Below are 124,306 nucleotides of genomic sequence, written 5' to 3'. Positions count from 1 at the left end.
GAATAAATGTCCAATTTGTTATGAGCTCATAGGGTGAGTTTAATTCCTGAGGTTTTAAATATATATTTTTAAAATTAATTTCTGGTGAAAGGTCCCAGATTGACAGCCCTGGAGTAAGGCCCATCTCTTAGTAATACACACAGCATATCCGGCACAGGCAGCTGCAAGGCAGGTATCCTCCACATTTCTCTGTCATGTGCTTTTTAGCTCCCCAAACCTGGGGACCCTCTCTAGCTCTGAATGGCAAATTGGGCCTCCATGGCCCATTCTGTTCTTGGCCTTGCTGCTGAGACTGGGGTTGGCAGTTTTGCCCCAGGGCTACCATTCAGCTAGAACTGGACAATACTTTTATTATATGAAATTACAGATATTTATTATATTCTTTAACACCTCATCAATGGGCAGCACTTTGAAAATTAGCATGGTAGTTTGGAATCTAAAAATGTTGTGATTCTCCAAGCCTCAGGGGAAAGGACAGAACTTCCATCCTATCTCTGGGATGGTCACCTGTGTGTCAGTGAAACAAAGTGCATGTTAAATATAGGGATATAGTTTGTTCCTGAGAGACAGCAGCCCACAATGTGTTATTCATGCTGCAAAATCAGGCACCCCATTAAAAGCACAGATTTGTGTCACAAGTCAGGATCCTGTGCATTGTTACTGCTGAAATACAGAACAAACTGAGAGCTCTTAGTCATGTCACATAATGGAAGGAGTTCAGATACTACCATGATGTGGGCAATATAAGAACCTGTACAGAATGCAATAGAAAGAGCACTCCACGAGGTTGCCAACTCTCACTATTTTGTCATGAGTCTCGCAATATTTGGTGTTTTTCTTAAAGCCCTAGTTCCTGGATTCATGTGAATATGTGAGAATCTCAGCTTCTATAAAAAAAAAAAAAAGTTTAATGGATATGACCCGAGTGCACCCTAAGGGCTCAGAAACAAGAAAACAAATAAAATGAACCCAAAACTTAAAAAAAAAAAGATTTGTAAGCTAATCTCATAATTTTTTGAGACCAGATTCATGGTTTTTGAACTCTGGGGTTGGCTATACAGATCCTATATTGACTTCATTTAGGGATCGGGACTTTAGCTCTTTGGAGCAAGCCCTGTTCTTTTGTTTCCTGTTTGTACAGTGCCAAGTACAATGCAGTCCCGGTCCAAGTTCTGGGGTTCCTAGGTGCTGCTGCAGTACAAATAATAAATAATAAATAGTCACTAAATAAGGGAAAGAATAAATTGCAACCATCAAAGTGAATGCTCCCAATGAACTTCACTCTGAAACCTATAATTATTCTGCACTCTCCCTTTTCCAGCCACTTCTCCCAACCCTCCTACTGTTGTCATCCCATTCTGTTCTTCTTGATGTAACTTAGGCCCCCTGCAACCAGAGCCGCACAAGTAGAGCTCTGAACCTATGCAGAGTCCTGTTGAAGCATCTGCCGACACAAACCCAATGGGCTTGCATAGGTAGGACTTGTGCACCCAGGCAAAGTCCCATTGATTCCAATACATAGGTGTTAGGGGTATGTCTGTGTGGAGCTCACTGCAGGGTCTTTGGGGCAGCAGTACTCCTTCTGTCTGTTCAGTAAAGTGTCTTCCCTGTGCATGGTCTACAGAGGTGGTCAAGAACAGTAAGAGGGCAGGTGTTTACAGGCATTTCCTAGAGGAACAAAGGGGATACCTTGTTTTTAGGAAGCATAGGTGTAAAGTCTCTGGCGAGACAGATTTATTTTTCACCTCTTTAATTTAAATGCAGCTAACCCTGATATTGGGGCAGGTGCCTTCAGAGCAGGAAACAAAGTGGCAGAGCAGTTTGGGTAATCCCAATACTCTGCTCCGACAGTGGTGAAGCTAAGACCCCATTACCATGGAGAAGGGGGTGGGGAAGGGAGGCATTGGGCTGAGGGAGCTGATTTGCCTTTGGTTGCTTCAGAGAGCAATCAGTGTGCTTGTGGCTGGCCCTTTCAAAGCAAGCTTTCAGCGGTGCAATGCCTGAGGTCTCCAGGAGATGGCACATCCCTTTTCTTCTCCTCTTCTCTATTGTCTTCCCCGGGCTGCATCGCTTTCTCTCTCTCTGTGTGTGCCTAGTTCGCTTTGCTCTGTGGGGATTTTGCAGTCTGATGGCTTCACCCCTTCCTGCCATCTACCATCCGAGGAGGGACGCTTTTCTGCATTTACTCCTTTGATTTTATCTGTCCCACAGATGCACAAGCATTTATTCTGGACAAGATCACACTGAGGATTTTTGGAAGAACCATCCACAGGAGGAAGAGGGGTGTGTGTGTGAAAGACCCAGAGGGAGGAAGAGTAAGAGGGAGGCACACAAAATAATACACTTGCAATATCTTCACAGCCCAGGAAATCGCAGTGCAAACATCAGGTAAGATGTGAATGGAATTGGGCAGGCGGGGGGGACGTGAAATTGACTAGGAGCTGTTTGACATTGATTAGGCAGAGCCTGAGATTAACCAGGGGAAGGAATTTCCCGTTTAAAAAAAACGGAAACATTGAAGATGCAGGGAGGAGGAAAAGGTTCTTCCACTCCAGTCCCAGCTCTGGATACATGTAGCAGCAAAAGCCAGAAGTCGGTAGCAGGTTGCTGGAGGAGGGGTGTGTGTTGACGGATCCCAACTGCAGGGGAATGTTTGTGGGGGTGGAAGGTACCTGGTTTATTTTAACCTCTTTTCCTAGCTGCCGGGCGTTCTGAGATGATTAGTTCAAATAAGTGAAACTGGTTTTTATTTCAATCTTCCCCTTCTCCCTTTGGAGGAGCGGAGTCTTTCTGTGGATTTAACATGTGAGTAAATGGCCAGGATCTCCTTGGAGACATTTGTTTTGCATTCCAGCCTTCTTCCAAGGCTCTTTTTGCTCCCAGCAGAAAGAAGAGAGACCGGGCCACAAAAAATAAATACATTTCACAACAAAGCAGAGCAGATCCTGCACCTCTTACACAAACAGCAGCATCTTCCCCTCTGCTGTGACTTTTCCAGTTGGCAGGATTGAGAAAAATTTCCCCCCTTTGTTAAGATTTTTCTTTTTCCTATTTGCAAGGAATAAAACAAGCCTCCACCAAGTGGGAAAGTGCATCGTGGCCTTGAAAGAGTTTTAGGATTTGGGCTCTGTTCCTGTGTGTGATTTTTTTTTAAAAAAGGTGATGTGCAAACACCAGGGGAATTCGGCCCCCAGTAGGAAACTTGTACAGTTCGACTCCTTATGGGAGTCTCCCATTGGTTAACTACACTCTTTTCTGTGTTTATTTTCATTCTGGTCCCTTGTTGCATGACAAGAATGTTTGTATATTACATTTAAGGGAGACATAAGGAACTTATTTATGTATTTTATGTGTAGACTGGTTTAGCTGTAATGTATATGGATCCTACTGTAAGCCTGGTTAAAATGATGATCAACGTAGCAAAATCCCTAATGAAAGAGGCACTTCTGCTTTTTTCCTCGTAAAAAAATCATACCTGACCTACTAAGAAAAAGTTTTGGTGCTAAATTGGATCAAATACAGGGTTATTGTGATTCATTTCCTGTGCACAGTCCAAAAAATCAAGCCCAGCCTTTTTTTCCCCCAGAACTGTAAACCCTAAAAATAATAGCAAAATAAAACAGGATTTTGGGAAAGCTGGATAGTGCACTAAATAATCAAATTGAATGAAAACAAAATGTTGGAACTTGACCACTAAGTGTACAGTAAGCCTGAAAAAGTTGCATTATTTTTATTAGCCAGACAATACAGCAATCCGCATCAAATTATAAAGTTGCCTGTCAGCAAAGTCTTAGCGGTAGAGAGAGCCAGCTCTAGATTTTCTGTTCTATTCCATGATGTCAAACTCCCCCTGCTGCTCCAGATTTCTGCTGGGTTGGAGCAGGGTGTAGATATGTGTTTCTTGTAACCCACAAGGGGCAGAGATCAGATTCCTTATGCCATTCGACAGGGCTCCTGTTCTTAGCATGCATGCATGTGTGTGTTAGATATAGCATTTTAAAAAAGAAGGCACTTGTCATGGTATTGATCATGTCACAATAAACTGTGATGTTTTCCTGCTTTTGGAATGGAATATCCTAGGCCCTGCTCTTGCAAATTCTTACGCATATGCTTAATGGTAAGCACCGGGGTTTAATGGGGCTATTCACGTGCAGAAAGGTAAGCATGTGCTTAACTGTTTGCAGGATCTATGCTACAGCAAGCTGACATCAGTGTGATCCGATAAATACATCCTTGCTTTTTAATGTCAACCGCAGTGTAGCTATTTGAGAGAGAAAAAATGAAAAATTGGTAAACCAGGCTTTCTAGCCCCACCAGTATAACTGGGCAGATGAACATTCATTAGCCACCTTACCGTGAATGGATAATGTTAAACAAAAGGCAAAGTGGGATCAGGCAGAGCATCAGCAGTGCTTCTGGGTCCTAAAAGTATCTGCCTTTTCGCCTTGTGCTTCTGTGGACAGGCAATACCTGTAAGGATACATTTGTGTGTGTGTGTGTGTGTATGTCACTGTAAAGTGTGCTCCCATCAGCTCCATACATGTAGTGGGCCAGATACTCCCAGGGTGTTGTGCAGAGTTCCTGGGGCAGCAGGGGGGGTGCGGAGCTGTAACTGTAGATAGCCATGCAGCCTCACCCTCCTTACGGGGATCATGGAGTATGCTAATGCAATGTACCATATCAACAGCCTCCCCTGGTGGGATAGGCAGGGTTCTATGGGCACTAGTTGTGAGCTAAGGATTTCCCTGGCAGAAGCCCAGAGGCTGGGGGTAGTAGGGTCCTGCCCTCCTTTGGGATGAAGCCCCCTGTAATTTACCTATGTCAGCATCAGTGCATCTGGCCCTGTGTGTGCACACATAATACAGAGTCCCTCTAGGCCTGCTCTCCGCTCACTTACACCAGTCTTGATCAGCCTAACCAGTTTGAAACTGAGATGAAAATCCACACTATTATACACCGAGTGGGCCTGAAAGTGTTAGGAGATGGTCACACTTACAGACTGTCAGGCTGATTTTCCTCTCATTTACCGTCGATGTCAATTGGGTGTAACTGCATCAAAGCCATGGAGTCACTGTTGTAAATGAAAGGAGAATGACGCCTCTATTGGTTTCTAGGAGCTCCCTTTGGCCAGCATTGCTGATGCGTAACAACGTGTGTCCAGCCCTTGACCAGGTTGCTCGCTCTGACTTAGGCCTGGGATGTGTGAAGGCACGTGCAGGGCCGGCGCAACCCATTAGGCGACCTAGGCGGTTGCCTAGGGCGCTACAATTTGGGGGGCGGCGACCGTGGCAGTACTTGGGTGGCGGGACCTTCCGCCGCCTCTGTGGGGGGCGGCATTTCGGGGCGGGACCTTCCGCCACCTAGGGCGGCAGAAAAGCTGGCGGCGCTTCTGGGCATGTGGGGATTGTTCAGGGTCCTTGCCCCCGCAGCCACCACCAAACCCAAGAGAATCATGAATGATTTAATTGTTGAGAGTTCTCCAGCTGATTTCAGCTGCAGGAATGAATGTGCCAGGGAGAGGTTGACTAGCGCTGTACAAGCAGGAAATGTGCCTGAAGATGGAGATCAGAGAACAGCTGAAGGGACTGTCTCTGTAACTGTGGTTTAAACTTGGCTTCCGCTGATTTTTCTCACACTCTTGCCGTGACTAGTTCTGTCAGGGTCTAACTGTGCCACCCAGCTTCGTAATTCCCTTTCCCAGGCCCTTTCCCTGGCACCGTGCTAACCTTTCCCCAGGGCTACCATCGCCCCGATGGTATTTGCAGACACTTGTAGAGAGGCGGGCAGGAAGGAGTACTGGCCAACTCCTACATCACTTTCAGTGCTGCCCAGCGGTGGTTCCTCTGTGTGATGTCGCAGACTGCTCTGTGAGGTGACTCTATAACCCAGGCAGAGAGGATAAAACAATAATTTCATTGGCAATGGGCTTGTGTTACTGGGGGGGGCGGGTGAGATTTTGCAGCTATCTCTTTCTTCAAGAGATGAGGGATGCTCTAGGTGGGGAGAAAGAACTCCACCTGCACAAGGTCTGCAGCTGTAGATTCACCTTATGGGGGTGATCCAGGAGGATCCACCAGATAGTGACTTCCAATGCAAGCTCCCTTTGCAGGATACATCGTCCTTGCTAGAAGTGTGTAGGAAAGGATCAGACATCCAAAGGCATGGAGGCACCGCGAGCTCCAGAGGGGAGCCAGGGAGATAGAGGTTATGTTTATAAAGTGGAGAGAATTCACTCCCATTTGTACTCGGGGCAAGGGATGAGCAGGCCTGAGAAGCATAAAGCACCAGCGTTCACCTTGTAGGCTGCAGGTTCCGTCCATCCTACCACACCGAGTCTGAGTAGCCTCATTCCCAGTAGCAGACAGTAAACGCTGTCCCCCGGGCCTGGTACTGGCAGGATCAATAGCTGCAAGTGCATCAGAGTCCAGGCATGAGTCAATCCCATCTTGCTCAGAGCTGCCAAGATTTCAAACCCCTTGTAGGGGAGGGAACCGGCCTGCAAGGTGCACCCAGTTTGCAGCTGCTGCTTGTGTCAGGTGAGCTGTTCTGGCTCTTCCTTGATGCCTGTTCTTAACTGGCATCTGTTACAGCCTGGTGCTGGATCAGCTATGTAAACATGCTTCTGGAGGGGGGTGTAGCCCAGATAGCTAATGCAACTGCTTGGGAGCTGCTTACAGTTCAACGGCTAATAGCCTTTCTGTCGTAAGCACCTCCTGAACATTCAAGGACTCGGCTCTATCAAAATCCAGAGGGGCTCTGAGAAGGGATACAAGACTACTGAGGACAGAAATACCGTTGGGGTTTGTGTATCTGTGCAGATAGCCACACGCAGATTGGATGTATTAAGAGTAGTTAGGGGTAAGGGTGACTATTGATGTATCAGAACCCAGCAGCCAACGTGCTGAGCTCCTCTGACAATCTGTCCATACACATCACAATCACAGCTGAGCTGTTGTGAAAATCCCGACCTCATTTGGAGTGTAGATCACTTGCGAATCTGGCCCGGAGCTCTTTTGAGCCACTGCCCCCTGTATGTGCCCTTTGCCTGAGGCCCCGGTCGAGGGAAGGGGCCTTCCCCAGCTGTATGAATTGACACATACGGTGGAGCTACAAACCAAACTGAAACCTTGCACAGGAAATGGAAGTGGGTGCGTTGCAGAAGGTTCCTGCGTATCGTGGGCCTTCAGACACCAAGTGGCATTGCAGCACCAGCGCACTTGAGGACAGAGATGAGAGATCACCGATGTATAGAAACCGCCCCGTTTCTGCTGAGTCTAGCCAGGCCTGCCCCGTGCCGGATCGGGCGCCTTTGAGGTCTTTGCCCTGCCAAGTTTGCACAATGTGCCGCCAGGCTCCTGAGACTGATGCACCCCAGTGTAAGTGGAGGCTACATAAGTTAAGGTGAAGCTCTAGACGTAGCAAGTCATGGCTCCTCTATTGCACTTGCTCTCTTCCTTGCAAGAGTGCAGGGTCCAACTGGGGGGAAGGGAGGTGTAGAGGGCAAATGGGCTTAGCCTGATCCCCATCGTACTAATGAGGCACTTGGCGAATGGTCCCCTCCTAGGCCTCTCTCCTAGGCTGCAGTAACCTGATAGCTATGCAGCAGCATCTCCCTAATGCAAGATTAGGTTCCCCCGTGCTTCCCATCCTGCTCAGCGCATTGTACCTTGCACCTATCTATGCAGCATTCTGCACCTGTGCAGCACAGAACTGAGCCCTTACCGGGCCTGAGTGGGTGGGCAGAACATCGAACATTCCCAGGAAGCCCTTCCGCCACCGAACAGGAGGTGAGATGGCCTCTGTTTAGATGCCTAGGTTTGAAGGCCAGAAGGGACCTTTCTGATCATCTAGTCTGACTTCCTGCATAACCCGGGCCAGAGAACCTCCCGCAGTGACTCCCACATCTAGCCCATATCTTGTGATTGAGCAAGAGCATGTTTTTTGAGAAAGGCATCTTGTCTTGACTGAAAGCCTTCAAGCGATGGGGCCCTGAAGTTGTATCTTCTGTTAGTTACAGTGGTAGGTGGCATAAGCCCCCATCTGTGCTACAAAATTGAGAGACCTCATAGTTAAAACTTAGTAGGGTTTCTCCTGAGTAGACTGACCTAAACCATGTGATGGAACCTCACCACAGCAGGAGGTGGGAGACTTGGGGCCCATCTAAAAAGTGGCCGAACATGGGGTTATATTTAAATATAAACCCTGCTCCACCTGCCCAGTTACAATTCCCCCTCACTCTGCCTTCAGGCTTGTTTGGCTTTGATCACAGGGAGCTGCTCAGTTGCAAGGCCACTGGGCGATGCAGAATCCAATCCAGATGCGCTGGAAGCCTCCCATGTCTGTCTATCCATCGCTCAGGGGTTTCCCGACCTCTCCTCATCAGCCACCCACCTTCCCGCAGCAGGATTTCCTCCCGAGGGTGGAAATGCGTAGAGAAATGATTGAAGAGCCTGTGTCATCAGCAGCTCCACATCCTGCCTGCCTGCTCCAGAGGGCCTCGGACTGAACTGGACTCAGCACCGCTATTAATAGGAAACATAGTGCCTTAAAGAGGAAGAAACACATAATCTTACAGGTTGGAGGCAAACTGCTCTCTATTTTGAGGGCACCTTCCCGTCAGTGTGCATATATAGTGCAATGCAGGAGAATATCTGGATGGCTTTAGCATAGCGCTGTTCCCAACAGAAAGGTCTGATCCTGCTCGATGTCAGCACCCACAATGCCTCTTGGCTTCAGAGGGACCTTGCTGGATAGCACACAAAGGCTTCTGGCTCATGGCAGGGGAAACTAATGCCATGCGCCAAGATTTCCAAAGGACAGCTAGTGATTTTGGGTGCTCCACCTGAGACCATTTAAAGGAGCCTGATTTTCAAGGTGCTGAGAACCTGCCCTCTGCAAATCAGGTCTGTTGAAAGGTGTCACAAATGGGGCCCTGAAAATCCCTGGTCACTTTTGAAAAGTAGGCCAGAGTATGTAGGGCAGAGGGAAAAGGTGTCAGGGACACAGGTGGGTCTGGGGACGGCTGCTAAGGCTGGATCCATTCTGCACTCATGTGAGCCTCTGAAATGTCATCGTCATTCATCGATTCAGAACATTTCCTGTAGTCCGCAGAGAGATGTTGCCACACTGGCAATTAGCACCTAGATAGCTGCAGTGATCAGTGCTGTTTAAATAGCTCTGATAGAAACTGACATGAGGCAGGTGGCCCTGTTGCAGATCCTGTTAGTTTCACGGTTGGGGAGGGATTGTGCTGGGCAGGGCCGTGAGAAATCTACAACCATGCACTGACCAGTGGACACAGTCAGAATAATTGGAGTCAGAGCACTGTCCAGTACCATGGGCCCCACACACCAATTGGGGAAAAATGGTTTGTACAGCTGGTCATTGGGGTTGGTAAAATCTAAGTTCTATTGTATGTACCAACAGCCACCCAATGCATTTTCAGTGTAACGGCGCTCATCTCAGAAAAATAGCTCTGTGCAGCGAAGCCCGTTAGCAACAATCCTACTTAACCCCAGCTGTAGGCAGGCCCATCTCTGACCCAGTTTTGAACAGGGGCTTACCACTGAGATGTTCTGGGGTGTAGCTGGCCCCGGAGGGTGGTCAGGAGTGTACAGTTTGCTGGGAGGAATGCTGCTCGGAATTTCTTTTTGCTGCCAAAAATCTGGACAGAAAGGAAAATTCTCTCCTCTCCACTGACATTTTTCTCTTTTCATCGAAAACTGATTTGTGTTCTTTGTTTAAAATTTTGCTTGCCAGAAGCTGAAATGTTTCTGTATTTGGGTTTTCGTTTTTTAAAACAAAGCCCCAAACTTGAAAAATGTCAGTGAAACCCCAAGAATGGACAATTTTTAGGGTGAAATTCTCCCTTTTGTTGCAAAAGCCATTTTCTGTCCAGTATTCAGAGGGAGAATTTTTGACCAGCTCCACCCCCAAGTCCTCCAGATGCTGTTGTTATTCTCCGGGCAATCAGTCCTTACCCTGGACGTTCCTTAGACTCCCTCTCTTTGCTCTCCCCATTCAGGGCCTGACCCAAAGCCCATCAATGGGAATTTTTCTTTTGCCTTCCATGGGTTTTGAATCAGGCCCTCATTTCCTCTCTCCCTCCTGCCCCCCACCCGACTCCCTCTGTCTCTCTCCCTCCCACCCCACCCTCACAGTACGCCTCTTGTTGAGCCAGTGGTGCAACTTTTCCATGTGTTACCAATACATGTATCCCACTCTCGGTTGCTGACGAAATGCAGGGAGTACGTAAGCAAAGGCCTCCTGGGCACTGAGTGCTTGCCCTGCTAAACCACACTCATGTTAAACAGCGGGCCTGGATACAGCTCTTTCTCGGAAGCTCCTGCTATTTATTTATTTATTTCCTTGCTTGAGGGGACGTTCCAGCTGCTCCGGCTGTCGCAGGCTGCTCTGTACAAGTCAGATCCCCCCTCTCAAGGTGCTGTCCCTGTCCTGTGGCTTTTCCCACTGGGCTTCATCTTTGATCCACGCTTAATTCACCAGGCTAGGACTCAGGAAATCTGTGGTCAGTTCCTGGCTCTGTCTGTGTGACGTTGGCCAGTTAGTCTTTCTATGCTTCAGTTCCCCATTTGCAGAATGGGAAGAATTATCCTCCTTTTCTCCCAGCCTTTGTCTAGTTTGATTTTAAGCTGTGGGACAGGGACTGCTTCTTACTATGTGTTTGTGCAGCGCCTAGCACTGGTGTCTGTCCCACGTGAACCTAAGGTTATCTCACATTTCCGGTCCCCAGAAATGCTGAATCAGATCAGGAGCAGGAGGGCATGGGAAATGCTGCCTATGCTAAAGGAGCGAATCCCAGCAGGTTTAGCTGTGTCCTTCACTTCGGGTACAGATGGCCATGAATCCAAACACCCTCTGCCTTGGAGGGAGTTTGGAGCTGCTCTTTGGCTTAGAGCCCCGTCACTAAATCTGGGTCTCTATCCCATGTCAGGGTTCTCTGGCTGGTGGAGAGGCAGCTTGCTCTGCTCCTACGCCATTCTCCAGTTATTCATATTACAGGAGACCCTAGAGACTGGAGACCCATTGTGCAAAGTGCTGTACATGCATACAGTAAGAGGCAGTCCCTGCTCTGAACAGCTTACAATCTAAATAGACGAGCCAGACCAAGGAAGCATTCCCTCTGCGCACACACGCGACAGAACAGGTTAGGTACTGAGAGGTGAAGTGACCTGCCCAAGGTCACACAGTGAGCAAGTGGCAGAGCGGGGACTAGAACGTAGCCCTCCTGCCTCCCAGCTTGGTGCTCTATCCACTGGGCCTGCGAGAGGCCTGCCCTGGGAACGACCCTTATAGATGCAGTAGTCAAGGCAGAACGCAGTCAGCTCCAAGCTGCTAGCTGGGAACGAGGCTGCGCGGATGCAGTTCAGGCGGGTGTTGTAGGATGGATGGAAGCTGGAGCCTGACGGAAAAGGCACCGGCCTTCACCTTTTTCAGGCTTGCTCCTCCCTCTGTCTGATTATAAACGGGTGTGAATTGTCCCCCCTTTATAGGCATGGTCTCCATCTCCCTGGCTCCCACAGGCCTTCCTCCGGGGCCTGCTCTGTCTCCTTGACCTTGGATGTCTGATGCCTTCTCAGATGCTTCAAACGTTTCTATCTGCCTCTGAAAAGCAGCTGGGGGGAGGGGAAAGCCCACGTTGCACAGCTCTCTGCCAGCATCCAGGGGCCCTCTCCAGGCAGATGTGCCTGCATTGACTCCCCCTTCCTAGCTAAGCCGACTTTAGGATCATCTCCCAGTCCCTGCACCAGAGCCTGTCCCTGCATCCGCTCTGTGTGCTGCATCTGCTCCAGGGCTGAGCCAGGGGGGTAGGGACTCGCTAGAGGGTTCACTCTGCTGTGAATTCCCACAGACTTTCGCACAATTTTCTGCTTGGCTTCCCTTGTCCCTCCCCAGAGTGGAGCAGGTGGTGCTCAGCTGCTGGGAGCGGAGCGTGCACACAGCAGGCTGTTCACATTTGGACTGGTTTAACCCTTAATGTGGGCAGATGCATGGCTCTATACCAGATGGGTCACACCCATCCTCATCCCCCACCCCCTCTGTTGCTCATCTCTTTGGACAGGGTTAAACTCATCCTCCCCGGTTCTGTACTGTCTGACCAGGAGCTGGGTTGCTTGGTAAACCGGATAATGTCACTCCGGTTGCGACCCCACCTCTGCCCTTCTGGCTTTGCTGCCATTCCAGGGATGCAGCTATGTGCCCCCCCCCCCCCCCCCCGCCCTCCGCGCGGCATGGCCTAATCCCCGCTGGAAGGCAGACATGCCATGGCATACAATGGGATCACTAATGCAGCAGGTGGAGCTAGCAGGGTGTAAATAAAGGCCTGAAAGAGAACAAAAGTGTCTCTCCAGTCCTTTTAAAATTCTACCTGCCATTGACCTGGCCCCATGCGCTTGGATACTATAGGTAGGGGGAGAATAGAAAGTCCTAAAATACAGAGAGTGAACACAATATCTTTGGTGGGATAATAGCTCCTAATGCTTTGTTACGATCCAACCACATTCTGACCACAGACAGCAACTCTGAGGGGAAAAAGTGGCTCCTGGCTGGGCTGATTGCTAGCGAAAGGGGCTATGAGAGGAAAATCAAAGTGAATGTTGAACAGGCCATAGGTCCAAAGAAAAGGGGTGATTCTGGACTTTGGTGATGGGGATTTAGAGCCATTTACTGGTAGGTCGCTGGTGTGAATCGAGGCTCATGTGGGTGGCAAGCAGAATTATTTCCATCGAATAACTGGGGGGTGAGCCACCTGGAATAAGCTGGGCAGGTGTCGGTCCAATTCCCAACTTCCCAACCCTCCCTCTTCCCTCCCCAAATTTCTAATAAGTACATTATGCAAACAAAGCCACTGCCATGACTGCTGGCCACGGAGGGGGCATGTCCCTCTTGGTCATTTTCCCCTGCAGTGCAAGGCGCAGGGGTATTGGCAGAGGGTGGTGTGAGGGTAGTTTGCCTTGCAGCCATCTGTGCTGTATCTGAGGATAGCTAAGCAGTGGTTCTCAACCAGTGGTACGTGTACCCCTGGGGTACGCAGAGGTCTTCTGGGGGTACATCAACTCCTCATCTAGATATTTGCCTAGTTTTACGACAGGCTACGTAAAAAGCACTAGAGAAGTCAGTACAAACGAACATTTCATACAGACAATGACTTGTTTATACTGCTCTGTATACTAAACACTGCAATGTAAGTACAATATTTATATTCCAGTTGATTTATTTTGTAATTATATGGTAAAAATGAGCAAGTCAGCAATTTTTCAGTACTAGTGGCTGTGACACTTTTGTATTTTTATGTCTGATTTTGTAAGCAAGTAGTTTTTATGTGAGGTGAAACTTGGAGGCACGCAAGACAAATCAGACTCCAGAAAGGGGTTCAGTCATCTGGAAAGGTTGAGAGCCACTGATCTAGAGGATGTTGGTACCCAGGGCTGCAGATCTGGGACCTTTAATCAGCATGAAATGATCTCTCTGTAAATCTCCTTGCAGGACGTGTGGGAGAGGACCGACTCTTTTGAGACACCCAAGATGTAGAAAGGAAATGCTCCTGTTCAAGTGTGTGTGTGTGTGTGTGTGTGTGTGTGTGTCAGAGAGAGAGGAGTGGGGTGTGTGGTGGTGAACTTTCCCCTCTGTGTGTCTGAAAGGCCCGCTGCTCCAAGCCATAGGGCTGCCCCCTTGTGCATCACACCAGCTGTGCAAAGCAATCAGTTCAGCCATGCGTAGCAAAGAGAAAAGAGGGCTGGGCCTCTCTCCCCCCTCCCCCCTTAGATTTTCAGCATGGTTCTGTCTGCCTCACTGCCTCCCCACCCACCAAGCCCCTCTGCCTATGACCTTGGTCAACCCTTGAGGGTATCTGTCTGTTAATTTACAGTATCATGTGTGTTAGGAGGAATCCATCTGCACGCAAGGGGATGGGGGTGGTGTCTGGATGGTCCTCTGTGACGGGGAGCTGTGTGGCCAAACATAGTTGTAGATCTGGGTGAACTATGAGCAGTGAACAGTTCATTAGACAATTCAGCAGCCCCTTGCTCCATTCGCTAATTATCTACAAACAGACTTAGGGCCAGATTTTCAAAAGGGCTCACCCCCCAGCAGCTCCTGCTGAGAATAATGGAGAATCTGCCCACCCCCTGACCCGTGCACAGTGGGAACAATGCAGGCTGCTGGGGACTGAGCTCTTTGGAAAATCTAGACACTTGATTTTGATGCCACGAATGGTTCATGCCGATGGGTTTCAGTCTCTGAGTCGCTCTTCGCTGCCTAAATCACATGGTATAGTCTCTGCTCCCTGGATTAGACATTTCTACCAATAATAGCAACCTCCCCAGTTGCACTGGATAGGATAAAAAAATATATATACAGTCATGCTTCAGGGCTAAACTGACCACTCACTGAGGGGGGTCAGGAAGAAACTTCCCATCGGGGTAGTCTATTCCCTAATGCTCCATGAAGAGGTTTCATGAACAGCTGATGCTGGGCACTGTCAGAGGCAGATACTGGACTGCATGAACCATGGGCCTGATCCAGCATGGCAACGTTATGGGCCGGATCCAAAGCTTGTTGATGTTAATGGAAAGAATTCATTGGAGCATTTAATCGGGTCCTATTTATGTAGCAGCCCTGTTGGGGGAAGTTCACTTGTAATAGAAAGGCCAATAATAATAAACCCATCCCTGCCCTGTGCATTCTGTGGCAGGCCTGTAATGGGCCAGATGGGAGGGTTGAGTTTGTATTCTCTCATTTTTAGGGGATCCCCTGGGCTGGAAAGGAAAAGTCCCAATTAACTGCACTTCAGCAGCAGCATCCACTTTCCTTTCAGTGCCCTTGGTTTTTGCCTCTCAACCTGTTGTGTTCAACAGAGGCTGGTGCTGGAAATGAAATTTCCCTTCCCTTGGGCAAAAAACCTTAAAACACTTAGGACTTGATCCTTCTCTATTAAAATCAGTGAGAGGGTTGGTTGTTTTTTCCCATTGACTCAAATGAGATGAGGATCAAGCCTTCATTTTTCTAGCCTGTGCGTTTCATCCGAAGGGTACCAGGTACAGTTATCAGCCCAGCACTTAGTGTGTTTCACTTATTGTATATGAAATAATAATAATACCTACTGCTTACTGAGCATTTTTCATCCATAGATCTCAAAGCATGTTAGTATCAATATCCCCATTGTATAACTGGGGAAATTAGCTGTAAGCTCTTCCGGACACTGACTGGTCCTAGAGTGATGGTGCCCCAGTGCTGAGTGGAGTGTTTGTTATGTGTTATTTAGTATTGCACTCAATCAGGGAATTGTAAATGACACCAATTCATTCCAGTTTAACAACCCTCTCATAAATATACATGTTCAGTAGCTTTGAAACCTCAGTAAACATGTTTTTCTTCATGATCAGCTGGTACTTAGTAAACAACTGCCTTTTATAACATAAATAAGAGCATTACACCTGCTCTCTATACAGATTTTGTACTGGTAGAACTATTGGCAAGGATGATTTTTATTTATGTAGTTAGTTTTTTAACTTGAATAGTTATCAGTTCAACCCGTAGGGAGGATGCAGCTATACTATTATAAAGATGCCTCATACCCGCATAGCTCATTCTCCTTCCTGTACAAGAATAAGTTATACTGGTATACGCATTTTTATGCCAGTAAAATTGCGTCCACACTCAAGGAGTTGTATTGCTTTAACTATACCAGTGTAGTTAAAGCTGTACAACTTTTGCGTGCCGACAAGCTTAGATAGACTTAGTTTAAAGCTCCAATGATAATCCCCCCTCCCCCTGCCGGTGGCCCAGAGCAATTGCATTTGAATTGCAATAAGAATACTAAACATGAAGGGCCAAATTCATCCTAGCTACAAATGAACAGAACTCCATTGATGTCCCTGGAGTTGCACCAGTTCACATCAGGATTGGATTTGATCCAAAATGTTAAAACCCAAATCAACGTAATCATGTTTTACAATTTTTCAGAAGGGTTTTATTGTTATTGTTGTTCAATTAAAATCCCATATGTTTGTTTTCAGACTAAATGCTGCTGTTGATTGTTTTCAGCCATGGAAGGTTGTGGGTGGATACGGCTGCTCTGGTATTTGAAAAATAAATTTGGTGAAAATCACCAAAATCCAGGCCTTGAAAGATGGGATTTTGAAACCCCACACTAAAGTCTCCCATTCCTCTCCCTTTTCCTGAGCCTGTCTGTTTAACCATGTATCTTTCCAGGGGTTAAATTTACCTGTGGGTCTCTTTAAAAATGCCATTGGCCACTCTGACATGGTTACACAGGGAAGTGCTAGCAGGGATTGTGCAATTACATGTAATTATGCTAATTGTGTATATACACACCAGACGAAAATGGGACTTAAAGCCCAAACTTTGTCAAAAGAAAACTACAGCTGTGAGATGAAAAAGTTTCTCCAGTTCCTGGACACAAAGGGTGTATTTGCCATTACCCGCCTAGCCCTGGCTGGTGTTTTAAATAGCAAGGACTTGCATTATTGCCAACTCACGATGGTCCAAAATCATTAAATTGACTTAAAAATCATGAGGTGTTGTGTTGTTTTGTTTTAAATTATACATTTTAAGCTCTTATTATTGGCCTTCTGGGCTTTGAGCCTTTAGGGTTCATGTTTTCAAGATCTTCCTCACACCCAGGAGGGCTAGGAGCTACCTCTTCCCCTAAATGATAGCTGAGATGCTCACCTAAATCACATGACTCCGGGCACTGGGGATTTAAGAGAAACACCAACTATTGCAGGAGTCATGAGAAAATTGTGAGAGTTGGCAACACTAAATTTGGAGACCTTAGACTGGGGTCCTAAAATGCTGAATTTCCAAAACACTAGGGCGTGTGCTTAACTTTAAGCATGCGAGTAATTCTACTGAAGCCCAATCTGACTCCTCATTGCTATGCTTTGTGGGCTCAGGGCCTTGCTCCCGTTAACAGGTTTGGTTTGTCCCACATCATCTTAATGAATATTTGCAACATGCTTTGATCATGTAAAGAGCTGGATAGTAGCATGGGCTATTTTGTCTTTATTTCCCAATAGTTGTTGGTCAGTGAAAGTTTAGGAATAGACCCTCATGGGGCATCTCAATAACGCTGTGCTTGTGCTACTGATATGAGATTCAAATGTACGTTGTTGGGCTTGGTCTCTTTTGCGCTCTGAGCTGCCGGGATGCCAAATAGGAAATGGGGTTAAACTTTAACCAGAGGGCTTGCAAGGGATTTCAGTGCACAGGAGTGAATTTCACCCTAAGTACCTGTCCCTTCTCAGCCACGCCACAGGCCTGCATGGTAATATGCAGGCACTGGGAAGCAATTCTTTGAGAGGGGGGCACAGAAAGTGTTGATTTAAAGGCTCTCCTAGATCTGACGTGACCCTGACAAATGCCAGGAAATTCAAAGTCAGAAATCTATTCCTTTAGTATTATTTTTTATGGAGGAAAAAATTGTTCTTCTCTGTTCCTTTACAATTTGGTTCCAGCTCCTTTCACTCCTAGACTGAGACCTCACCAGCCAAATTTCGGACCTATGTAATTTTTTTAATAGATTTTTGGGAGGAGAGGGAGTTTCTAATGGAAATGCAGATGGATGCTTACCTAACTGGCAAAGGATGAGCACGGCAAATGACAGGCATTTTCAGCAGAGCTGAGACTTGGAGAGAACAAATGGAAATGGGAGGTGGAAAAAGACCCATTGGATTTTCTAGTCCATCCCTGCGGCAGTGCAAAACTTGCTTGAATCTCTTAGGCATTGGCTTTCCATGGGGGGCAAGCAGGGAAGTTAGTGGAGGAGGAGCTAGTTCCCATGTCTAATGGTTACCTGTCTAGAGCCACCTTCTTTTAAAAGATGAGCTCTACCCCTAGGCAGAGGGCTTTGCCTGCACAGGACTGAAGCACCACTTTGCTGAACACTTTACTGGTAGTTAGGCCTCACTCTGGCCCGCCGTGCACAGGTGAATTTCACCTGTGCATGGTTAGCTTTTGAAAGCAGCCCTCAAATACCTCATTCTGCTGCCTGTGCTTTGGAAATGCCACCAAAGTACAGGCGACAGGAAATGGTTTTCTCATCCTGTGAAAATTTCTGAGACATGGAAAAATTGTCCTTTCTCAAATCAGGACTACAAGTCAAAATCTTGAAAATGTTCATGAACTGAAAATCTGAAAAAAAACCCAAATCCTTCAGCTTGGGTCCGTAGAAATGTTTCCGTAATTTTGAAATGTTTCATTTCATTTGATAACTTTTTATTTAGTTCTTTTGGATGTTATAATTACCTTAAAGTTCAAAACAAAAAGTTGTTTGAAACCAGAAGCCTGGACTTTTTCATTCTGTTCCTAGATTCCAGGGCCCGGAGGGACTGGTGTGACCATCTTGTCTGATTCCCTGTAGAACACAGGCCAGGGGACTTGCTCAAAACAATCCCTTTTTGAACTAAATAATTCCATATTGAAACACTTGGACAATTTCAAAATGTTTTGCAAAAACATTTTCAAGTCAAAAAATTCACCAGAACTGACCCTTTCCCGTGAAAAGTTTCAGTTTTGATGAATCGGCATTTTTGGATGAAAAACGTTTTGTCAAAAAATTCCCAACTAGCTCTACCCCAGAGCAATGTAGTGAAACAGGAGATGGGGCCATACATTTCTTCTGTGAAGGCAGGTGTGACTGGGTTGATCCCCCCCTGCTTCTTTCAGGAGCGTCTCCTCTCTTGATTCTTTTTGTGAGATCTCACCGGGCCTGATCTGATGGCCACTGAAGCCACTGGGAGTTTTTTCCACTGTGCGCAGTGGGCTTTGGATCAGTCCCCCCAGTTTTGTCCCATGCTGCTGGGCCTGTGCAGGGCGTTGTCAGATAAATACTAAGCGCTGCTTTAGCTGCGGTCTGGAAGGTAACCAGGAGAGATGCTGGGGCACCCAGAACACAGATGGCGTTAGAACAGTTTTTTATGTGGCTTTTCAGTTCCCTTTATCCTCTGCTGTTGCCCACACACATGTGCATGTACAGGGCTCCTGCCTCCCACCGAAAGGCAGTCACTCTTACTCTGATCTTACTAACCCGGCTCTGCATTTGCTTATGACTCAGCAGCAGAGGGAAATTGCTACATAAACTATTTTAAGAAGGCATGTGTAGAAAGCCACGGGAGTCTGGGGAGCTGGGGGGTACGGTCTGCCCCACTCTCTTGGTTATGTCACTTGCATCTCACACGATCATAGAATCATAGAATATCAGGGTTGGAAGGAACCTCAGGAGGTCATCTAGTCCAACCCCTTGCTCAAAGCAGGACCAATCCCCAACTAAATCATCCTCTTCATGGCCAGGTAACTGGCTGCAGGAGGGAGTTTATTCTCCAGTCCTCATGCATGTGGCATGGCCTAGCTCTGTGATTTCAAGTGGATTTCTCGAGGGGTTGCTGTTCTCTCCCCTGCTTCAACACCAAGTCTGAGTGCAGGCAGTTCATCACTGCACCTGGCTGTGACTCAGAGGTCTGCTCCAGGCAGGTTTTAGCCCCGTCTTTCTGACCACCGTATCCCACTCTCCCCTGCATATTCATTCACACTGTGCTTCGTCTGAAGCGTATGTGCCTGATTAGTGCCACCCCACAGCCTGGGAGGAGGGCAGGCAGCGTGCGTAATGAGATCATGCTTGTCCTCCAGGAGCTCTTACCTGACAGCTCTCCAACTAATTTGCATGAAGAGACTACCTGTAGTCTGCTTAATTTGTAACGAAAGAGGTGCCAGGGCTCAAGCAATTAGGTGCTGGGGCTCAAGTCATTTTTTTACATTCATAACTGATGCTGCAAGCCCAGAGGTGCCGGGGCTCTGAACTGCCAAGCCTAGAGGTGCCGGGGCTCTGAACTGCCAAGCCCAGAGGTGCCGGGGCTCTGACCTGCCAAGCCTAGAGGTGCCGGGGCTCTGAACTGCTAAGCCCAGAGGTGCCGGGGCTCTGAACTGCCAAGCCTAGAGATGTTGGGGATCAGCCCCTAGCACAAATGAGGCACTCTTGATAGTGTAACATCTCCTTCTCCGCTGCACGCCAATTACGATGGTTCCTTTACCTCCCCACTCACCCAGGGTACAATTGCTATTTATTATTCAGCATCCAGATTCCTGGCTGCTCATTTGACACTGCTGAGCCTGGCCCACTTATTGTTTCAGAAATGTTCAACTACAGTTGGCGGGGACGATGTTTTTTCCTGTGAAAAACAGGGACAAAACAGACTTTTTTTGGTCAATAGTTTTCTTGGCATTTTTTTCAGGTTTTCACCCAAAAACCGAATTGTTCTTTGCTATAAAATTGAAAACGTTTCAGTTGCCAAAGCCCCAGAATATTCCGGACTCAGGAGCTGGCAGTGGTACAACGGTGGCTGGACTCCTGTGTCCAGTTCTGGAGCCCACAATTGAAGAAGGGGGTTGATAAATGAGAGGGGGGTCAGAGAAGAGCCATGAGAATGATCACATGATTAGAAAACCCGCCTTACAGTGATAGACTCTGAGCGCACAAACAAGTTTAGCTTAACAAAAAGAAGGTTTAAGGAGTGACTTGATTAGTCTATAAATACCTGCCTCGGGAACAAATATTTTTTAATGGGTTCTTCGATCTAGCAGAAGAAAGTATAACATGAGCCGGTGGCAGGAAATGGAAGCTAGACAAGTTCAGACTGGAATTAAGGCGTACATTTTAAACGGGGAGAGTAATTAACCATTGAAACAATTTACAAAGAGTTGTGGTGGATTCTCCCTCGCCGGCAATTTTTAAATCAAGATTAGAGGTTTTTCTAAAAGTTCTGCTCTAGGAATTATTGTGGGGCAGTTCTCTGGCCTGGGTCCTACAGGAGGTCAGACTAGATGATCACAATGGTCCCTGCTGGCCTTGGCATTTAGGAATCTGTGATTTCGGTTTTTCAACGACCCCCTCCACCCCCAAATTGGTGACAGAAATGGAAAATTTTCATAGTGAACATTTGTTTTGTGGAAAAGCCATTTTCCATCTAAAAACAATATGACAGAAAATGTCTGAGCAGCTCTGCACTCAGCGGCACGTTATGGAAAGAAAGGACGCTGGCATGTGGGCGGCAGAGGGAACAAACAGACTCTCTGAAACACATGCAGCGATGGGATAATCTAGCGCCTGTGTGTCAGGAAACAAGCCCTCAGTCAGGACCAGGCGGTGCCTTGCTCCATGTCACTGACTAGCTTGCTTCACCTGGGCAGCCCACTCCCACGCTGGCAAAGGTGTTGGGGTTTCAATATCCCTGTTGTCATCAGTTCTCATTACCCATCTGACTTTGATACACCTCTTCAGTGCCACGGCGTTAGCATAGGCTGGAAGTATAGGCTGTGGCTGCCTGCAGACTAATTCATTCTGGGTGGCTTGTGGGGGCTGGGTGGGAAGGAGCTATGGAGCCCTTCAGCCCTCAGTCACTGGTCTGAATCAAGCTCAGGTTGGTGGTGTCCAAAAGTCATTTCCCTCTGATGGTTGTATGGAATGAGAATGGCAGGTCTTGGTCCAGTTCTTAGTGGACAGGTGCCCACCTCAGAAAAGCCAACCCCATTGTCTCAGCAGAGGCACCAAAGCCTGGGCAGGCTGTGGAGACTGAACTCCTCTCTGACACCCTGAGGGGGTCCTTCCGGTTTAGGGTGACCAGATGTCCCGATATTTGGGGCTTTTTTTAATATGGACTCCTATTACCTCCTATCCCCCATCCCGATTTTTCACACTTGCTGTCTGGTCACCCTATTCCTGTTCAGGGCTGAGCCGCACACAACAGGCCCCACATGTCGGGGAGGCTTGCAGTACCTACACTCTGGATATATGACACCTGCGGTGGCTGACCGCCCCTCGGCACCCCTTAACTGTCCCCACAGTAGGAGTGACCTGCGAATGGCAGCCCAGGCAGAGCTTCACAGCATCGCTGAAGCCTCTCGTGCTGTAGTCATGCGTCTGTGGGTTTCTTTGTTTAGGCCACAGGGAAGCCTGGCCAACCGGGGTCAGCTCAGCGCGATGCTGGCTGGCCACCAGTAACTCGGTGGAAATCCTGCCAGAGCGTCACTAACCACAGCAAGGAATCTTGTGGGGACAGGGCAGGCTTGTCTGCCACCCAGGGAAGGCTTAAGCACATGCCCAGGAAGCTGCTTTGCTCTGTCCGTGTCAGTCGCAGGGCACTGAGAAGCCGGGTCCAGGAAGGGGAATGAGGGGGTGTGTGTGTGTGTGTATTTTACCTATGAATGTGCACACGCTCTTTCTTTTCTTTCTCTCTCTCTTTATAGCTCTTCTCTCTTTCTCTTCTTCTCTCGTCTCGGTGCACCTGCCTGCCTCCTAGGACAGCACAGACTACACTGAACTGCCACCAGGACAGGTTCTCCCCGCACCCCCCATGCCCATTCCACTTTCTTTGCTGCAGCTCTCTTCATTCCAAGCTTCCCCCTGACCAGAGTTTGCAGCGCCTGAAATTCAGACTATATCCCCGGACTGCTCCCAAGTATCCTTGATACCTTTGGCATATGGTCGCAGGCACTGCCAGATTTCCCCTCCTCCACCTCGGGTTGCTTTTCAGGAGCTCTAAGGGGAATATTTCCAAGATGTGACTTCACTGCTGCGCTGGGGCGTCCAGAGGGAGACCTCTCCTAACCTCGTCCTCCCCGTCTGACGCGGGGTGTGAGATCATTTCAGTCTCTGCCTTATATTTTTCATTGGTTTTGTCTCCTGCTGACGTTTGGCCCCCTCTTCCCATTGCTGTTAATCGCTAGCTGGCTGGGTTTCTCTGGGCAGAGGGAGCGGTGCTGTGTTACTGCCTCCTATTCATACGCCCAGAGCTTGGCACCCACAGAACGATGGTCACTTTGTTTCCGATGCAGATGGCAGCCAGCCCCTTGCTCAACGCAGTCTGTTCCTGTTAAAGTGCGTGGCGCTCTGGTTGACTATTGGGGAGGAGGCTTGAGAGCAGACCCCTCTCATTGAGAAAGGCATCCTGCACTGGAACGTTGGATCCCTTGAGCTTGATTCTCTTCTTAAATCACGAGTAACCCCACTGAAGTCAATGGGGTTACACCGACTGGAAGTGAAAGGAGAATTGGGCTTCTATTCCTCCTAGAAACCCCGTCAGCCTGAAACGAACTGACACTGTGACTCCTTGATGCTTCTCTTTCAGAGGGTGGGCCACATTTGCAGCAATGCAAAGCTGAGGTCCAGGTGCAAGAAATGTGCATGCAATTAGCAAGATTGCACGTGGCTCAGGTGCCTAATGCTCTACCTGCCTGCCGGCTCTGTTGCCTGATGTGTGTGTGGAACTGCATGGTCGTTTTTATGTGCAGGTGCACGGAACAGGCCTTTGCCCTCTGAAGTGGAGCTTCCGGTATTTGATTTTACTGAATTACACTGCAATTTCAATAAAATTTTTCCTCATGACCCTGAGGAGACCCAGGGAGGAAAACATCAACCCTATGGGGTATGTAGTTGTGAGAAAGTGTCTCCCATACTATGGAACTATGGATTTGGAGATGGGGACCTGCTGGACTTGCAACTGGGGAAGCTGTAGGTGCTATGTTCCCTCTATGCTGGCTAATTAGCACCTCCAAAATGAAACTCATTGCTGTGGTGGTACATTGGGGGCCAATTTATACACAGGAGAAATGGGATGTAGTAAAACTTGGATGACAGTGATGTAGAATGAAAACTCAGTATTGTTCCCAGGCTTCTGATGGGCACATTGCAATAAGAAGGCTGTCTGTCTGTCTCCAAAGTGGTCAGGGATTGTTCTCTTTTCAAATGACTTGCAGCGCTCTCTCACCCCATAATGAGCACCTGCACCTTCCAGTGGTCCCATCGACATGTCCTCGGAACTGTGCTGGGGTGGGGTGGGGTGGCAGGGACAGGGTGACACACAGGGGAATGCTCTCCCATCAGAACGTGCCCATCCCATGTTACCATCCAAATATCCAGTTCCCATTGGGTGGGGTGCGGAGTGACCATCCTGTGGCTCACTGGCACACCCAGCCGTGAAAGCGATGGTTAGCCATGTGGCGTCCCAGCATGGAAAGGGGCATAAGATGTGCATGGATTTTATTAGCTGGAATGACTCATTCAGAGGCTCAGAGCATTCAATGACATGGTTTCCTATAATCCATGACAAAATAGAGTAACAGGTCCTAATTGTCCATGTACTGTACACCTTCATGGAGGCAGTGGGGACAGAGCTCAGATCTCCTGTTCCAAAAGTACAGGCCCCTACTGCTTTCGCAAAAGAAGAATCTCTGTTAGCTAACAGCAGTATAAGGCTTATGACCCACAATTGAACATCTCTGATTCCATCCAGTAGAAGTTGTGTGGGGGCGTGGGGGCGCACACACACACACACACACACACACACACACACACACACACACACACACACACACACACACTATCTCTCTCAGTTGTAATGTATTATCTGCTTCTTCCCGTGCCCCAGAAATCAGGATAAAGGGAAAAATATCCAACTCTCCCTTTTCAGAACTTTACTAACCTACCCACAAATGCTGTTCCTTGCAGAGCTGTGAGTGTGTGGATAAAGAACAGCTCTATTTCATAGCAGTCTCTCTGTTAATGATCCTCTGCCTTTCCCCTTACGAAAATCAAGAGCTAGACTCTCTCGACTGGAGAGTGAAAATGCTGAGCTGGCCGTCAGCTCCAGCGATTAAAAAAGCCGGACGCCTGTGTCTCCCGAGGTTTGGTCTCGCTCCATTCTGTTGTTTAACATCCATGTAGTTATTTATTTTGCTAAGAAGGGAAGAGGAGGTGAAATATCCTTCCTCTGAGCAATGTCGTGTTGGCCAGCAGAGACCTCAGCGGTCTGCACTTCTGAGAGCGGAGTTCCAGGGCATCAGATCAGTTGGCGGAAAAGGGGAATCTGGCTCTGTGCTATAGAGTTCTGTGGTCACTGTGGTTTAGATGTTTTGGGCTGGGGCCAAGAAGGAGGAAGGTGGTTTGTATCTGCCTTTTCTCCCCCCCCCCCTCCTTCACCTCCTTCTTTCACATCTGAACTTGGGAAAGTAGATTGTGTTTTCAAGGCTCTGCGATCCAAGGAGCGTGTCGTGCAAACTGCTCAGCACACTTGGGAGCAGCCTGCACTAGCTATTGGCTTTGACTAGTCTCGGTTAACATAGAGCACCGCAAGTGTGCTAGGAGCATTCCAGCCAATGAGCTGAGATCATTCAACCTGCCCTTAAAAAAAAGTAGGTGCCCAGTTCCCAGTAATTCAATTGGGAACTGAGTGTCCATATCCCACAGGTGGTTTTGAACAATCTCAGCTGTGAGATTTCCCCCAGGCCGAAGGGTTTAGCTTAAGTCTAAAGTTACAGGACAGGATTCCTTGAGTGGCCATTGTGACTTGGTAGCAATGTACAGGGTGAAGCCGGGGAAATTCAGGCCCACGTTGTACATCGATTATAATGACTAATAGAAACCCCACCAACCTAGAATCTCTTGTGGCCTTGTTACGTTTCCCTTCCATTGTAGTGGGTTTCTGTAACTGTGGGAGATCCATGATTATCTAAGATGCTCGGGTAGCCTTCTACTCAGCCATTTCATCATTATTTGTATGGAGTGAGTGCATGGGGGCCAAGTCTTCACTGCACAAAAGGTGTGTTTTTACATCAAGGTAATGGAGACCAGGGCTCTGGTAGTTTTTACCTTGATGTAGCTAGTTGAGGTCACCCCATACCCTCCATCTGGAGTTGGCCTCAGTTACCTTCGGTGAGGTAAAAGCTACCTGTGCCTTGTCCGCACCCTAGGATTTTGCATCGAGAGAACTATCCCAGTGTAATAACACACAGCCTGAGATCAGGGCCACCTCGTGCTGGGCAGTGTGCAGAGTGATGGACCGATCCTGCCCCAGGGAGCTTGCAGCGGAGATGGAAATCCATTTGCAGTGGATAACCAATAATACTTCTGTCTGAGTCAAAGTTTTGAACCCACAGTGTTCGAGGGTTAGAATGCATTAGGCCTCTCCTCCACTCAGCAATCCCTCCCATCTAAAATCACCGCTCCGGTTTGTGGGATCAGTTCATTTGGACAGCACTTTGGGAGGCAAGGGGAAGTGAGTGCCATGGAGTAACCCTGAGATTCTGCTTAATTCCCTTACTGCCACAGGGCAGGAGAACACTATAGGTTCCAAGACTACAGGGGCTTGATTTCCAGAAGTGCTGGGTACCTGGCTGTCCCATTGTCTCTGATCAGAGTTGTGGGTGCTCAATACTTACGAAAGTCAGGCTCTATATAAAACCAACATCCTTATTCTAGCTAAGCCTTCGGTGAAGCAGTAGCCTGTGTGCTGGTACGCTGACCCTATCTTTGTCGCTCTCTCCTGCAGGTCACTGGTGGTGCAGTATGTCTTTGCTCCTAACCCCTGAGCCCAGCAGGAAGTAGCAGCAGGTCCCTGGCACTCGTTCCCCTGAGAGATGTCTGCGACCAGAGGCAATGGAGAGCACTGGAAGTCTTTGGAGTCAGTGGGGATCAGCCCGAAGGAGCTGGCTCTGGCTGAAGCCCTGCAGATGGAGTATGACGCTCTGTCCCGCCTGAGGCAGGACAAGGAGGAGAGTCAGGCCAAGCAAAACCATGACCGCTCCCTCATTTCCTGGGATGACCCGGCTCTGGATTACAACAAACCTGCTGTCAGGAACGACTGCCACAGCATCAAATTAATGCGAGGTCTCTCTGGCTCGGACCCCACCCTCAACTACAACTCCCTCTCGGTTCAAGGGAGCTCGAGAGCTCCTGGCACCAACAACTCTACCTCATCTGTCCCGCCACCTGAGCTGGAGAACCAGCCTTGGCTGAAGGGCCCTCTCGCCAGTGACTACCTGTACATCTTTGATGGCTCGGGGGAAGACTTCCTCAGCGAGCCACTCAACGGGACCTCGGGCCAAGATGGCTCCCCCAAGAAGCTCTCTCCTCCCCCGCTACCCCCTCGCCTCTCCATCTGGAACTCCTCTGAGGTGAATCACTCTTCCCTCAAAAGCTCCTCACTGTCCTACAAAGGGCCCCAGCCCAGAGACATCAACATGTTCTCCTCTGCCCACGAGCTGTCCGATGGAAAGCTGCTGGCCCGCAGGATTTCGGAGGAAGACCCCTACGGCGCCATGGACTATGACGGCATCAATGACGCCATCACCCGCCTCAACCTGAAGTCCACCTATGACACGGATCTGCTGAGAGAGGCTACCTGGGGCTGGAAGGAAGGCAGGAACATCTTTGAGAAGGAGACCACTGGAAAGCCAGTGGCTCGGAGCAAGACCATGCCACCCCAAGTCCCTCCCAGGACCTACGTCTCTAAGTTTGGCAACCGGAAGAACGTGGCGCCCAACAAGAACCGCAGGATCTCAGTGGATCCGGTAAGAGGCTTTTGGCTTTCTCCTTAGAGGCTGGGCTGAGAGAAGCAGGTGTGAACCCCAACCCAATCCTAGGCTGCTCCTACCCATTCACAACTGCCCTTTCTAAGCTTGACCTCTAGGATTCAATTGGGAGTGGGTTTACCTCCATTAGCGGCCTTACAGGGTTGTCTTCACTGCATTGTAAACCTGTGTCTGAGGGACCCATGCTTGTGGACTTGGTGTTTCCAAGCATGTTTGAGAGTCCACACTGCACTGTAAACCTGGGTTGACAATTGCTGGACCCGCGTCTCAGCCGCGCAAACACATCCATATGCACCACTTCTGACTCGGGTCTGTGAATTGACCTGCATCCACAATGCAAAATGAGTGCTTGCTGATGTTAGTCAGACTCATTTGTGTGTGGGCGGAAGGCGGGCTTGGTCTCAAACCCAAGTCAGAGCCTGGGCTTAGTGCCCAGTGTAGACATATCCGTAGAGAGCCCTCACCCCTTCCACCACCACCATAGATGGGGGCTGGGCCATGTTCAGGTGTGCGAGGGAGGCCTTGCTGGAAGAACTGGAGAGCACAACAGAAGGGAGATCTGGCGAGTAGACCCCCATACTGTAGGGACAAGGGGGCAGGGCAGGAGGTGGAGAGGAGTCCAAGGCCCGAAGGATTTGATAGGGTTCCATTTGCAGGGGTCAGTGGGGGAAGCGGGTGCTGGCTCAGCAGGGCAGGGCTCATGGCGTGTCTGTGAACTAGCACTACGCACAGCTGAGGCCAGGCCTGCGGCTGGAGGATGGTCTACTAGACTAGATGGCCAGGGAGCAGATGTAATGACTGCGAGGCAGCAAGAGCCAGGGAAGTGATGCATACCAGAGGAGCTGGGGTGTGGCCTTGCACGGAGACAGCCTGACCTCCTCAGGTTTCTCTCTGCATGCAAATAATCTGTGTGTGTCCCTCTCTCCCCGCCCTTTGTCCCCTGACTACTGTAGAGAAACCAGCTTGACTCTGGCTCCCTGTGTCATTCTGTGTTGTCCAATGTGTTGTTTACGCATCTTTATTAAGGATGTCTGTGCACTGGCTCTGGCCCCTTTCCCTGGGGGCGTCAGTAAGATCCCTTTCCTGAAAACACATTGCCCAAGAGGTGTTGGATCATGAGGCTGTGGCCTTAACCCTTCCGGAGGGTAGATCAGAGTGAGGAAATCAGCCTCTTGAGGCAGCAGGGGAGAAGAAATGCAAATCCCGTGACAGCCCAGTCAGCAGCTGGTTGTGATATTGCTATGCAAGGATCCGCCCGGATGCTAGAGACCTCGTGCGCATTCCCCTCTTTCCAAGCACCGATTCCCTCTCTCCTTTCAGCTCAGGCAACATCTGGGCCTTACCGGGCAGTTCTGGGTGTGGCCACAGCCACCAAGTGAATTTGTGGGGCTAGGCAAGGATTCTCAAACTCTTCCCTAGTGTGAGCTGTAGCTAAACCAAGAGATGGTCTCATGATTCCCTCCCCTCCCATCTGCCATCACCCAGGGGGAGTGTCTAGGGGACACTCATGAGTTCTGAGAGCCCTTTGCACCTGCTCTTCCTCCTCCCCTCCCCCCCCCCCCCCCCCCCCCAGGTACACCATGCCCAGAAGTGGTAAGCTTTCGTCACAGAATGCCGGGATCCTTATTGCTGCAAAATTGCCATGGGGCCTTGACGGGCCATTGACCACCAGCATTCAGGACCTTGATTTTAAGACTCAGCTGCAGGTCTCTAGCACTCAGACCTACGATGCCTTTTACAATCTGCCCAGGAGCGTTCGGGAATCCATCCCGATTGATTTGGTTTGCTCTCCCAACAAACAAAGCTTCTCACCGGGGCCCTTTGGCACTGCCCATACATTGCTGCTGGTCGGTGGCCTGTTGTGACACAGGCATCCATGTGCTTCCTTGAACTACAGCCCTGGAGATTACAACTGTTTGTGCTATTTATAAGGTCCAGGGGGAAAGTCCAAGCTAAAAGTAGTGTCCAGCAAAAGCCTTCCCCAGCCAGGCAGGATCTGTGTCTCCAGCCCTGATGGTTCTATCTGCTCTTCCTGGTAGCGAGGCTAACAGCTTGTGAAATGTCACAAGATCCTCAGGAAAGAGACTGGAGTCTCCTTGTAAGCAGCAGTGTGACTGCTTTCCTGCTGGGGCGGAGGAGGGTACCAAAATATCCTTTGGATCCAACCTTGCTTTCTTCCCCTGCCATCCCGTTTAAAATATATATATTCCCGGGCCCTTCCTGGTGCTGTCCTAGCAGGATTCCTGCTGGAAAGGGGGCTGCATCACATTCAAGTCTGTGGCTGGGGATATCCCCTCCACACCCCAGCACATGGTATCAGCAGCTAATCAGGGAATGTGTGTGTGGGGGCAGTGAGGATCCTTCTCGGATGTGATGCAGAGGACCATGCCTCCAGGACCGGAGGGATATAAATACAAGTGAAGTCACCTTCCCTGTTAAGTCCTGCAGGACCCCCCTCTCCTCGGTCAGTGAAAGATGCAGCTGGGGGCCGCTGGTGGGGGTTATGTAAGTCACCCTCTGTTTAATCAGAGCCAGAAACTAATCATGAAAGAGCATTAAAATAGTCTTTAGCGGCGGTTGTGTTCTCTCCCTTTCTCTCCCTCCCTTTCGCTATTCGGTGGGGTAATTGCTCTGACAGTGGACCCATTGTCTGCTCAGAAAGAGCGAGCGAGGCTCTGAGACCCGGGCGCGCACACGCACGCATGGCGCGAGACTGAGCGTGGCACTCGGCAGGCTGCTGCCTGCCCAGCTGGCATTCAGGAGGGAGGGGGAGAGAGATTTTAAACAGGTGGTAGGGGAATGGGGGCCCCTGCTGGAACGGAAACCCCTTTGGGGGATGTTCCTCTTGTTTCATGGGTCGAAGCACCAGGAATTTTCTTCGTTAGCTTTTGATGTTTGGATGTGCTTTATGTCTATGGAGAGGCCACGTAGTCCAGATGGGAGGGCACGGGGCTATTTGTGATCTATTCCTGCCTCTGCCTTGCTGCATCGCCCTGGGCAAGTCACTTTGCCTCATTCCCCATCTTGTCTGTTTAGATGACAAGCTCTTGAAAGTAGGGACTGTCTCTTACTATGCGTATGTACAGCGCCTAGCGTAAAGGGGCTCTGATCTTATTTGGGGCTGCTAGGCTTTACAGTAGTACAAATACTAATATGGGACTGTGGAATAGTCACCACTAGTGGAAGCCTCTTTGCTTGGCTCTTTTACAAGTAGACGAAAAGATCTGCTCTGGTTCAAAGGAATGATTATGGGGCAGTTCTCTGTCCTGTGTTATACAGGAGGGCAGACTAGATGATCACAGTGGTCCCTTCTGGCCTTGTACTCATGAATCTATGCCTAGCCGTTGTGCTGAAAATGCTCCATGAGGAACTGTTCTGCATTGGTCAGATGGGACCTGCCAGAGCTTTTCCATCTCTAGTTGCTGTGACTCTGATTCTCTTCCCCTTCTCTGTCTTTGTATTAACACGACCGTGAAAATAATTGTGTAGCCACTTGTAGCATTCACTGTACTGGTGCACAGGGTGGGACGAATTGCTTACTTCATAGGCTTATACCTGAAGTGTGAAGCCAAGCCCCAGGCTCTATGGCACTTGGGGGGAAATAGGTGGCTTTGTGCCAGCCAACTTGCCCTTTCCCAGGCTGTTGTGCTGCTGGAGACTAAACTGCCCCGCAGCACAAGTGAGGGTAGCCTGAGAACTGTTCTAACTTATGCGAGAAGAGAGCATCTCCATCCGCTGGCCAGGAGTACTGGGGTGCTGGTCCTATGCCAGCTGAAGATTCCCCTAAGGAAAGGCAGCTTTTAATCCCCTCTGTGCTGATCCAGTAACACACAGGGGCGTTTATGAGGTCTGAGGATTTAGCCTCTTGTGTGTTAGCTACATAATGTGCATTACACTCCATGTAGGAGATGCCCTGTGTGTTCAGTAGTAATAACATCCTGTATTTCTCTAGCATCCTCCAGCTGAGCATCTCCAAAGCCTGCTGGTGGGAGCATAGTCTTGTAGCAAAACTGAAAGACTGGCATTCCCCTGAGCTCCTGGGTTCCCTGCTCAGCTCGGCCACTGACTCACTGTGTGAGCTTGGCCAAGGCCTAGGAGCCTACATTTTCAAGTGCCCTCAGTTTTTGGATGCCCGACATGAGAGAACTTGGGCCTGATTATCAGAGGTGATGGGCACCTGCATGTAGCCAGTGGGAGCAGCGGGTGCTTAACACCTCTTCAATTCAGGCCATTGTGTCTCCAGCTGGGCACCCAAGACTAACAGGCACATTTGAAAATCCACCCTAAATGCTGGACCCAAATTAGTGTCAGGGATAGAATCCAAGAGTCCTGACTCCATTTCTTGCTCCACTTTGCCCCTAGAATATACGTGTATGTGAGCACGTTTCATATCCCCTTCTGTTAACCTCAGAAGTATAAACCCTGTCTCAGCAGAGTAGCTATGCTGTCCCTCATTCGCCCAGCCTTTGGGCATCACCAAAGGAAAAGGAAGTGCATACATCCTGTGCATGTCATCCATGTGCCATCACTCAGACTGGTGGTAAGAGTGACACCAACACTTCATATGGCAGAGAGGCAGAATGGCCAGATCAGATCAATGGACTACTTAGCTTGATATTTTATCTAGGGTTGCCAGGTGTCTGGTTTTCGACTGGAACGCCTGGTCAAAAAGGGACCCTGGTGGCTCTGGTCAGCACTGCTGACCAGGCCGTTAAAAGTCCAGTCGGCAGCACGGCGAGGCTAAGGCAGGCTCCCTGACTGCCGTGGGTCTACGTGGCTCCTGGAAGCAGCGGCATGTCCCCCCTCTGGCTCCTAGGCATAGGGGCAGCCGGGGGCTCTGCACGCTGCCCCCACCCCAAGCACTGGCTCTGGACCTCCCATTGGCTGGGAACCGCAGCCAATGGGAGCTGCGGGGTGACACTTGTGGATGGGGCAGCACGCAGAGCCACCTGGCTACACCTCTGTGTAGGAGCTGGAGGGGAAACATGCCGCTGCTTCCGGGAGCTGCCTGAGGTAAGCGCCGCCTGGAGCCTGCACCCCTCACCCCCTCCCATGCCCCAGCCTGCTGCCCCAGCCCTGATCCCCCTCCTGCACTCCAAACCCCTCAGTCCCAGCCCAGAGCCCCCTCCTGCACCCCAAACCCCTCATTCCCGGCCTCACTCCAGAGCCTGCCCCCCCAGCCGGAGCCCTCACTCCATCCCGCACCCCAGCCCTCTGAGCCAACCCAGTGACAATGAGCAAGTAAGTGAGGGTGGGGAGAGCAAGCGACAGTGGGAGGGGGGATGGAGTGAGCCTCGGAGGAGGGGCGGGGAAGGGGGCGGGGCAAGGGTGTTTAGTTTTATGCGAGTAGAAAGTTGGTAACCCTAATCTCATCTGTGCCAGTGGCCAGCAGCAGCTGCTTTAGAAGAGGGCGCATGAAACCCCATAATAGACATTTATGGAACCACCTGTCCTTAGGAGAAGTTTCTTCCTGACCCCATCTGTTAGTGGCTGGTTTATATCCTGAAGCATGAGAGTTGAAACTCAACCATAAAACTCAAATCCTTTCTTTTTAAACTATTTTAGTTCTTTGCCTTCAGCTATATTCAGAAGCAATGAGTTCTGCAGTTCATCACTGTTAGAGCTGGTCAGAAAATGCAACATTTTCCACAAAAATTGTAAATAAAATTAAGTGTTCATTTTATTCAAAAAATGTTGCTGAATTTTTGTCTGTTTTTCAGCAAAACAAAAACTGAAACGTATTTTTATTTTCAGTGTTTCAGTTCCCCTCCTCCTCTGGTCACTTTTGTTTCCACTGGAAAATCGGGGGTTACTAGGGGAAAAAGGGAGGGGGTGGGGGAATACTTTTTTACTGGTAAAATATCCAGAATTTCAATGCAAATGAAAATTTCCTGTAGAAACTTTAATTTTGGTTGGAAAGCCATTTTAAAAAAAATTATACAATGAAAACATTTCAACCCGCTCTGATTACTGTACCCCTTCTCCGCATGCTGCATCTTACCTTGCTCCCTAGTCAAAGGAGAATTTCCATTAAATGTGTTAGCCCCTCTCTGCCGTTTGTAATAGCGATGCTCAGAGAGGAACAGTTTCCGACAACAGTTGCGGTAACACCACACCAGCTTGTGTCTGGCTGGCAGATGAATTTCCCAGGCCTCTACCACTTTTGCCCACAATCCGGCCTCATGGGGCCAGCCAAGTTGTCCCACAATGCTCAGCGAAAGCAAGCCCAGAGCGTCCAAGTGAGCAGTGGTGCTATGAACCCTGGGATGCGCACCCAGAAATATTTGCGTCTCTCGCAACTGGATCCAGTGAAAGAGAGAGGAACCACGTCTTGGTCGCCCACAGGGCCGCCCAGAGGATTCAGGGGGCCTGGGGCAAAGCAATTTCGGGGGCCTCTTCCATAAAAAAAAGTTGCAATACCATAGAATACTATATTCTCGTGGGGGCCCCTGTGGGACCCGGGGCCTGGGGCAAATTGCCCCACTTGCCCCCCCACTCTGGGCGGCCCTGGTCGCCCAACTCGAGGGTAGACTGCAGTGAAGACATAGCCTATGCGTGTTATGGGGGGGGAAGGGAGTAAGAAGCATCCCATGGTGACTTGGAAATGAGCTCAGCGGAGTGGGAAATTGGGGCCCTTCCACTCCATTGGCTGCTGTTTGCATGAGCTTTCTTGCTACTATCCCTGCATCTCTTGCTCTCTTTCCGTGTTAGGTTGCCTCCCGACCGCACTCCTTAGCTAATGGCTATGAGCTGTTTGAGGTCTCCGAGGAGAGGGACGAAGAGGTGGCTGCTTTCTGCCACATGCTAGATGTGTAAGTACCTGGGAGGGATTGAGACGCGTTCAAGCCATCTTTCTGGGGTCTCCCCTTAGTTAACTGCCCTGCAGCACAGGCCATAACTCGGAGGTCTGTCAGTGCACTGGTGGCTGAAATGCCCTGGGGATTTAATTACTGTGGCTTAATTAATCTTGGGAGAAGGAAGACATGCCTTTTGTTGTCTCCGCTGTTTGTGCTGCGTGGTGGCTAAGCAGTGGCGCCGGGGAAGGGTCATTCCTGGGGTGCGAGTGATGAGACGACAAGCCCATTTTTGCTGGGCAGTGATTGGAATATTTGGCACAATTCCGTGCAAAGCGGCACAGGAGAGGGGGGTGGGGGTGGCGCCCGGTTGGTGTTTGAAAGCTATAAAAGAGGCATTCGGGGGGACAACATAAGGATGCCCCTTTCTGCTCTGTTCAACACTTTGGGGCTGGGAGAGCTTTATAGAGGGACAGCGTGGGGAGATGGTAAATATCTTCTTAACATTCAGGGCTACATTGCCGCGTGTAGGTGAGGGAAGGAGGGGAAAGCAAGAGGGGGAACTAAGACCATTTAGGACTCTCTTAGGCAGATGGTTTCCCGACATAAGGAAACTGAATGCACCAAGGCAAGCAAACAGAGGCCTGCTGTCTGGCTAGCTGCACTAAAAGCTGGTTTCAAGTCAATATTAAGCATGATATCCGTGATCCCTGCTGGCCACCTGCTTAGTTATTGCCAACCGGCAATTTCCCTTAGGCGTTGCAGCCTTAGTTCTGGAGTGGGAGGTGGCTTTGCAGATTAGTTCAGAGAGGGCATTCTGTGCATAAGGGGTGGCTTGCAAGGATGCACAATGGCACATGGGAGAAATGAAAAACAGGTGATGGAGGCTGGTATCTCAGCTAGAGAGAGAAGGTGGAGTCCAAGACACAAGCTCCAGGCCTGAACCGCTTGGAGGAAGGCTGTGCTGATGGTGACAGAGAAAGAGGGGAGCAGGAGGATTTAGCTGGCATGGGCCACGTCAAGCTCAGGCTGGCCATGAGACACCCGTGAGGAGATGTCAAAGAGTCAGGCCGAGATGCAGGACTGCGTGGAGGGAGGCGAGTTGGAGAGAGAGAGGTAGATGGTGGGAGTCACTGGTGTCGGCCATGTGAGCTGATGAGATCACTAGGAGCTAGGTTGTAAAGGGAGGAGAAGAGGCCAGAAGAGAGTCCTCTGGTGCCTCTATGGGAAGGAGGAGAGAGGAAGGGGAGAATCCACCACACAGTGAGGGATAAAGCCCTTTGTGGATGGGGCAGGGATCTCTAACTCCTCTTCTGTCCCTCCCCCCACTTCTGCCTGCAGCTTGAGATCCGGCTACAGCACCAAGGACTATTCCCTCACCGGCTTTGTCTGGAGCACGGTCAACCTCAGCCCTGAGCACCTGGGCCACGGCATCAGCCTGAAGGTGACCGTGGTGTGCGACAGCGTGCAGGAACCGCTCACTTTCACCTGTGACTGTAAGTCTCTGCTAGGGTGGTAAGTATGGTGCTTTGCTGCCCTCACGTCCACCTATGAACACGGTATCCTCGTGCGGCGAGAAACCCACACCTCTGCCGGTCCCCACAGCAATGAGGGGGCTAAGATGGCTGCCATTAGCAGCTCAAGTGGTGGTGTCTTCTGCCTCCTCCTGCAAATTCATCTTCCAGCTCCTATGGGACAGACGTGATCCTGGTGAAAGTGGCTCCTCTCCCAGAGGAGAGAGTGTCTGTGTTGCCCCCATGGGCGGATATGTGCTAGAGATGGGGCCCCCCCATCTAAACCCTGGGTTCTGAATTTCTCAGTGTCCCCCTGTGATGAGCAGCACCAAATGCTGCATCCGAGAAGGCCAGAGTGGGGTTGAGATCCAGGTGCAGATGTCTCATCTCGTTTTCACTCTCCATCACTGCATGTGCACCAAGGTCTCTGGTCCTCTTTTGGATGTGGTTGCTTGGATACGACTAAGGCAGGATAGGCCTTAAATTACAGGCCTGATCCAAAGCCCATTGAAGTTAATAGGAGTGTCTCCACTGACTTTGATGGGCCATGGGCCGCTTGTGGCCCAATCAGCACGCAGCTGCGGCCCATGTGATATCTTCAGGGCCATACAAGTAGTATATATATTGTGTGGATGTGGCATGTGGCCCACATAACACACAGAGGGCTGCATATGCGATCCACAATAGTAAATAGGTTGAGAACCACTGCCCTAGGCGGTGGCTTGCCGCATGGTTTAGACGCTGCCCGGGATCTCGCCATGCAGGAATGGGACACTGTGGAGGCAGCGTGCGCTTCCTCGCGTGACTCCACCTCCAGCCGGGTGCAGAGAGAGATTGTGGGGAGTAGAGTCTCGGTCACTGAAACGGGTGGGATGGGGAGCCCAAGAGAATCGTGGCCTGAGGCTCTCGCCCTGCGGGGTTTGTTCCCTCCCTGCCCCCACAGGCTCCTCCACGGTGGACCTGCTCATCTACCAGACGCTGTGCTACACGTACGACGAGCTGCTCGGCATTGACGTGGACGACTTCGTGCTCAAGCTCTGCGGCCTGGAAGAGTTCTTGCAAAAGTGAGTGAACAAGCTGTGGCCGGCCGGCCGCACGTAGGGACCTCAGCGAGCCTGCCCTGGTGCACCCAGAACACCCCCTGGTGTCCGGGGGAGCGGTGGGTGGTGGAGAGCTGTCGAATCCTTGCTGTGCTAGGGGCAGGAAAAGGGGAGCGAGCCCCCAAACATCTTCCTCTGTCCCCTCTTTCGTTTGTCCTTCCTTTCATGCTTCTTTGCACGTTCACATGACAAGCCCTGTGGTTGCTGTTGGGCCCAGCCCCTCCCACTTTCCCCGGGGCAGTGCGTCTCCTGAACGGGTCGGTGTTGTGCAATAGCTGGGTTTATCTGAACGCAAGTCAGGAGCCCCCTGGATTATTCCATTTCCTGCCTCCCGACATCACTGGGACTCTCCTGCCAAGAAAGGCAGGAGCCTTATCCTCCTGCTGCAGGATATAAGTAACTCCCCTTGACCCCATGCGCTGGGGAGCTCATGTTTGGAGAATATTAGAGGGCGGCCAAGAAAAGCTCTTGAAATACTAATAAAAATCCTGATGATACTCAGCAAAGTGGCTGGGTCAGGCAATCAAGTTGAGAGCTTAATTTTTGGTATTTATTTTTAAGTGGCTGGCAAAAGGCTGCCAGCTGGGGCCGGCTGAACAGGGTAAATAGAAATTTGGAGGGGGAGAGGGAAGGGGGTTTTGAAAACGGTTTGGTTTTGCCAAATTTTCCTGCTGACAATGTTTTTATGCTTTTATGATGAAAACCCCCAAATGTGCTGGTGCTTCCTCCCATTTGGGAAGCTGAAAAATGTCAAACAAAATGCAACTTAAAAAAAAAAAAAAAGAAGAATCCATGCATGGGGGGGGGGGGGGGGGTTTAATGGAATATGTTTGCCCAGCTGTGGTGCGAGCCTATTTAACCTTTGCGGAAGGCCTGGGACCCTTGAAACGACCCCAAAGCCTCCGTCTCCATTAGAGAGCACTGGAGGGCCCCCCAAAAAATAGAGGCCAGCAAAATACCCAAACCCAGGGTTGTGAGTTCAGTCCTTGAGGGGGCCACTTAGGGATCTGGGGCAAAAATCTGTCTGGGGATTGGTCCTGCTTTGAGCAGGGGGTTGGACTAGATGATCTCCTGAGGTCCCTTCCAACTCTGATATTCTATGATTCTATGAAAATACATGGACAAATAAAGTATAGGGATGGGTCTGAGGAAAAACGAAACGGGGAACCAGTGGCGATTAAGGAACCAAGAGATTGTAAATTCTTTGGGGCAGGGACCGTCTCTGTTCTGCATTTGTACAGCATCTAGGACAATGGGACCTGGTCCATGACTGGGTTTCCTAGACGCTACAGCAACACAGGTAATAAATAATCCTGTGGGGAAAGGTGCCATGGTGACTGACATCCTCTGCATAGCCACAGGACAAGTGTGACTGCAAGATTTCCCATAAAAAGCAACAGAGGGTCCTGTGGCATTTCCCATGTTGCCCTGCTGATGTGTCTCACCTGGTGGGACCACGTCTAGGAGGGAAAAGATTTCGTTCAGTCTCCATTGCCCGTTCTGTCCTCCTTAGGGTGGCCCGTTAGTGCTAGTGGCTAGTTTTTGTGATGTGGACACGTATCCTCTGGGAACTAGACTGAGACCCACCTTCTTGATTTTGCCACCAAACAGCCTGCAGGCTCTAACAATGAGCTGTGAAAGCCTCCTTGCCCCTGAGCCATCTGCGGTCCCCTACTTTGGCTTTTTCCTTTGCTAACTCTCATTTTGCTCCTGTGTGCTCTGAGCTCCTAGCAAAACAAGGATGCTCAGGGGGACACTGGAGCAATGGCTGGCCAGTGACTGAAGTCACCCCACTTGTCATTCATCACCATTAAGTGTCAGTCTCTCCATGACGGAGTTACTCACAGTTGGTGGGACTTTAAAGGTGGCTTTAGTTTTGCCTCTTCAGAGCTTGTGGCCCAGTAATGATGCCGGAGAATGTGAGCTGGCAAGCGAAACCCCCCTATTATCCTGGCTGGGCTGTCAGTGAACAGACTTTTAAACCACATGGAGTCCTCAGCAGAGGATGGCTTGGAGCGTGCAGGAGACCAGATCCAAGGGAATAAACCGCCCAGACCAGTTTGCTTTCCAGCATGGAAAGCAATAAAAGCTTTCTAGTCTCAGGGCTATTTCCTGCTCCTCTGCAGCCCTGGCAGGCTGTACCATAGCTTTAACCACAGGCTGGCTTTCTTTGCAGTAATGGAGGGAAGAGTCAGTGTGTAAATGGCTTAGCGAGCAAAGTCTCAGGTCTGGCATTAGCAGACTTCCTGAAACCACAGGTTTTAGTCCCAGCAGGGGAAGCTCAGCCTTTCATCCTTCCCAGGTAGAAGAGTCGAGTACTACCGATGTCCTTGACTGCTGCACATGGGCATTAAAGATCGCCTGGTGCTTTTTGTCATTGCAGCTGTTTGCCCTGATACAAACTTCCCTTCCCTGCTTTTTGACATTGCCTCCACCCCAGAGGGTGTTGCATTTCATGGGTGGAGGAAGTGTTTTTCTGTAGATAAGCTATCTGTAAAGCTCCTTAGAATGAAAGGCGTTCTCTGGGCACAAAATCATATAGATGTAACATACATGGCCATATGGGCAAATAAAATATCTCCTGGTAATTACATACAATAAACCAGAACAAGCTGCCCTAAGGACCTGACTCTGCTTCAACAAAGTCATTGGGAGCTTTGCTATTGACTTGACTGGCCACAGAATTAGGCCCTAAAGGGGCAGTTGGGAAGTCTCCTTGTGCAGGGGAATCTCCTGGTTGGCTCCATTCCAGCCATTCCCCGCCCTCTGCATAAAGGGCGTGATTAGGATTGGGCAGGGGGCGCGGCTGTGCTCCTTGTGCTCCAGCAAATCTTGCCCGGCTGGCAGAATGGCCCTAGTTGCTCCAGCCCTTTAGAGCAGCCCTTCATCTTAGAATCGCCTTTGCCCTGTTTTCCATCTGCCCCGAGCTCATGCGTGGCTGAGGAATAAGCCCAATATCTATTAGTTGTGTGTGTGTGTGTGTATTTTAGAGAGGGCCGTGTGCAAACCATATATATTAAAGAGCCATATTTACCAAAGCAAATAGATATATGACCTATATAGAAAATCTCTTCGGATGATTGCCATTGCAACTGCAGTGGATTGCTGGAAATGCCTCTCTCCAGGGGGAGTTTGGCTAGCCTTGAGGGGAAAACTCTGCCAGTTGAGAACTGGCAAGACCATTCCAGCCTCCGAGCTAAGGGACCAAGACGAGCTGCAAATTCTCCTCATTAGCCGCTGGGCTTTTTCTACTGATGCTGTCAGCGTCAGCAGAAAAATTGTCTTCCTTTGTGTATAATGAGCCTTAACCAGAAGCAGCCTCCCTCTGAAAAAGTAATTTACATCAGATGAGGGAATAATGCTCCCGACTTGTCATCTGCAGGCTCCTCCTGGTCTTTTTTTCTTTTTTCTTAAAAGGATCTGGTGTACGGTTACAAAGAGTGGAGACAGCTTTTCTCTCATCCTTGCATCTAAAGCACAAACTGATTGCAGAGGGTGGCAGAGAAAGGCGATGTTGAAAACGTTTGCACAGGCACAAAAGGGTGTCTGATGTCAGCTTTGCTTCAGGGAGGGAGGAAGGCTGGTCTTGTGGTTAAGGCACCGAGCTGGAACTCAGGAGAGCAGGATTCCAATCCTGGCTCTGCCATAGACTCACTCACTGTGTAACCTTAGTCAAATCACTTCATCCCTCTCTGTGCTCTGTTCCCTATCTATAAAAAAGGTTATAATATTTTCTTTCTTCTATCCTTTGTCTGTTTAGATTGTGAACTCTTCAAGACAGGGACTGTATCTTATGTGTATGTACAGCACCTAGCACCATGGGGAGCTAATCTCGGCCCAGGCATGTTGAGGCTAGAGTAATACAAATAAGTCCTTTTTTTTTCAGCTGTCTAATCGACATGCCCTGCTCATTGCTGTGAATCTTTGCACACATTTGGCAATGACACGGCTCGTCTTTGCTATGGGCTGTGTCCCCTCTTGGCAGGGAACAGCATGTCTTGGGGATAGAGCAAAGATGTTCCCTGTCTCTTCTCCTACCTCCCACCCCCCCACACACACTCTGAAGGGTCCCTAATGAGCTGGGGTGAGAATGCGGTGCTCCATTTCACTGGTCTCCTGGAAAGACCTTGGAGGAAAGCCCCTGAACAAAGCCACATTGTTTCTGATCTCCCCGCCCCCCTTCTCTAAAATGCAGTAGATGCCAGGAGTGCTCAAAGCCTCCCCTAGCTGTTTTGGCCAACCAGGCTGCTCAGCAATCAGAAAACATCCTACACTGACACGTCGGTTTCTGGACTCTCTGGGCTTGATTCTTCTCTCACTCACGCCCAGTGCAAAGCAGGAGCAAGTCCACTGAAGTCAGTGGAGATGTACTGGTGTAAACAAGAGGGACATAAGGCCCTCAGTGTTCAGTCTTCAGCCAGGCTCCTTCCCCCCACTGAAGTCCCTTCTCCAGCAGATATAACATAAGCTTCCCCTGCTCCGTCCTCACCAACGTCCTTTGCCCCTGATCCGGAGAGATGACAGGGGAACTCCTTCTCCACGGCCTGTTCAAACTTTGTCACTTTCAATGGTGGCTTTTGTGAAGGAGGCACCAGTCTGACTGAGACTCAGCAAACTCACTTCACTCCCGTCACTAATCACCGGTGCTCAATTGGAGGCAGTGATACTGAACCCAAAGGCCCCATAACCAATAGCTCCTTCACTATGCTAGATATAGGCTGTGCTGAAATCCATACCTATTTACCATGCTGGATGCCCCAGAAATGCCTAGATTAGATGGCAGATTTGTCATCAGGCTGCTGCAAACATGCAGAGCCTGTGACTATTTCTGGTCCTACGCTACTAAGTAACTATCAATCTAAAGTTCTTTTATGAGCCCCATTACTATAGCATCTGAGCACCTCATAATCTTCAGTGTATTTGTCCTGCCCCTGTGAGGTAGGGCAGGGTTATCATGCCTTTTGTATAAGTGGGGAACTGAGGCACAAAGAGGCTAAGTGACTTGCCCAAGGTCACACAGGGAATCAGTGCCAGAGCTGGGAATTGACCCACCATCTATAGAGTCCCAGGGTCATGCCCTAACCACTGGATCATCCTTCCTTCCTAACTAGTTTCTATTTTTTTTATCATCAACAACCTGTTGCTAAAATAATAACACACAAACCAGTACCCAGTGTGCTACCATTTTGCTATGATACCCCAGGAACAATGTGCTAGCTCCCCCGATGGGTCTGCAGATAATTAACAAGCTGTTCACAAAGCCACACACCCACCAGTTACCAGGGTGTCCAGTCCCCTATACCGAGGCAGACTAAGTATTATCTACCCCATCCATGAGAAGGTGTTTCTCTGACTGCTCTTAAAAATCTCCAATGACAGAGATTTCACAGCCTCCCTAGGCAATTTGTTCCAGTGTTTAACTACCCTGACTGTTAGGAAGTTTTTTCAACTGTCTAACCTAAATCTCCTTTGCTGCAATTTAAGCCCATTACTTCTTATCCAGTCCTCAGTGGTTAAGGAGAACAATTTATCACCCTCCTCTTTATAACAACCTTTTACATACTTGAAGACTGTTAGCATGTCCCCCCCCCTCAATCTTCTCTTCTCCAGACTAATCAAATTCAATTTTTTCAGTCTTTCCTCCTAGGTCATGTTTCCTACACCTTTAATCGTTTTATCAGAGGGGTAGCTGTGTTAGTCTGTATCCACAAAAACAGCGAGGATTCCAGTGGCACCTTAAAGACTAACAGATTTATTTGGGCATACGCTTTCGTGGGTAAAAAACTTGTCTATTGTCAAAGGCGCTAACTCAATCGCCATGTAAACTGTCTCAGTCTGAACCTCTTGTGCTCATCAGCAATCTTTTGTTTTCCTCCTGTTGCAAGACTGAAAATAGATAGTTTTTGGTCTGTTCAGAATATCCTAGAATTTCTGCAGATTAATCTAGATTTGGGTGACAGTTCTGTTAAGAAAACAATGAGGAGTCCAGTGGCACCACCAGATTCCTCATTGTTTTAATCATTTTGTTGCTCACCTCTGGACTTTGTCCAGTTTGTCCACATCTTTCCCAAAGTGTGGTGCCCAGAACGGGACGCAGCACCCCAGTTGAGGCTTCATGAGTGTTGAGTAGAGCTTCTCTTGTCTTACTTTTCGTGTCTTACTTCTCGTGTCTTGCTTACAACACTCCTGCTAATACATCCCAGAATGACGTTCATTTTTTTTGCAACAGCGTTACACTGTTGACTCATATTTAGTTTGTGATCCACTATCACCCCTACATCCTTTTCTGCAGTACTCTTTATTAGTACTCTTTAGGATTCTTCATTAGCCATTTCCCATTTTGTATTTGTGCAATTGATTATTCCTTCGTGAGTGGAGTACTTTGCATTTGTCCTTGTTGATTTTCATCCTGTTTATTTCAGACCATTCCTCGAGTTTGTCAAGACCATTTTGAATTCTAATTCAGTCCTCAAAAGCATTTGCAACCCCTCCCAGCTTGGTATAGTCTACAGACTTTATAAGTGTCCTCTCTATGCCATTGTCCAAATCTTTTATGCTAGAACCAGACCTAGCACAGATATGTCCTTCCAGCTTGCCTGTGAACCATTGACAACTGCTCTTTGAGTGTGGTTTTCCAGCCAGTTGGAACCTTGCAATAGTTTCACCTAGGCTATATTTCCCTAGTTTGTTTATGAAAAGGTCATGTGAGACAGTATCAAAAGCCTTACTAAAACTGAGATATATCACATCTAGTGCTTCCCTCCTATCCACAAGGCTTGTTACTTCGTAGAAGAAGGATATTAGGTTGGTTTGACATGATTTGTTCTTGACAAATCATATTGACTGTTACTGATCACCATATTATCTTTTAGGTGCTTACAAATTGATTGTTTGGTTATTTGCTCCATTATCTTTCTGGGCAGCAAAGTTAAGCTGACTGGTCTATAATTCCCTGGCTTGTCCCTATTCTCCTTTTTATAGACAGGTAGTATATTTGCCCTTTTCCAGTCCTCTAGGATCTCTCCTGTCCGCCACAAGTTCTCAGAGATCATCTCTTATGGCTCCGAGATCTCCTCAGCTAGTCCCTTAAGTATTTTAGGATGTGTTTCACAAGGCCCTACTGACTTGAAGACATCTAACTTGTCTAAGTAATTCTTAACTTGTTCTTTCCCGATTTTAGACTCAGATCCTACCCCATTTACACTCATGTTTGTTGTCTGATTTCCGCTAACCTTTTTGATGAAAACGGAATCAACCAATGCTCTATTGTTGTAGGGCAGAGTGCAGGCAGGAGGTGTGTTGGGAGTGCTGAGGGTGTGGAGAAAATCAGAGAACCTGAATTAAAAATCCTCTCACTGGGACCAGGGTCTGGGCACTTCTGCCCTAGCAACCCCAGTCGCAACCCCCCTCCAGGCCTTGGGCTATCACTGGGCACTTAGTCCCACCACCTCAAAGTCTCACCCCTTCCCCACTCCTGAACTTGCCTGGTTATGTTAGGCAGTTGCACCAGCTGTGTGTGGGGTGCAGGTCAGGATGCAGGCTGTGCTGAGATAAGAACCAGCTATTCCTGCCGGAGCAGCCTGGGAGAGGCAGGGCTTCCTGCTGCAGCTTCCCCCACTCCTGCATTGTTCCCTCCGTCAGAGGAGTTTGAGGCAAGGGCCAGCCCAGCTTGGTTTCTGGGTCCCGGCTTGGGTTGCAGCAGAGAGCAAGCAGGGTTTGGGCAGCCAGTGTGCACAGGCAGCAGGAGTTGGAGCCCCCCTCCCGCCCTGCTCCGCATTTGAATCTCCAGGTCAGGTGCGAGGCAACTTAGACAGTAAAGCTGAGATTTTCAAAGCTGCCTAGGGAATTTCAGCCTCTGGTTCCCATTCATTTTAATAGGAACTGGGCATCCGTGTTCCCTGGGCAGCTCTGAAAGCCTCAGCGGAAAGCTTTGAAAGGAGCTGAGACGCCATCCTCCTGCTCCCATCCCATCTGTAGCCCTGTTCCCTGTTCTCTCAGTGCCATGCTTTCACCTCCCAGCATGCTGTCCCCAGCCCCTCTGGGCCTGTACCTGCACTGCCCCCATGTGCTCCTATCTCTCCTACTCCACACTCCTTCCCACACCCTCCTATTTCCAGGCCATCCTGCCCTTGAGCGTGCAGGTGTTTTAACTCTGTTTCCCCCTCCCTGGGCATCTTGCACTCTGCTTTCGGGGGGCACCAGTGAAAGCCGCACTGGGAGATTCTCTGCTGCAGCTGACAGAGAGAGAGATTCTGTGTCGCAAGCTGCCTCCAGAGTATTTCAGCTCCTGTCGCTTCTAGATAAGGCCCTTCAGCCAGGCCAGGCCAGACCCAGAGTTTGGTTCAACCTGAGTTTGGTCTTTACTGAGTTTGTACGTGACAGTCGCCACTTGGGCTTCCTGTGTTGTAGGGCTTTGCCTAGCCCCCACTGTAAGTTAGTGCAAGCTCCAGGCTGCCCTTACTTATGCTGTGCTTCCCTGGGTCGCCCACGTGTAACCAAGAATGAGGCCGAGAGACCCTGGTAGCCAGGTTCATCTTCTCCCCTGCTGCATCCCTATGGTTTATATTAACCGGGGAAGCTCCCCTTTTCACCCTTTCAGCATGGCACTCTTGAGTGAGGGCCCATTTTTCAGTGGGTGAGGAGCTGAGAGGGCAAGTGCCTCTATAATAACTTTCTAGCACTTACTAACTAATCCCAATAACGTCTGTTTTAAAGAGGCGGGGAGGGAACTGAGGCACGGGGTGGAGACTTGCCTAGGTTTAGCCAGCCAGGCATTGGCAGGGCTGGAGTTAGAACACAGCCACTCCTGCTCCCCAGTGCTAAGATCCATCTGCTAGAGGCCCGGAAGATCCTTATCAAAGCAGAGGTCTTGAATTTCCAGGCCTTTCCCTTCTGAAGCCTGTGCTGCAGGTTGGAGCGGGGCCTCGGACCACAGCTGTCTTTTTTTGTTCATCCTTCCAGCAAACACGCCCTGGGCAGCCACGAATACATCCAGCACTGCAGGAAGTTTGACATTGACATCCGGCTGCAGCTGATGAAGAGGAAGGCAGTGCGCAGCGACCTTGCCAGGACGGTGAGCAGCTGCTCTCGAGGGGGAACTGAGAATGCACTGAACTGATGCATGCTGTTGCCGCTACTTGGGGCATTGATCTCCACCACTGCCAGGGCAGGGGTGGGGAGGGTCACCAGCTATCCTGGGGTTGCTGATTTGGGGGGACAAGGCCATGGTGCCCTGCAAATTGCTGCCTCACCAGCTCCCTTCCAGCGGGTTCGGTTCTGCGGCTGCTTGCCACCTCGACCCCTGCCCACCACCAGCTAAAAGTTCCCTACTCCCTGCCTTTCCCATTGCAACCAGGGCTTGCTTTGGGAGCGCTCATTTAGTCCAGCTTCTAAACTCCAGCAATTCATCCTTGAATCCTTCCCAAATGCAGAGAGATTTGCTAGGCACGGCTCTACAGAGGAAGCCATGGATGTTAGAGATGGAAAAGACCCATTCGATACATCTAGTCTATCCCCTGCCCAATATGAGATTGTTCCTTGCATCTGCCCATGCTAGTTCTAAATGTATCAATCAACGGGGCTCTGGGGGTACTACTCCACAGCCCTGCAGATCTCAGTGTCAGGAAACGTTCCCCGATTATTGTCAGCGTAGGTTGTCCATTATGTTAACTTAATCACAACACTCTCGGCTAGAACCCTCCTCAGTGATCCTGCCGAACCCTGGAGCCCCTACACGCTTCTCAGCAGACATGGAGCTAGCGGCTGAGACCTTCAAAGATACTTACTTTTCAGTGGGAAGTTGGTATCTCAAATGACATCAGTGACTTTGCAGATGTCAGCCAGAAAGTCATACTAGGTACAGCCAGCATCCCTGACCGGGAGGGGTTAACGCTAGCAGATCAGATGCACCTAAACAGGTCTCTTTCTCCTACAGGTGAACGATGACCAGAGCCCTTCCACGCTCAACCATTACATTCACCTGCAGGAGAGGCCAATCAAGCAGACCATCAGCAGGTAAAGAGGAGGGGACAGGTGGTGACGTGAGGTGTACAGCTCCCATTGGGGGTGCCGAGGGGTTTGGATGGGGGTGTGCTGAGCAGGAGGGTGGAGGAACATAAATGGATCCAGGCAGCAAGGCACTTGCACTGCTTTCCTGGGGCTGCACTTGAATGCCGTTCGCGTGAGAGGGATGGGCTGTGCGGTGAGAATTGGTGCAGAGGTACCTCCATGGCTACCTCTCGTGCTCCCTCTCTCTAAGCTGAGTTCTCTCCTATCTCCTCCAATCCAGGCAAGCCCTGAGTCTCCTCTTCGACACCTTCCACAATGAGGTTGACACCTTCCTAGCAGCCGAGGTGAGTGTGGCTTGCCCGGGACAGGATGGGCCCTGTACTTGGACCCACACCAGTACAGAGCGCAGCAATTTAACAGTTGGGGGTGAGGGGCATGTCTGGGCTTGTCTACACACAGAAGTTGCTCCAGTTTAACTTAAATCAGCTGTAAAAACAATTTTAGCAGAGCCAGTGCAAACCCCAGTGTGGACACGCTTATTAGATTGCACCTGGTTTATAGCAGTTTAGTTGCACTTGTAAACCGGGCCTCGTCTACATGAGAAAGTTGCACTACTTAATTTAAATGGGTTTTTAATCTGATTTCATTGAAGCCGCGCACACGGCTGTGTGGACACACATTTCCGCTTAAGGGGGTTTATTGTAGTTAAGCTAAACCAAAACAAACCACTCTTAAGCTGAACTAAGCTCAGGTCCATTTGGAAGACTTTGCTGGTATAGCTACATCAGTATACTATACCGGCAAAGCGCTCCTAGGCCATGTCTACACTCTAGGGACTGCAGTGCCATAGCTATGCCACCATTACCCCACTCTGTGACACAGCCTACAGGAGTTTTTCCGTCACTGTAGGAACTCCACCTCCCTGAATGATGGTAGCTAGGTTGACACAAGCGTTCTTCCGTCCACATAGCTGTGTCCACGTTAGGGGTTAGGTCACCATAGCTATATCAGGCACGGATGTGGATATTTCACATCCCCGACCCATGTAGTTATGTCAACCTACATTTTAAGTGTAGACCAGGCCCCAGTGTGGATAGAGCTTATACCCGCAAAATTGCACAGCTGTATCAGTCACAGACCACATCTTCTCACACCCCGGACCAACATAGTGATGCCAGGAAAAGTTTGTAGAGTAGATCTGGTTTCAGAGTATCCACACACACAGTAGCCACAGCTTAACTAAATCAGTTTAAAACCACACCGTTAGTGGATCCAGTGCCATTTGTGTGTGAAGACCAGAGTTGCGAGTGTGATTGGACTCCACAATGCCAGTCTTAGTGCTTCTAACAATACTTTGCCACTCCATAGCAACTGTCATCTACAGATCTCAGAGCACCCTTCATATGTGGGTCAGTGTTCTCCCTGTTGTACGGAGACAGGAAGGGACTGGCCCAAGGGAGTGGGGCCAGAGCTCAGATCTCCTGACTTCCAGGCCTTTGCTCTCACCACTAGGGAACGCTGATTCCTGTAATGAAGGTCCCATGGGGCTTTCTGTTCTGGGGGTGGGGGGGGGTTAGTTACCGACTTGATTTTCAGTCCTGTCCTCTGGGACCCAGTGCATGTCTGCCCGTCACCCACATGCAGGTTTTTCCTGCTAAACCTCAGGGCCAATAAGCCTGTCTTGTTTTCACTAAACATGGCCGCGCCTGTAAAAGGATTGCTGACCTGATCCTGAACCTGAACCTTCTCTGCCTTATTTCACATTATGTTGACTCTCTACTTCCTCATTCCAGTCAGGGATCCCTCATCAGAGCCAGTCCTCACCAGTTTTCCAGCCCAGCTTCGCAGATGCAAGAGTCTATAAGTCTAGAAGAGGGTGCCCCACCTAGGGGTTAGAGCAGAGAACTGAGCGTCAGGACTCCTGGGTTCTTTTATGGTTTTGCCACTGACTCCCCTCAGGCAAGTCATTTCACCTCCCTGTGCCTTGTTTCCCCATCTGTAAGATGAAGATAGAACTTACCCACCTGCTGGGATGGCAGTGAGGGTTAAGTCATTAATGATTGTAAAGTGCTTTGAGATCCCATGACGGAAGGAGCTATAGAATGTGTATAATTACTATGATCCAAAACAAAATCTGACCCTTTATCCTTGGTCATTAATTTTTACACAGTCTTTAACTGATAAGAAGACCAGGCACTTGCTCTATATGCCTCTTTCATGTGTGGATCTCAGAGTGCTTGGCAAAGGAGGGTAGAGGCCATTATCCCCATTTTTACAGATGGGGAAACCAAGGCACAGACCAGTGAAGTGACCCGCTCAGAGTCACACTGCATGGCCATGGGTGGAACCCAGGTCTCCTGGCTCCCAGCTTGGTGCACTAGACCAGGGATTCCCAAACTTTGTCATAGTATGGACAGCAGCAGCCCCTAGTGGCAACTCCAGCTCCATGGTTTGAGGTGTCCTGGCTGGAGTTACATATGAAGGAGTGGCACTGGCAGCATCATGCGTGTCCATAATGCTCAGCTTGGGAACCTCAGGGTTAGCCATGCCACCTCCATTTCAATAAGTGTAGGTATCCGCTCCCTACCCAGTCCAAAATTAGTCCTGAGTATCAAGTCTCAAGCCAAACAGATTAAAGAGTGCTGAGAATCCCACATCCCTGTGACACTGGGACCTGGGGAATGAGCCATAGCCTTACTTAGCTGATGAGGTATGGCCCCTGGGTCTCTCGCACGTGACCGGGTGGGGCAGAGCCACAAGCTTCCCCTTTGTGCTCTCCCAGTGCCAAACCCACATGCCGAAGGTGCCAGGATCCTGCCTGCTCAGCAGCAGGCCTGCTCCCAGCCAGGTCTGCAGAGAATCAAGGATGTATGATGAACCATGAGGAGACAGATACTGGGCTGGGAACTTGCTCAGCAGTGGCTCTGTCTTTTCTTTTGGGCTGTCTTGTTGGAAGGGACACAAGAATGCAGGTGCAGATGGGCACCTACAAGGCATTATCCCCACCATCCCCTGTTGCATTCTGTTTGCATGTGACTTTCTTTAGGTGCCACAGAGTCTCCTCTTTCTTCCTGGCTACATGTACTCCCCGAGGGTGGAGGGGGTACAAAAATGGAGGACAGGGCAAAGCTCAAGTGTCCAGCACAGTGCAGAGATCACAAAGGGTCTCATTCCCCCCCACCCCAACTCTATTTTTGGTAGCTGGGATGCAGACGCATGGACAGTGCATATGCCATGGGACCCTCCTCTCCACCTCTTCTGGGCAGGTCCAGACCAGGAACTCCTCGGCTTTCCATCTACTCCCTTCCTCCTGGGCTGCTGCTTTATCTCAAGCATAATCCTTCTGCGCTCAGCCCCCTTGCCACCTCTGCACGGCTGCTTGCGCTCACCTGGCCCAAGAGAGAGTGGTCTCTCCCAGGATGCCTGAGCATGGGTAGAGCTGGGACTGGCTGGACTGCGAATGCTACCGGTGGAGTCAGATAGAATGTGCTGTGGTGGGACAGAGGTGGTTAAAACGCAGGCGTCCTTGGGCCAGAGTTCCAGTGGATCTCCTTATGGCCCCTGCTGTAAGTCCATAAGATGGCTATCATGTCAGCATACCCCAGCAGTGGTGGTAAGGTCAAGCCATCTGGCTGCGTGTCCGCACTGCGCAGTGGAGTCTGAGACCATGAGCCTCTCCCTGCTTTCCCTTCCAGGGAGACTTCCAGCTGAAAGCTGACCGGGTGATCCAGTCCGTCATGGCCATTTGCAATGCCCTGGCTGCTGTGGAGTCCCAGGAAATCACTGGAGCCCTGAACCAGCTGCCAGCCTGCCCTTCTCACATGCAGCCCAAAATCCAGAAGGTAAGAGGCCAGGACCCAGAAGCTCTTCAGCAGGGGGGCTGAGCTTGGAGGAAAGGGGTGAAATTAAAGGGAAACTGAGGCTGAGCATTAACGGGGTGTGTATGAGCTGCGGTGGGACTTCTGGCTGGGGAGATCTTTCTAGGCTGTGGAATAATCTCCCTGGGGAAGGGTGGGAGTATCATCTCTTGAGTCTGGCAAAGCCCAGCATAACAGACAGTACAGTGGGGAGCAGTCCGTCCGTGGGCTGGCTTCATAGGGCTTGATCCAAAGGCAGTGGCGGGAATCCTTCAGTGGACACTGGATCGGGCCCATAGATTTCAAAGCCAGCAAGGCTCTGATCGGCTACCATAAGCTAGTGATCAAGATCCCCCTGACCTCTTGTGTAGCCCAAGGCCAGAGAATGTCACCTAGTGGTTCCCTCCACTGCAGGCGACATTCTTCCCTGCTACAAAACTGAGCCTCGAAGCTCGCCCCTGAACTGGACTGTATCTCCTAGGCAGAGATCCGGTCTCATTTCAAGAGCTGGTTAATCTCACAGTGAAGAGCCCATATGGAGAGGGCGTCTAGGCACATTTAGGTAGGGTAGTGGGTGCAAATAAAGGGAATCTGGCCCCTTTTCATCTGTTTTTTATCCCCCCCTCGCCAACATACCACATGTAAAATTCCTGAACAGCTGAAACTGTGCAACTGCCTTCGCTGTATTTCCTTGTTTGCTGCTGCTTGAGTGGCGGGGAATGGAAAGGCTCTGGGAGGCTGTTACATAAAGTAGCTGGCTTGGACAATTGCTTACAGCTGCGTCTGAGGGCACTGGAATAACCTTAACATTGCTCTTCTGGTTTCTTTTTCCTTGACAGGATCCAAATGTTCTGGCCGTGAGGGAAAATCGGGGTAATTTCTCTTCTCCGCTCATTCTGTTGCAGAATTCTTGGTGCTTTTGATCTTCAGTCCCCTCCCCCCTATTTAGAGTGGGACAAACTTAAAAAAAAACTTTTTTTGGGGTGGGGGGGGGGGAGAATGACCTTTTTGGGGAGAGGATTTATCATTTTTTCTTCATTGCCAACAAAAAACCTGAAATGTTCGGTTTTCAGGGGGGTTTTGCCCCCGACTTGTTCCCTCTGAAAAAGATCCACATGCAGAGTCACATCAGCTTGAAATAATTTAATCAGCCTCAAAAAACATCCCACAATGTGCTTGAGCCCCTAGGCAGGTCATTATGCAGGGTGTGGGTAGGGCATGGCCATCTGTAGCAGGATAGAGGCAACCGGAGCTTCCATCATGGGCTGGCAGTACCGGAGACCTCCCCACCAAGGTCCAGCGTGAGGGGAGGGGAGGGGAGGGGAGATGGGGGGGCATCATTCCAGAACATCCCTGTTTCATGCCTCATCTGCGCTCCCTTACAGAGAAGGTCGTGGAGACCTTGACAGCCGCCATCTTGGATCTGGTGGAGCTTTACTGCAACACCTTCAACGCAGACTTCCAGACGGCGGTGCATGGAAACCGGAAGCACCATCTGAGCCAGGAGGCCTGTCTCCTCACCTGTCCCCTCTCCTTCACTGTCTACGCCACGCACCGCATCCCTATCACCTGGGCAGCAAGGTACGAGGGCTTAGCCGCGTGTCCCTGCTGGGCGGTGAAGGTTGATTGGGGGAGATCCCTACCCATGTGCCTGGCTCCTTGTCTGGAATTACATCTCAGGATACCCCTTCACTCCGTCTGGTCTGCGGCCCCCTAGCCAGTGTAGTCTCTCCCCAGAGGCCAGAAGCCTTGGGCCATGGCTGCAGCTGCACAGTTCAAAGGCATGTTAAGTGTCTGGAATCCCGCCCTCATTCTAAGGCTCTCTGCCCTGCCTTAGTCTGACAAAGAGCATCTGGGCTGATTGCCCCGGTCCACGTCGCCCTCTCGCATCCTCTAGGCTGGCATCCTACAGGCAGCATTGGGAAGAGCCTGCAGCAGGGCTGGGAGGGGACAAGGCATGAATTGGGGGGGCATCACAGTCTCTTAGCATCCTTTACGAGGACACTCGGTCCTCATGTTCCAGGGCGTCAGTAGCTGAGGTCAGGGAGATATCTCCCTTTGCAGTGGAGTATGGGACAACTAGGTACGCCAAAGGTTAGCACAACTTCCCCACTCTTAGGACCAGAAGCACTACTGATCTGCTCTGTTCCACACCCCACGCCCAGCTAGGCATTACTGAGTCGTGGATACCTGGCTGCAGTGAACATATAATGTATGTCTACCTCCACCCCCACCCTCTCCATGCCATGTTACTCTCACCCCTGCGTGGTGAGATGTGTCCAGAGCTCCAGCTGGATTTCTGCAGGGAAGACAGGAGGACAATGCACATGTGGGTGTCTTGGGCCTTGGCACTGCAATGGACCATCGAATTCAGAGCTGGTAAAGGCCTATATAGGCTCATAGTCCATCACTCACTGCTCTGCCAGGGCTGCAGAGAGTGCCCTGATGGGGGGTGTATCAGAGCCAGTGGGCTCCTGGGGATAGACAGGTCAGAGACAGAACTGGAGCTGGCTGAGGGGTTCATTCCTACTTGGAAAGGCTGCAGCAAGGGTTAGTTAGTTCACTGAATGGTTGTCTCATCCCTGCCATAAGCTAGAAGCAAACAGAGATCTTCCTCGCCCTACCTGCATGCCCCGTAATGATAATACAGAATACACCAGGAATATGGGCATAGGCAGGGTCAAAGCTCGGGATGCCGGAGCCCCCGGAAATTCAGCCCGTTGGTGCTATGCTGGTGGGTGTTAGAGGAAGCCCTGGCAGGGAGGGAGGGGAGCTGAGCCTTCCGTCTTGCCGCAGGGAGGGGAGTCAGAGAGAGGGGCTTGCAAGAGGCTGCGGAGAGCTAGTGGCGCCAGTGAGGGGGCCTGGTGCAGTTGAGCTCTGCAGCGCTCTCCGTAGCCCAGCCCAGCCCCGTTTGCGCAGGCTGCGCTGGAATGCTCTGGGAGAGCTCATCGCAGCAGGCTCCCCCCCGGCTCATGCCTGCTGCAGCCCTAGAGACTGTGACAGATGGGCCCGTTCTCAGCGAGGGCTTGTGCCCTGGCGGCCAGTGGCTGTCTGGGCTTTTTATCCTGGGTGGATAAGGGGACAATGAGACGTGTGTGGTGGGGGGGGAGGGTTGTGTGCGTATGTCGGGGGGCTGGAGTGGGGTGGAGGGGATGCTCCTTTGTTAGCTGCCTGGGTTGGATGCCTATGTTTCACCCATCGCAGGGAGGATGCCCATTGGTTAACCACGCTCCTGGCTACGGCTGGCCGCCTTACAGAGCTCTGCAGCTCCAGCAACATGAGCCCGCGACGGGGGTAGGAGGCAGCAGCGGTAGTAGCAGCCGCCCCTCCAGGGACCCCTCGCCTTTGTCCCATCCTTAATGTATTCCAGTTGGTGATTGACTCCGAACAAAGGAAGTAGCCTGGGAAATCCAGGCATCCTCTGACCTTTGTTACCCTGCCACGCTCGGCACCTGTCACATGGCTGCATCCTTCTGGGAGACCCTCATGTGATGGCATTCTGTGGCATATGTCGATCTGGCTGTCTGGAAGGAGTTAGGCCTTCTCTTGATAGCTTCCCCCCTCTTTCCCAAAGGGGTAACAGCCTGGGAGAAAGATCCCATGGCTGATCTGGAGAGGCAGTGGAGAAAGGGGGATAAAATCCCCCACCCTGAGCTGAAATGTTCTGGGGAGGGGAATGGGCTAAGAGGAGACAGGGAGTTTGCGCTCAGAGTCAGCTGCCCCCTCTGGAGAGGGTCGTGCATCTGATCTCAGGGCAGATGAACCAGTTTGGGTTACAGTAAGATTGCCACAAACCTTGGCCTGAAATTCCAGCCTTGCTGGCCACCCAAACCTGAGAAACATTTGTTCAGTGTCCCCTCAAGCCCCCAGTGTCTTGCATTATCATGGAGGTGCCTGGGCCTCTGGATTCCAGCCGCACACCACAGCAGAGGACCCCCGCCCTGGGCAGCATTGCTGACCCTTCTGGGTAAGCTCCAGAAATTTGGTGAGGAAAGCTCTCTGAGCCCAGTTTCATGGACCCACGGGCCAGATTCTGGGGCCACTGATTTCCGTGGAGCTTTGCACCAGCTGAAAATTTGGCCCCAGAGCTGGGCTAAGGATCCAAGGTCTGTTTCTCCCTTTGCCTCATAGCTGGTGGTGTCACTTACCCCTATGCCAAGCAAGCACCAAACCCTACAGCAATGTAAGTGAGTGGAGAAAGTCTGACCTGGTAGCATTTTACAGACCCGAGGTGCAAGGCAGTGGGAAATTGAGTCTGGGAGGAAGGGAGACTTATCCAGATCTCTGCATCTTCGTCTGAGCTCAGTCCAGGGCTTGTCCAATCCCGTTGGGGCCCCTAGAAGATGTCAGGTACATTTGAAAGGCTTCGGTTTACCTGTCACCTGCTAGATTTGGAATAAACCAAGCCATTTCCCCTGCACACTGCTCCTGCTTTGTGTGCCGCTATGAGATGGGAGGAGGGAAAGGGGCAGGGAGGAGAGAAGGAAGGAAGAGATGAGGAATTGGAGGAGAGGGAGACGGATATGGGAGTAGGCCAGTGTGCACTATGGAACTTTTAGTGTGCGGTAGCAGAGTCCACATGGCCTGTTAGTGCATGGCAGGCTAGTGCGCTGTAGATTCACACCCAGCTTACAGTGCACCAGTCGTCCATATAGACACACCCACAGTGACTGGAGAAACTGGAGATGAGGCCCCTTTGTTTCTTTGCTATACATTGCAGGCATGTCTTTACCTCTCCATTTTATTTTCTCCTGTTGCAGTTACGAAGACTTTTACCTCTCCTGCTCCCTCACCCATGGCGGCAAGGAACTCTGCAGCCCCCTGCAGACCAGAAAGGCTCATGTGTACAAGTACCTCTTCCACCTCATCATCTGGGACCAGCAGTAAGGCAGCTCCCTGCTTAGCTCTGACCTGCATCCCTTGGCCTCGGGTGGGGAGGGGAGAAGAGGGACACCCAACAGGCCGGGTGTCCTGTTGAAGGGGGGCTGGACGCAATCTGCCAAGGACTGAATGCAGATGTCTAGGCAACTATGGCAGAGGCAGAGCTGACCCGTGGAATGAGATGGGGAAGCTAGGGAGAACCAGCTGCACTCTTCTGTCCTACCTCCATTCTTGCTCGGTGCCCCACCAGATCTTGCAGGGGAACGAGAACTGGATTCACAGAGTTCCCTTGTAACGCCCCCTGCCAGGGAGCGATGGCATTTCAGGTGTCCTCACAGCAGGAAACATGAACAGCCCAGGGGCTTAAACTCCAGGTATCCCTCTGTTGGAGGGACGTGCTGCCAGTGTAATAGAACACCAGGAGCTTTGTAATGAGTACCCCAGGAGAAAGCCATTGAGTGGGTCAAACCCAAGTCATATACCAACCACTTGATCCCCCAGGAGCTCAGGGGCTTCTGAGGAAATGGGCCCTGGTCCCAAACTGCACCCTGGTCAGGTCTGGCAAACCAGAAGCCCAGGGGAAGAGATTTCGTCCCATGGGCTTGTCTATAGGGGGAAAGTTACCAGCAAAACAATATCAGTATAATTCTACTGCTATAGTTGTACTGTATAGTCCAGAATAAGTGTCCTCACCAGGAGCTACACTGATATAGTCACAGCAGTATAATTATACCACCATACTTCCACCGGTACATTTCCCCCCATAGACAAGCATCATCTCTACAATACAGTCATCGCCCCTGGGGCTCTTCTGGAATCATTGCTGGCTGACAACAGTCAGCCCATTTCCTTGCTGTGGGGTTAATGCAGTTCTGGAACAACAGGGGCAAGTGCCAACCCCACCCTCAGCAGAGTGCACAGACCCCAGCTTGGGTGCAGCTTTGCCAAAGAGCTCAGGCTGTCCTAGGGCTCAGCACCCAGCAGCTCCCATAGGGACCCTTGTGGCCAGATCATCTGGTAAGATTTTTGGAAAAATTTGGCCCTTGGTATCTACACCCTCCCTGGGGTGTTCTCTACTGGTAACTCCAGCACAGCATGAGCTTCAGCTTCCTCCTAAAGCCTAGGGACTCCCCTACCAGGTCCTTGTCTCCCTCTAGCTCCCAGAGACACTCCCGGCCCCAATTTATAGCTTGGTTGGAGCTAATTGGCCCCACCTGCCAGCATGACTAAGCCTGACCCTAATGCAGTGCTGGGGTTTTGCACTGGTACCCAGTGTGATTCAGCAGAGGAGCCTTGCAGGGACTAAGGAGAGGTAGTATGTAGAGCTTTATAGTAAAGCCAGCGGGAGCATCTGAGGTCCTGGTGAAATAACTTCTGAGGGGTGTCGGATCCCCTGGTAGAACCAAGCGCTCCCTGTTTCATCTCTTGCTGGTGGGTCTTCTCCTTTAACCCTGTGTCCAGGGGCTGTTTGTTCTGGGGGCTCCAGTTGCTCCAGGGAAAGGGGATCTGATCTAAAAATAGCCCTAGCAGCTGAGAGGGCATGTGTACTAAGCCCGCAAAGGGGAGGGGAAAGGGATAATTTTAGAAGGAGCCTATCCCCTGAGAAGGACCCAGGGAGAGAGACACAGCAGTGCCGGCATGGAGCGGGGTTGTTAGATGACTCCCTTTGTGTGGATCTTTGCCCCCTGAAAGTTGCATGTTCAGAGGGGTTAAAGCCCAGGTTTCATGGGCTGGGCTCTGAGCCACCTCCCTGGGTCCCCTTTGCTGGCTGCACGAGGGACCTCAGCCATGGGAGTCAACTGCTTCAGCCAGCATTGCCCTCTCGGTAGCTATGAAACTGCTTTGGTCTGGCACACCCCTGGGCTCTGCTAGCCCTGCAGGATAGGCTCCAGGACCTCTGGGGGCCACCTTCCTTTAAGGTGACTGCATGGAGGTTTGTGTGTGTGTGTCTGTGTCTCCTCTCCCCCCACCCTGATCCCCCTTGCTGGGATGTTTTGGAGCAGCACTGGCTCCAAAGGGAGGTGTGTCCAGTCCTGCAGGTGGTGGCCCCACCAGACCTTGGCGTGGGAGCAGGAGGGGGGAGGTAAGAAGGGGAGGGGTTGGGGAGAGGTAAAATGAGATCCTCTGAACCCCAGTGTGAGGAAAGATCCCCAGAGCTGATGTCTCAGGACCAGGTGAAATCCACTAGCATGTAATCTGACTAGACAGGTGGGCTGGCAGAGCTTCCCTATAGAATACATCTGCCCCCTCCATTGATGCCTATGGGGTATCCTATAGTGATCAACCCTTTCTGGTAGGGCCTGTGGGGCTTCCCCTATAGAAGATCAACCTAGCTCCTCTACTCTCTTCCCCACCCCCGCAGGATCTAAAGGATCTCCTATAGAGGGGGAACCCAGCCCCTTCTTCCCTCTATAGACCAAAGAGGTAGTAGGGATCATGGCCACCCAGCTGCTTCCTCCATAGGATCCATGGCCATCTCCCTCCCAACACTCCCCCCTGCAGCTGGGAGCCTTGCAGGGGGTGGATTTAATGCTCCTAGACCCATCCCTTCTCCTAGGTAAAGGGTCGGCGTGGGTCTCTCCCCTGGCAGATGTACCGATCCTCCCTGGGATCTCCACTGTGCAGACAGGGAAACTGAGGCTCTAGCTTTCAAGGCAGCTCTCAGTGTTGCCCTTCCTCATGCAGTGCAACGTTGATCACGCAGGAATGTGTCTGATCCCCAGAGTCCCAGTGAACAGTGGGAGAGCAGCCGCGCTCTCTCCAGACAGATCTGCCTTCTACCCTGCCTTGTCTCCATGTTACTGCCAAGCTCTTCGAGAACCCACTCCTTCCACCGACAGGTCCTGTTCCTGAGGACAACCTCCATTGGGCTAGCATAGGATCAGGAGTCAGGATCTCCTGTATGACCTGGGGCAGGTCTCGGCCCCACTCTGTGCCTCAGTTTCCCTGTCTGCAGAGTGGCGATCCCAGGCACGTTGGGAGGATCGGTACATCGGGCCATCATCAGCTGGTGTGAACTGGCACAGCCCCGTTAAAGTCAATGGCGCTGCAGTGACTTCAACCAGCTGGGGGTCTGACCTGTGCATAGGTGTGAGGTGCTCAGACATGACAGTAATGGGGGAAGAGGAGCAGCGTATAAGCACCTAGAAGTGGGCTGTAGCCCACAAAAGCTTTTGCTCAAATAAATGTGTTAGTCTCTAAGTACTGCCACAAGTACTCCTGTTCTTTTTGTAGATACACCTAGAAACCACTAGGTCGGAGTTGGGGTCTCTGGTTCTGAGTGGGGGCTGGAAATTCCCTCACCAGCCCCTGGGTTCAGTACCAAGAGGCGCTGATGCCCGAACTCCCCTGAATTTCAGTGACTGCTCTGCAGTCTCAGGGTTGGGCCCTAGAATCTGTAGCGGTTCACTGTCCTGTCCAGACTGGGGAAAGGCCTGGTGTTGCTGAGGGTACGTCTGCACAGCAGCTGGGGGGTGCTTCCCAGCCTGGGCAGACGGATGCACTCGCTCTGCTCGAGCTTGTGCACTCAAGTACGTACCCAGGGGGCCAGGTGGGTTTGTACTCGGCTGGCTAGCCTGAGCTGCTGCCCATGCCACCGTGGACCCACTGGAGATTTTTAGCACGTTCGCTTGAGTGGAGCTAGGGCGTCTGCCTGCCTGCACCCTCCCAGCTGCTGCGTAGATGTACCCTACAGCACTTAGCGCCCCCAGGCGGGCTGCACTTCCAGGGGCAGTATGCTGATAGAACGCACAATGAGCCCCTTGACTATGAGAAGAGGGATCCCCTGGCTGTGAAGCCAAGGCTCTGACTTGCAGATCCCCGGGTGATTTCTTCTAGGATCTGCTTCCCGATCCAAGTGAACCGGCTACCGCGGGAGACGCTGCTGAGTGCCACGCTCTACGCTGTGCCCATCCCGCCTCCGGGGAGCTCCTCTGAGACCAACAAGCAGCGGCGGGTCCCCGAGGCTCTGGGCTGGGTCACCACCCCGCTCTTCAACTTCAGGCAGTATGTGCACCTTCCCTGTCTCCATCCCTTGGGCACAAAGGACATGTTGGAGGGTGGTTACCGTATGCACTGACTCAGCTGGGATACCAAACCCAGGGGCTCTCCTGGTGCCAGTGCCCCACCTGCCCGGCACCAAGGTCACTGAGTTGGCCCTTGTGTCGGGCTTGTTGCTGAGCATGGCATCAGCTGTCAAACCCAACCCACTATGGGCTGCTCCCATCCTGGAGAGGCTCTGCAATGAAGCCACCTGTACTCAGGAAACCACTGTCCCCTGGGTCCTCTCCTTGTTCTCAGCCTCAACAAAGCAGGTCCTAATGCCCCAGGCTCTAGATTCATAGATGCATAGGTTAGAAGGGACCATTGTGATCATCTAGTCTGACCTCCTGTGTAACCCAGGCCAGAGACCTGCCCCACAATAATTCCTAGAGGAAGTCATTCAGAAGAACAGCCAATGTCGATTTTAAAATTGCCGGTGATGGAGAATCCACCCCAACCCTTGGTAAATTGTTTAAAATTTACACCTTATTTCCCATCTGCATTGTCTAGCTTCAACTTCCAGCCATTGGATCGTGCTCTACTTTTCTCTGCTAGGGAAGGGCATAACACCCTATCTCCTTCCTTTCTCCAGGGTCCTGACCTGTGGGCGGAAGCTCCTGGGCTTGTGGCCAGCAACTCAGGACAACTCCAGTGCCAGGTCGAGTGCCCCCAACTTCAACCAGCCCGACAGTGTTATCCTGCAGGTGAGTGCCTGACTCTCTGGGCCAGAAATCTTCCAAATGGGACTCTGGGTTTTGGATCCCTCCGTTTTGGGGGACTCCGCGGGAACCGCCCTGGGCCTGGTTCTCGGAGGCAGCTGGGCATTGAAATCAGGTAGGGCTGGGAGAGCTCAGCACTCTGCTCTGCAAACCAGGGGACATCTCCTATCGCTGGCCACTCTTGAAAACTCCTGTCCCGACATGCGCTGGGCTTGGTGTGAAACCTGGGGTGGATGCTGTGTGGGCCGGTCTCTTCTTTGCTCAACCCAAAGACCTGGTCAGGGACATGGAGGTGGCGTCCCAATTACAGGGTGGGCTGGGAAGTGGATGCTTTACTGTGGGCTATTCCCAAGTCAATAATCAGATACAAAACATAACAGTGTCACCTGTGATAGGAGCCGCCAACCTACTAGCTGATCATCCATAAAAAAACAACAACAGACTCTTGGCAGGTCCATAGATGTACTGTATTTTCCCCTGGGCTGTTCCCTTCCCTCTGCCCCCCTCCAGCTCGTGTCTGCATTCCCTCGACTGTGCCTCTCTATTTCCCTTTCTCTCTTTCCCGCGAGTGCTGGCAAGGATTCGGCTGAGTGCTCAGCGGCAAAACCAGCCCTGCACACAAGGAGCCAGCAGTGGAGCGGAGCACAGTGGGAAAGAGGCAGCTTTGGAAGACAAATATTCCAGCTGGGATGGATTGAGAATCTGTGGGTTGCTGGGGCTAGCCTTAAAGGGGGAGGATTGCAGTGCCAATAGCACTCAGCCCTGCCTTCTCTCTGCTCTGTCTGTCCTTACCACTCAGTCTTTCCTCTCTCTCTTGCTCCAGCTCCGCTGCTACCATTTCCGTGCACTGATCCCTTTGATGCGTGTCCAAGCGACTGGGGCTTCCCCAAAGTCACTGACAAATCCATCACAGTTTCAACTGAAAATCAGCCTGGGTGGGTGGGTAGAGGGTCAAGTGTGACCTGTCACTGGAGGTGTCTACCTTGGCCGTAGCACGTTCCTGCTCTGCCCCGTTGGCTCCTCTTGCAGGCAGGAGGAATGGCAGGGCGAGGCTGCGGCTTTCCAGGGCTGGGGAAGCTTGATCTCCTCCTCTTCCTCCCCGAGGAAGGATCAGAATGGAAACTTGCCCAGTTTGTCCCAGCTTGGTCTTGGGGTGAACCAGTATTCAGTGCTAGAGGGGAGTGAAAGTGGGACTCTCCCTCCAAACTCTCCCAGGCCAGGAAAGAGAGGTTCCCCCAGCAGGATCCTCCCCTTACCCTGACCGAGCCCAGCAGGTAATGGCAGTGTTACCTGGGGTTTTCAGAACTCCCAACAGGGGCAACTTAACTATTTCACTCCAGGCGGTGTAAGGAATAAATCAACAGGAACACAGCACTTCCCTTTGATAAGTTTCATGCAAGTCAGCGTGCTCTCTCTAAAACTGCAGTTTATTAGATTTAAGCACACACAAACATGAGCAATAGGCTTAGAACATCCCAGATATTTACCTAACATCTGGAACGGTCTTGAGTAATTAACAGCAGGTTCGCAGTGGCCAGTTGCTCACCCACTGGGGACAAAGGATGTCAGGGAAAATGTCTCTCAAGATGGCTTGAGAGGACTGCTCCCAAATACACTCTGTTAGCAAATCTTGTATAACTAACTTCTACAAAACACATAGGTCATAATGACTCCTACTGTGTCATCACTTTTCTAACTTTCAATAAACTTTTCATATCAGAGGCATCTAGAATCAAGGTTTTCTAACCACCAAGGTTTTTAGTACTTCTCTGTCCTCTCCTCCCATTCTGATTAGCAGAAACTGCCAGCTAGATATGACCTTGCTTCTGAAAGCTTGTCTCCAAATTAACCCTTAACTATGTGGTGTTCTGTTTCATTACTTCAGGGTGGCTGAATGCACATAATATGGTTGCAATTAACTGGATCATATTCTGGGGTATATGCACCCCTCAAATCCAGGGCAAGGTCTTAGCATAGCAGAGGGGTGAGAGGACTGGCCCTTCATCTCATTGCACCAGCCAGTCACTAGCCATGCAGCTGGGACTCCGTATCTGGTCACGCCAATCAGAGGGGGCAGCCTGCTGTGCGTCCTTGGGTGCCCCTCACCCACCTGTGGCATCCAGAACATGCAGGCGGCGGAGGGGGAGAGGAAGCAGTTGCTCTGTTGGCTCCATAGTAGGGAATGCTGGGAGGGGCAGGGGCTGAGTCAGCTGGGCTCCAGACTGGGACACTGCGCAGAGCGGGGTGAGCTGAGTCTCTTTTCTCACAAGTCCTTATTCCTAATGGCCCTTAGTGCACCTGGCCTGGAAGTTTCCCAGCACTTCCCAGTTCATGGCTCACGGGATCGGTAGGGCCTGGCCGTGAGGCGGACACCAGGGCAATCCCGCCCCTGTCGGCTTCACGTTCCCCTCTGGGAGGGCCCCGTGTGTGTCGAGTTTCACAGCCTTAGTAATGAGCGTTGCAATAGCCAGTTGCGTGAACACACAGCAATGGCACAGCACATGGGGCTGCAGGAAGCCTGGGCACCCCACCTGCCTCAGGGCAGAAGCACAGAGCGAGGGGGTGTCGGCATTCCCAGAATCCCACCTGCCTTGGGGGAGCAGTAACATGGGTTGGGGGATGCAGGTATCCTGAGAACACCATGTGCCTTGGGATCAGTAATATGAGGCAAGAGCATCCCGAGTGCCCCACGTGCCCTTGAGGAGGGCAGTAGCATGTTAACAGAGCCTGCTGGGTGACCTCTGACCCGCTCTTCCTCCCGCCCTGCAGATTGATTTCCCAGCCTCTGCCTTCAACGTGACGTTCACGAGCCCCCCGGCTGCCGAGTTCAGCCCCAAGTACGAGTTCCGCAGCTTGGGCGAGGAGGACCAGCGCAAGCTGAAGGAGGTGATGCAGAAGGAATCGCTGTACTGGTGAGAGGCCGTGCCCGCGTGGGGGGACGCACACACCACAGGGACGACACGCGGGGAGGCGAGACCTCGGCCGAGATGCTGTCTCCAGCTCTCCTGCCCTGGACTGTAGCTCGCCAATGGGCACTGCACAAAGAAGCAGTCACACGTGGATAGCCATGACTGGGGGGCTGGCTGGCGTGGGTGGATCTCCATTGAGTTTTGTCCTCCGAAGTCTGTCTGTGGGAGGAGGGGTCTCTTGGGCCCTGATCCAAAGTTGAAGGCAACAGAAAAACTCCCTCTGCCTTAATCGCCTTTGGATCAGGGTCTGTGGCCAGGCAGGTTTGTGACTCTCAGGCCAGCCCGATCTCACGCTCTCCCCCCATCCCCACCCTGCACACATGTGCTGTCTGTCAGCAGCAGGACCAGAGCGGAGTCATGCGAGGGCCTGACCCTCATCTCTGGCAGGCTGGGGCCCCAATAATGTCAATGCTGGCCCTGAGAACCACACAAGGAGCTGGGAAGCTCCCTAGGGAGTGGCGAGGGCTGAGGGTCAGGGATCAGGTTTGATGCTTCTGCCCCCCATGCTCCCTGTCTGAAGGCAGCTGTTTTCAGGCTGTTCATCTGTCCTTCCCCTGAGCTCCCCGGCCTCGCGCTCTGGCAGATGGCTGAGAGGGAAGAAACTGCCTTCTCCAGATGTGTGTACAAGGAAGGTGTCTCCAGCCATCTCTCCTCCTCACCCCCGCTTCCCCCCCTGCCCAGGGCAGCTGGCTAGCCCAGCCTACGCCTCGGCATCACAGACATGTCTATAAACAGGAAGGATCAGGTGTCGCTGGCCACATGCAGGGCAGCTCACTGCAGGCTGCGCTCACTCCTAGGGCATGATGCCGACCAGCGGGGCAGGGAGGGGGGCAGTATCTGTCCCTCTTCTCTAATAGACAGTGGGAAACCGAAAGGTCCCAGGGGACCTGGTAGGGCCCAGTCTCTTGGAGCCGGCTGGGAAGAACCAGCAAGCGACATTCCCCGTCTCATTCATCCCCACACATGGCTCCACAGGGCATCCGTGCCTCCTGCCAGGTTGCCCTGCATGTGCCTGCTGAAGCGGGGAGGTCCACTCCCAATGTAAGGTTCATTACAGCCCCTGTCTCATATGGCACCTGGCCCACCTCCCCCTCCTTCTCCTCCAGTTCTCCATTTCTAAGCACCACAGAGCCCTGGCACACCCCCCCCCCCCCCACACACACACCATCTCATCTCTCCTGCCCCCCCAACCCCTGTGGTTTTGGGAAGCTGACTCTTCCCCAAGCTCAGGGGCCATTCTGCATCCTCGCTCCCTCCCCACAGTCTCATGTAGCCATGTATCCCTGGCTCCTGCCCCTGCCTTTGTGTGCCCTCTATAATAGCCCCACCCCCTAAGGCCAAATCCAGAACACAGGCACATCCCGGTCACCAGGTGTGATATCTGCCCTACAGCCACACACTCTGCTGCTGGGGCAGAGAGTGCCCCCTGCTGGCACCTACAACAAACTCTTTGCCAGCTGCTCCTGTGCTGGGCACAGCATCTGCTTCAGCGTTCTTCTTCTTCTTAGGAATGATCCTTATTACTATCCCTGTATCCAGTGTGGCAAAAGTGCCGGGTGCTCTGCCAACAGAGAGACGCTCCCGGAGCTTCTGGTCTAAGCAAGGCCTGTGAGAGGTGGGCGGGGGAGGCAAGCGAGAGACTAGTGAGCTGGGAGCAGTTGGGGCAGGGTGGGGTTTGGAGACATTCGAGGGGAAGAGGCAGCAGAACTTGATATTGGTGCTGGGAGGAGGAGACTGAGACAATTGTCTTGGGAGAGAGAAGTAGGAGGGTGGGGAGTTAAGTACTACCTGCACCCCGTTCCCCAGCTGTGGGGTGGATTGGGCCTTGGTGTAGGGATGAGCCTCCCAGAGCCACTGGGTCCAAAAGAGCAATAAAAAGCCAGCAGTGGGCAAGCTCAATCCTCCATCTTCGTCACTCCCAGCTGGGGCTGCGGATCTGGGTCCCAAACCCACAGGCAGCACTTCCCACCCCATCCCCTGCAAAAGACCCCCGGAGTCCCGACTCCAGGTGGCACCAGGAGCTGCCAGTCTGGCAGAGGAGAGAGACAGAGGCTCAGCAGAGAACAGGTGGAAGGCTGGAGGGGAGGCGTTTGAGCCCACTCCCGCTGGCCGGAATGCTGCCAGCCAGGTATGTTCCAGTCTCGGTCAAGTGGGAATAAGGGGCCTTGCTGTCCCTGTTCCTTTGCCAGCTGATCCAGGCCACGTGGTCGCCCCACACACACTGCAGCTGTTGGCTTGAAACGTGACACTTCCTAGAGGAACAGGGCGCAGTGCTGGGAACTGGCAGGAGGCACCCAGCCCTTCCTGGCATTGTGCTCTGGGAGGGCAGTGCCTGGCCCGCCTGCTCCGGAGCTTGTCAGGTTCATTGCCAGGGTGGGTCGTTCCCACCTTCTGCTACGCAGGCAGCGCTTTCGCTTTCCTTTGCCTTTGTTTGTTTGGGGCAAGCTCTGTAGTAATTGTGAAAGGGAGTGTCTGGGAATGGACCTAGGCCTGGGAGCTGGGTGGGTCGGCTTCCCACACACCCAGCTCTGCTGATGCCCCTCAATACCGATCTGCACCCTGCTATTCCAGCCCTGAGCTCCCCCCTACAAGCTCTGCCAATGCACCTCAGTGCCAACCCCAGCCTCCACTATTGCAGCTCTTAGATCTCCAGAGCTGCCAATCACATTGAACTGTGCACTGGTCTGTGATGTGGAGAAATGTCCACTAGGCACTAAGGTTATGTCTACAAGCTAGCTTTGGTAACAGAGCGCTGAAGCCACAGCAGCATGGTCTGTACAATCCTGCCTGCAACCGTGGAAAATGACTCAGGTGGCTAGCCCGTGCCAAAGCCCACGCTGCTGCAGGCTCACTGCTCCGGGACCCAGACTGGATCAAATCTAGCGCGGGTAAATCTAAGAGAGCTGCAAGCGCCCCTCATGATTGTAGCGTAGACACACCTTAAATTGAGACCTGCCAGACTCATTTCACTGGGGCCACAATGCACTAGTGTCATTTGCCTCTGTAAGATCCAGGCCCAGGAGCGAGGGATTGTCACTCCCTGCAGTCATTGGAATGGAAAACCGTGTGCAGCCCAGGGGCTCCAGGTTGCTACAGTGCTGATCAGGATTTTCAGGGGGAGAGAACGGAGGGCGGTTTGAAATTCTCCTTGCCTCACCTTCTTCAATTTCAGTGCAAGCTGAAAATCAGCTGAGATGTGTCCGGAGGAATCAATGTCACTTGCCTCTGCCCGGCCAGCTGACCCCCTGAATCTATCAGGCTTGAGGTGGAAGGGTTTATGCTGCTTGATCAGGACTTGATCCAGCTGCCTTCCTCAGAAAACGGGATTGATTCATAAGCCACTACATCACATTGGTCCCAGGATAGTAGAGAGACGAGATGGGTGAGGTAATATCTTTTATAGGACCCGTTTCCGTTGGTGAAAGCAACAAGCTTCAGGTCTTCTCTTAGGCAGCCCTACCCAGTCCTAGTAACAGGAGTCAAAGTGGGTGTCCCAGGGTTGACTTTCCTGCTCTCTTGTGGCCACTCAGAGCAATGACCCTTTTATTTCTTGTCCAGCTCCTGAGATTCCTAGAGCCAGACCCTGCTCCCAGTAACACCAGTGTCAAGCCCTGTCTTCAGGGCTCTTTGACCCTGGGCAAGTCACTCCCCCACTCCGGGCCTCAGGGCCCCTGAACGTACAGCAGGGATGGAAACGCACTGCCCTCCCAGGGGACTGAGGTCTGTGTCTTGTGCCCTTTGCTGCCCTAGGCTGACGGACGCGGACCGGAAGAGACTGTGGGAGAAGCGCTATTACTGCCATGAGCAGCCTGGATCGCTGCCTCTGCTGCTCACCAGTGCCCCCAGCTGGGAGTGGGCCTGCCTGCCTGATATCTACGCCCTGCTGAAGCAATGGACTTACATGAACCACCAGGATGCCCTCGGGCTCTTGCATGCAACGTAAGCCACTGCCTGGGGAGTCCATCCTAGGGGGTGGACGTGCGGTGGGCAGAGACCGCTCCTTTTCCTCGCCCCAGCCACTCACTGGGGGCTGTGGCTTCTGCCTCTCAGCCAGTCGCCGCGTTAAGATGCATCCAAATCCTATGAACATCTGGGGGAACTGATCCAACAGGAATCCTCCCAGAAAATAAAAAGGGTGGATAAGGGGACCAGGAGACTTTCTGGAGACAGGATAGACATCTCCGTTCCCATGTTTTGTGGCATTCCCAGGGGGATGATGTGGTTTGCCTGGGAGGCTGCAGCTGTGCTTTCCCCAGTACCTCCACAATGCGCCCATGAGAGGCTGTGATGGCAGCAGCAGACCCTCTGCAGGGACCCCAGTGGTCTCGTCTGCAGGCAGGTGGGCTGGGTTCCTCTGGAGAGAGCCTGCTGTGACCTCCTCCCAGTGATGCGTGGCTTGTGGCTGTAGGTTCCCGGATCAGGAGGTGAGGAGGACAGCCGTACACTGGATCGACTCCATGTCGGATGCAGAGCTGCTGGATTACCTGCCGCAGCTGGTGCAGGTGAGTCACTGAGTCATTCAGACCAACGTGCACAGCATGGCCTATGGTTAGAGCCAGGCCCGTCCGTCTGTCCTGCCTGCTGATGGAGAAATGTCCTTGCTTCTCTCCTCCCAGGCCCTGAAGTATGAGTGCTACCTGGACAGCCCCCTGGTGCGGTTCCTTATGAAGCGTGCCATCTGTGACCTGAGAATCACCCACTACTTCTTCTGGTAATGTTGGTGTGGGTGCTGCAGCCTTTGGGAGGGGACTGTGCTCAGCTGGGGTCTGCCCAAGTGATGGGGGGTGCCTGGGGAGTGGGCATCTCACCGTTTAACATCACCAGCCATGACTTGTCCCCCTCTTAGCCTGTGAGGTACAAGCCCTAGCTCCCCACCCTGGAGTTCCTGCACTGGGGACAGTAGGAATGAGAGGGGTTGGAGCCCCTTGTCCTGACCTCTCCATGCTGCCCTCCTCCCCCAGGCTGCTGAAGGACGGACTCAAGGACTCCCAATTCAGCATCCGCTACCAGTACCTGCTGGCGGCCCTGCTTTGCTGCTGTGGCAAAGGCCTGCGAGAGGAGTTCGACCGGCAGTGCTGCCTGGTCAACACCCTGGCCAAGCTGGCCCAGCAGGTTCGGGAGGCCGCTCCGTCCTCACGACAGGTTGGTGCTTAGCCTGTACCTCTGGGAGGGGCATGAGGGGCAGGGGAGTCAGACTGAAACTACAAAGCTCAAGGGGCTGCTCGCTTTGGTTATGGACAGCACTCCTCTGTCTGCAGGGAGCAGGCCAAGAGTGCTGGCTGTCAGGGGACCTCCCAGCTGCTCCAGTTACCGCCTCATCCAGTCGGAGGCGGTGTTGGGAGCCATGAAGGAGTGCTGGCTGCACTTCACGAGTTGCTGAAGGGCCGTGGGATAGGAGCGTTGTTCCCCCTTCTCCTCCAACTCCCATCCCCCGTTGAGGGGCCTTCCACACCCCATACATGTGCCGAGGCTCCCCCGACCTCCTCGCCCATAATTCCTTGAGGTCACAGGCACTTCCCTCCGGCTGAGGGTGACCGGGCAGGCCTGCCTAGTGCTGTTCCTTCAGGGGTCACTGAGCAAGGCAGGGTTCCCAGGCATGCACTGCAGCTGGAGAGCGAGAAGCTGCCGTTGGGAAGGGATTGCAGAGCTGCAGCTCCCCCTCAGCCAGTCGATCCCTCCGGGGGCGTTGGTGCTGGAGTGGGTTGCTGGCAGGGCTGTGGGTGGGGATGTGCATGCGAGGCTGTGACCCACGTCTCCGGCAGGCCATTCTCCGAGACGGGCTGGTCAATGTGAAACAGTTCTTCAGCGCCAACGGCTCCTGCCGCCTGCCGCTTAGCCCCAGCCTGCTGGTGAAGGGGATCGTGCCCAGGGTGAGTGACTGAGCCGGGGCGAGAAGGGAATCGGGACCCGGGCTGCTGGTCCACCTGCTGTAGTAGGGCTAATTCCCCCAGGGGCACAGAATGCCAAGACGATGGATTCTAATGAGGAGACCTTTTGCATCGTCCATCCATCAGATTCCCCCTAATCTACCTGCCCCGCAAAGAGCACCCGTACTCAGCCTGCGTACCTTGGACCCATGTGCTCCTGACCCCCAGCCCTGTGTCTCCTCTCCACCTGCCCCAACACTCCAGATTGGCTCCTGATCTGCACCCCATCCCCATGCACCCACCCGCACCCGCCTTGATGCGATGCGTCCAGCTCTCTGCCTCCCCCGAGCTGCAGTGCCTGTCTAGCTGAACCTCAGCGTGGGTTTGGGGACGTGAGTCAAATGCCTCCAAGGGCCTTGCATGAGCTAGGCAGAGAGAAGTGGGGTGACTGGCTAGTGCACAAATCCCCTGGCCCGAGTGTTGGGCCTGGTGGCTCTATGCATCCCAAATAGCCAGGGCCCAGAGCTGGTGATCCCTGCAGGGGGCAGGTTGATTGCTGCTGCTGTTCTACTGACAGGGAATTGACCAGAGGGGGCCTGTGTCCCCTGGCAGACTGAGATCATAACCCTAGGATGCTCAGGCCTGCAGCAGTGTTCATATCCCCAGGTAGCTCTGGTTCTTCCTGACAGTCTCCTCCTTCCCTCCCTGGCGGCAGGACTGCTCCTATTTCAACTCCAACGCCGTGCCCCTGAAGCTCTCCTTCCAGAACGTGGATGCCCTCGGGGAGAACATCCGCGTTATCTTTAAGGTGAGCCCTGCTGCTGCTGCTGATCTGGTTGGCTCTGTGCCTGCGCCTCTGGCACAGGCGGTTCTGATCAAACAGCCATTGCTGAGGCTTCTGGTTCAAACTGGGGAGGAGCTCATTGCAGAGTATTAGCCAGTAGGACACTTCCCCCTCTCTCACAGCTGCTGCAGAGACAGGAGCAGCCAGACCAGGTGCTTGTCAAACAAAAAGTGAGCAAAGGTCTTCGAACTGTGATGGGAACCGGCTCCACTGCAAGCCATGGCTGCGTGACAAACCCTAGTTCCCCTAGAAATGCTCTCACTAAATAGCAAGATGGGGTACGGGAGGCCCTCTGGATGCCATCAACAGAAGGCACTTGAGTCCAGTTCTTCACCCACAAAATCCCTGCCACAGAAGCCGAAGGTTTAAAAAGCCAATTGGATCATGTAGCTCATGGGCAGTGTCGTTCCCTACAATCTATTCCCCCCGGGCTGGTGCTCAGTCCCGCTTTCTGTGTGAGGAGGCTTCCACCCCTTCCCTATTCCACAGTCTAGACCTGACTGTTGGCACCTCTCCCATGATGTTCCCACTCACTCGGCTCCCCCAGAATCGCATCTGTCCCCCCAAAAGGTGATCCCCCTTTAGCCCCAGACACATTATGGAAGAGACCCGTCCTGCATTCATGAACTGTGGGGTTTGTGAAGGCTGTGCTGGGCAGGAGCAGAGCTGGCAGTGCCCTCTTTAAATCTGAGAAAAGCCTCTGTGGTGAGGGTGTGCGATCATCCCTGGGAGAGGGAACCCCTGAGAGGGAACCGTGAACTGTTGGCTTCGTGGAAACGCCCCAGTTGTGACCATGCGCCTTCCCTCCTGTGACTGCCAGTGTGGAGACGACCTCCGGCAGGACATGCTGACGCTGCAGATGATCCGGATTATGAATAAGATCTGGGTGCAGGAGGGGCTGGACATGCGCATGGTGATCTTTCGCTGCTTCTCCACTGGCCGGGGCCGGGGTAAGTCGGAGGCCGGGTGTGACGGTCTCCCACTTTCCTCCAAGGAGTTCTCTTCGGGTGTTGCTGCTCCTCTGGGGCTGCGATGCTCTCGGCATGGGGACACTGTAGGAAATTCAGTGGCTGCAGAGCCAGGGTGAACAGTGGATGAACCCAGCGACTGTCCCTTTGAGTATGTCTATGCTGCAGTGTGGATGCCTGCTCTGACACGTGTTTAAGCCCAAACCCCCTTTTCTGGAGGAAGGTGAGGCAGGTGCTTCGAGTGGCGCTTTCTGGAGGTGGCATCCATTGGCTGCTGTAATGGCGTCCCTTGAAGACCGCTGTGCAGCTGTGGCCAGAGAACCACAGCACAGGCTAATATCAGTCAGCAGGTGCAGGGGGTGAAGATGGTAGCTCTGCCCCCTGGACCTGTTACTGGGTGTGCCCCGAGGCATCCCGCAAGGCAGGACGGCGGCATAGGTGGCTGCCCCTCAGTAGTCAGAGCTAACTGGATGGTATTTAACTCCACCTAGAAACCCAGCTTCTGCAGAGTTCTGGGGCATCGGTGCCTGCACATCCGTCGCCTACTGAGCCGCTGTCAGAGCAGCCACCTGACATAGCCAAGGTCCTTGGCCTCCCGCAAGGCAGGGACTCAAGGCTTCACGACCCTGCACCTCCGAGCAGGCTCTAAACATCCCATCCCCCTTAGAGCGCCACAGGGATGGACTCTCACTGCCATTGTGCCACGGGAGCTGGTAGATATACGCTGGGCTTTCTGCAAGAATTGGATAATCCCAGACTTGAGCTCTTGCCCACGTACCAGTTTGTGAGTGGGGTAAATTTGGCATAAGGGCTCAGGACCCTCTGGCCTCCTGTATCTCTCCCCACCAGTTAAATCCATAGGGATGTACCTTGCCCAGGACTGTCCTGCCTTCCCAGAGTCTTTCCTATCCATGGGAGTTGCCTTACATCTCTGCCACCAGAGGGAGATGCTGTGGAAGACTCTTGCGGCCTGATTTTCAGAGGCGGATTTTGGTCAGTGCAGCTGCAGACATTCAGCCCTTCTGAAAATCAGGCCCAAGGTGCCTCAAATCAGGCTCTCAAATTGAGGCATGCAAATCGGTGACGGCTGGCCCCGAACGGTGACCTCTCAGGGGGCTGCTGAGACCTTGGGGACCCAGGCTGGGATCTCTCTGCACCACCGGGGGCAGGGGGAGGGGTTTGAATGGACCTAGCGAGTGGCAATTCTGCGTGCTGACCCTGTACCTGCTGCCCCCTCTTCCAGGCATGGTGGAGATGATCCCCAACGCAGAGACTCTGCGCAAGATCCAGGTGGAGCATGGGGTGACGGGCTCCTTCAAGGATCGTCCCCTGGCAGACTGGCTGCAGAAGCACAACCCCACGGAGGATGAGTACGAGAAGGTAGTGAAGTGGGATGCAGCGGGGTGACTTTGGAATGGAAAGGGGCCATACAAATCCCTCTATAGGGCAGGGAGCAGGGGTCTGAGGGAGGCAAATAGCCTCTGCAGCTTGAGATGATGCACAAACGAATGCCCCAACCAATATGCTTAACTTCTTGTAAGCCCTCCACATAAACAACGGCCAACAGATGCACCCTGAACCTGGCTCGGCCACACACTTAGCTTTGTTTAGGACCTTCAGTAAGTGAACTTGATCTTGACCTTTTGCATAAGCCAAGCCAGCCAGGTGCACCTGGATTGTGCCTGCATTTAAGGACAAGCTGGACAACCACCTGTCAGGGATGGTCTAGATATACTTGGTTCTGACTCGGTGCAGGGGCCTGAACTAGATGGCTTTTTGAGGTCCCTTCCAGCCCTGTAATTCTGTACCCACAGATTTGTTTATATGTAGGACCTACAGCAAGAGTGCAAGGCTTTTTTTTTTTTTTTTTTTTTTTAAATTTAATGCTTTGTTACTTAAAACAAGTTCCTGGTGAAGGCGGGTGAGGGAGCTGAGCAGCATTAAGTGCCCCCCTCCACCCCACGGACCAGGCTCGCTCCTGAGAGTGCGGGACTAAACATTCCCATGCTCTCTCCCCTTCCTCTCAATTCCTTTTTGAAGTCTCTCTTCCCCCCCTCACCTGCTCTAACCCCTTCTCCCTCTCCCAGGCGGTGGAGAACTTCATCTACTCATGCGCCGGCTGCTGCGTGGCCACCTACGTGCTGGGGATCTGTGACCGGCACAACGACAACATCATGCTCAAAACCACCGGCCACATGTTCCACATCGACTTCGGCAGGTTCCTGGGCCATGCCCAGATGTTTGGCAACATCAAAAGGTGGGTGTCACCCACAGGAGCCTGGCAGAGGGGTGAGATTGCTCCCATTGTACTACATGCTGGAGCAGTGCTTAGTCCTGGCTCCCTTGACCAAACATCATCTCCCTGCAGCTGTTGTGCTGGGGACGGCCATGTTTCTGTGAGACTACAGGGCTACAGTTTGTATTGTGGGCACAGTGGTTTGGAAGGGCTGCTGTGCGGCTGTCAGGGAGCCTGGCTGTTCCCAGCTGGATCAGGGTGTGTTGTGATGGATGCAGGACAGACTGGAGTGGCTGGGTGTCCCATTTCCCATGGTCGACCCCTCTGCTCCACTCCCTGTGCTGATTTGGGCACATGTGTCTCTTTCTGTGGTGCAGGGACCGGGCCCCGTTCGTCTTCACCTCGGACATGGCCTATGTCATTAATGGTGGTGACAAGCCCTCCAGCCGCTTCCATGACTTTGTGGATCTCTGCTGCCAGGCGTACAACCTGATCCGCAAGCACACCCACCTCTTCCTCAACCTGCTGGGCCTGGTGAGAACACGGGGGGAGGCTGCCCTGATCCAGGCACCGGGGCGGCTTTGCTCTCGCCGGGTCTCCAAAGAGTGGGCCACCCTCCAGGCCCAGGTCTTGAGATGCCTCCCACCCCCAGTGGTGGGAAATTCCCTCCCCCTCGGAGTCTGCAGCTGCCTCTTGGCCTCTCTGGTTCTGCCCCCTACTCTGGGCTCTTGTGTCCCATCTGACAGCACTATGAAAGCAGCGTGCTCCACCCTTGGGGGGGAGGCATGTGCTTAGTGTCACGCAAGCGCCCCTCTGGCTGTCTGAAGTGCAGCGCTGACTGCCTAATCATACGGAGCTCACCCGGCCGTCCTCACCCATGTGGGTGACTCAGATCCAGGCAGACACACCCAGCGCTGGGCTGGGCTCGCTAAGTACATCTCCTGGGGCGTGGATGTGTGTTATGGGGAGAGGGCCCTCGTCCCTCTCCGCTGGAGGAGTCTTCAGTGGGGATGCTGGACAGACCATCTAGACCCGCACCTGGGCCATGTTTACTGTAGAGGCCCCAGGACTGGCTAGTCCATCTCCCTCTCCCTGCTCCTTCCCCACCTCTGGGCTCCTGGCACTGACCTGGCTGCCCTGCTCCCCAGATGCTGTCCTGTGGTATCCCGGAGCTCTCCAACCTCGAGGACCTCAAGTACGTCTACGACGCCCTGCGGCCGCAGGACTCCGAAGCCGACGCCACCACCTATTTCACCAGGTAAAAGGATGCAGCTGGTGCTGGGCGACAGATGGGGAAGGGGGCGCCCCTCTGTCACCAGGGAGAGAAGGAAGGGCCTTCGGTGGCTGTACACCCCACTCCTAGGAAAGGAGCCAGGCTCTGTGTCCCAGCAGCCCTGGTTGAGGGGCCCTTGTGCACTCAGGAGAGTTTAGGGGCCAGGAGTGCCATGAATGGCAGCTGCCTTTGGAGTCCCCCTCTCTCACTGAGACGCTGCCCTCCCTCATTGCAGGTTGATCGAGTCCAGCCTGGGCAGCGTGGCCACCAAGCTCAACTTCTTCATCCACAACCTGGCGCAGATGAAGTTCACAGGCTCGGACACCCGCCCTGTACTTTCCTTCGCCCCCCGCGTGCACACGCTCAAGACATCCGGCCGGATCCGCGACGTCTTCCTTTGCCGCCACGAGAAAGTCTTCAACCCCAGCAAAGGCTATGTGAGCACTGCAGCTCTGCTTCTGCCGGGCATGTGCCGGGGGGAGATGAGAGATCTGGGAGAGGGATTCTGTGCTGGGGGGTGGGTTTGGAGGAAGGCCCAGTCCACTGCCATTCAGTGGAGTCCCAGGGGCAGAGAGACAAACCAAATGAAGGCTGCAGCGTTTTCCTGATTCTGGCCTCGCTAGGAATAGTTAGTGGTTTAGAGGGGGCAAACCCTGTTCTCTGGCGGAAGGGAAATGTGGGACCTGTCATTGGATGGCTGCCCTCACACTGTATGATTTGATTAGAACCCAGTGCTTTCCACTTACCCTTCCATGACGCCTTCAAAGGTGACTTGAATGTCTGCCTCCCTTCAGATGCATGTTCCTGAAAACTTTCCCCAGCCTTTAACTGGGTCTAAAGTGATGCCAAAAGAAACAATTTAACCTCGGTCTGATTTCCAAACTTCTTGCATTTCAGTGTGTGCATAGTGGGTCTGATTTCTGAGCTAATCTGGACGTCAGGTGGGCTACTCCCGATCTGTACTGATGTAAGTTAGATCAGACTCAGGCATGCAAGCGATAACAGGCTCTGCCTCCCTGTCTTGCAGACGTACATCGTGAAGGTGCAGCGGGAGAGCCCCTGCGAGGTCACCTATGTCCAGCGTACCTTTGAGGAGTTCCAGGAGCTGCACAACAAGCTACGCCTCATCTTCCCCTCCTCCCACCTGCCCAGGTAGCCCTGCTCTCTTCCTCAGCACTGCTTCTTGTCCCATCCCTGGAGAAAAGGGGTTGGCTACTCTGCAGCTGGTTTGGGGCTTGGTTCATCTCTGGGCTGGGGCATGCTGGGAGGGAGGACGCGCCTCCCTGGCTTGCTTTACCTGCCTCCAGGCAGCACCCACGAGGACAAGTCTACCCCTATTGTTTCTCCTCCCCCCCCCCCCCCCCATGCTGATTCCTGACTTCCCCTCACCACTGTAACTTGACTCAGCCCACTACAGCTCTCCCTGGCTTCAGACAGCACCCACCCAGACTGAGCCCTTCTTGATTCTCTTGGTGCTGAGAGATACCTGTCAGGATCTAGCTATCCTTGGCTTTTGGGCCCTCCCATCCCTGCCCACCAGTTTTTGCTGGCAGCACCTGTCCAGAATGGCCTGGAAAGTCCTCTAGATTTTGTTGGTGAGAAACAATCGACTCAGCACCATTGTGGGGTGATGTGCCTCACACCAACACTTGCTGCCTCTGGCAAGAGCAGTTCACTTAGGGGCATTACTGCTTCAGCAGTGCATTCTGCTGCCCTGGATTGGAGACTTGCTAACTGTTCGCGCTCTCTCTCTCTCTCTCTCTCTCTCTCTCTCTCTCTCTCTCTCTCCTGCACACACACAACTGGTCAGTTTCCCCAGTAGGTTTGTGATCAGCCGGTCACGCGGCGAGGCAATGGCTGACAGGAGGAAAGAAGAGCTAAATGGCTACATCTGGCATCTGATCCACTCAGCCCCGGAGGTGGCTGAGGTAAGATTCTCAGCTCAGCGCCTCTCAGTCCACAGTGGAGAAGGTTGATCTAGCGTACACCGCTTAATGGATAAGTTCTAGGAGGGAGTGTTATCTAGTGAGTACAGCAAGTGACTAAGGGACAGGATTCCTGGGCCCTTTTCCAGACTGTGTTAGTGAGAAGTGGGCAAGTCGCATCTCTCTGTGCCTCCGTTTCCCCATCTGTAAAATGGGAACAGGAACATTAGCTTTGATCCCAGGTGGGTTGTAAGTCTTAACTTAATTCCAGGTTGTAAAGTTCTTTGAAGATCAGACGCACCATCTAAGGGTACGTCTATACTTACTTCCTGGTCCGGATGTAAGCGATCGATCCCGGATCGATCCCGGAAGTGCTTGCCGTCGATGCCGGTACTCCAGCTCAGCGAGAGGAGTACGCGGCATCGACGGGGGAGCCTGCCTGCCGTGTCTGGACCCGCGGTAAGTTCGGACTAAGGTACTTCGAATTCAGCTACGTTATTAACGTAGCTGAATTTGCGTACCTTAGTCCGAAGTGGGGGGTTAGTGTGGACCAGGCCTAAGTGGTGAGATGTTCCTCTGGCTTGGGATTCTGGAGGATGGAAGGTGCTATATTAATAACTGATGGTGGAGTTACATATCTTGCTTTGAAGTGTGCAGGACATGCTTACGGATGGAGAAAAGAGAGCCTGTTACCTCTGTGTGATACAAGCCAGACTTGTGCTATTCTTGCCTTGCAGTGTGATCTTGTGTATACGTTCTTCCACCCCCTCCCGCGGGATGAGAAGGCTGCAGGCACCAATCCAGCTCCAAAGCCCGCAGGTATCACTATTCATTGTATATGGTCCGTCTAGTCTGGTATGGAGGCTAATATCAGGCGTGTCAAAGGGAAGGTGTAACACACCCACACAATGTACCTGTATTGTGCTGTACTAAACCACAGCGATAGATTCCTTCCTGACCCCTTGATGGAGCAGGAGAATGAGAGTCGAAGTAGTGGTTACCTAAGGGAAAAACAGCCACTCCAGGGGATTCCATTAAAGTTCTTTTATGCTTCTTCCTAAGAAGCTGGCACGTGGTTTAGAATTGCTGCGGCACAGCTGTGTCGCTGCTTGGTCTCTGGCCTATGCTGGCCTCTGTAGCTCACTCCCTGCGCTGGTAGGCACTGCGCACTATCTCTGTCCTTTGCCTCTTTCCAGATGCCACGTGGTCTCGGCCCATCGGGAAGGTGGGAGGGGAGGTGAAGCTGTCCATCTCTTACAAGAACAACAAGCTCTTCATCATGGTGATGCACATCCGAGGCCTGGTAGGTGCCTTGTATCCCAGCAGCAGCTGTGGCTGCTGCGCCGGCTCTGTCTGTGTCCTGGTGCTGTGGAAATGACTGGGGTTTGTTTGGTGTCTCCCTCTTGTAGCAGCCTCTCCAGGACGGGAATGACCCCGACCCTTATGTCAAGATCTATCTCTTGCCTGACCCCCAGAAAACCACCAAGAGAAAAACCAAAGTGGCTCGGAAAACCTGCAACCCCACTTACAATGAAATGGTACCGTCTGATTCCCTTTGACGCTCATGTAGGGCTCATGGAAAGAGCATTCAGCTGTGATGGGGTTAGGTTAGATCTAGGGCCAACTAAGTTAATCTTTATCGTCTTTCCAGGACAGGGGTGGAATCCAGTTGCCTGCCACTACTAGTGCACTGGCTGGATTGCTTGGGTCAGTAGGGATCAAAAATCACTGCTGACCGAGGAACGTTCAGCAACTTGTCAAATGAGCTGGTGTGTCAGACCAGTTTCCCGGGAAAAGGGCCAATCTCCTATCTGGTCCTCTCAGCAGAGAGGCCAAGCACTGAATGGCTCATGGAGACTGAGTTACACTCTCCCTCCAGAGCATGGTTAAGGCACAGTAATGGGGCAGCAGTTAGGGATTCCCCATTCTGTAACCGAGAACTTCCTTCTCCAGGCTGCCAAGGTACCGCGTTCTGACCGGTATGGGCCTTCCCCATTCTCTGTCTTACAGCTCGTCTACGACGGGATTCCCAAAGGAGACCTTCAGCAGCGGGAACTGCGCCTGAGCGTCCTGAGCGAGGAGAGCTTCTGGGAGAACATCCTTCTCGGGGAGGTCTGCATTAAGCTACGGGACCTGGACCTGACCCAAGAGAAGATGGGCTGGTTTGAGCTGGGCTCCAGGAGCCAAGGGACCATGTGAGGAGAGCGGCAGTGTCTTTGGAACCACGCCAGTCCTGCAATGCTAGTGCTAGGCCGTGGGAATGGGTGTGAGTCCCAGGAGTTGTATCCTGGATCCAGATGGATTTTGTTTTCTGCAAGCGGGAGCTAGAGACACGTTCTCTCTGCAGATGAAGGTGTTCGTTTTTTGGGGTGTTTTTTTGTTCCATTTTCCCTGTAGAGACTGGGAACTCAACATCGCAATAGGAAATCCTATTGTGACTTGAAAAGGCTGCAGTAGATATTTTTTTTTTTTTTTTTTTTTTAAGTTTACCTTGTGTCAAGGGAGCAACAATGAGGGAGGGGGGAATATTGGGGACACTTTTTTTCTTTGAGATTTTTATTTTTAAAAAATAATGAAAAGTAATTTGTGTCCAGATGGGACATGAGGCTTTGATGAGAAGAGACCTGTGGGTGGGGAGGGAGGAGGGATACTTCATCAGTAAGGTTCTTATTGGACTGTCCCTAGGGAGTTTGTTTTAAAAGAATGTATATATCCATAGGAACTTCTGGGGGCGGGGGGAACCTAAAGGCCACAAGCAGCGGATAAGCCCTCCTTGTCTCTGGGTTAGGAGGTGGTGTGCTAGGATCCAAGCTGCCTCCTCTGTCCATCTCAGAGAATTTGCTTCCAAAGGAGAGCTGTATAATTTGTACACGTGTAGAGCCTTCTGTTCTGGATTCCTGCCAGAGGGCATGCAAGCCTGTGAACCCTGCTCCTGGGGAATGACTGTCAGGGTTGATTATCTCCCCTGCCCCTTGCGAAAACTCCAGCAGTATTCACTTCGATTCCAGCTGTGCTTCCCTCCCCACTCCCCAAGGCCCTTTACTCTGGCCTTGTGGCGATGCTGGGTATTCAGGAACATGACTTTTACCATACTTCACTGTCCATGTTTTTCTTTCCCCCTCCTTCCCTGCTCACTAGATTGAATGCTTCCAAGAGAGAAGCAGCAGCAGAGACTATGCGTGGGGCTGGGCTGGGCTAAGCCTTAGGAGTAGAGGCAGTCAAATCTTGGAAGCGGGAGATGATTTTTATCCCTCATTCAGGTGACTTCTGGAAATTGCTCCTCGGAGCTTGAGATTCCACATGAAGGAGCTGGTCACTTGGAGCTCCGCCCCATTTTACCAAATGGGGTGGGGCTTGTGCAATGCCAATCTGCCCCTTTGGGAAGGGCGGGGCTTGTTGACTGATCAGCTAAAGAATTACGCTGGAATTGAGCACCGATGCCATTTCTATTGAGACTTCTCCACACCTGGTATGTGAGGGAGAAGGAGCCACTGGTGGTCACGCAAAGAGCAGAGGGGCTATGCTCTTCCTCTCGTCAGCCTTTCAGGGGAGAGAAACGTTTGTAGAAGATATGATTTTTTGTTTGTTTTTGTTACATTCAAATTGTGTGTGTCTGTGTAGAGGGGAAAGGAAATACCCCCTTCTTAACCTTTTTTGGTTTTGAAAGATATGATTCCCATTTTAAAAATGATTTTAAAGGATGTCCGTTTCCACTTGGTGTCAGAGGGGGGAGAGCAGGCGAGAGGGCTCCGTCCACGGGGCAGGCAGGATGGTGGGGTTGCCCTAAACTGCAGAGTTCAAGAGATCAGGTGCCTTCCACCCCAAGCAGCTGTCTTCCTCCCTTGTCCCCTTTTCCCTCCCTCCCCCCCGAGGTGTCAATGGTGCTTTGTTTACAGTGAGAATTCCGTAAACAGATGAAACGTTTCTCAGGATCGAGAATATGAACTTATCTTTATATTAAAAGTTTTAAATATTGTATCTAGTAGGTGAATGGGTTTAAATAAGCTGGGGGTGAGGAAAGGATCCCCCCTCCATGCCATGCTATCCACTAGTTGCAGATGTGTCGGAGGGTGGCATCTCTGAACCTCCACCGGTGGGTTTGGGAGAGGTGCATTAAGGAGATGTCCTCGAACTTAGCCAAGTTCTTCAGTCAACGCTCTTTCCCCCACCATCTGTGTCGGGGTGCACTTCGGGCTCCTGAAGAGGCACCTTTCAGATACCTGTATCTCACTCAGTTGTAAAATGGTGGCATTAAAATAAAAGGAAATGAAATGCAATGGAAGAACGTGTGGCGTCATGAATCCCCAAAGCTGGTGTCACAAGAGTGGACCTGCCAGTTGTGCGGCAATCTCGGCATTCCAGAATCAAACCGGTGAGGCTGCTTCTCTGTGAAAGTGACTGTGCTGCACTCCAGCCCAGCTCATGGCGGGCAGACACCATATCTCTCTGTTTGTGGGACACGCTGGAGAATGGGAATGAGATATGGAGCCTTTTGCCTCTGACATCAAATCCCGACCAGCTCAGTAGTGAGTGAAACTAGATACCAAGTGATGGCTACCTACTTGCCTTTGTGAAATGATTTTGGTGGGTCTCAGCCCACTTGCTAGTAGGGAGATGACCCTATCACAGAACTGCCGTTGCTGTTTGCTCTCTTGCTTGCAGTCTCACTAGAGAGACCAAGGACTGAAGTCCCCTTTTCATCCCTCTAAGTCAGAGTTGAGGCACACTGATGGGGCCTGGGGATGGGATCTTGCCCTGTGGCTGTATTGTCTGTGATAAAGAGAGGACTCCAGTCCCCTTAGTTGTCAAACCAGTGCTCACTAACACTAAATCAAAATGTAAAAGGTGTCTAAAGAAACCATATTAAAAGAGAGAAGATGAAAACCTAACATAGGGCATGGAGCAGAGGAGGAAAGAATAAAGCACTCTCATTGAGAAATGGGAGTTAGCTCACAATATCCATTCCTTGTGAGTGTGCTGGGAGGAGAATGGAAAGGCCAGCACAGGTCTCCGTGCTTACTGAGGCGGCTTTATTATTCTCTGATGCTGTTGCTACAGCAACACAAAATCCATGTTACAAACATACTTGGTTCTTAAACTACCACCTGTAATTACAATTGCCACTGGCCTGCATCAGTCATAGCTACAGAATGTTCCCATGCGTAACTGGAATGCCGAGGAACCTTTTCGCTGTTACCATGATGCTAGTCCAGGATGCGTGCTAGCTGCTGGGGGGAGGCTAGGACTGAGGATGGCTGTTCCTTAGGTTGGACTTGCAGGAGTGTGAACTGCAAGAGACTGCGAACAGATTTAACCCTTTGAGGGAAGTGAGACCGCAAATTAACCCTTAGAAGCTCAAGGCCTGATGGTGTACTTCCACACCAACTATCCGTTCTCCTAAGCCTCCATCTGTCTGGAAAAAACAAGGTTTAAATTAATCCTGCACCTCAGGCTGAGTCTAAGGCCTGTTCAGGTTATTTCTCTGATTAAGCAGAGAGAGCCACGAGCAGACCGTAGCAATGTAGATTATGAAGCGTGCACTTACATGTAAGGAGCTGAAAGAAGCTGAGCAAACAGAGAACACAATATAATGGTTTAATTGGGTCTCTTTTTCTCCCCACCCACCTAAGAAACAATGATTGCTGGCTTTGGAGTGACCTGAATGCCTCAACCCTTAGTAAATGAATATTTTGAAGGGTAGAATTTCTTAATTACCAGTTACAATTTTAATGAACACACCGCTCAACATCAGCAGCTCCCTACACTACAACTGACATGAGGATTAGTAATGCTCTGGATGGTCACTGCAGTATTTGGTAATAAGGAAACTAACTGGTTATTTCCTGTCCACCTGTACTTGTGTCAGTATTGGAATTTTCAATATAACTGCCTGTCTTTCAGTTTGCTCACTAACAAAAATTAAACGTCATCCCAGTCAGTATGAGTCTTATTGGAGAAATTATAGTAATATATATATTTTACTATGTCTGTGTGAGGATGAACAAAGAGACTATTCTTTCCATAGGAGTAGCCAGGCAGTCTCTCCACTAGTGCAGGTACATAATGTTCAGTTTCAGCAGTGACAGCTTTGTCCTTGAAAATACACCAGAAGCTTAAGAGGAAGAGCTAACAAGAACCAACTCTCAGCACCTTTCACCTGTGGAACTACAGCGGATAGTTATAACACACCTGAGCTATAACTAAGTATCATCCTTTGTTTTATAAACAGGGAAACTGAAGCAGAGAGCCCGTCAGGCCTAAATTTTCAAAAGTAGTCACTCAGTTTGGTACCTTAATTTCTAGGTGCTCAATGTGAGACAGCTTCAGCCTGATTTTCAGAGATGCTAAGCACCCCCTAGTCCAGCTAAAGTCAGTGGGAGCTGCATAGGGTTGGTACCCCCGAAAAGAATTTGGGCGCCCAAAATTAGTGGACTCTATTGATACTGTGTGTAGAAAGAACAAGCCCAAGACATGAGGCCTGGTATAAGGGGCCTGATGTAAGGCCTAAGGCCTGAAGTAAAGTCAGGCAGTGCTGATATAAAGCTAAGTGAGCAAAAGTCAAGCTGTGAGCAGAAGTCAGGCCCTGCTGCAAGCAGGCATCTGCTTTGTAAGTTCGCTGTCTGATACATGAACTTGGCAAGAAAAGGGTTGGAGTTGCAAAAACACAGCATAGTCACATAAACCCATTCCAGAAGGGTAGCGCCAGAACACCCCGATATAGGGTTATGTGTAAACGCACTCTCCAAAGACGATGAAAGGACACACTGACCCCTCTTAAAGATAAGGTCAGGATGACAGGGTGATGACTATAGATGTTTTGATCGAACCTACATGTACACGATAAAGGGTGGTAACTAATCACATCCAAGGGGCAATAAGTAATTTGTTTGTAACAGTGTATAAAAGAGGGGTCACAGGGCTGTCTTTGTCTGAACGAGGTGGGGAATGGAAAGTCCCGCCATTCACTGAGCTGCATTCACAGTCATGGGCACACATGTCCTAGTATAACTGTAAACACTGATCTGGGGCGCAAGGACTGTGCTTTGTGGCCAATAAACCTGGCCGAGTACCTTCACTACAGAAACCAAGTCTCTGGTCTTTTGGGCAGTTCGATTGGAGCCTGCTGTATGGGCTATCTGGCCTGAGCCAGTAAAGCACGCAGGGAGAACACACATGCAGGCAACCACTGACTACACTGGTGACCCTGACCGCTGATCTGGTAGGTAAGCGAGGTGTCCTCTGTAAGAATCGCAATCTAACCTGGCAAAAAGCTACAAGCTAGGGAACCCCCTTAATCCCTCCTTGCAAATCCTTACAGAGTTTAAAATGGTATGGCCACTGTGCTGGGTTGCCAGCAAAGGAGGTGCATGTGAATTTTAAAAAGCTTGTGGGGAAGAAACATGGAATGGAATCTGTAAGGCTAGGGCAGAGACTGTAGCCTTGAAAAACAAGTGTAAGAAATGTAGAATATTGCAAACTATGGCCATGGCTGTTAAATGGTTAAGACAACATGCCACAAAATTGGCAGGGCAAATAACAGAAACAACGCTAGAGTTAAAAGAAGCAAGAGAAGCCACAGAGCCCTGGAATGCTCCCACTCTCCTAGCAGGGTGGCAAGCAGGCCAGGGACCGCAAGCACAGGAACAGAATAAACCACTGGAAACAGCTGTAAAGAATCTGCAAAAAAGAGAAGTGCCGTCCCTTGTTATAAATATTGGTAGTCAACAACGGGCTTCAGGTACCTATATAGTGCCTGAAGAATGGGGACAGAAATGGAAAAAGGTGGCCCTAGCAAAAATTAAAAAATGAAACAGGGACCACTACCGACGATACAAGCCAGGTTCTGGTAAAACTGAAACAGAGACCTAGACTGGTGCCTGTCAGAACAGGAAAAGTAAGTGCACGGGAGGGAGAAGTAGCAAATAATACTTTCACTGGATTGGTAAATCAGATGAAGGAAAAAATGGAACAGTTCACAGAGCACATTAGGAGACGGGAGTTGCTTGCGACTTAATCTCAGGGGAGTGAATAAAGAATTTCAAAGTGAAAAACAGAGATTGAGTGGGTTAACAGCTAGAATCGATGTGTTTTTGGGCAACACGGAGTTGCCCCAAAACAATTAACTGCAGCATACAAGGGCGCTCCTGAAACCCATCTGGCATGCAGACAAAAGAAACAGACACTTGGGGAACAAATTCAGGTTTTACAAGAGTAAGTAATGACCCCTACTCTTCTCTTAGAGCCCGGATAAAAACAAGGGGTGCGGGTTGCCAACTGCTTTAACCCACAAAGCCCTACTCTTTGCTCAAAGCTAATAATATAACCTTATTTCTCAAATATTAGTACATACTGGCTACGTTTTCCTTTATATCCTTTCTCAGTTTGCTAAACTCGCTGCTGCTGCTGCCTGTACTTTAAGATAACTTGATAGAATGAATCTCTCTTGGCCAGGGGTTCTCAAACTGGGGGTCAGGACCCCTCAGGAGGTCACAAGGCTATTATATGGGGGGTCGCGAGCTATCAGCCTCCACCCCAAACTCTGCTTTGCCTCCAACATTGATAATGATGTTAAATATATTTTAAAGTGTTTTTAATTTATAAAGGGGGGGGTCACACTCAGAGGCTTGCTATGTGAAAGGGGTCACCAGTACAAAAGTTTGAGAACCACTGCTCTTGGCTCAGGTATCCCTCCCTTCCTAGGCTGCTCTTCCCTCGCTTTTCCCCTGCCTCTCCTCACTTCTGCTCTCCCTCTTTGTTTTAAAAGTTATAGTTTTTACAGAATCTCCAAAAAGATAAAGCAACTGAAAACTAAACGAAAACAGCAAACAAGCAAAGAGAAAACAAGGTCAAAACTTTAAATAAATCCAGTAAATTAATTATTTTTACCCTTCAGGAATGCAACATCTGGAAATACTCCCAACTTTCTTAACTATATGGTTGCCTAGCAACAGAAATGCAGACTCTGCTTCTAATCCTAACCACTGTCTAATATTTGAAACATGGGCTTTCCTTATTTCCATATAGCAGAGTTTTTAAATACAGTAATGAAAAGTAATGGAAAATGCCTGACGTTACTAAATTAATACAACAAAGGGGGAAAATAACAATATGAATTTTTATCAATTTTTATTAAAAGATTAAATAAAAAGGTAATAACTTGCTTATTTAAATATTTAACCCTTCTGTTTACTTGTCTGTTTTTAAAAATGCATTGCGTTAATAACTGAAGTCTTAATGCCTTATCTTGTATAGTTATAAATAGCATTCTGGTGCCATTTGTTTAATTGTAAGTTTGTCCTGTATGTCATGTATGTTGTCCTGTGATGTATGTTGTGTGTGTCACATAACTACTTTTTTTGTTTGTTTTTATGTTGTTGCAACAAAAGTCAATGTTATACATTTCTTTAACAGAAGTAGTGCCATACTATTTTAATATTATGGTTGGGATATAAACATAATATTATTAACACCAATTATTATTTTTTTGCAAAGTTCAAAAAGGTCTCAGTTATAAATATATGGACATAAATTTCTGCCTTAACAAATAATGCAATTGCACCCAAAAATAATCTCTTTTATGAATCACAAGGTTTTGGGTTTTTTTTTAATTTAAATAAAAAATGCAAGGGGAAACCTCCACATTAAGGTAAAGGTAATATTAACAAAATGTCAATTTCTTGTTTGGGTTTCTTGTTTGCACTTTTAAATATATTTTTAAACAAACATTTTTATAACTAACAGTTTATGCGTAAAGCTAACCAAACAATTTCAACAGGTTTCCACCTTTGTCTCCCAAACACAAGTGTCATGAAAGTTTAATAGCCTCCAGGTATTTCCATAGATTTGTATTTAAAATTCATTTTGGTTTAATTTTTATTCTTTTTTATGTTATGTTAAAGGAAAGTAGTGTTTATGTGTGCTTCTAAACAGTTAGCAAAAGTGGAGTTGGTAGCACAAGCAAATTAACTCTAAAAAGCTTGGGTAAAAATTCTGTTACTAACTCTTTTGCTAAAACAGAGTGCTCAGTGGGATGGACCTTTGGCAACTTGCTCACCCTAATCCCTGAGACCTTGGTGAATGTGCCCTTTGATAATGTGGTTACCAGCTTCTTATCATTGTTTGCAGAGCAGCCTCACCCTATGCCAGCTGATAACAGTACCTGCCACAGGCTTTTTCCCCCCACACTTTCTATTTCGTTTCATAATTGCTCTTTGCCTCTTAGCCAAGTCTAAAAATAAAGGAGTCAATAGATTTAAGATAAAAGAGTAAAAGGACTAAATTAATACAGCCTGGCCAAACTGCAGAACATGGGTTCAGATGGGAGGTTCTCATAAGTCTAAGAGGAGCTGCAAACACTAAGATACTAAGAACAAGGGGTGTAATTAGAAGTGGGATTAAAATTAAAAGGAAAATTTAAGATGGATATTAGGAATAATGGCCTCATTGGCTATGGAACAAACTCCCCAAGAAAGAAGAAGGAGATGAACATCTCATCATTTGGAATCTCTAAACTGAGAGTGCAGAATGTATTGCAGGACACAATGTAGTTTTGGCTCCATTGCAATCAGACAGTGGAGCTGGGCTGCTTCTTTTCCTCCAGATTCTGTTTACCAGTCTGTTCTGCAGTGCAGCCTCTAGGACAGTGTTTCCCAGACTGTGTGGCTGCCTCTCCATGAGAGCAAGGATGCTGCAACAAGATGTAGGAAAGGTACCCACCCACTCCTACCATCAATGTTTTGCTCCACTGCCAAAGCTGTGCCCATAACCTCTAAGGCAGAGCTGCTGTAACATACTAGCTGATCCCTATTGCAGCTGGGGCGTTGCCAGACATCTAGCAGGGTGGCGGCAAGAAGAAGGTCTGGAGAAATGGATGGCTCTTCATGAAGTATTAAATTCGGGGTCACTGGTGGAGAAGCCCCTGCAGGCGTAAGCCAATGGGGTAGCTGCCAGTATGGAGTTAGGGAGTCTGAGGGTAGGGAAGGAACCCCAGTACTCCCCCTGGAGCCTACAGCAGGGGATGGGATGTTGAGTGCTAGACCCTGCTTTTTAAGGGGGGTTCCCAGGAGCACAGGGAACCCCAGCCCAGTGGGACAGGGCCCTGCCTATGAGAAGCAAAGCTGGGCGGGGAGCAGGAGTGGTCAGCGCCACAGCAGTGCCTTGTCATCCCTGCTGCCCCTAAGGCAAGGGGGAGCTGTGGAGCCAGGGGAGGCACAGGGACCTGCAGCCTGGAGGTACAGGGTAGCGGGCAGTTTGCAGAGCAGCCCCCGGGGAACCAGAGGAAGCAGGAGTCTGCTGGGGAGTCGAGGATGCAGCCAGGCGGCGCTGGAGGCAGGACAGCAATAGGGGTGCAGTTTCCGCAGATGTCCAGAGGGGGCGCTGCCGTGCAATAGGCTCCGCAAGGCCTTGTGCGTGATGGGCGGTGGCTGTGCAGCGCATGCGCCCTTCCCCCTTTCTCCTCCGCGGCTGATGCAATTCTCCGGTAGGGTGCGGGCGGTACCTCGAGCAGGCGGCGGCTCGGGTGGGCGGGGGTTTGTAGTCCAGCAGGGAACCAATCATAGGCTGGGGGCGGTGGCGAGGATGTTGCGGAACGGCCCCGCCCACTCTTCCCTGAGCCCTGTCAGGTCAATGGGAGTTGGCCGCGGGCGCGCGCCTCGCAGGCTAGTGTGGGTCTCGCGCCGGGTGGGCGGTTTAACTGTCGCTTCTCGCGGCTCCGACGCCATTTTGTTCACGCTACTTCAAGCAGGGCGGCCGGCCGGGCTGGGCTCTATGGTGCCGTCGCTGGCCTGAGGGGACTGCTGGCCCGCTGCACTATGGAGCCCTGCCCGAGAGGAGACCGCAACGCCGCTAGGAGATCCCGAGCTTCCGCAGGCAGCAGTTGGATTCCGGCGCCGGAGAAGCGGCCGGGCCGCAGGGAGCGCTGAGGAGCCCCGCTATGGAGCCGAGGAAGCGGGAGCAGGCGAGCCCCGGGCTCGGCCCGGCCAGCTCCTGGTTAGGACTCACCTGGCTGAAGCTCGGCCCCTGTCCCCCGGCTCCTGCCGTCGCGGCCCAGCCCCAGCTTAGCCCCCCCTTCTCCTGGCTGCGGCTCTTCTCGCAGCTGCTTTCCCCACTGCCCGGTCTCCTCCACCGGCTGCTGCCCGCCCAGGGGCTGAGCAGCGCCCTGTGCCCCGCGGCGGGGGAGCCTCCCGCGGGGGGATCTCAGGCCGCGCCTCTTCTGCTGCTGTCCGAGGCCGCCGCCTCACTGAGTTGGGCCGACGGGGAGCTGCACTGGCCGGACGACGCCCCGGAGATGCGCCGGAAGAGTAGCCTGGAGTCTGCCCAGCCGGTGTGGGGAGCTGGGCTGGTGCGGACCGGCCTGGCCCCGCTCAGTGTCAGGCAAGTGGACCTGGTCTCCTACATGCTGGGCCCCGGCGGCAGTCTGGGGTCCGGCTACGGCCAAGCCTGCTGCACCGACAAGAGCCACCTGCCCCAGCCCTTGAGCGCCGAGCTCCCCGCGGACGGCTGGCGGGGACCCCCATCCCGGGAGGGGCTCCCGGAAATCCAGCACGTGCGCACCAAGCGCCTGGAGTTCCTCCAGCAGCAACAGCTGGCGACTAATTGCTTGGCCGTGCCTGACCCGGACCACGGCTACCACAGCCTGGAGGAGGAACAGCAGCACAGGGGTAACAGCCAAGAGGATCTAAAGCAGAAGTGTGATGCCTGGGAGCTGAGAGGCCGCGAGGAACTGCCTGAGCACAGCATAGTGGGGCAAGCTGGAGAGAGCCCCCTAGAACAGGAAGTATGGAGTCCTGAGAAGGAGGCAGCTGAGGAAGAGACCCTCTCGGAAGAGGATGAAGATGAGGATTCTGATATAGAGCAAGACCTGCCAGTGTCATCCAGGCCTGCCTGCGCTAACAAACTGATAGACTACATTATCAGGGGCAGTTCCAGTGGAGAGGAAAGTTCGGAGGGTGAGGAAGACTGGGATGGGGATGATGATGATGGGTTTGATAGCGAGGGGTCCCTCTCAGATTCAGACTCTACTAGCCAGGATAGTGAGAGCCAGCACCTCTGGAACTCCTTCTGCAGTTTGGATCCTTACAACCCTCAGAACTTTACAGCTGCCATTCGAACTGCTGTTAATTCAGAGAAGGATTTGTCTGGTGAGTCATATGTAGAGGAGGATTCTTCATGGGCCGAAAGCCTTCCTGGCTCTCCTGCCCTCAGTTCTGAAGAGGATGATGAATGGGAGTGTAATAGTGCAGATGAGGAAGATAATTTGGAACTTTGGAACTCATTCTGTAACTCAGATGATCCCTATAACCCTTTCAATTTCAAGGCACCATTTCAAACTGCAAAAAAGAAAGGGAAGCATGACTTAGAAGGAGCATCAGGGCTGTGTTTGGTCAGCTCTCAGTGCAATCTCTTATTCACCTGTCAGGTGCAGCTGCTGGAGAACCATAACTGTGGGGTCACAGATACTGTGCAGCATGGCATTCTTTTTGGAGAGAAACGTACAAATACCAAGAGAAAAAAGGTATATTTCATGTTAGTTCATGTACTTATGTGCTGGTATTGTGGTACAGTTGAACCTTAGAGTTATGAACACCTCTGGAGTGGAGGTTATTCATAACTCTGAAATGTTCATACCTCTGAACAAAACGTTATTCTTTCAAAAGTTTACAACTGAGCATTGACTTAATACAGCTTTGAAACTTTACTATGCAGAAGAAAAATGCTGCTTTTAAACATCTTAATTTAAATGAAACAAGCAGAGTTTCCTTACCTTGTTAAATCTTTTTTAAACTTTCCCTTTATTTTGTTACTATCTTCTCTTTAACACAGTACTGTACTGTATATGCTTTTTTGGTCTCTGCTGCTGCCTGATTGTGTACTTCCGGTTCCAAATGAGGCATGTGATCGTAACTTAGGTTCTGCTTTAGTGCCTATGCACGTCACTCAGGATCAGGGGTCCATTGCTTAGGACAATAGGTGAAAACATGAGGTATTCTGGCCCTTTGAAGTCAGTGGTGGCAGGACTTTTACCCATAGCAAGAGATGGTCCCTCCCCCAACAAGCTTAGAAGCTAATTGTTCAATTAATATTTGAGTGTACATCAAGTTTTTGATAAAATGGCAAACAGCGATGTGTTGTTATGATGTGAGTTAACAAACTTTTGTTTCCGAAATCCTCTGAGTTCTGGAATTTTCATTTTAAAGCAGGGTTTCCTTGCACTTTCTGGGTTCTGACACTGTCTACTGTTTTTGTTCTGACAGCATCTGGAAGCATTAAGGATTTAGTAAAAATTCCTTGTTTTCTTTTAATCTTTCCTTACCAAAAAAATTAATGTGACATACAAATGTTTGTATTTGTGTCAGGCCCATATTTCCATTTTATAAATTACCCAGAAATTATCTCTTCAGATTGTAGCCAAGTAATTTTATTAAACTAGTTTGTGTAATAACACATAGTCATTTTAATCATACTTCTAGTGCAGTGGGAGGAAACTCTTTAATATTATAGTATCTTAACACTTGGTAACAGAAGTCAAGAACTTAGTTCTTATAGGAACTTTCAAAACCGTCTGAGTCTTTTAAAAATGCATCATAACACTTCTATTGAATTTAAATGATAACAGAAACAATTCCTACTAGTCAGATTGAAGTATTCTCTATAGTAATCCAAGGAATTAGTTAAAATATTTTAACACTATAGGTCTAAATACAAATAGACAAGTATGGAGATCTGTGTATGGGTTCACAGGTTGATCTTGTGTACTAGGATTTAGCTTAAATGGCTGTCTTAAAAAGTTAAGCATTACTTTTAGGCTACTCTAAATTGAATCCCTTTACAAGCATATTGTAAGACGGTGTCAAATTTTGGAAACCCCATGTAAGGGTTTGTAAGATTGAGCTCCATGATGCTGTAACAGCTTATCAAAATAGATGGAACAAGTAAAATCTGTTTTTGTAGTGGTCATAGTATATGGCCGTTTTGTGATTACTTTGAGAGCCTGGCTTGGGGACAGTCTGATATTCAAGGCTTGTGCCCTGCAACTTCATGAATAGCCCAATTTCCCAATCTTTCACCTGCCATTCCAAATACCTTTTCTTCCAGACATGATCTGATAACATTGTGATTTGAAGTAATTTGCCAGCTTTTCCTTATAGGAGAAAGGAGAGCATTTTCCCTTTTGAGCATCTCCCTGAGGTTTGACTAGCAAGAACTACATCTCCCATCTTCTCTCCCTCACCATCTTATGATGGTTGTGCTTTTAACCCCTGCTAGGTCAGGGAGTGGCATTTTGTACTTCCTGACTCACCTAGCATCAAGTGCTACTGCTTGACTGATTTATCTTAGTTTTTTTTTTAACATCTCTACTTCAAAATCTTTATTTTTGAAATTATATTTCTATTCTTGGGTTTCTTTCCCCTGACAATAGCAGAATTTTTGCAACAGCAAACTTGCTGGGATATGGGAGCTTAAGGTTGATAGTTTTCTTTGGATGCTGTTGACCCCACCCCTTCCTGCTACTGGGATGGACTATATAAACTATGGCTGTTTGAGCCTAAAACTATATGTATATCTGTTCGCCTTTACCATGATTATGGGAATTTACCATTTCAGCTGTTTAGCAGAAAGTAGCTCGACCTATGTCCCCTTCTAGCATACTTTTGAAGATGAAGTGAAGAATCAGAGGGCCTATAGCACCTAACTGTGCTCTCTGATCAGATTGAGTCTTATTCCTTTAGAAGAGTAGAGCCATCTAGATCAGCCTTCACATTTTCTGAACCATAGCTCAGGTGAGTTTGAAGGAGCCCCTAATAATGGTATGTCAACACTCGAACAAAAGACCCAGGGCTGTGGCTTACTCTGGCTTGGCGGGGGTCATCTCGGGTCCCAAAGCTCTGGCTCTTGTCTGAGCCTGAACACTTACATAGCAATTTGACAGTCCCAGAGCATGAGCCTGAGTCAGCTGACCTGGGGCAGGCACTGGTGAATTGCTGTGTAGATGGACTTCCCTACAGTCACTTGGGGTACATGTGTATATGTCAATAGTCCAGCTCTCTTAGTATTTCACTGTAAAGTCCCGCTTCATCATTTGAAACTCTTCAAATTAGGTATAACTGCGTTTATAAAAAAATTAGCTGAGTTGCAGCAACAAATTAACATTAAACTTAAAATGCAAATTTAACACTGAATAGCTTTTCATTCTGTTTTGTGGAAACAGTGAAGACATGAGACTGAAAAAAGATTCTAGAAAGTGACTCGTTTTAGAAGCAACCATTTGGTGCGAAGTGCACTTCATGTAATGTTGAAAGTATACATAACACTCTATAATGGACAATGTGTTAGACAAAGATCAGAATCCCTCACCTGAAGGGTTTAGTTTTAAAAAGTATGCATGTATACTACATAGCACATATACACACACACACACACACACACACACACACACACACACACACACACACACACACAGAGTGGCTAGTGGAAATTGCAGCTGGAATGTTTTCATATAGTAGCAACTTTTAGTTTGTCAGTGTAATTATGTGCAAACTAACTCCAAGTAGATATTTACTTTCTGTTCTTGGATTATACTTTATTTTTATGGCTTTGTGTAGGCATTCTAAAGAGCCACTTGGTGCACTTATATAAAGCTTCATCTACTTATTCTTTTATCTTCAAGATCTTGCTGCATGTCAGATGAAGGCTTTTAAAAACATTTTATTGGAGTGCATGAAACTTGCATTTTTAGGACCACCTTACCTATTTCACTTGTTTGCACTAGTAATTTAGATACAGTAATTTTCAAACCCTTTGTGTAATCCTTCCTAGTAACACAGTGAATGAACAATGATCCGTATGCAATATCTAGTTTGATATTACAAAAGTTGGTAATTGTACCCAAGAGGGTGTCGTAGACTGATGTAAAGGGGATGAAATTAGTAGGCCACAAAGGGACAGGCTGATGTAACTATCAGTTTTTTTGAAAGCAGATATTTAATTAGATGTGGCTGATCTGTTACCCAAAGATTGCTTAAAAGTGACAGAGGGTTTCTTAGTAAAGACTATATTGCGCAAATCACCTTGAATAATTCAACAGGAAAACTAGCACAATGTTTTATGTTAAAGTTTTAAAAACTTGAAGACCCTTTATAGGGGAACAGGGTATCTGTTATTAACACACTATGTTGAATTAACTAAGGACTTGACTTCCAATGGGGAATTAAAGCTAAAACTGAGTTTCTGGACTAGTTTTAAGACTGATGACACTTTTGGATCAGTCCTTGTATGATCCCTTTGATAAATAGCTCAGTAGGTCACTACATAGAAGCTTTATCTTACTCTGCCAGTGCTCAAAGTGTACACAGATGTGGGGTGAGGGCGGCAGTGGTAACTGAAACCTCCTGGAAGTTCTGGATAGAGTAGTCTTGAGGAAGTGTAAAACTAAGGCCTTGTGCACACTAGGGATTTCAACTTTTGGCACCACCAGTGTAAGGCTAAGCTGCAGCCTGCACCAGTGTGCTTTACTCCTGTTTCAAGCAGGGATAAGCTTCACCAGTGCATATAGCCTCTTTGCCTGTTTGAATTGGGATAACTCCCTAGTGTAGCTATGCTGATGGCTGCCACTGGTGGCTGTTCCTGGTATAAAGTATGTAATTTTAAGAGGTACAAAAATTATTCTAGGCAATTTCTGCATTTACATTACTTTAACCTGCAATTGGCAAAAGGCTGGATGCTTTTGAGATTGCAAATGAAGTGCTTCTTGGCTGAGTGGCTAGCTTTTAAAAAAAAATTAAGCAAGTTTATACAGCTTAAGTTAAACTTCTCCTATAAAATGTTAAGGAAATTCTAACAGACTCACATTGCCCCACTCTTGTGGTTATATTTGAATACAGAATCCATTTGCACTGGAAATGCCTTTGTCTAGATGTTGGCACCAAAGTTTGTGCCTTTTTGTTAAGTTATACAAGCCCTTTTCCTCCTGAAGGTTTCCATAGTAGCTATGTCAGTCAAACATTTTTGAGGGACGGAAGGGGAGGAGAGAGATGCAAAGAACAGCTTCTCAGTGAGCATGTTTTGCAGAATATAAGGGCTCGTCTACACTTAGAGTGCTGCAGTGACACAGCTGCGGCGCCTAGAGCTTCTCCCATTGGTATAGGTACTGCACCTGCCTGAGAGGCGGTAACTATGTCCATGGGAGAAGCCCTTCCATCGATGTAGCATTGTCTACATCGGGAGTTAGGTCGGTGTAACTGTTTCACTTGGGCATGTAGTTATACTGACATAAGTTTGTAGTGTAGACCAGGGCTAATTGTCCAAAGTGGAGTGTTTCCAAGAAACTGGAATTAATACACTTGTTCTGAACATTGCTATGGGATCTTTAATGACAGGTAGTCAGGGTTTCAGTTTTAAATTGCATCTGAAAGACTGAACGTAGCAAAACGAGGAGGTTCATAATTAGATACTGTATGTTGAGTTTAAAGTACAGTATGGCATTAATTTTAGCCTATTAATAGCTAAGATCAGAAGGATAATAGTTAAATCTTTAAAATAGCATTAGGCTAGGTGATGAGCTAATATTGTGATTCCAAATACTTTGTTTGAATTTTAAATACAATGAAAATGTTGTATAACCATTATGGAAGGAGATATTGCCTCTGTTTTAGTAGCATGCCTGCCAAAGGTTTGGTCATAGCTTTAAAGATATACTTCTTTGCTGCATCATGAAGCTTAGGGTTGTGACATTTGAAAATACCATTACTGTAATTTCAAACTCTGTACATGGTATTTAAATACACCTGCTGAATTCACTGTAAGTCCTAACTAACTGATCTGTGTTGTCCTAGCCATGTAGCTATAAGAGTGCCACTTCCTTAAATTTAAAAACTGTACGACATCCTCTTCTCCATATTGACGTGGGGCTTCTTGTTTACACTGTAGTACCCATAGAGTCTATTCAGAACAGTACACAACTTAAGTAAGCTGCAGGAACTAAGTTCTCCTGTTTTTACCTTTGTAAAGATAAACTAAAATACACCTATTTAAAAACAGGCATGTTACAACCTTGTGTTGTCATAGTCAAATGTTAGTGCAAAGACCACGCTGCACAAGTCAGTCAATACTGAATTATGTTTTCATTAGGTTTTTTGGAACAGTTCTTAATTTAAGAGCCCTCATGGCAAAATATGGTAACAGTAACTGCAAATACTAATTGAGAATGAGATCGTTTTGTGTAAATGATTGTCCAGTGCTTTAATACAGTGGTTCTCAACCAGGGGTCCGGAGCCCCCTGGGGGGCCACGAGCAGGTTTCAGAGGGCCCCACCAAGTAGGGCCAGAATTAGACTTGTTGGGGCCAAGGGTAGAAAGCCGAAGCCCCACCGCAAGGAGCTGAAGCCCAAACCTGAGCAACTTAGGTTCACGGGCCCTGTGTGGCATGGGGTCCTGGGCAGTTGCCCTGCTTGCTACCCCCTAATGCTGGTCCTGGTTTTTATATGCAGAAAAACAGTTGTGGCACACATGGGCCATGGAGTTTTTATAGCATGTTGGGGGGAGGGCCTCAGAAAAAGGTGGAGCACTCCTGCTTTAATAAATATCTTCTCTCTTATAGGTAACATTCCTTGAAGAAGTTACTGAGTATTATGTAAGCAGTGAAGAAGATCGGAAAGGACCCTGGGAAGAACTTGCACGGGATGGGTGCAGGTTCCAGAAACGAATTCAAGAAACAGAAGATGCTATTGGATACTGCTTAACCGTAGCGCATAGACAGAGGATATTTAATAGACTCCAGGAAACATACTATAAAATGCTTGATGTTTTCTAGCCCCCTAAATTTGGTAGCCCTGTTACCCTACTGTTCCTATAACGGGGAGCTAAGCATAACTTTAATACTGCTTCCAAATTTAATGTTCAGCCAATAAAATTTACCTAATTATGTCCAGATTTGATATGGAAACAAAAAATACCTTGGTCACTTGAAGAATAAGAGTGGTGTAATTGTATTGCTCTTAAAGCAGTTTGTATCTCAGCTGTTTAGGTAAAATCCAGTCCATAAATGCCTTTTGTACACACCGTCCGTCGCTACTACCGATTGGATGGTTTAGTGCGGTCCTCAGATCGACCCTGCCAGGATCGGTCATGGCCCTGGTGCAGTGCCGAGAAGATGATCGAACTTGACTATCTAGGGCAAGTAAAAGTCGTAACAAGGTTTCCATAGGTGAACTTAATGAAGGATCGTTAACGGGGTGCATGGGGAGAGACGGGACCGGGCTGGGCAACTGACCCTGGACCAGGGGGATGGAACTCAATGCAGGTGTGTGGCCGGGATGGCGCACGGGGGGGGGTTGGTGGCCCCAGTCACGTCTGCCTCCCAGGCATGCTGGGAACAGTAAAACTCCAGATCCCTGGGAGAGGGCAAGGCCACAGCAGCAGTTTCTCAGCGGGCCTTCTGGGACGATGTCCCCTGAGGTCACATGGAGCTGGCTGGCGGGTGCCGGGCACCACTCCGTGTGCCGTCCATCTCTGCCTGCCTACCCTGTAGGTTGGAAGCGGCGGCGGGGGGGGCACCCCAGAGGGATTGGAACCGTTTCCCTCACCCAGGAGCTAGGTACCTAGCGCTCTCTGTGAGCTTCGCGGCCCAGGGGAGGCGGTGGTTCAAAGACTTGTGCAGCCCAAAGACTTGGGTGGCTTTTGGTGGGCCGTGGCCGCCAGTGGGGGGAGGGTGGAAGGTGGACTGCCGAGGAGGGAAGGATGTCTGAGGATGCCCATTCCACCCACCCCTATCCCCCCAGGTCCATGAGAAGCCCAGGATGGAGAGGGGCTACCCTGCCTCCCTCTCTGCAATGTCTCTATGTGCCTCTGTCTGCCATATGTAGGAGAAGGGTGGCAATTAAATTGGAATTTTGCACTTTTGAGAAAACAAGAGTCTGAAATATTTATAGGGTTCAAAACCCAATGATTGCAGTTCTGATTTAAAGTTTGAATAGGTAGTTGCAGCAGTTCAGTTGTCTGTCTTTTTCCCAACTTCTGTAAAACAAATTTGTTGTTTTGCCTGCTAATTGTATTAGTTAACAGTGCTCTGTCTCCTTCTCAAGAATTCAGTTTTGCTTATCAGGTTTTTTTTCTTTGTTACATAACACCTTTGATTATGTATTTAAATATTTTGATCTAAAGATGGATTTCAGGAGAGCTGAAAAAACTACCAGTGCTGCTGCTCTTGTGTTTTCTAAATATAAAATTCTTGCCTGGTACTTATCAAAGCTAGTTGTGCAGTAGGTCCAGGTTCTTTCAGAACTCTGGAAAGCTCTGTTATCCTGATAAGTATATGCAACATGTAGTACATGTACTGATGTTGAGGGTGACAGTCTGAGCCTAGACTGTTATCATGGGCAGTCAACTGCTGGTTATGCTTTAGTTTTCACTTTAAAAGCTTATGGCATTTGACCTGCAAAGGACAGTGAAAAGTGGAATTCTACATCAGGTTATTGGCCTTTTGAACCAACTCAACAAGCTCTAAAGCTACACCCAAGTACATACTTTCTTTACAGAAAATCAGTATTAATACCACCCTGCCTCAGCACTTTCACTTAACTGATAGTATAACACCATATACATGGAAGCTGACAGTTAAGATGTCTCCAGTTGAAGAAAAATGCATTCTTTAGTTGCATTCTAAGTTTACTATTTCAACCGGAAGCTATTTATTGTTTTAAACTAGTAGTAATCTTCCTTTATTTGAATGAAGTTGAATATTGCTCAACTTTTGGCATTTCAGCTTCTAGCAATTCAAGAAATGATTTCAGGTCAAATTTAAACCCAAAATTGGGTTATGTAAAAACTTACAAAACATAAAGCTAGTAGAACTGCTTCCATGATTTAAAAAAAAAAAAAAATTCCAATGGCAACAACTCTTAAAACACCAGTTTCCTTTCAGTGCTTGCAAGCAAACCAGTGTGATAGTGAGAGGAAGGATGGTCTTGTGGTTAAAGCACACGAGATCCAGTTCTTTTCCCAGATCTGCCAGTCTCCCTCTAGCTTCAGACAAGTCACGTTTTGCCTTGATTTGTCTGTAAAATTAAGAATGCTCCCTTACCTCACAAGGGTTGTGTGAGGTTTTAATTCATTAGTGTTGTGAGATCATGTAAAAGCATTATAGGAATACAAATATTGACTCGGTGAAAGAACTAGAAAGGAGCTAAAAAGTGAAGCTGACTAGTGGGTTTTCATTGTCCCTAATTAAGTAAAATTAGACTAAAATTCTAAGTTTTTAATATGTAAGGAATCTGCTTAATTTTTAACCTGACAGCATCTCAATCTTTTTCCATACATCATCATCATAGCAATAAACATAGTTTTCATTGAGGCACATATCTACATAAGCACTTCAAACTAAATTGCTGTCCCCTTCAAAGAATCAGGTGCAAAAAGGAAACGGGGGATTCTGGCACTAAACTCTCAGCCGTAGAAATCCAATATAAAATCCCTAAACAAAAGCAAACCAATTTTAGTCTTCTTTTTGCTTTCCTTTCCCTACAACATATCTTAAAATGGTAATGAAGGATGTGGAAGGCTGTTTTTTGTATGTATAAGTGTTTCACTTAAGAACACCTGTTAATTTTAAACTTTAAATCAAAACTGTAATTATCAGATTTTATTTTTATATAATTTTAGAGAGGTGAAGTTAGAAGCCCAACAACCTTCTAAATTGGCTTTATACAGATTTTAATTGATTTGCTTGTATCCAATTTGTTGGGTTTTTATGTTATATTTCTGTATATAATAAAATTATTCAGAACTAATCTGTAAATTGAAATAAAGATATTTGCAAGATAGTGCCAAGTTGTTTGTCTTTGAAGGATATTACATGAGGTATGTGGGGTGGAACTGCAAACCAGAGTCTGCTAAATGTCTATATGTAACTTGTAGCCTTGTTTCAGACAGTAGCTGTGGTCCAGTAAAAACTATAAATGTGTATAGAATTTTGATGTGCAGCTGTTGTAAAGGAGAAATACAGGGCTTTGTTTTCCTTTAACAAGCTTGTTTTATTTGATATGTGAGCAGTTTTATGCTGTTATTTCTTAAACTAAGCTGCTATGGGCTTGATCAGAGGTTGGAGAGATCTTAGGGAAAACAAAGTGATGTAAAAGTGGCATTGGTGATTCAGAAGTTGGCACTCTTCACTCTGACTCAATAACTGTGTGTGGTGATAAGGGATCTTCTGTAGCTGAAATGTCTATCTTTTGGCCAAAATATAAAGTTTAGAGTCCAGGCTACATGCAGTCAAGATCTTGTGTCCCTTTTTGGAACAGTAGGGATTTAATCTCCATCAGATTTCCATTTGGATAATACATTTTGTCTGCTGAAATTCCCCTTGTAGTTGACACTGGATGTAGTATACTTGTAAGCTATAGTCAGTATAGATACTTACTTCCCTCGTCAAGGTATGTAGTGTTATGCTGTTAAACAGCTGTTGTGTTTTTAATAGTGAAGTGAATATATATAGATTAAAGTATCTTGGGATCTTCAAAAAATAAAAACAAACAAAAAAAACTTGCTCTCCCCCCTCCCATGGAATTTATTACTTGAGACTTGTTTTGTTTCATGAGCTAAACATCTAATGCTGCTTTAAATTAGAATCACTTATGTTTTCCATGTGTTGCTTTCTGGCATCACTGCCTTAAGTTATTCATTTTCTTCTGTATGTGTTTCACCAGCTGTAATAGACCACGAATGTGTGGTGATTGGTACAGAACAGCAAGCGCACAGATCCAGAGGGTGGCTAGGTGCAATGGAGACCTAAACCATGGTACTACCAGCCCATGTCACTGATTTATTTTCCCCTTCCAAAAGATGGTGTATCCATTTTATGCAAACGTGCTCATGATTCCAAATTTCTTTATAGATCAAGGGAAAATATTTTGTTACACATAAAATGGGAGCCAGTTGACAATGTTATGAAAATGTGTTTTTTTTGTGGGGGAGGGGGCATCATGCACCACAATGAAATGCTATATTCAAATGTACAATATGTTTTTTAGGTAAGTGTTCAGGAAGGTAGCAGTGCAAAAATCACAACTGTATACAATTGCAGTTTTCTTAAAAGGGCAACAGAGGTCACTGTTGGCAGCAGAATAGAATATATAAAATCAGGTGATGCAGCTACTGTGTAAATCATGCATCAGATTTGGGACTTCTATTTAGTGAATGAAAGCTTTACTTGTCAAGTCAATTGAATTACGAGATTTCCATCTTGAATATAGACTGCACAATTGGTCACTATAGCATAGGAAGGATCTAATTGTTTTAAAGAAGCAACAGCATAGAATGCTAAAGATTGTAGGTCTGAAAAATTTGCTGTGAGGAGTAGTTTAAAAAAATGTTGGGTTTTTGCTCATTAGTAAAATAAATTATCTAAAGGATTAATATGACTGATTCCAATGTCTGTATTAAAGGCTTCAAATAACTACCATTTTTGCATCATCTCCCATAAAGAGGGAAGTGAGCCCTTCATGCAAAGGGTAATAATATTCATTTGGAATGTGTTATGAGGGAAATGCAAATCCAAAGAGTAGAAATAAATTGAGGAAGCAGATTTCAGTGCCTGGAAGAGGACAAGCCTGGCAAAGCAGGAATATGGGATTACAGTACAAGTAAAAACTGTTTCATGATATCTTACATTATCAGTTACCTCATTGATCTTCCTGTTGAGAGCATAATCTTGGTATGTATTGTCTCTTGCTACGCAGATCTCTTAATAGTGCAGATTAGTATTTGCTGCTGTTGCAGCTGTATGGGTGTAATAACCATTTTAATCTGCTTTGTGCACTTTTCAGTGATTGGTGAACTGGCAGGTGTGAATAGGGAGATGGGGCAGGTTTCCGTGCACTGGAGCTTTAAGTAGGCAGATGGTGCTCTGTGCTTCATTGCCATCTTGTGGTCAGTTCTATTCTTTGCGTGCCTCCGTTTTTAGTAAACATGGCCTGCTTGGAGCTAATGTCATCAGGTGCAGTTGGTGCTTTCCCTGCCAGGCCCTGCAATCTGCAGACAATGGAACCTTCAGTATAAAGCCTTGATGGACATTCAGACAATCGCACTGCACAATTGACTGACCATTTCTAACAGCAGACTGCCATCATGACTGTTTCAGGGGAGCTTGGTGCTTTCGGAAAATGGACCTTTCAATGGTGGTTCTAGAAGCAGTGTTTCAGAAGACGGTAGATTTGAAATTTGACTCGATTTTCAATTTCAAGTCAGTAGCAACAAATATGAGGAATTAATGATGATGGCTAGGGCCAGGCATTACTGTGGGTAGCACTGTATTTATTTTCCTCCTCACAGCATAGTCAATGCACCTGAGTCCAAACCCATAGCTCTCCCTGATCTCTCTTAAACCAGGATTGCCAAACTTGTTTCCATAACAATGGCTTAGAAGGAAAATTATCATTCTTAGGCAATGAGAGAGATCCTGCTCAGCTTGCTGAAACCCTTGGAAATAATACTTGAGTTAATCACTAATAGCTCATCAAATGTCCGAAAGGTATTGTCTCCACATATTCTTACAATAAATGATCTTTTTCTGAAAAGCTGTTTTAACCCCTTTCTCAAATGTGTCTAAGGTCTGTCTTATGGTGCAGATAATGAATAAAAATCAACACTCTAGGGTACCCTATTTAGTTGAACATAGCATTTAGTTGGTTCACAAGTCAAAAGCTTATTTTTTTCTCCTGTCAGCAAGCACATCTAGCTGCAAGCTGGAATGTGAAAATCTCGGTAACTTTTTGCTTTTTACTCTACTAGTACTAAAGAGGCTGCAATTTGAATTTAGCTGATGTTAGGCAGAGTACATTTATTTATTTATTTATTTATTTTATTTTGCTGTCCTCTAGTTCTGTATCATCCCACAGGCCTAACAGGAGTAAGTACTGACAAACAAGTTAAGCAGCTATGAATAATTGACACACGGAGTAAATATGCTAGCTGCTATTGTTACAGTCAGCTCTATCAACACCAAATTCCATTTGTGCATTGCTTGATACTACTACATGTTATATATAGTTTTGCCCTACCAAAGAACAGGTTTCCTCAGAAAATCCCCTATGTGGATGGAGGAAGGGGGGAATGCACAATGACTGGATCCTAATGAGTAGAATTCAGGAAAAGTTCCATTGGCACCTTTTATCCACACTGTTGAACTGATCAGCTATTACTGTGAAAGGAGCTCAGGTTACATCAGCTCCTGGCTGGTTGTTTGTTTCACCAACTGGGAGAGGACAATTTAAAAAAAAAAAAAAAAAAATCTTGTAAAAGCTGGCCATTTCCCTTGGGGGAAGGAAGCACAAGAAACCATTAGTAGCAGGCGTCCATCTGTTAGTGCTGCCTGATGCTACAGCGCGTAATGACAGGTCTGTTGGTAACAAAAACAATTGCTACTTTCCAGTTGGCCTGGTTGTTTGAGGACATCTTGCATGCAATACCCTTTTTTCTGTCTGCTATAGCTGTGTGAAAAAGACACAAAGCTAGGGGAAACTAACTGTATGCAGAATGCTGTCAAATGTCTAAAATTCCATCCCCAGTCTTTCAATTATTGTGATGTGAGATGCTGTGATAGTAGGTGGAACAGTGTAATTTAAATTGGTGTTCCTTTAATTGAGGGATTTAATTCCTATAGAAGTTCCTACTTTAACTATAAAATATCTACTTGTATATAGAAGTTCCTATAGAATATCTATTTGTATCAAGGTTGCATGCAAAGCCCCAACCAAGGTCAGGGTGCCATTGTGATTGATTCTGTACGTACCTATAGTAAGAGAGAGTCTCTGTCCTGAACAATTTATAAGTTAAATACACAAGACAGGCTGAGGATGGGAGAAAGGAGGGATTATTATCCTCATTTTATCGATGGGGAACTGAGGCCTTGACACACAAACTTGCACCAGTATAAAGAGAGCTTGGTTTTTAAAATTGATTTTGTTAAATCTGTGCAAGCCCCTAGGAGAACAGACTTAGGCTTGGTCTACACTTACCCCCCAAGTCGAAGTAAGGTACGCAAATTCAGCTACGTGAATAACGTAGCTGAATTCGACATACCTTACTTCGAACTTACCGCGGTTCAGACGCAGTCCACACGCGGCAGGCAGGCTCCCCCGTCGACTCCGCGGTACTCCTCTCGTCTAGCTGGAGTACCGCAGTTGACGGCGAGCACTTCCTGGTTCGATTTATCGCGTCCACACCAGACGCGATAAATCGAACCCGGAACTTCGATCCCCAGCCGCCGAACTAGCGCGGCAGTGTAGACATACCCTTATCGATTTACAACTGTTTCAGCAGTTTAACTTGTTGGTAAATCTGCTATGTCGGTTGTAAAGACAAAATAAGCAGAGGTGCATCCACCTGTGACATGTTTGTGCCAGTTTAAATCGCTTTGCAAACCAATGTTAGTTAAATGGATGCAGCTTCTGTGTGTGGAGCAGACGTGAGGCACAGAGATTAAGCAATTTGTTTATGGTCACACACAAAGTTTGTAGCAGAGCTGGGAACTGAAGCCAGAACTAAGCATCTGTTGTTAAAATGTAGTTATTGTTTAGTTGAGGAGCTCCACAAAAACAAACACACACAATTATACAAACGTGAGCCCTCTTATAGTGAAAACAGTGACCCTGTGTATAGAGAAATTGGATGCAAGTCCCATGTTGTAATGCATTTTAATGAACAGGTTGCAATCTCTGTTCCAGTGAAACTTCTTAGAATGAAGCTTTCTTGGGGGTGGGGAGAGGATAAGAGGCTTCCACTGTATTTATACTTAGTGTCATTTTACTTTGCTTCAGTGACCAGGGCTGCTTATTTTAAATTTTCTGTTTTAAGAAGATTACTTCTCAGCAATGATTTTGTTGGCCAAATCTCAGGCTCAAGCCCACTCTTCTCCCAGAGAAAAGATAGGATTTGTATTAGAGTCAGAGAAACACTAGGGATTGGGATTTGCACTGTGAGGCTCTGGGTGGGAGAACAGGGTTACAGTGATACTTTTTCTTATGCTTTGAAGCATCACAACTCACGGAGGATCCCAAATGCCATGGGGACAAGCATTGTGTAAATACGGGGAGGGAGAGATATTAGAACAAACATAGAAACAGTTTCTTAATCATCATGCGTGTTGATAATACTTGCCAGTAAAAGGCTGTTGGACATCTGCTCGGAACGCAATTATGTGGACTCCATCATGCCAGCCTACGTTTTCTCCCTGTGTTTAATATGCTACAGCTATCAGCAAAGCACAGTAGGATCAACTGAGGGGTTTACAGCAGAACTTGCAGCAGTGATGCTCCTCAACATGTTAAATTTTAAGTCATTAACAATCCAGACAGGAGTATGCAATAATTATACTTTCCATTTAGCTAGAACTTACCATCCAAAGATCTCAAAGAGGGGTGAATATCATTGTCCCCATATTACAGATGGGGAAGCCAAGGCACAGCTGGGCAAATAACTTACCTAAGGTCATAAAGCAAGGTGGTGGCACAGCTCGCTCTAGAATCAAGTTTCCGGACTCTCTATTCCCTGCTCTATTAATTATAATTCATGGACTCCTATACATGATGTGACCTTTCAGCTAACTTACCAGTCATCTAAATTTACCTCCTCCTTATCCTCAATGATCCCCAACATGTTTCAAGCACTGTAGAGTAGTTTAATTGCATAGGTGGTTGAATGAGCCATATCTCTGAGGTTGAACAGAGTAACCAAACAGCATGAGCAGAAATCAAGAGTGATTTTTAAGGGAGAGAAGTGGTCATGGTTGAATAAATTGCTAGTGTAGATTCACTTGAAATTAGGTAGGAAGAATTATTATTTAGGCTTAAATTGTGCCAATTCCCTGGGCTTAATCCTATTGTACAATTAATAGTATATTACTGAGATGTGCTAGAACCCTTATAAACATCTTATCGATGCATTCCGCTGGACCACGTGAAAATGTCTTCCTGACAAACTAGTTCTGGTGTAGAATTTCCATTAGGAGAAGAAAATCTTTTGTCCAGAAGGTGGTGCCAGAATTCCTTTATTGAAGCGCCGATTATAAATAGGTGTCTGGTTGTGACTTATTCCTCTGATCAGCATAGTCTTTCTGACACTGTTAAGAGATGTGAACTCCATCGGGGGTTACTGTGAGCAAGGATAGTCTGAGTTGTGTGTGTTACATTATGGCCACCATACACTGCTGAGGGTGTTACTGACGTAATATGGATTTTATCTTAATAGAAATAAATAGCCAGTACCTTTTGTTGACTCTGTGTGTGTGTGTGTGTGTGTGTGTGTGTGTGTGTGTGTGTGTGTGTGTGTGTGTGTGTATATATATACACAGAGTCAACAAAAGGTACTGGCTATTTATTTCTATTATTATATATTGCTATGCATTCATCATATGGTTGACAGCCTGGATATATTTTATGTCAACACGTTCATCTGCAAGGAGCTCCAAGTGCTTTATGCATTTCTGGGGTTGAGACGAGCCAGCAGCACTGCATAGCTAAGGGAACTGGGGCCAAAGGCAGTGGGGGGGCTCCTTCCCATACAGAACTAAGTCCTGTGCATCTTTAACATTCCTGGAATCTTAGTTGTTAAGGTCCCAGCTGAAAGACCTGCATAAAATAAACCTCAGCATTTGGTTTATCTGCCTCAGAAGGATGAAGGGCTAAGTTTCCCCTGACAGTTTGAATCTGTGGTTCCAAGGACGGGAGGAATTTCCTACTTAACTCTTCAACCATTAAGCTGTACCTGTGTGTATATAACATCAGTGCTCCACCTATCACAGGCCTTTTCAAGGTACTTTGACCTAAAAGAGTGACCTAGAATGAGTAGATTGCATTGCCCCCTTTTCCTTTTTTTTAAACCTAGCCACACATCACACTGCTTTTCACAATCTCTGCAAGTGAAGGCTTTTAGCATTATCTAGAGGTAATCAGTGGTCAGTCTAGCCACATGTATTACAAACCTCATCACCCGGCTGAGCTGGCTCCAGCCCCTAAACCAGAACTGGATTGCACCAAGTACCCTTAGCTGGGAAGAGGCCTCACTACAGAAACACCACCTTACAGACTGGATTTCTCACCAGCTGACAGATAGCAACTAATTGGCAGAACATCATTTCTGAGCGCCCATCCTTTCTTTTAAAAATAAGCTGTGATTGACTGAGCTCCTCCTTACGCACAGGGATGCTCAGCAAGTCTCCTTTTCGGACTGCACCTCACCCTGACGTGGCCTACTATTAATGTCATTCACGCATTCTTCCCTACACCCTCCTCCCAGACAGACACTTTTAGTATTGTAATGTCAAGTTGCAACACACACCAGCCTATGCCAGGAAAGCTGTTGAGTTAACTCAGCTTTTCTCTGTATCTTCTGGGTTTTCCTGCATTTGTGTCATAGTCTTAACAGATTTGGATCTTTTTAGCTGGGAGCCCGTTGGTGAAGCTCTCTGAGAAAGAGGGGAATTGGGACTCCTGGGTTCTCTTCTCAAGATGTTCCAGGAAGTTTCTTCACCTCTCTGTGCCTTGATTTCTCCATCTGTCAAAAGGGCAGTAATCAGACCTACCAGCCAGGAAGGTTGTGATGTTGGACAGATGTATATCTGCAAAGTGCTTTGAAAGCCTTCGTGGACATGCTGCAGACAAATGCAAAGTCTTGTCATCACAACAGTAGCTTGTATGGTGTGTCCATGTGCCTGTTCACTTCCTAAGCTGTGCATTTTTGGCGAAGGAATGTTTAAGAAAGATTTTTTTTTAAAACCCAACACCCTGCTGGTATTTTCCCCTTGAGTTTCCATTGGATTAAGAAATAAAGAAGGGGAAAAAATCTCTTGTGGAAAGTAACAAAAGTTGATTTATTTACCTGACAGAACAGAGCCTGGAGCAGCTCTGGATTCTTGGCAAGGAGTGTATTAAAGCCCTCCAAAAATCCACATATTATTTACCCTGGAGTCTGGAACAGCTCATGCTGGTTCCTTATGGTAATATTTGATTAGCAAGTTCTTAATAATTGCCATAGGCATTTCCCCTGAGTACATGGGGAAAAGGACCCAGAGGGTGCGGGCTGGGGGAGATTCAGCTTCCCTGAGAGAGTTACCCAGGGAAAAGAGAGACTCTTTTTAAGATCAGATGAGCTTATCCCACATGGTCCCTGATCCTGCAAACCCTTATGCTTGTGTTTAACTTTTAACAGTTCCATTGAAGTCAGTGGGACTTCACATCATGTTCAGTGTTAGGTCTGTGTACCAGTGTTTGCAGGATGAGGATCTGGGTCAGGATCCTGTGACTGAACAGTGAGTAGTGATGGGCGCTGCTTCTTCCTGTCATCTCCTAGGTACCTAGATCATGCACAAAGTTTACTCAATTGCAGAAAAATAAACGGAACGAGTTTGGCCCTTGATCCAGGAAGCCATGCCATCAGGGCAAACCCCTATGCCCAGATAGACCCCTGTTAACATAAATGGGGTGCCCTGTGCGCATAGAGGTTTTGCCTGTCCAGAGCCGTTTGCAGGAGTAGGGCATTAGGGAGCCTGTAAACTCTTATGCACAAATGTGCCCTTGCACATGTGGGGAGCCCTATTACAGTTAATGAGGCTGTTCCCATAAGTAAAGTTATGGCTGTGTACGTTTGCAGGCTCAAGCTGATGGGAAAAGAAGTTTGGGGTTGAAAAATGTGATTTTTAACCTGACAGAGCCTTAGCTAGGATTAGGGCAGCTTATGAACAGATCTCTTGCTACATTTGACTTTTAAAACCTTTTTTTTTTTTTTTTACTTAAACCAGCTCAAACCCCCAATCCCTGTCCAAAAGCCAACTCTATTATTTCCTCCTCATCTCTTGAAAAAGACCAAAACTATTTAACGTGGCCAAACAGATCACAGAATCCGTCCCTCGCCTGAAACCACATGTTCCAGATCCCAGGATAAAAAGAAACAGTGGCTGAGTCACCCCTGCTACTGTCGTTCTAGGAGTCTTTCCATTAGAAGCGTCCACTAAAAGTGACAATACGCACCGTCCCTTTGTGCACCAGATCTAAGCGCCAATCCTTAGCTGTCTGTTATGATTATTCACTATTTAAATTACTGTAGCACCTTGCCTACAAATCTAAAATCATCTGGGTTGGAAGGCACCCTATTTATTATTTCTATTATGGTATGCTGCTGAGACCCGGACCCCTATGTGCCAGGTGGTGTACAGCCGCACAGTAAGAGACAGTCCCTGCCCCCAAAGAATTTAGGGTGAAATCCTGACCCCACTGAAGTCAATGGGGCTGGGATTTCACTCTTGCAGTCATAGGGTGTGACAAATGAAGTATTATGCCTATTTTAATGATGGGGAACTTAGGCTGAGAGAGATTAAAGCCCCAATCACATAAGCACATGCTTAACTTTAGGCTCATGAGTAATGGTATTAATTTCAACAGGGCTGCTCATGTGCCTAAAGTCACGCATAGGTGGTTGCCGTAGTGAGGCCTAAGTGACTTATGAAAGGTCACATGGAACCAGACCACCCAGGGTAGCGCCTTAACCGTAATGCCATCAGGAGCGGCGCCAGGGTTTTTGGCGCCCTAGGCAGGGGTCCTTCCGCGCTCCCGGTCGTCATCGGCAATTCTGCGGCGGGTCCCGGAGTGAGTGAAGGACCCGCCGCAGAATTGCCGCCGAAGACCTGGAGCGCGGAAGGACCCCCCCGCCGCCGAATTGCCGCCCCCCCAAATCCTGGCACCCTAGGTGACCACCTAGGTCGCCTAAATGGAAGCGCCGGCCCTGAATGCCATCCTTCTTTTCATTCCCAACATTAGCCTAGCCAACCCAGCAGCATGGTGCCATGCGAAACCATCACCCAAGGACTGACTAAATCAAAACCAAGCTCATCCATTTCCTCATTGCTACACTGTGACTTATCAGACGTGTTTGTCACTCCCGGGTCATTCAAAGAGCTATTGAAATATCCCTCTCTCAGGCTTTAGGCAAGCTCCATTCCCCACAGTTTGAGCAGGGAGCTCAGTTTCACTGAAGCAGCCCTGTCCAGTCCCGCTCATTTGGAGAGAGAGTCCTTCATTTGTTGCATTAACTTTTTAAGGTAACGTTTCAAAACGAATCTTCCCCCTACTGCCATCAGGGTTTTTGAAAAGTACTGCAGAGGTGGAGCCACTTGGGATCACCTTGTTTCCAGTCTCCCCGACACTGTAAGAGGTGCCACCCAAACTCCACCTATCCCCTTTAAAAGAGGTTTAATTGATGGCTGTGAAGAGACAGAGCGAATACCCGTTGGACAGCCCAGACACTACTGTGTATAATAACCACAATCCCTGCATACTGCCTCCACTTGGCTTTGAGATCTGAAGAGCAGCAGAATTTGACAGTGTTTAAAGTTAACAGGAGAAGGGAGTGAAGACTTCATAATTATGCACTCATGAGTTAATTGATGGTAATTAAATAAAGTAGGCACTGAAGGAAGTGGCTATGCACTAGCCCTAAGAGTCATGCAGAGAGCTGGTGCTGCAGGAATGTCCTGTGTGCTCCAGGTCTTGGGCAAAGCAGCAGGTTGCCTATGACAGGGTTAAATTTATGGGTCCCCTCACCCCACCCCTCCCAGCTGTTTGCAGCAAACAGAATCTCACTGGAAGGTCTGAACTGAACAAGTGTTTGTCTCCTGGTGGGACTGGCTGGGGTGGCTGTGGAGGGTTTCTCTAGGTACTAAGCAGCAGCCAGCCAGCCTTCTCTCCCCTCCAGCCCTGCCTTGCAAAGAGCACTCAGGTGGGAGTGGCTGACCGCAGGGAAGGTCTGACTTCTGAGTTGGGTGGCTTTGGATTTCTCTCCATCTGCTGGCGTCCTGCAGCAGGGGGCTCCATGGCTGATGACATTGACTGGCTGGACCTGCCTGGCAGGTGGACGTATGGAGTATGTGAAGGCGGGCGAGTCTTCTTCATCAAGTATGTTCAGCTGGCTCTCTTTGTTTTCCTACTTGCAGCATGTGTTTGTTTGTTTGTTTGTTTATCTCCCCCCTCCGCAACCTAGTGCATGTTCTGAGCCAGGTGGTGTCTGGACATTGGTGGGAAAGGGGGCTTGGCAGAAGAGCTGGAGCAGAGGGGGACAAGGCAGAAGAAATGGCACAGGGGAGAAGAGGGGGATTGTGGCCAAGCGTAGGGGGTAACTGAACTTCGGGGGGCTGTGGGAGTTAGGGGCCTACCCCCAGTTCTTACTAGTCCTCTTGATGCCTCCACACCTGAACCTACACAGACCTCAGGCATTTTTATTCCTCATTTCCCCTCCCCTTTTATTTCACTGTCTGGGAGGAGTTCAGGGGTGACCCGGCTGATGCTCCTTCTCTCGTGCCCTGAAGCCTGGCACAACTATTGGAAGGAGTGAAGCCCCTCCATAGTGCAGCCACTGATAGGATCTGCTGTCTGGTAAGCCCTTTGAGGAAGCTGTAGACCAGCTCTATCCCTGATCTTCATGACCTCCCTTCTGCCTCCCATTCATGCTACTGGGGACCTCCAGAAAAGGGATAGAAAAGGGCCCTTGTAAAGCTCCCCTCTGCAGGCAGCAGGGCAAGCACCTACCCCACTCCTCCAGACAGGTGTGATGTATTTGGGAAGCCAGGATGGGAGTCCTCCCCAGAGTCAGGCGCATGTTCTGACATTCTGTTTGTTGTCCCTCACAGCGATGAGACAAAATCTACCAGCTGGGTGCACCCAGGCACTGGATCCCCCATCCAGAGTGGGCACTTTGCCAGCACAGGTAAGCAACAAGCCTGCTAAAACTGCCAATGGCCAACTGTGTCATCATGACTGCAGCTGCTCCCCTGGTCACATGTGTTTCCCCTTCCCCCTCTGCACAGTTAATAGAACATCCTGCAGCTGACAGTGTTAGACTCTCCCCTGTAAACAATCCAGGGATGAAGGGGTTAGTACACTTTGCTCCTTACACCAATACTATCAACCTCTTCCAAGAGCTAATGTGAATTGTCGGCTAGTTTTAGCCCTCAAATTGTTGAAAAGGGGGTTTGATTCTGTCTATTGCTGGGATCCCAGACATGCTAGCATCGGATTGCTGGGTGAGGGAGCCAGAGAGCAAAACTGGCTAGAAACAAGAGTTAAACCAAGCTGAGTGAAATACTGGAAATCATCTTGCAGCCTCAGTGGTGAAAACTAAACTAGCTTAACAGACTGTTCTGCTTCCAATGGTCTGCAACGTTCTGCTGCAGTTCAGGGACACTAAATCTGTCTCTATGCACACACCCACAGGGTTTCCAAAGGGGAGTGGGTGGGCTGTGGTGTACTGAGGATTGTGGGAGTTGCAAGTTGTCTCTTTGAATGTGAGGAGTGGGGGGCAAGGGTTCCCTGGTCCTGCTTGCATGCTAGGGGGGCTCTGCAGTGAAGCCTGGGAGCAGGTGTAAGGTGGGGGTCAGTTGTGCCTCTCTGTTTTAGGGTGCAGCCCGCTTTGTGTGTCTCTGGTTTGGGGTTCTTATGTGTTATCGTTCTGAATTCTAAGAAATCAAGTCACGTTACATTACAACCTTCTGGCAAGAGTGTTTGTTTTTATGTAACTTCACAGCACACACACAGGGAACATAACTGGGCCCGACTTGAAAGGCCTGTAAGGAGCCTAATTTCCAGAGGGCGGGTGCTCAGCACTGTCTGAAAATTGGATCTCTTTACGGGGTCTCAAGTTTGAGGGCAGGGGCCCAAAGCACTAGGCCCTTGGAAACGCTGTGAGCGTATGAACAAGTGAGTTGGCGATGTCCCTGAATCTACTTCTGTGCTGCTGTCCGCTGTGCGCTTCAGCAGATCTCCATAAAAACGTAGGGGAAGAGCTAAAAACAACGTGGGTTGTAATTTCTAACTCAGCCTAGGTTGGGAGGGAGGGTGTCAAGATGGATCACTTTCAGCTGAAATTTCCTGAGATGCAGCATTCCAGGTGCATAGTAATTGGTTTGTAACTCGGGAACAGACAGAGTTGTCAGACCGGAACTGACTCAGTGGCCCTTCTATTCCGGTACCCCACCTCCTGCCTCCCAAGAACTAGCTCATTGTCTATCTGGTCCCTCCCCTTTCTCAACAGTGACCAATGATGGGTGGGAGAAGTGGAAAGATTGCACCTAACTGCGCAATACTATCTCATGTGAGGGAAGCTCCTCTGAGCTTAGCTGTCAATCAGTTTGTGCCCCAAAGGCTGGTATCCTGGAATAATTTTGAGCCTGCCTAATGTAACTGCAGAAAATATTCTTATTCAAATGAGTGCTTTCTTGAAAGGTAATAAGCTAAAAATTGCATCCGTAATATCCTGCAACAGGGAGTTCCGCTCTTGAACAGATGAATGATGTCTGCTTTTGCTATTGTATCTTTTCAGACTTGCCCAAAGGCTGGGAGACAGGCACCACACGCCAGGGGGCCATATATTTTATCAAGTAAGTGGGAAGGTTTTTGTTGTTGTTTCTGCTGTTTGTTGACTTTAGGAGCTATTTGCTCTCCCCTCCTACCCCTCTGCAAATGCCTTTAACTGTTTTCTGAGCTGGGGGAGTGGGTATAAGCTGGGAGGGCAGAACTATTGGGTAATTACTGCCCTGGCTGAAAATGTTGGAAGGGCAGGTGGGGCTGACACTGCTATAACATTTGATAGCTCGTTGTGCACTATATGCAGCTATGCTGTGGGTAGGATTGCTTCAGACGCCGATGTGCTGGTGGGGGCGTGAATGGGTGGGGGTGTGGAGTTGGGTGGACAATTGCTATCTTCAGATCACGCATTGCTCCGGCAGCACTGAGTGTTGCACCTGCCCTCAGTGGGACTAAAGGACAATGCTGAAAAGGAGGGTAGCAGCCAAAACCCCATCTATGGCAGTGTTGCTACAAGCGGTGGAGTGGAACCTGTGTTAGCACTGTCGGAAACTAGGCAGAGGCTTGATAGCAGCATGCAGTGCCTTGTCCTTATATACCCAGACAATGCCTTTCAGAGGCCTAAATTATCTGCTGCAATCAGCAAAATCCTCCCATCATGCTTAGGGGTTGCATATCTCTTAAACAGGAGCTTTGCTGGAGCCAGGACTCCTGCCAGTTGCTGTTGAGGAGGGATGGGGCTTGGCACTCGTCCAATTGGGCACTGCCCACAGCTCTCCCAGACCCCGGTGTGGTCTTTTCAGTAGCTAACACTGGTTGTGGTCCCAGTGGCTAATTCCAACCTGTCAGGTCCGGCCCACTCACTACTTTGGCTGGGCTCCAACTTGCTGCATGGATGACGGGATCTATAGATGAGGCCTGCTGGAATTGGCATTGTCTCGTGTCTTTCCTTCCCCAGTGCAGACTCCTCCCACCCCCCACCCCCCACCAAATCCACATAGAGGATAAATTGGCGTCGCTCCATTGACTTCAGCAGAGGTACACTGATAGCAGCTAAGGATCTATCCTAAAGTTTCTATAGCCTGCCCAGCCATAGGCTGCGCTTACACTCTGGCAGGTGGGGTGACTTGGGTCATAGGCTCTGCAACCGGGCACATCCATGGATAGCTGAATTTCCCTCCCAACCCCCTGCCCGCATGCCATCCTTCCCCCAGCTAGGATCCCTTCTTCTGGAGAGGCTGCATCAGAAGCAGACACCCCCTACTGTCCCTCTGTCCAGGAGACGGGGCTGGTGCAGCACCAGCTTTGATCTTAGATACACAAGCTGTGAGGTTCCCCATTGGATCACTCCCAGCATCTGCTGAGAGAGCTTGTCAGGAGGAAGTGGGGACCGCATTTAGGGTTGATTCCCATGCATGGAGGAGAGCCCCCTGTGCCACACTGGTATTTCAGACACAAACGCTTCTAGCAGGGACTTCAGAGGGCTCTGCAACATCGCAGGCAAAAACAACCAGCCCAGACCATCCTGTATCCAGCACTATTTGCATGAAAATAGGCTCTTCCCTTAGGGAAAAGCCTTGCTGAGTAAGAACTTTCTCTAGCCTTTTTGGATCCTCCTAGAGAACCAAATACAAAACGCTGTCGCTGCTACAACAGGGGTTTAAACCAAACCCCGGACAGGCTCTCCAGTTCTATGGGCCGGATCCTCAGCCAATGGAAATGATTGTTAATTATTTGTATTGCCGCAGCCATGGCCCAGGACCCCATGGTGCTAGGCGCTGTATAAACACAGAGCAAAAGGATGGTCCTGCCCAAAAGCTTGCACCCTAGGTAAATCAGCACAACTCCTTTTGATTTCCACCAGCTGAGGATCTGGCCCTACCATACCCTTCCCAGAACCGTGTTGGCTTCTTCCCTGTTGCATTCTATAGGACTTTCCCCTCTATGATATTTTTTCTGGGGTGGGGGGTGTTGCTTTCTCCCCGATTCACTTCCTGCCTTAAATCGGGCCCAGCTTGTCTGTGACTCTGCAGTGGGTTGCTGCGGAAAGGATGCTGATGCCCCAGATGGGAGGATTATGGCTCCAGTGGCACTCGGTTCAGCCTTCCTTTCTGCAAAGGCACTAAGCAGAGTTCCAGCTCACTGCGTGGCTGGCGTTTCCGAGGAGATCTCGACACCGTGGTTCTATCTGCTCTGCGGAGTGGCCTCAGAGTGCACAGAGGCCACAGCACTGGATGCAATAAATACCTCGAGAGATCAAAAATCCTAAGGTGGCTGATTAGCGGCCTTAGATAGTCCTCGCCCAGAGAGAGTACAGTCTTCTGTTACTTGCTTGTGCAGCACACAGTCCTGCTGGGCTCTGAGCCTTGATTGGGCTCCTAGGAGCTATCCAATAATAAGGCGGCACTTGCAATAAGCAGAGGGTTTGTCCAGGTGCCTTGGCTAGAGCTTCCTCCCGTGCCACCCCTCCTGTCTGTTGTGCTCTGTGTAGTTCTGTTTGCCTGCTGCTCTCTACACTATCTGCATGTTCCCTGCAAAGCGCTCTGCAATGCAAGGTGCTGGCGATGTGGCCGCATTTGCAACAGCTTCCCACGAGGTGGTGCCAAAGTGTGCAGGAAATGCACAATGTGCAGCTTTAGAGGTCTGTGTGTGCACGTGTGTGTGTGTGTGTCCCTTCACATTTCCACACACGTGAGATGCAACCCTCCATGGTAAAATGCATGGTGGGCAGAATCTTGATGGAGTGTCCTTTGGTGCCGGTGTGTGGTGCAGGGGGGGAGGGTGGTGGGTGGTAAAAGTGAGCAGCTTAGCACCAGGGCTACTATATTGGTCCTTAGCCACCATTTTAGTGTGACTGGCTCTGTGAAATCACTCCCTGCCCTGTCTGCTCCAGCCCCTGGGTCAGCCTGGCCCTCTGGGGAGGAAGGGAGCATTGGCCGTTGCCTTCCGTGCTGGCTGGGGGCTTGGACTCCTCTTCCCGGCACGGAGGTGGTGAGGGGAAAGTGCTTTCCCCTCTCGCTGCCTCGCCTTGCTCTGTTCATCAGAATTGTGCCCCCCAAAAGAAGGGCCTTTTTGTGCCCAGAGCAGGCAGCAGGGGCCCTAGGCACAGGGGCTCTAGAACTGACCACCTGCCTGTGGGCCAAGGCTTCTCCCACTGTGGTGAGGGGTAAGGGATTCAAACAGCACCCAGCTGGGGGCTGACTCTTGTCAGGAGCTGTGCCAAGCCCATTGCCCCTCCAGCCGCTGGTGTCAATGCAGGGGTGCTCGTGAGGTTCCCCTGGTCCCTTGTGCTGGCATATCCCTTTTCCTCCTCTGCGCGTGGCTGTGATGTAACTTTCACCTCCTTAAGAACAGCCTGCCTCGCCAATTGCGTTTGCCCTTGACGTTTTCCCAGCGCTGGCTTTGGGCCCCTAGAATTGCCTGAGCTGTGGGGTGGGTGGGGAGCAGGGCTTTTTGGTAGTGGGGGAGAGGACTGCAGGACAAGGCCAAACTTACGGTGGGGGTATGGGGCCTGCTGTTGTCAGAGGTCAGCGATGGGCGAGGCGGATGGAACAGGGGAAGGGACTGCGAAAGATATGCCTACACAGGATGTTGGCGTGGCATGACTAGGGCTCAGCTGGCTCTCTAAAATGAGCTGTATTTGAAGCTGTGGCTGGAGCGCTGAAGCCCGCCCCTCCCTAGGCTTCAGGGCCTGAGCTCCCTCCAGCTCGAGCCACGCGCTGTCTACACAGATGTTTTAGAGCGCTAGCCCGAGCTCTGCTAGCCCTAGTCTGTTGACTCGGGCTGGAAGGCTTAGGCATGTCCCAGGATGGTGCTGGCATATCCCTAAAGCAGCAGGCCCTGCACCTAGCTATTCATTAGCAGTGCTGTTGGTCCAAGGTCACCTTAGCCCTACTAGTGGCAAGCCTGGCAGGGAGGGGGTTAACCTGGGTCCTCAGCCCATCGCCTGTGGGGGAGGGGTTTGGAGATGTGGGGCAGGGAATTCAGTGAAAGCCAATCCCCTCTCAGCCCCTAAAGCTTCAGGCTAACACGGATTAGAGGATCAAGGGTGTTTTTCTTTTCAGAGAACCTGTGACCCTCCCCCACCCTGTGCCAGCTACATCTCTGGCTCTGCTCTGCCCGGGCTTCCAGCACCAAAGAGCCCTGCACTGCTGGAGGGGGGAGGGAATAGTCTCTCTTTCTCCTGCCTCCCGCATCCCCTTGGCATGGTGACATCTCTTAACATTGTGGTCCCCGGCAGGGCAGGGAGAACCAGGCAGTGCTGTGTGCCAGGCCCCTGCACCAGCAAGGGACCCTCTTGAGTTAAGAATTCTCCGCCCGCCCGTTGCTCAGAAAATCTCTGGCTCTGAAGTGCAGCCCTGAGTGCCAGGATCTTGGTGTCTCACCCTTCTGCTCAGCAAGGTACTGTGAGGTTCTTATTGCTCAAACAGGACAACAGTGAACAGTTATGGCCAGACACTCTGGTTAATCAGTGTCCTAAAGAGGCCCGAACCCATTCAGGGTTGTGCTGAAAGTTAGCTGTAGAGTGTCTGGCTGCTGAGGACGAGTCTGTCTGTCTGTCTAACTGCTTCTCTTCCCTCCTATCAGCCTGTTACCAGTTCCCCTTCACGCTGATGTCCATGCTGCATCAATAATTGGACATCCAGATGTTCTAGACTGTGCTCCTTAGAGACAGCCTTTCCCAGCGACCCCAAGCCAAACCCAAGGTGGCTGTGGGCAGCTGCTTCCCCGGAGGCAGCTAAGTCTTCAAACAACCCCCCTGATCGTGTTCCCTGCTGCTGCTGGGGGTGTAATTGGGAGCATTGGGACGGAAGTGAATGTGGACAACATGTAAACATTTGCCCCAGCAGGGTTTTAACCCTAAGCTGCAGCCTAGGCTCTATAATGCTGTTATAGTAACAAATGTTAGATCATGGATATGCACAGGATTTCAGAAGCACTCAGCATTGTCAGCAGGTTTCACCCTTGCAGTTGATAAAAGGATGGCCCAGTGATTAGGGCACTAGCCTAGGACTTGGGAGATGTGGGCTTAATTCCCTGCTCTGCCACAGACTGTGTGTATGGCCATGGGACAGTCACTTGGTCTCTCTGTGCCTCAGTTCCCCACCTGTACAATGGGAATACTAGCCCTGCCTTGCCTCACAGGGGTGTTGTGTGGATAAATATATTAAATATGTCCAGATACTACAGCAATGGGAGCCAGATAAGTACCTGAGATAGGTGGTAAACCTCCCACTGACTTAATGGGAGCTGAGTTAAACCAGTGCTGAGTGCTATTGAAAAATCCACCGTAAGAACCCAAGTACAGACACCCCCAGAGAGAGATCTTTCTAGCTGGGAATTGTTTCCCAGGGGAAGGGGTAGAGCCCAGTCGCGTGGCATGTATAAAAGACACTGTCTGATGCCCATCCTGCACTGGTGAGAGATGGCACTGCAGGCCTTGGGTGATGTACAGGAGAGTGGGGCTGATTTCCTGTCCTGTGAACATTTTCAGGATTGACCTACACTTCCCATCCTGAATCGGGCTGAAAAGTTTAAACCTCAAATTTTGCCAACCAAAAGGTGGTTGAGTTCGCGTCAGTTGAAACGGGTTGTGACTCTTCTTTATCCCTTTAAGTCTTCATTGGCTCAAATTTCTACATGAAAAAGTCATTTTGACTCGAAAAACTGAAACGTTCCGGTTCAAAAATGTCAACATGGGGCACGGTGACCATTTCAAAGCTCTCTTCCAGATAGGAGAGTTGTCGAAACTGACCCGTGTCACGAGCAGTTTGGGTTTTAACCAAAACCATATGCAGCAAAAAACCCCAAAGGGTTAGCCAAAAAATCCATGCCCAGCCCCACTGTACGGGGTGGATCCTGGTACAAGTACTCTGTCGAGCAGCCTCACTGACAGCGGCGGGGTTACTCGTGGGAGTCCAGGCTGCAGGATGGGGCGCTGGTCAGTGGTTCTGGAGTGGCCCCATCCCCTACATTAGCCACCTTTCCATGGGGGGACGGTAGTGATTAAACTGCGTGGCCTGGCAGGTTGTAAGGGGTCACCCAGCTGCGCGGGTGGCTGCTGCCGCTGCTCTTCCTAGGGCCAGGACAGAGTTAATCCTGCTCCCCTACTACTTACTCCTTGCTCGAAATGACAGCTCAGGCGTCACGTGACCTTTAAGTACTCTAGGGAGCGCATGGAGCATGCCCAGCTCCGGCTCCCAGGGAAGGATGCCGGATTCTGCAGCAGCATCTTCTTGCCTAGCTGAGCCCGGTGACTGTCTGGAGACAGGGATGAGTGACTAGCAAGGGAGAGAGGGGGGATCTGGGTGGGTGGGGGGGAGAGAGACAGCGGCTTCCATTCCCCAGGGGGCTCTGCAGGAAAGGAGAAGGGGATCTGGCTGGAGGAAGTTGCAAGGAAGGGTCACCATGGCTTGGGATCTAGCCACACGGAGAGGAGGGACGTGGAGCGGCAGCACGGTGAGTCCTTGTTTAATGCCTCAAATAGCTGACATCATGCACAGTCTTGTGCTGGCAACCACTTTCACCACGGTGTCCGACCTGCACTGCTTCCCTGGCAGGTGCCTGGATCATGGAGGCTGTGAGGATGCTAATTATAGCCAGGGCGAGGGATAAATATTTCAAGCGCAGAGCTCCCCTCCTCCAGTGCAGGGAATCCGCCTGGCAAGGAGGCTTCTAGATGCCAGGTTCCTGGTCTATTGCAGCCTGCGCTTGAACTGCATCTTCTCCCCCTCCTCCCCCCTTTCTGTTTGGACAGCCGTCTTGCTGCGCTGTGCCATGAATATTACTGAGCTTTGCTGCCACAAACAGGGCTGAACGTGCCAGCCAGTGCGTGCTCCTGGGGATGGTGTGTGTCGGCTGGCTTCACGGGCAGCAAGAGGCTCCCCTGCTCTCTGCGCGTTCGTGGTGCCGGCCTGGGTGTGTGTCTATAGCGTGTGAGTGGACAAATGTCCCTAGAGGTGGCTTTGACGGGCTCTCATGAGGCTGTAAGTGATCTCACGTCCCTGTTGTGGTGACACCCCGAGGAGCTTGTCAGTCTCTGTCAGTTGGTTTTTGGCATCCCACCAGTGCTGGGGACCCGAGCCCTTCTTAAGCGAAAGGGGATCTAAGCAGCCAGGGGTGGGCCCTGCCTTTGCGCAAATGGCTTTCTGAGTGTATGTCCTCTTGGTGGAAACAAGGTCTGTAGGCATGAGGCAACAGTGTCCAAAGGGACAGAGTACGTTCAGAGAGGGGGGCCTGGGATATGGTGAGAGAGGGAGAGCACAGCCGGTGAGATTGGGGGAACACCACATCTGTGAGGGAACGGGGGGGACCGGCTCTTCATTTTCCAGGTGGGGAAAGTGAGGCACAGAGGGAAAGTGACGTGGCAGAGCTGGGGTTAGAACTTGAGTTCCCGGTCCTGTTCTCTGGCCATTAGACTGCACTCTCTCCCGTAGAGAATGTGCTTTCATTGCAGGATGCTGCTTGGAAGGGCTAACTGGAGTCCGTGTGCTGTCCTGAGGGAGTGCTGGTGGTGACTGAGAACGTGGCACTCTACCCTCTAAGACAGTCCTGTAGCCAGTGCCCCAGCGGTGCTATGTTGCTGGAGAAGATGCCAGGCAAAACTGAGCCCTGACCAGTTATGTTCACTAAAGATCCCTGGCATGTTTCAGTGGGGGCTGGGGGGACCCATTGTCTTGGCCAAATTGCAATGTGGATTGCTACATTCTGCTGAACTAAATATCCCCTGCAGTTTCAGTTGGATACAGAATTCTTCTTCACCTTGTGTTTTTGTGTGATGCATCTGTGCCAACAACAGCTGTCATGCTCTGCACCAGCCATGGCTGCATTTCTGTGCGTGTTTACTTTCAGTACAAAAGGGGATGTATAAATGTCATAGATATTTATCATTGCGCTCTACTGAATGGACCTGGACTTACTCAACTGTATGTCCTACTAGTGTGGTTGGAGACTGTCCTTTAGCCCATTGGCTAGAGGCCTGGGCTTTGGGAACAGGAGGATCTGGGTTCTATGTCTGCTGCCCCTCTGAAGTCCAAAATGGCCACATTGTGCAGTCTAGTGACATCCAGAGAGGCCTCTATGCCTACCGATTTGTTTGTAATGGGCCAAACCCATATCTTCCCGAACAGCCATGCATTGTTGGGTCTAGTCGCAGATCTGGAGAGAACTTTTGCTTAGGCTGCAGCCTAAACAGACCACGATCGATGTCGTCTGAGATATTGTCTGACACTTAAAGGAAACCCCAGCCTGTCTCTGGGACTTCCAATTGTTGGTGTCTTTACCTCCCTCTTATCAACAGAAAAAAGCACATTCCTCTTCTGCCAGGAGCCATGATCAATACTTATTTATGTGTATTTGTTATTAAAGATCCCAAATGAACTTAACTAGCCAGTGCACGCCGATGTTCTACCGTGCATGGGCTGAAGGAATAAATCCTGGCTGATTGTTATGAGCCTGTCATTCAAGTGATGCTTTAAGTATGTTGCTGTTAAACCTCAAGGAACATGTTCTGATTCATCACCTGGGCTGATTTCGCATGCATCATCAAGTCTATTACATTGTGATGTAGTTTTGCTTTGTGAACTTAATGCTGGTGCCAGGAGCTGGCTTGACGGTTCTGGAGAGTACCTGCTTCTCCGTCCCCAGAGCAGGCCTGGGACAGGCGAGCCTTGCCCTGCTGCTGGCCTGGCCTGGTGCACTTGCTCGATGGGTGAAAGGGGAATTCAGCCCCCCCATGGCGCATACAGTCCTCTTCTAAGCTTGCTCACAATGGGACTGTTGGGTGGGGGGCGGCTTGTCTGCACTGTGGTCATATCCACTAGGAGTTGGACTGAACCCAGCAAATTCACTTCATGTAGGCCCCCTACTGGCCAACAACTGGGCCTTGAGGCAAAATTCTGCATCTTTGAATCCCCTGAGCATCCCGTTGCCCTTCGTGATTCTGTTTAGTCCAAGTGAAACGAAGATTAGAGATGCATCATGGGAGCAGGAGGTGCCAAACCCCTTCCCCACCTGGGCAGGACTGGAGGAAAGCTCCCATGCAATAGTGGAGTCTGGGATGCTCTGTGGAGGGGGCCTGTGAATGCTGGTGCATGGGCTGGTAGGGCTGGTGAATTGTTACCCACTCTAACTCAAAACAAACCTGAGACCAGCAGAATAAAAACGAGGTGAGTGGGACAGCCTTTGCCAGGACTCTTAACTGCCTACTATTTGGCACATCCTCTCTTTCCAAGTAGCTTCTTCTACCCAGCTCTCCAATCTCCTCTTTCTCTTCTGGGTTAGCTCTGTTCTTTTCTGTGGGGCATCACTACCCGCAACCTCAAGGGAGATCCCCCTCCTTAATGGCAGCCTCTCAGAAGTAGCTATGTGGCTCAGTTCACCCTTTGCTTTCTAGGCCCCTCTGGGACATTAGGAGCTGATCCCATCTTCCCTGGCCAGTCAGGCAATCAGAATGCTGTGCATTTACACGGTGGCATTTCACCGTGGGCATTGACCGATCCCAAGATGTCTCTGCCCCAGGTGTGAATAAATCTGCAAGAATTCACTCAGTGACGAGTCTTCCATTTGTCTTGCGCTGGTAATAAGATTCAAGCATCCCCCTCATCACTGAGGATTCTTCCACTGGTATGGCTCCATCTGTGCTCACAGTGGTGGGAGTCTTAGTGCAGACACTCTGGTGGTGTCTAGAAGTGGGGCTCAGCGAAATGCCAGCAGCTCATTCACACCAGTGCCTGGGTGGAATTAGAGAAACCCCGCTGTGTAGACGCGGCCTGAGTGGGCATTGTACAGCTCTTCACACAACTCTGCATGGCAGGCTGTTTCTCTGTTCGGGCGAAGCCCAGAACTGGAGTAGCAGGGGGAGGCGGCAGCTCTGGGGTTGAGGTGCATTGGCGGAGCTGTGGTGAGGAAGAGGGCTGTACTGGGAGCGTGAGGGAGAGGGGTGATTTGCAGGTCAGGAGTGAGGTGTATCCACAGCTGTGGGAGGGTACAGGAATAAACCGAGAGCAAGAGTAAGGTGCATCAAAGGAGCTGAGGGTGGGCATACCCTAGGGCAGGACTAGAGATGGGCAGGTCAGATGGGAGATGCATTGTAAGAGCTGTCTTAGGTTTATGTGTAAGGACCCTGTTGGTCTGAAGTCCAAGGTAAATAAATTAATTCACTGGTCCAATAAAAAACAGACAGAGTACCTTTCACCTGGGACGGTGCCCAGCAACCCCTGCGCTGGCCTCATCTGATCCCTGAGGGACGTTAACTATCCTCCCACCGTGAATCCTCCAAGCCTGTTATTCCTCAAGGCCACGCTGGGCATAGCTTACCCCCCTTGCCAGATGGCTGCTGTGATGGCTGTGTAATCCGCACAGATCTGGGAGTCGGAAGTGAAACCGAGAGTGGCAAATCCTCACTGAAATGCTCCAGCAGAGAGGGGAGACGTTGCTCCTGGGCGGTTCAGTGGAAGGATGTTGCCTTGTTCACACAAGGGGTCCTCGTGTTCTGAAATCCAGCCTGAGAGGTCCCCAGGGACGCACACTCGTATGTACAGGAGGAGATGGAGGGCACGGCTGGCACCGCTGCCCAGCAAACTTAAACATCACTAGTGGCTGAAGCGGCCTTAGAAAGTATCCCCTAGTGGGGGAGAGCGCCTTGCACAGGGGATTTATTTTTACCAGAGGAAACTGTTTCCTTTAGAGCAAGGACATTATCAGGCCCTGCATGTTGCTCTGCAGCCTGGAATTAATAAAACCTGATTGGCTTTCTAGCACTTGGCCGGAGTGAAGGCGGAACGAGACCCTCCGGAGGAGGGAGAGGGCTTTTTTTTTTTTTCTTCTTCACATCCACACACACACACACACACCTGAATTAATTACCTCCTGTTTCCCCAGCCAGGCTTATTGCTGTCAGAGCGCCCACGGGCCCAGCTCTTCCAGGCTGCTGGGGGGAGAGCGGTGCCTATTTGGAGGTGAAGCTGCAGCTGCTCTTCCGGTCCTATTCTTCCCACTCTCTCATCACTCTGAATGTCTTGGAGTGCGTTTTTTGCCAAATAAGGACAGAATGAGCCATGTGGGGAATGGAGCTGTTGAGCAGTTGCAATTCCAGTAGGAGGCAGCCTGCCAAGCCATTAAAACCCAATAATAATGTGTTTCAACAAATCTGCAGCACCTAGGAACTTGAGTGTTCAATCTGCTGACAGCCATGACTATTCAGAGCTTCATGCCCAGGGCCAATATAGACCCTCTGATTACAAAAGCAGAGGTCCCTGAGCTAAAGGAGAATCTCCCTTAGATGTTTGCAGTATGGGGTGTATGATGCACAGTTCAACTAGTCTGATTTTTGTCCAGTAGAAGGCAGTGGGGTGTGTGTGTGTATATATATATATATATATATATATCTTTCCGAGGGCTTGTCGACTCGGTGTGTAGCAAGTCAGGGTGTGAATCTGCAGTGCACCAGCTTGCCGTGCAGTAACTCACCATGAGGACGCTGCAACAGTGCAGCAAAAGTCCCGGAGTGCAGCTTAGCGTGCTGCAGACTGACGCCCTGGCTGGCCGTGCACTGACTCGCCTTATAGACAAGCT

The 124,306-nt window shown here is 49.8% G+C and overlaps 2 protein-coding genes across 3 annotated transcripts; both read left to right on the top strand.

Annotated features, from left to right (window-relative positions):
- Positions 1-26,448: 26,448 nt before the first annotated feature.
- PIK3C2B (phosphatidylinositol-4-phosphate 3-kinase catalytic subunit type 2 beta) lies at positions 26,449-78,597 on the top strand. 2 transcript variants are annotated; one of them, XM_065402983.1, is made up of 33 exons: positions 26,449-27,381; positions 34,114-34,214; positions 35,538-35,692; positions 36,654-36,774; positions 45,772-45,883; positions 46,745-46,824; positions 47,099-47,162; positions 50,514-50,660; positions 51,515-51,548; positions 52,061-52,256; positions 55,436-55,558; positions 59,394-59,561; positions 60,190-60,301; positions 63,086-63,228; positions 67,036-67,087; positions 67,172-67,224; positions 67,694-67,787; positions 67,902-67,996; positions 68,247-68,427; positions 69,048-69,155; positions 69,868-69,960; positions 70,817-70,946; positions 72,208-72,344; positions 73,052-73,221; positions 73,578-73,734; positions 74,349-74,458; positions 74,709-74,910; positions 75,501-75,625; positions 76,284-76,401; positions 77,136-77,217; positions 77,595-77,701; positions 77,808-77,936; positions 78,409-78,597. In XM_065402983.1, exons 1-33 carry the CDS (start codon positions 26,449-26,451, stop codon positions 78,595-78,597), a joined length of 4,821 nt encoding a protein of 1,606 aa, XP_065259055.1. The 2 variants fall into 2 exon arrangements, with proteins under 2 accessions (XP_065259055.1, XP_065259054.1); XM_065402982.1 differs by having other exon boundaries at positions 67,036-67,224.
- Positions 78,598-87,895: 9,298 nt separating this feature from the next.
- Positions 87,896-99,212, top strand: PPP1R15B (protein phosphatase 1 regulatory subunit 15B). The gene is made up of 2 exons (XM_065404460.1): positions 87,896-89,911; positions 95,992-99,212. Exons 1-2 carry the CDS (start codon positions 88,331-88,333, stop codon positions 96,202-96,204), a joined length of 1,794 nt encoding a protein of 597 aa, XP_065260532.1. The 5' UTR covers positions 87,896-88,330; the 3' UTR covers positions 96,205-99,212.
- Positions 99,213-124,306: the final 25,094 nt, after the last annotated feature.

The sequence above is a fragment of the Emys orbicularis genome, chromosome 4 (assembly GCF_028017835.1).
Source record: "Emys orbicularis isolate rEmyOrb1 chromosome 4, rEmyOrb1.hap1, whole genome shotgun sequence".
NCBI classification, from domain to species: Eukaryota; Metazoa; Chordata; order Testudines; family Emydidae; genus Emys; species Emys orbicularis.
The sequence above is the reverse complement of the archived record's forward strand: the minus strand, read 5'-3'. Positions and strand labels throughout refer to the sequence as shown.

What these genes read in the sequence shown, in the direction of transcription:
- PPP1R15B (XM_065404460.1), top strand. Translation starts at nt 88,331, where the DNA reads ATGGAGCCGAGGAAGCGGGAGCAGGCGAGCCCCGGGCTCGGCCCGGCC. An exon ending in CAAATACCAAGAGAAAAAAG is followed by an intron (nt 89,912 to 95,991) that starts GTATATTTCATG and finishes TCTCTCTTATAG; the next exon opens with GTAACATTCCTTGAAGAAGT.
- PIK3C2B (XM_065402982.1), top strand. Translation starts at nt 26,449, where the DNA reads ATGTCTGCGACCAGAGGCAATGGAGAGCACTGGAAGTCTTTGGAGTCA. An exon ending in ACACCTTCCTAGCAGCCGAG is followed by an intron (nt 47,163 to 50,513) that starts GTGAGTGTGGCT and finishes TTTCCCTTCCAG; the next exon opens with GGAGACTTCCAGCTGAAAGC. An exon ending in TGATGCACATCCGAGGCCTG is followed by an intron (nt 77,702 to 77,807) that starts GTAGGTGCCTTG and finishes TCCCTCTTGTAG; the next exon opens with CAGCCTCTCCAGGACGGGAA.